The 144,179-nt window shown below is 36.8% G+C and overlaps 1 long non-coding RNA gene, 1 other non-coding gene and 3 pseudogenes across 3 annotated transcripts; 4 read left to right on the forward strand and 1 right to left on the reverse strand.

The window, feature by feature from the left end:
* The first annotated feature begins 11,614 nt into the window (after positions 1-11,614).
* LOC143678382 (U6 spliceosomal RNA) lies at positions 11,615-11,721 on the forward strand. The gene has a single exon (XR_013173194.1). It is a non-coding gene; the product is annotated as a U6 spliceosomal RNA (small nuclear RNA).
* Positions 11,722-17,827: 6,106 nt separating this feature from the next.
* LOC143676155 (uncharacterized) lies at positions 17,828-59,877 on the forward strand. 2 transcript variants are annotated; one of them, XR_013171869.1, is made up of 5 exons: positions 17,828-17,863; positions 27,682-27,764; positions 54,163-54,287; positions 57,556-57,677; positions 59,751-59,877. It is a non-coding gene; the product is annotated as an uncharacterized LOC143676155 (long non-coding RNA). The 2 variants fall into 2 exon arrangements; XR_013171868.1 differs by lacking the exon at positions 54,163-54,287.
* A 37,580-nt stretch (positions 59,878-97,457) lies between these two features.
* On the forward strand, positions 97,458-98,421 carry LOC143675638 (olfactory receptor 5AR1-like; annotated as a pseudogene).
* A 5,171-nt stretch (positions 98,422-103,592) lies between these two features.
* On the reverse strand, positions 103,593-104,544 carry LOC143675639 (olfactory receptor 2B8-like; annotated as a pseudogene).
* Positions 104,545-108,793: 4,249 nt separating this feature from the next.
* Positions 108,794-110,485, forward strand: LOC143675640 (F-box/LRR-repeat protein 14-like; annotated as a pseudogene).
* Positions 110,486-144,179: the final 33,694 nt, after the last annotated feature.

A 144,179-nucleotide genomic window follows, 5' to 3' on the forward strand; every position in this document is an offset into this window, starting at 1 on the left:
ACAGTCTTAAAATGAGGAACTAAATAAAGACACATTATTTCTGCTACTGTTTAATATTCTACTGAAGATTCTAGCTAATACAAAGGCAAACAAAAAAAAGCATATGAATTAAAAGGTTGAGTTAAAACTGTCATTATTTGTATATGAAGCAGTATTTAAATAGAAAGTCCAAGACACTTTACAGGTAAATTCTTGGGAGTAATAATAATTACAGAAGAAAAAATTAGGGATGTTGTGGCATACAAATCAAAATACAAAAATCAGTAATTCTGTGTACCTAATTAGAAAAATCTTGTAAACAAACTTTTACCTCATGCCTTATACAAAAATATACTAAAAAAATGGATCACAGCCTTTTAGGTAAAATGTAAAACTGTAAAGTATTTTGAAAAAAAAATAAGTGAGAATCTAGAATCTAGAGCTAGGCAAAGAGTTCTTAGATTTGACACCAAAAGTATGATCCATAAAAAGTAAAAGTAAAAATTAGTAAATTGGACTTCATGAAAATTAAAATCTGTTGTTCTCCAGAAGTCCAATTTGAAGAGAATGAAAAGATGTGCTACAGATGTGGTTTATAAATAAATAGCTTTCCTTTATGAGATCTTTGGGTGTAGGGAAGAATGTAGAGTGCAAGTAACATTTCTTATCTGGCAGTTCTATTGCTTTACAACTTCATTTATGGGCCTGTAAATTTCTGTAGCATCTTGAGTTTCCATAAACATAATTCAGAAGTGTGATGGAAGCAACCAGAGTACATAACAAAGGGATAATTTGTTATGCAGTGCACAGAATGTTCTATAAATGCTTTAACATCTTAAAAGTTATTCATAGCTCACTATTCCCAAAAGGGGAGTCCTAACTGAGTGATGATACATCAGTGACACTGCTTCCTTTATTTATGTGCTTTATGACTTATTGAAAGAAATAATGAAAATAAAGGTGAAAAATGAAAGATTTTGTGACAATATTCTTTAAAAGACAAATGTTTTAAAAAATAAAGAGGCAAACATTTTGTATGCTTCCAGGGTACAAGAAAAGAAGAATGTGCAATCAAAATAAAGCAAATGTATGTAAATGGTTCATTAATTGGAGGGGACAAATGAGTGAAAATTATTTATTTATAAACCATGCCTGTAACATGTCTTTTCATTCTTTTCAAATAGACTTTTGGAGAAAAACAGATTTTAATTTTCATGAGGTCCAATTTACTAATTTTTACTTTTCATGGATCATGCTTTTGGTGTGAAGTCTAAGAACTAAAAATGGTTCTCAGATGTTTTATGGAAGGGTAGAAAGAAATAGAAACTCAGCTGGGAATGAGGAAATCTGAGTTTACTTCTTGATTTGCTTTAACTGTTGGAATGACAGAATTAATTAATTTCACCTCTCAGATTGATCTTCCCTTTTCTCAAAGGATGGCAATCCTTGGGCACCTCTGAGGCTCTTTGAAACCCTCTGTCAGTTGTAGAGGTGAAGTGGCTCTCTGTCACATGCATCACACTTTGGGACCCTATTGGTCATGTCAGTGACTCATTGCCAACGGTAATACAGAATGACACACAAATAAGATCCCAAAACCCAATCGGCTTTGCTTTTCTCATTTCCAGAGTGCTATGTTCTAACAAATTTTAAAGTTCTTCAATTTATAAATTCCACCCTTGAAGCATAGTGAATCAAAGCACTTGTGGCATTTGAATCTCAGTGCCTTGGGAGTGATTTATTGTATCTGAATTTTTGTTGTGTTTCCATTGGGGGAAATAGGCTGCTGGGTAGAATAAACATTTCCACAGTGTAAAAATATGCTCTAAGCAGCCCTGAGCATGTGCCAAGAAGTTCTAATGTTGCTTGAAAATTATTATTGCTCCATTAAGGATCCCTGAGTTTTTGAAATCTTAGTGTAACCATGTGATTAATTTGTACCTCCTCAACTCTAGATGACTGCTTTCAAAATGTGCTTTAATTTCAATACAGTTATAAAATAATTAAAATGCAATATTTTAGGTTTTAACAGTGTTTGCATAGTTGTTCATAAGCATTTCAGGTAGCACTACTTTCTATTTTTTTTTCTAATAGTATCTCCCACCCCTCCAATCCTTTTAATTCAACCCTTAACAGATACAACAGTTCTTATAAATAAACATGTAGATTGATTGAGAGGAGTGATTAAATGGCAATCTGAGGTAGTAGTGCTCTAGCACTTATTTCCTAGAAAGTCTGCTGAATGCTTCCATTAAAAAGAGAGGAAGGGAACCTCACAACCTGAAAATAGCTGTGTTTTTATGAGTTATAACACAGGATCTGGATCTCTTAGGAGGAGTGGTGGCAGAAATGGTGATGATGGAGGTGGAGAGAGAAGAAAAAAATAGGATTAAGTCACACCATTTAGATTAATTTGTCCATAGAAAAGACCTTTTCTTTTGGTTAAGTGAAGATGAATGAACAAAGAATCAGTGTTCTTACTTAATCAGCTTAATCACCTTGAAAAATTGAAGTAGTTATTCTGCCTACCAGGCATGAAAGGCCTAAGTGATATTTGCCAAGTTGTTTCATCACCTTGATAATCAAGTTCTACATACTGTCACAGGTTCAGGTTGACAATGTGCTTCTCATCAAAATTGCTCTAAATTGGCATCATTGCTAAAAGTTGAGAAAAGGACTGGTCCTCCTGTCTATAATGTTTGCATGCAACTTCTGGAATCAGATGGAGAAAGGGGATTTCAATTTATCATTCCACCATTACCTGAGAAGACATTTATATCTGAGATCTTACTTCTTGGGATAGAATGTTTTCAGTAACAGGACAGCAACAGCAGTAGAAACAATAACATAACAACAGCAACAGTATTGATAAGAATATCAGACCTTTACCTCAGTGGTTTTAAACACCTCAGTGTTTTCCTTTCAGTCTTATTTTATCTCTATGAATTAGATACCATTTCTACCATTACTTTACACTTGGGGAAACAACTTGCAGACTTTAAGTAACTTTCCCCTTGACTAGGAAGAAATGGAGCTGCGAGAGATGCACTGACAAGTAATATCATCTGTCTCATTTCTAGATGCTATCTGTTTAAACTCAAGTGTAGTTTCAGTTTCCAAATACAGGTATGTACTCCAAAAAATCACATTGCAGTGATCTTACTTGCATAGGAGGCTCCTTCTATTTGGGGGGTGGAGGAGGAAGGCAAGCATGTCATTTTTATTACTCTTGCATTTAAAATGTTACTTCATTTTATAAAAATTGAATCTTTATTTTAGCACCTTCTGACTTTTTCCCAGAATACCTTAGTAATTATCCCTTCCAAAATATTTGAAACATATGAAGGGCATAGACATAAAGAAAAAACAGACTACTTCAGTATAAATTATGTAGAAAAATTGCAAGTTGTTCACAAATAATTTTGGCAAAAGTAGAATCACCCAGCTTTTTTGTTTATTTAACAGTGTCCTAATATTATAAGAACAAAATTTTAGTAAAATGTGTCATTGCAGAGCTTGTGACAATAAAACAGAAGTGAGGGTATTTACACAAATACATATTTACATTCAGTAAAAATATGACAGATCATCTATAGTGAGAATGCATTTTCTGTAATTGTGTGTTTTGTCTGCACTTAAATAGAACCAGAGAAATTTCAGGCAAATCCAAACACCAAGAATATATGGTTGTACCCTGAGAAAGTATATGCCATGCCATATTTATAATAAACACTGTTGATGTTAGGCACTCTGCTAAATACACCTTTATTTTTAAAAAAATCATATTCAGCCTGTATCTTAGGCATTGTAACAAGTTAAATTAGAGTTACTCCACAGTAGTTATGACATAAATGCAAATTACACTGATTGATGGAGATGGTGGGAATCCCCCATCTACCCACCTTTGTTTTCCTTTTTACAACAATGACAGTTTCATGCAAGGATTAGAATTATAATATTTCCTAGGAGAAATATATATATATATCTACTTCTAAGGAATTCTTTCAGGGATTCTGTCAATAACCTATTTCCATTTCCACAAGTATATTTATCTTTTTTCACACTTCCAAGCCATAATGAATAGTTGAGCACTTCAAAGTTCAGGTCTGTAAGCAAGGGACTGCATCATAGTAGGCTGAGCAATTGTCACCACGTTTATATCAGTTATAATTAAGTATTATTGAAATAACTGTGAATTGTCTGTAGTGCTAATTTTTATTTCTCTTTTCTAAAAATTGGGTTTGGTTAAAATCAGAATATCCAAGTTCTGGACTACACATGTGAAGCCATGTTACCTCTTAGGTACCTACAGAGGAGAAAATGGTTGTAAACCACTGACTTAAAATTTTCCAGAAAAATAGTCTGGACAAGGGTTCAAATGTTCAAATGTTCAATAATCAGATTACCATTAAAAAGCATCAAGTCTCCAGAAGTTACAATAGTAGGAAGTAGTTTTAAGCCATGAAGATTATAGTAGAATGCTTAATTTTCATTCTCTGAAATTCTTCATATAGTAATGGAATATAAAGCCTTGATTTCAGAATTGTAGCCTACTGAAAATTAAGTCAGACTTAGCTTTTGGTATTTGTGCACAAAATGGGTTCTCATTAACTAAGGAGTAAGCAATAGCCAGTGGTAAAATAAAGCCAGAGTAAAGTTTATTTAAACTAGAGTAGGTGAGTGCTTAGCTCAGGGAAAGACAAGCTCTCTATACAACACAGACTCTGCTAGATTTTTTCACATATTATTTCATGTCAGTCACACATACTGTCTTCATAAAGTTACTTTTTTCCTTTACAGATGAAATCTATGCTCAGGTGAGATAAACGACTAACCCAGAAAGCACATATGTGGTACTGTATTTGTAGGAAATCAGTAGGGAACAAACCCTGATTTCTGTCTCTACATCTTACGATGTTTCCACTCTATAAACTAAGTTTTTCATATTAAATACAAGCAGAAAAGCATAAAATGTCCTGTGGATATTGTCACAAACACTCCCAAAAGACACAAATAACTAACTTTTTGCTTACTTGTCAAATATACTAAGAACTGTATGGATTCTGGAATCCAAGTCAAAGTTAGGCGATTAATAAAACCTCAACCATAGTAATTACCAAAATATAATTGGAAACTCCCAGGGAAAATCATTGCACATAAGAACTGAACTTAAAAAAACATTATAGAAGAAAAAGAATATGAAAGAAAATAAAAGGAGAGAGAATGAGGGAAAAAATAAGATAGGAAGAGTTTCCATTCTAGAATTTCCTTCAGCATTTAGTACATACCTGAAGGTAACATCTTAAAGTATTCCTACATGTCATTGGAGTAAAAGATGATTCAAGTGTGGAGCCTAATAGAATAGCACATGCAAATGAGCACCTAATAAATACTCTTTTATGATGTGAATAATGATATATTAAACCTTTAATCTGCTGGCATACAGAGGGATGCAATGAAATTCTTAGAATTTTAATAAATGGATAATGCATAGAACTAAAGTAATAGGAAGGGAAATATCTGTATTGATAGTTTCATGTCAATACCGTTTATATTCATGACTAGTGGTTTAAGAAAGCCATGTATACTTTTATGAATTTTAGAAAATTTACAGGGGTTGGAATGAATCCAGAATACCACCACATGAATTTAACTTGCCCACTGAGAAAAACTGATTTTGAATATGTATTATTTTTTTCTTTTCAAATATGGCAAAATGTATTACTGGGAAGCATGGATTTGCAATGAATCCTTCACTGCCATTCTAGCTTTGCTCTAAATAATAAATAGAATACTTTAATGAAATTGTTTAGAAAAAAATCAAAACTACTTGTTTTATAGTTTTGCAATTAACTTTTTCTTATTATAATGTTTTAGAGTCTCGTTATAAACATTTTTAATAATACAGACTTGTGTGGTACATGAAAGCCTTTTGCACTTTCACTTGGATGAAGCCACTATTAATATTTTAGTATATAGTCTTTCAGTAGGCTTTCTAAATAAATATCAGCATACAATGGTGTATATGTGTGCATTTTTTGTTTTAACAAAACTTAAATAGTACATTACATATGATCCTGATCACTTGACTTTTTGTGTTCTAGTATATCTTGGACACACTGTCAATACATATTATTAAACATGCAGTTTTGTGCCAGTACTCTGAGATGGCTATTAGGCATCCATGGTGGGTTGCCGACTAGGAGATGTAACAGAAAGACAGCCAGTGAGTGTGAATTCTTGGGGATGGAAACACTGAATTCTTCACCACTCCAGTTTCTATTGTTAAACGGTTTCTTACCATGGAATGGGAATGTGTTCTGCCTTCCTGAATGACATGCCAAAGATATAAAAGGCTCTTGAGTAGAAATGATAATTTCTTACTGTAAACAGAGCCAATGTTTTTGTAACTACTGATGTCCCAAATGCAATAATGGCACATTCCTGACTCCAGCTGGGCCATCCAGGATAAAAGTCTCCAGTCAGCTGGAGATGCATCGATGGGGTGTCTCCTTTGGAGTTTCTCCTGTTCCCATAAAGTGTAAGTCCTCTCTTTCTTTCAACACTTTGGGTCTCAAGATTTTTTGCATAATAAATGTGAAAAGAAGATTCAAACCAAGTTTTATTTTCCATTACATGAAAATCCTGTGAACTTTCCATTATATGAAACTGTCTCTTCTCTTTATAGTGCTTTTGTATTTCATAATGGTATAGGGATATAAATAAAATTGAATAAAATAAATTGTCAAATGGATCTCTAGAAGATGATTTAATAAATCTGCCAGAGAAGGTTTTTCTGTTATAGATTATCAACATGGCAATTCTTTTTACTCTGAAATTTCCATATTACATATACCCCTGATATCAATTATGATGTCTGAAAATGATCCTTTATAGATTGTAGTGTAAGCAAATACTTTTTTGTGAATGGTATAAATGAGTGAACATTTATTTAGAAAGATTGAAGAAAGATGTTCAGAATATATGTTTGTGGTCTCAAAAGTCCTCTATTAAAACTGGATGTAGATCATCCTGGCAATTTGAGGTGATGCCCTATTAATAATTCATTAGAATGTATTCTTGCAATTGAACATGGTTGAATATATTATAATAATCACTTCTTTCAAATGAAAAATTTAAACCTTCCAGTTATGGCTTGCCTAAAGTGGCTTTGATAATAAAATAACAGACAGAATCTCAAACTGAGCCTCAGATTTTTGAGTGTAAAATAGAGAACAATAATAATTACTTGTGGTAGAATGTTGCTATGATAATATTGGCAAAGTACCTTGAAAATACTACTAGTCACATATTACCATTATTTCTAATGAAGGAAGAATATTTTCCACTCATCAGCACTACTACTGAAATTAAGATGCTGTACCTAGAGATATAACAACACAAACAAAATATCCCTGAGTAAGAATAATCCTTTTTTCATTAGGAGATAGGAAAAGTGCTATTTAAGTGGTGGCTAGCAAGTTAGGTTTGTTTTCTGTCTTTTCCCTGATATTACTCTGAATAAACAAAATGAGAAATAGGTCATTAACAAATATATGACACCTAATGCAAGAATGAATTAAATAGAAACTGACAATGCTTTGTTATGTAAATAATCTGAAAATTAGGTTATGCTGATTTTTCCTGTATTAGGTTCAGAATTAGGGTTTATTAATACAGATTGTCTCTTAGTTGCCAAATGTAGCAATTTTTAGTCTTAGGGTCAAAAATTAAGCATAAATGCAGTTTCACTTTTCCAAACCCTGGTTGGACAAGGGGGACACCTCCATTTCTGGCAAATAATCATTTATAACTTATAACTGTAATTTGACATATTTCCAAAATATGGCTTATAATAAGGTAAGTAAAATCTTCCAGTTCCACCTGCCATTAGTTGCAAATTAAGACCACAACTAAACAGATGTTCATTGTCATCTTACCAAACATTAATCCATTTTATGACATTTAAATTTTATGTACTTTATAAAAAATAAAAACTTACAAATTTATTTACTGAATATTTTCTCCCATGAGGTCTGTTTCCATAAATATGACAATAATGAAAAGGGTATTTTGACCTTAAACATATACTGTTCCCCAGGATGCTGTCACTCTAAAGGTGAGGATAGATGGGCCATCATCTATGATGACCAAAGCTGTTCAGGATGGGAGCCCCATCGATAGACTTTTAAAAACCTTATGTTCTGCAATATGTTCAATTTAGGATGGCTTTTGTTCTAGTTTGCTAGCTGCCGGAATGCAATATACCAAAAACAGAATGGCTTTTAACAAGGGGAATTTAATGAGTTGCTAGTTTACAGTTCTAAGTCCGAGAAAATGTCCCAATTAAAACAAGTCTATAGAAATGTCCAATCAAAGGCATCCAGGGAAAGATACCTTGGTTCAAGAAGGCCGATGAAGTTCAGGGTTTCTCTCTCAAGTGAGATGGCACATGGCGAACACAGTCAGGACTTCTCTCTCGGCTGGAAGGGCACATGGCAAATACGGTATCATCTGCTAGCTTTCTCTCCTGGCTTCCTATTTCATGAAGCTCCCCGGGAGGCATTTTCCTTCTTCATCTCCAAAGGTTGCTGGCTTGCAGACTCTCTGCATCTCATGGTTTCATCGTTCTGCTCTCTCTGAATCTCTCTGAATCTATTTCTCCAAAATGTTTCTTCTTTTATAGGACTCCAATCAATGGTAAACCAATCAATACCCACTCAAATGGGTGGAGACATGTCATCCCCTAATCCAGTTTAACAACCATTCTTGACTAAATCAACATCAACTGGGGAGATGATCTCATTACAGTTTCAAACATACAGTATTGAATAGAGACTATTCTACCTTTAAGAAATGGGATTTATATTAAAACATGGCTTTTCTTAGGGGGCATACTTCCTTTCAAACCAGCACAGCTTTCATCAACTATGGTCACATCCTATAAATTGAGTATTTTGTGGAACTTTATATTTATTATGTATATAAAAAACATTTTTATAATGTGCTTATGAACTTCAACATTGTTTGGCTCATTCAGGAGACTTACTAAATGTATAATCAGAGCTGCTTATAAGTGACTTTTAATGGACCCACAGTAATACTTAAGATGTTTCTTTCCATATTGATTAACAATAACTGTCTGTTATTTGAGTCAAATTTGCAAAAATTACACCTTAATATGCAAATCCTCTTTTTTTTTCATTACTGATGCATATCAAAGAATGCCAACAGGATAGCAAACACTAACATTTTCTTCTTAGTGCTCATGGACATAAAATAAATGAGGCATGGCTATTGATTGTTGTTGGCCTACATTATCTGCACAGGAACTATTAAGGAGCCTTTTCCATCTTCCTTTCATGCTTCATTTTCTCATACTAGCTAATGAAGAACTTCACTTAAACTATAATGTGCTACTCTCCCCAAAGTACATTTTTATGGCACTAAAAAGCAATACTTATTTATCACAAGCTGTTTACATTGCTACATTTATTGGATTATTGTACTATTTAAAATTATAAAATATTCTAGAATGGGGTGGTATTATTAGTTCTTTTAATTAATTTCTGATTTTGAAGTTTATTCATTAGTCCAAGCATTCTGAATAATAGATGTCACTATAGTATTCACCTAATTGTGAGATACTCTTCTAAGTCCTGTAATAATATAAATTTTATAGTTTGTCTTTGTTTATACTTTTAAGAAGGGCTTGCTTAGAGGCTCAAGTGATAAATATTCAAAATATGCTTTCATTTTCATTCATATTGAATTTAGAGTACCTCTCAGATATTTATGAGTGAGAATTTGGATCTAAAGCCTGGAATTTTGTTAGGAAAATCTGGGGTGGAAACAATTGCATGGGTGATCTCAGGTGTTGAAAACAAGATTGAATGAGTTCATTTGAGACGATGATCCAGCATATGAGAAGAAGTCAAAGATGGAATACTGAAACTACTGATATTTGTGAGGGGCCAGGGAGAAAGACTACAAACCAGTAGAGTTTGGAATAATAGCAATCTAAAGAGGAAAGTCCTTGGAAAGGGATTATAAGATAGCATAGGAATGACTTTGGGTAGGGGAATTTTAAAAGCTTGTATTCACATTGCAGTGGTCACTGATGTTTTTAATCTACTTCTTGATACTTAAATTAGTTTTGCTTTTTTGTCTGTTTTATACTTTGCTGTACTTCCTTCTAATTCCCACCACCTATGCTTTTGTTGAATTAATAGAACATTCTTTGTTCCATTTATTTTTGCTTATTTATTCCCAAGTTCTTTATTCTATTTCTACTCTGTGGTGGTGTTGACTAAGATTTTACTACTTTTTCAAATAACTTTTTTAAGAAGTTGTATTTTTCCATCAACACATAGAATTACTTAATATTTGTATGCACATACAAACAAAACAATAACTTGCCATGCTTTCTTTTTACCTGACCCTGCCTTATCCCTAGTTGAAATAAATAGTTTCTGATTGCTAACAATTTGTATATGATGCTGCAAATATATTTTTGTATAGGTATAGTATTGACTAATATGCTCATCAATGTTGCTTAGATCCTACATATTTCTTTATTTTGAAGCTATTGCTTTTTGTTTTGCTAAAATGCATGTTTTAGCAACTTTTTAATTAATAGTTGATAGATAGAATATCATAAAATATCTTAATTTTGTTCTGCTATTTGCATTCTAGTTTTCCAGGTATGAGATTGTGGTTTTTTGAGGCATTATACTATTAACTTCCATCTTCCACCATAACTGCCAAAATGTCTCAGACTAATCTGATTCTCATCCTTTTGAAGCCCACATTTTACATTCTTATAGCTTTCTATAACTTGGTTTCTGAATAAATTACATTTTTACTTTTCTTATTCTTTCTGTTCATTTCTCAGTTTTCCCCTTTCTACTTACATTTGTTTGCATTTTTTTCCAATTTGGTGACATTTTATTTCTTCTTTCATATTAAAAAAGATCTTGGGCGGGCCACGGTGGCTCAGCAGACAAGAATGCTTGCCTGCCATGCCAGAGGACCCAGATTCCATTCCCGGTGCCTGCCCATGTAAAAAAAACAAAACAACAACAAAAAAAGATCTTCTCCATGGTCTCTCATCATATTCCTCTGAGAATTCTATTAGATGAATGTTAGAATATTGAAGTCTATTCATTATGCCCCTAACTATTCTGGTTTTTTGGTTTGTTTTGCATGCTATATGGCAGGGTCACATTTCATTACTTTCCCATGTGAGTATCCCATTATTGCAGCACTATTTATTGAATTTTTGTTTGTTTGTTTGTTTGGCTTTTGGGGAAGTGGACCAGGAATTGAATCCGGGTCTCCCACATGACAGGTGAGAATCCTACCACTGAACTACCCTTGCACCCTCTCTTCTGTTTTACTTTACATGTCTTTGTATTTTTGTAGTACATTTTGAAAAAATATCTTACCTCAATCTTCCAACCAATTTGTCTTCAGTTTATATATACTCTTCTATTTTGTACATTCATTATTAATTTTAGCAGTCATTTTAAATTATATTTTAAGCACTGTTTTTATGAATATGATAGTATATTTAATTTGTAGGAATCTTTAACAAACCTGATATTGTGATTTTCCCTCAAATGTCTACAGATTTGTGCTCACTTCAGCAGCACATATACTAAAATTGGAATGATACAGAGAAGATTAGCATGGCCCCTGCACAAGAATGACACACAAATTCATGAAGCATTCCATATTTTAAAAAATAGTTCACTGATTTATCTTTGCCTATAGAGGAATTCAGGTTCTGAATAGATGAGTCTGTGTTCAATTGTTAGTAAAGTAGAGTGGGGTGTGTAATAAGATGACATATATTAGCATTTTCTTGGTATGGAGACCCCTGGTCCCACTGCAATCTGTGAGTTAAATGAAGCAAAACTCTGTTTCTTCAGTCCTGGCTCCCACTCTGAGTGTCTTCCAAATAAGAGGGAAAAACTACTTAATGGCTCCACTCAGGGTTTCATGCTGGAGCGATGGAGTAAGAATGGTAAAAAACAAAAATGGAAAGTGGAGAAGATGGTATCTGTATAGTTGGAATTGGAAAGAGAAAATTTTATGGAAGGAAAAAAGCAATACCAAGAAAAGTCTCTGGTATCACTGTTTACCTGAAATCTGGGATCATTTCCATTTACTACCCACAAAGAGAAATTTCTAGGAGTGACATACTTTATGTACCCTGTGTGGTGTGACTTTCCAGTTATGGCATCCAGTGGGACCATATGAAAAGTTGTCCAGTATTTTATAATCTTTTTAGAAAGGTTTCATGAAAGGGAAGGGATTGTAGAAAAAAGTTCTCTGCTAGTTTTTCAGTGGAAATGCCCCAAGAAAATGAAAGAATGTCATTTATTTTATACTCACTGTGGCAGTGTACTTGGTAGAGGCTTTTATATATGTTATGCCATTTAAACTAGAGAAGATATTATATATGAAGAAAACCTGGACTAGTTAAGTAGCTTGCCTAAAGTCATTCAGCTAATCAGTGGTAAGCCAGGAATTGAACTATGTAAATCAGAATAAAACATAGATGGTTATTATCAGGTACTAAAGTTGAATTAATCATTGTGAAGTAACAAGAAATCTGTCTCCCTTTTTACAAATGAGCAAAAGCTAAGGGACACATGTTGACTTACATAATCTTCATTGGCTGTCAGGCTTTCACTAGAACTATGGTCACCCAGAACTTTATCATATACTTCTTGTACATATATTGACTAATAGAAGATGAAAATAATATTCAAAATCTCCAGTAGGTCTTTCTGAATGCTTCCTTCTACTTCTTGAATCCCCATGTTCTACTATGAGTTCTCCAGAAAATAAGCAAACTGAACTTTCCTGAAAAGCAAACCACTTCCCTTACTCACACTAGAGCTAGAAAATGGCATTCTCATTCCTCATCTGCATTTCCAACTGACCTACCATTTCTTACTGTTGCTTGCTTGGAAGAAATGAAAATGATAGCAGTTATAAAATGTTAGAGACAAATATGGTCCTCCTCTTCAGGGAATGGGTGAATGAATTAAAGACAATTGTGTGTGTCTCTGTATGTGTGTGCACGTGTGTGTGTAGCATACATGCAGACATTATAGATAAAGGTTGGCCAATGATCTTCCTTTTGAGATTTGAAGACATACACAAAAAACCCTTAGGTGAAAAATGAGATATGCTTGCTTTCTTGCTTATCTTGTACTTAATGTCAACATACTTATCTACTGTAATTAGGACCTTGGGGTAATTCGTACTCTTGGCTCTCAAAGCCCCAGGAAAAGCTACTTTGACACTTACCCAATTCTTAGGTCATAGCATCAAGATTACAGTACCCTTCTTGAAGGGATGATTATTACATATGCATGATTGTGTTGCACTTTGCCTTGCAGGAGAAACAATTCTGGTTACTGTTGACATCAATTTTTGAGATAAATTAGAATAATTCTTTAGATAACATTATCTAGTTTTTCAAGGACAGTGAGTCCTTGGATCTTAGATAGTCCTCAGTGTTTTCTTGTACCTGTACCCCACAGTTTACTGTCCTTTTAATCCTATAATTGACTTTTATCTGTTTGCTTTTATATTTCCCATGTACTAGGCAACAACTGATCAGGTTAGCCAAATATCTATTAAGATTCATTCCAAATCTAATACCCAATGACTCCATAATTCTAGGATTCTAATAGGTTTTCCTTTAATATTTGTTGGTTGAGTGATTTTTCAAATAAGTCACAAACAGTTTATCTTACCATTTTCTTTACTTTAAAACAGTTACATAATCCTTAGAAAGAGTAAGAAAGTATATGCTACCCTACCAATATATCATCAATAATTTATTATCATACATGCTTTGTAGGGCTGTGGTATGCTCAACTGGTTGCTTAGACAATATCCATTCTCACTTGTCATGTTTACTAAAAGAACCTCAATACCGATTTTGGCAGCAGCATGCCAACTATAAATACTTTCTTACCTCTTACTCCTGGCAATGAGAAGTAATCATGTCTTTGGGTTCTGGTGAAAAAAGTATGGATGACAATACAAAAAAAAATCCTTCCTAGGATAAAATGGCAAAGCCTCATGAGGAAAAGCATTTTTTCCCTTTTCCCTTTCATCTTTTCATTCTGCCTGCCTAAAACTGCAAATCATTACCTAGAAATATAATAGGGTAAAAGCCACAAACAAAGGTCTATGGTTCAGGAAGGGAGGGAAAGCTTGAGTCCTTAAAGACATAATCTTTGCATATATCAACCAGCCCAGAAACTTGAGAAAAAAGCCCCAATAAATTAAGTCAGAATTATTGGGTTTTTCTGTTATTTGTAGTAATAATGATACAAGATATTAATGTATTAAATTTTTGGAACCAGGAAAGTTGCAATTAATTTTAGGGTGGTTTCTCAAGGTTGAGGTGGTCCACCACTTGCTTCTTTTAAAGATCCTTTGCAGTTTAGTATATATTGGCTTCTTCCCTCCAGGTGGGAAGGCTCTCCTACCATTCTATTTGGTGACATGTTTTACCAGTCCCTCTAGGTGCCGGTTGGAATTCAGTGACTCACTGATGGTTAGAGGGCTCTTTAGTTGAAGCCATTCATGCATTTTTTCCAAAGAAGGGAAAAATTAGCAGCTGTCATTATTTCAATAGTTAGTAGAACTTTGGAAGAGATCCAAAGTGATTTTTAAAGTCCTCCTTTTTAAGAAAACAACAAAATTAATTTTGGCAGGACTGTGTGAAGTTTTATTATAACCTGAAGCAATGTCATGCAGCTCCATATTGTCAAGTATCATATCCTTCATTACACTTCTGGCAGCAGTTATATTAGATCCTTACTTTGCAGTAGTTTGGGATTCTTTCTTAAAATATGCTCCAGGCATATTTTCAAGTTCTCAGCATATGAGTTAACACTGTATGTTGTTGTTAATGTTTTCTTTCTTCGGAATAGATCCCCCCACTCCCCAAGACACTAGAACTGGGAGACTGGATAGTTCAGAGAGATTGATAGGATATTGTTCACTTATCCCACTTAGTCTCACTGGCACATGTAAGAGACATAAAACTCAGTGGGATTCATCTCTGTGTAGGAAATTCTTGTCCACATCTTTTTCTACTAGGAACCACAGCAGAGAAAGCTCAAAGTAAAATTTTGAAATGTGTTGCAAAATTTTTTTGAAGACATAATTTACAACATTATTAAATGTCCCCTATATAATGATGCACATGAGAAATTTCCCACAGAGCTTAATACCAAAAAAAATCTGATTCCTCTGATGATTTGATATATGATCTCACTTTCTGACAATAAAAATGATGTAACACATCCCTGGTTCCTCTTTTTATTTTAGCTTCCAGGAACCCCAAAGTTAAGTTTGTACCTAATCAAAATAAGGATTTTAATAAAATCAAAATAAGAATTAGAATAAAAAATTCTAACCTCTTTTTATTTTATTTTTTTATTTATTTTATGGGAGGTGCTTCTTTTACAAACTGCCTAAATCTTCTATGAAAGGAAGTAGAGTATAAATAAATCAAACTTTAAAAAATGGATTATTACTCTTCCAGTTGGTTTGAATGTGTCACAGTTACCAAAGACAGTCACAGATTCTATTTGATTTTAAACATTTGACCATGGGATGCAAGGGTAGTTCAGTGGTAGAATTCTCGCTTGTGATATAGGAGACCTGGGTTCAATTCCAGTCTGTGCACTTCCCCTCCTCCCTAAAAAACAAACAAACAAAAACCAACCAAATAAACAAAAAATTTACAAAAGGAAGATACTCACATGGAAAAAATAATGAAATGTGACTCCACCATGCAGCATACAGAAAATATATATATTATAAAAAAAAAAAGTTTGACCCTCTTTCATTTTATTTTAAAATTTATTTTATTTTACATGAATATGCTCACAAATTTAACTCCCTACAACAAATTTGCCTAGTGAATTTTTAAAAATACACATTCTTACCCTCCTCCCTTGTTTACTTCATCAGAACCTCTTGGAGTAGAAACTGGAAAATCTGTTTCTGAATAAGCACTTCAGTTGATTTTTATGCAGCCAGTAAGAGGCAGTTTATAGATGGCATTTGGGAAGCACTGACACTCTTTCTGAGCCTGATTTTTTCTTTGTTAAATGACTGTAATATAAGCTTGTCTGTCCCACAGGGTTTAATGGGATTCAAGAATTGTTCCCTTGGGTCTGTTTTCCTGATGTATGTGGACTCTTTAACCATCCTGCTGTGATGGAGTTTGAAAACAGCACACCCATATGCTAGCATGCCATTTGGAACCTCACTGGTTGTTTGGTAACAAGTCTGAATTAAGTAGTTTAATGCTCTTTGGCTTTAATTTATTTTCTTGCTTCATTTGTGAATGCTGTGGCTGTGCATAGGATTTGGGCAATCTAGGAATGGTCAAATGCAATGAGTCAGTTAAACTATTTCTCCTTAAGATTCCTGAAAAAACTAAACATGGAAAGGACAATTTTAAACAGAAAAGTAGCATTGAACTTTATTACTAATTTTGAGCCCATACACAAGAGAAACTTTCTCAACAGATAACCTGATGGTCCTCTAACACACTCACCAAAATAGCCAAATTGTTTCCTAAGTAAAACACACTCGCTGAAGCCCAAGGAACACTGGATACTCAGCATTTCTGTTCCCAACAAGAGTCTGTCATATTTGTTCAAAAATCTTCATGTAATAGCTGTTCCCATTATGGAAATTGTATAATTTAATCAAACATTTTGTAAATTAATTAAGTGTGAATGGGAAAAGAAAAACTGTGTTTATTAAAACTCACTTGGGTGCTTTGGAAAACTACATAATTGTTTTTTTAATTGCTGATGATTTCTATTTATATAAATGTATATCCATTCTTTAACATTTGGGTAAAAAACTCAAGCCATTTTGATAAATATTCATCCATTAATTGGAATACCCAGATTCTTTTTTTTTTTTTACATAAACCACACTTATAGTCCTTTACTTCCCTCTGGAAACCACAAACTTATGGGTTAGCTAACGTACTTAAAAGGAGGATTCCACAGGAAAACAGGAGACAAGTAAAGAAAAATCCAAGCCTATTTTCAAAAAGCAGGTCCTTCACCAACTTATACACAGTTTTATAAGGAAGAAGAAATTATGGAATAGAGCTACTACAATGATATCTTAAAGTTTGATGGTCACAGTCACTTACAGACATTTCCCTGTAAATCACCTAGAAACTGATCTAAATTGGTGATGGGGATGGGGGAACAGGGAGAAAAATACCTCCCCTCTACACACATTATCTAAACATAAGCTCTTTTGAGGACAGGTGTGATTCTCTATACAGCTTTACCTTCCACACTTCCTCAAAGCTTATGTCCCAATAAACGTTGGCTAGACAAATTAAGTCAGAATAACTTAAGATATTTTGTAAACTGCAAAACACTTGCTGAAATATAAGGTATTGTCTATGGATCAGACATTTAGAGAACACTTTTTTCAGCCCTGATTTACCACCAGACAATTCATTGACAGCAAATAGTATAATTAACTCAGGTGTCATTATAATTTGACTTGTTATTATGATTTGGTGTAATTAGGATCACCAGGTGATAAGATACCACTGATCAAATTCTCTCTAGAAAATCTTTCAATGGTTTATAACTAGATTTATACCTCCTATAGTAATGATAAGAATATTTTTAAAGTAGAAGAACTAACTTTATAGGGTACTTATTTCGAGCCAAATACTGTGTGATACTTCATTTGATTCTCACAACTATATGAATTTGATGTTTGTTCCTTGTTTTGCAAGTGAGAGAATGATAGATTAAAGAGTCAAATAGCCTGCTCAGTATATATCAAATTAATGGTAAGGCTAAGATCTTAACTCAGGTTTTCACTCTAAACCTGACACTTTAAACACCATACCATATTGTGTTGCTCTAGCTGTTTTAGGATATTTAATTTTGACACAGTCTACTAAGTAGTTGGATAAATTTGTAGTATGGCCTAATTACTAAGTATTCAATTTTAGCTTTTCAGGGTGTGTCTCTGTTAAAGTATTAAGTATGTATCTGTTTATGTTAACTGTCTCAGAGTACTTGAAAAACAAACTTCTTATAAACTGGATGGTATTATTAGAATAACATAGAAACAGGAGCAGCTATCTTCGGTCATAATATTTACCTATCTAGCCCAATAGTTTTTTCAAGGAATGCCATTGAAGTGTGGCTTCAGGTAGGTAGGATGAATAATGAAATTGATGCTTCTTAAGAACCACTCCTGGTACCAAGCTGTACTAGCTAGGGTTCTCTAGAGAAACAGAATCAGCAGGAGATATCCATAGTTATAAAATTTATAAAAGTGTCTCACATAATCATGGGAATGCAGATTCCAAGTTCTGTAGAGCAGGCCACAAGCTGGCAACTCTGATGAAGGTCCTCAATGAATTCTCAGGAGAGGGTGGCTGGCTGGATGACCATGGAAATGGACGAGTCCAAAATCCATAAGGCAGTCTGTAAAGTTGGCACCTCTGATGAAGGGTCTGGATGAACTTCACAAGAGAGGCTTGTTAGGTGACACAGGAAGAGTGACTGTCTCTTCTGATTCCTCCTTAAAAACCTTCCAGTGATTAGATTAAGCATCACTCATTGCAGAAGGCACTCTCCTTAGTGGATTACAAATGCAATCAGCTGTGGATACAGCTAATGTAATCATGATTTACATCCATGAATGTCCTCATAGCAACAAGTAGGCCAACACTTGCCCTACTGGATGTCTGGGCACCACCACCTGGCCAAGGTGACACATGAACCTGACTATAACAATGCTCAAAATATCTCTAAACATTTGCTTGTAGTCCCTTATGTATATATCATTCTTTAACCTAATATTAGAAAAAAAACTTTTAAAATTAATTTATACTTTTAGTCCTTAGAAATGGGATAATTTTAACAAATTTAACCCAGGAATTACCTGTCTTACCATGGGTTTGATCAAGAAGGCTTGGAGTAGGAGCCTTCCTACTTGTAGTAGCAACATGCCTCCCAGAAATCCTGTGAATCATTATTTATCCTCAAACTGTCTTTTTGATGTCTTTTCAACATTCTAGTGGCAATCCCAAATATTTTTCATATTAACACACACACAATCCTTAAGAATCTGTACTGATATTTTAGCATCTGCCAGTCTCATTGCCATATCTCATGTAGCTTTTTCACAACAAAAAATAATCCATTTGGGAAAGGTGTTATCACAGATGAAAAATTAGGTGGAAGGAATTTTATCCTAGTGAAATGACTATTATTTGGCTTAGAAGAAAGAATATGAACACATGCAAAATAGATGTTTGCAGGGACATACTTAAGAGTGTAATTTGAGAGTGTGCATACAAATATAGCTTGGAGCCTTTTAAGTAGGCTTAATAGTTATTTTTTCTCTCCTTTGTTTTGCTTTGATTTGCTTTTTAATCTATATGCTCCTTTGGTTGGCTTTGCTTTGCTTTTTTAATCTGTACACTATGGGACATATTAACAGCTGAGAAGCCTCATCAAATAGCTAACCTGAATTGACCAAGAGCATCTTGGTAAATCAAGCTGAAAATATATTTCATAATTTTCCTTCCTAATTAACAAGTTTAGGTTAATGGCTGCAGAGGCAATGTTTAACATTTGTGCCACAGCACCACTAAATTAGGATCAAGTCTGAATGCATTCCTAGACCTGAGTTGTCACTATACAGAAAAGATTAAGAATTATGAACTTGTTTATGAGTCTTTCTTGTGGCTACTATGGATATGTGTGTACTCTATTCACCTTTAACATTCCTCACACCTTTTATGTAAATGGAGAAGGAGCAGAGCATGTCATGGGAGGACTGACTATGTTGAACTGGTTCTCACAATTTGGCTTTCAAATATTTTTAAACAAGTTACCTGCTGAAATTCTTTGTTTATTGTTGGATCCTTGTCCAGTTATTACATGTTTCAGCATTGTTGGCTACAATTGCTGCTTTGGACACTTTGTAGAGCAATTTGTAACACTTTATCTAAAAATGTGATCACTCTTCCTGTACACAAATTCTCCTCTCTCCAAGGTATCAAAAACAAATTTCTTTACCAGTCCCTGTCACCATATTGTTAAGCCATGATGATCTTACCTTTCTCTAAAACCCTTTATTATTTATTGTCTTTACCATTTATTTAATATTCTTATGTTTACTACTTTCAATTTAAGTGTCTTATCTACCTAACTAGACTGTAAGTTATTCAAGAGTAAGAGCTTTAATTCCTTTATACTATCCATATTGCCAAATTCTTTGCTTTGCTTATAGGATGTACAAAATTTAAGGTGCTAGGTAAACCAACAAGTGAATAAACTAATAGGATCACTGTGGGAATTGCTGAAACCTCTTTTCTCAGACTTTTTGAATACAAAAGCTATTTAAATCTTGGCTAAATTATCATCAAAGACAGGATTTGTGGATGATTCTTGACATGAATTTTTGAAGCATTAAAATCTTACACCAGGACAAATTAGGGTCTACATGGGATCTTAGAGACCATCTGGTCAAAATCTTTCATTTGCTAATAAAGAAACTAAGAACCACAAATATTGGAGACTTATTTGTCCAAGGTTACTCAGTGGGTTAGGAGAAGAACCAAGACCCATCAGCCATTTCTGATAGAAATGGCTCTGATGCTTTCCATGCCTCACAGAGAGCTCAGTATTTTGAAGGTTTTGAAGAAAATGCACACAAATAATTTGTGTCATCTGTGGGGTGTAGACAACACATTTGTACAGTATTTTTTTATCTCTCAGACACCATTCTGTAATATCACTAAACTACAAGCTGAATTTTTGACCTGTTAATTTTCTAATGGTTAACTCTTATCTCTGACCACTCTTTTGAAGTGGAAATTTTATGTAACTTTCAGCTCCACTCTTCATGAAACATAGAAATTTACTGTTATTCTCAGGGTGTTCACTTTCTGCTAGAAGCTTCATAAATGTCACAGTATATTCAGTATACTTTGAAAAGAGACATTAACAAACTGAAGTGCATCCAAAAGAAGTGACCAGAATAGTGAAGTGTTTAGAAATAAGTCATATGAGGAATGCAGCTGTCATTTTGTTTTCAAGAAAGTGGTGATGTTGAGTCTGAAAGATGTTCCATAGCCCTGCTAGGAAATGATAACTTCCTTCAATAATTTGAAGAGCTGCCATGTGAAACGGGGATTCTATATACTCTGAATAGCTCTTGGGGGCAAAACTTGGCCCAATGGATGGCAAGTACAAGGAGACTGGCTTCCACTCTATAAATGTATTTAGCCAACAGTTGGAGTTGTTATTTCTGCTCTCTTGTTGGTGGCAATGGAATGGTATTGTGGGCCCCTTGTCAACAAAAGGGGTGAGTGATAGAGTGGATGATGTCAGAATTGCTTAGAACTTGCTAGATTGTGTACTTAGCTGAATCACTAAGCTATACCCAAATAGGTGAGGGACACATTTCACTGAGCAATTATTAGATTAGTGGTATAGAGCACTTTAGAAAGACAATACTATTAGAAGCTGCCACTTATACTAGAACCCCTCAATTACAGGGTGATAGTACTAATGTGTCCAGGCTGTAAGGTAAAGTGTAACTTGTTAATTTGAGATGCTTTCTCTTCCTTCTTAAATAACTGACCAGAATTCAAAGATTTTCCTGGAGCTATGAAAAAAATACAGTCATTTAGAAGACAGTCTGCATTGATCTATATGAAGGAATAGAATGTATTTACAATAACCCCTTCTTCCTCCAGTTTTTTAAGTTAACGGTGGAGAAGCAGGGTGATTTACATGAAACAAGTGTAATTTAATATACTAGGGTTTTGAAGGTTGTTAGAAATGAATCAAACTGTCATATGTGCCTGAAGTTTTAAAAGAAATAACGTCAGTCATGTTTTACCATATTGTGAAATAATGTTCACAGAGAGATAACATATATAATATAAATATTCTTTAATATCTCATCTTGATTAGAATAGAAAATATATATTTAACAGAGGCAATTTAAGGCTTGTCTGTGGCTCAACCTACTATTCTGGTTATAGTTTAATTTTTTATGTTTTTTCCCCCAGTAAAATAGCAGTCAAAGCTCATATTTAAGTTTAATCGAGATTTCATTGAGCATACAAGTTATTGGACTCATTTCATTAGACCCTGCACACAATACAAAAACATCAATTACAGAGGGTCACCCTGCATCTTTCTAACTCTCTCACTAATATCTTGCTGAGTGTTGTCTGCAATGTCTCAGGTTCTTTATTTATGCTGGAACTCATTTAGTTTGATCCAAGAGCTATTTCCAAAATGCCTGCTGTATTAAAAAAAGCACTCTATCAACAGACAATCCATTGCTTTGGAGATAGGTAATCAGAAAGATTTTCTGAGATGATAGAGATTTAGACCATTGATAATAGGTTTAAAGAAAAACCATCTAATTCCAAGTTCTTTATATTAAATGAATCCACCTGTCCTAAACTTGTATAGCTACGATGGGATTTTGAGGCTTTGCAAATTTTAGGGTTTGAAATGTAAAGCCAATATCTGAGGCTGACTAATTATTCTTACATAATATGCCTGTAATTGTTTATTACAAAGTGATAGATGTATCTTGGAATAGAGCAGAAAGAGCTAGGTAGAAAATCTTTCTTAAATTATGTCTAACTGTTTTTCATAATCTCTTATGGCTGGCACCATCAGTACAAAAATACTTTATTATCATTTCAGAAAAAGAAATGGGGGAGAGGAATCCCCTTTCCTCTCTTATGATACACCCAACACACTAGAACATTGAACAAGGCAAAGTGGCTGTATAGATGAATCAAGATCTGGCTCTGGCTCAGTAAGAGTTTATAAATGAGCATGAGAAATAGTTGTTACACAGGTAACTTTGAAAGTGGCATAAAAGAATGCCATAATTAGAGGGCAATAAACACTAATAGGGAGAAAGGAGAGGACATTTTCAGCTGAAGGTAATAGAGGGATTTCACATTTGACCTTGACCTTGGAAGGTGATAAACATTTGGAAATGAAGAGACTGAGAAGGAAATCCTTCTTATAAAAAATACATACATCTATACTCAGAGAAAGGGAAATAGTTAAAGTATTCAAACAAGTGACTAGTCATGCAATTTGTAAGGCAAGTAAGTTTTAGGAATTTGTACTGTGGAGGTAAAAGATTGAAAGCTGCTTTCTATGGTCTATTTGTTTAACTAAAGGTTTAGCATGGTCACAACATTTCTGAACTTCAATTTTCTCACTATAAAATATGGGTAGTAACAATTATTTTACAGAGCTATTCTGAGAATGAGATAACTCACAGATTGGAAGACATTAACAGTTTGCCATGCACTTTTGCATTACACATTTGCACATGGAAAATGAGTCTGAAAAGGTAGATTAAAGAGTTGAGTTCTTTGAGCTCTAGAATAGGGAGGTAACAATGTATTCCATAGGGAATAGAGAGCCTTGGTAAGGTTTTTGAAGAGGATAGATGAGATTGAAACTTTGATTTAGGTAATTTTATCCGATAAAGTAAGGGGGGAGAATTTGGTGTAGAAAAAAGTCAGGACTGTTGTCAACATAGGTGACTCTTAAGAATCTATTGCAGTAATAGAAGCAAGAGGTAGTATGAGCCATAGACAAAGAGATGTACCAACCTCTTTTGGTTCTTCAAGAAAGTCTGCCGTAGCTCTTGTAAATTGTGGGTTATATTAAGACTCAATGCCTGAAAGTAAGAACATTGGTTAGAAAGAATTAGGAGTAGCATGAGCAGGAAAGAGGCTGAAATCTAAGAAGCCAATTAAGAGGTGGTCAATCATCCTACAAGTGTCTGTATAGATGAATGTATCTACCCAGGGATATCAAAATACTTGGAGTCTACCTCCTAGGTATCTCTTCCCCTCAATATTGAGCCTCTTTTTTTTTCTCCTGGCACTTCTATTACAATATGTTTTTCTCTTTGCTCTTATCTCTAGTTTTCCTAAACTCTTGTCATTTTTACCCCTACCCTTAGGTTTTGCACCATTAATTTACTGAATATTTTCCTATCTCATTGAAGCTAATGAACTTTTCTGAAAACTAATGTTCAAACATAATTAGAGTTGAAAAGATGCTTTATAGGGTCACTTATTGTTTTCTTACAAAATGGTTGAAGATAGCATTTGAAGATCCAGGTAAAGAAATGATAAGGTGGCTCTCAGAATTAATGAAAAAAAATGAAAACCATTCAGTTCTTGTTAATCTTCTTTCACAAAGGAGGTATGCTGCTAACCTATCAGGCAAAGACTATATCTTTCCTTGTTGAAAGCTCTTTATTTGACATTAGTCTAAGTGAAACTATTATAAATCTACACTGATTTTAATAACACATCTCTGTAAATGTAAATGAACCCCACATGAAATTATAGCAATACATGATCTATCAAACTAAATAATAGGAATTTATTATGGGGTTGAAATTCTCTTCAAAAGTACTCCTATGAAGCTTTTTCCAAAATATAATGGTCAAATTCCCTAGCTCTATGTCCATATTGACATTAAGATCCAATCCAGTGTTAATATAGATTTATACATTAAGTACTAACTCTACACATATAATATATACATAATACATGTATATGGCATCATTTTAATAGTTAAAGAATGCTTCAGTTGCTCATAATGAGAGAGAACTACTGACTAGACCTTCTGAATCAAATATCTGGTTTGATTAATATGCATATAAGTTTCCATGTAACTCAAATGCACTTTAAGTTTAAGAGGCAATGCTTGAAACCAAATCAAGAAAAACAAACAAAAAACAGAAACAAAGCTTAATGGAGTTACATATATTTTAGCATAATAATTCAGATGAAAAAATGCTGCTAGTTAAACTAATAGAGCCTTTATATGTTGTTTTGTGTGATTAAAACCTATGTCTACGCCCTGGAATGATGATGATGACAATAATAATAATAACAATAGTAATACTGTTGTCTCATTGTACAAACTTACTTCAGTGCTATTTGGTAGCTACTAGTTTCCCTATTGCTTGTAGTGGTTCAGAGTTACAAATAAAACACAAATGCCTTAAAAGTCCCTAAATATTTGACCCTAGTCCTCGCATACTCAGAGGAATTCATGACCAAATTCATAATTAATAATATATGCATATCAGCTGTTGCCCACTGAGTAACTTCAGAGTGCTATAGATGGAACACTTTCAGAAAACAGTGTAAACTAAAGCATACATTTGCTGTTTACATGTTATGTCTTGTTAAGAAAAAACATAGATAAAGAAATTCTATAAGGCTTTTAATATGGTATTCTTTTCTTATGGGTAATTGTTTGATAGCTTCTTAGAACAGGCATGAAGCAGCATGAAAAAATCATTTGGAGTATGGTTTTCTAATTGATGACATTTTACATGCAACTTTCTCTTGTCTTCCTTTTGAGAATGGATAAAAATAAGGGAGAATGGTTAGAACTTAATTTAACATCTATCCATATATTCATTAAGCAATTTTTTTGTATGCTGTGTGGCAGGGTCACATTTCATTATTTTTCCATGTGAGTATCCCATTATTGCAGCACCATTTGTGAATGTTTGTTTGGTTGGTTTTTGTTTGTTTTGTGTGTTTGTTTTTTGGGATGTGTATGGACTGAGAATCGAGCCTGGGTTTTCCATGTGGCAGGCAAGAATCCTACCACTGAACTACCCTTGCAACCCCTAATGAAGCAGATTTTTAAATCCTACTCTGTTTTGAATTCCTGTCCACTTGGTACTAACATTCCAGTGAGGAAGAGAGATTACAGACAAACAAATTAAAAATATGATTACAGGCTGGGAAGAGAGTGGAGAGAGACACTTAGAACTATCAGGAAAGGAGTGGATACACTTTGGAGTAACAGGAAAAACCTCTTTGAGGAAATAAAGTTTGAACTAAGTCTTGAGAGATGAAGAGGAGCCTATGGCAGACTATGATGGGACTAATTTCCTGAAGAGTACATTGTTTAGGTGCTGAAACCTATGGTTTAATAAGGGAAGATTATATGGAGCCCAATAAAACAGTAGAGAGTTGAATAAGCTAATGTTTGTGGGGTAGACTGTAGCCAGCCCATGTCAGAGTTCATAAGCCTAACATGATAATAAGATGAATGGACTGCACACCAGACATAATATAAAGCTACTGAAGTGTTTTAAGCAGGGAAGTAAAATGATGCATTATATTATAAAACACCATCCCTGCTTGGAGTGTGAGAAATAGACTTTGGAAGCAGACAAGGGTGGGATCTGAGATTAAGTAGAAGCTCTTGCAATAGTCTAGGTGATAGAAGATGATGGCATAACTGGGAGTGAGAATAGAGAGATAAATATGTACATGCTATATTTAGGGAGTAGAAAAAACACAGAAAAGGAAGATATCAAGAAAGATACCCATGTATCTGGCTTTATTACTAAACAGATAAATCAGTTTCTTTTCTGAGAAAGAAGGTAAACCTAGGGAGGTACATGGAGAAAATCAAGAGTTCCATTTTGGGTTGAGTCTGAAAGGTAGTGAAATACCTTGAAGGTTAAGGGAATGGTGCTCTGAAAAAAGTTGAAATCCTATTCTCTTACTTTGCTAACGGGGGGTCATGAATAATTTAATCAATCTGTACCTCAGTTTTTCCCATCTTTAAAAATAGGGATGATAAAAACAACTGTCTTATCAGGCTGTTGTAAATATTGAATCAGATGTCTGCAAAACGCTAAGAACCATTTCTGATACATTGTAAGAAATACATAATTATTATTATTGGTCATAGAGCAGTATTATCATGTAGGAAATTTGATATATAAATATGAGGTTCGAAGGAAAGTTATTTAACTCCTTTAAGAAAGCATTTCACCTCTCTTTACTTCTCTCAAGTCAATGAAAACTGTCCTAGAATAGCTTCTTCTGAATGTATCTTCAGTTCCTTCTCCTTTATCCTTCTCTCTTGTGGATTGGGGATGGGTGCTGGGTTAGAATTGGGAGGCTAGTTAAGAAAGGGAAACAGTGATCAGGGAAATGGAAAAGAGGGGGTTAAAGAGCAACTCATTTCTTTTTCCAAATTTACCATTGCTTCAAAGTGATCCCCAGCTTTTCATCTGTTGTACTTAAGTTGTCCTGCATAAATAGGTCATAACTATCATTTGATAATAGCTTTTCAGATTCATCCAATAATTATCAACAACTGAAATGACAGCAATTCAGCTGTATCTTGTATGCTGCTTGCATTGTAAATTTTTTACTCTGACATATCAGATTTATTGACTAAGCAAGAGGACTTTCTCCTTTAGATCTTCTCCCCTGTGAACAGTTACATTTTATCAAAATACCAACTTGTTTTCTGTAGTTGAAATACATTTTCAAATATAAAGTGGACATGAACATGAAAGTCATTCATTCACTCTTTCAATGAAGAAGAACATAATTTAATGAATGCCTAGCTGGTAGAGACTTAGTCATGGTCTGAGAATTCCAAGATGACTAAGAAAGTACTTGCCTTTAAGATATAGAATCACAACTTTAATGAATTAATCCCTCTTGTGCTAGGGGCTATGTAAATGTGAATTATTACTATTGTGGTCATTCATATATGGAGACTTTCATCAGTCTTTTTTTTTTTTTGACAGCCTGAAATAGGCTTCTGTGAGGTGGCTCAGGGCAGAGTGCTAAGGAGGCACCACCAGCATGAGGAGTCTGGCAGTTCAAACTGGTAAGGAGAGAAACATGACCCACGGTTCTGTATTTAAAATATGAGTCATTTAATGGGTTGATGTTATTCCTTATGCAGAAAAAAAATTCTCCCTGATTTATAAATAAGAATGAGAATGATTCTAAATGTAGCCTGTAAAATTTAGTCTCATTGGTTGTGGTCATATAATGTATAACCACAGTTGAGTTCCTTCGTATTCATCCCCTGAGTTCCAACATGACGCCCAGTTACCCAAGCACTTCCACTAATTTTAATGAACACATCTTGTAGAAGACTGCATGGATGACCAAATATATATAATATATCGAATATATCAAATCATATTGTTAAAGTGATATAAAGGAATGGAAAGTTGAGATAATGGCAGCAATTAATCATTGGCTATTAATTTATGATTCCTCCACAGCTAAAAAGAATGATATATGTAATTGCTCATGAGGAGCATTTGTGTTCCACTTCTTTTTATAGTATAATCTGTGATAAGAGGGCTAAAGCCAAATAAAAGAGAACAAAGGGAAACAATTAAAGACAAACTGTATGTTTGTCCATAGCGTTATATAGTCTTTATATCATGTTTATATACATGGAACCATTTCTCAGTTTATTTGTAAGTCATTTTCATATGCTTGTTTTAACATTGCTGTTTTACAAAAGAGAAATAAAGCATCTCACAAAAACAGGTAAAATAAGGCAATGTAAATGACTGGAAAATAGGTATATTTTGAAAGCAGACCAAAGAAAATGTTGATTTAAAATAGATTACAGGGCGGGCCGCGGTGGCTCAGCGGGCAAAGTGCTTGCCTGCTATGCCGGAGGACCTCGGTTCGATTCCCGGCCCCAGCCCATGTAACAAAAAACGGAAAAACAAAATACAATAAAACAAGAAAATGTTTAAAGTTGTTTCCCTTTCTTCCTTCCTTCCTTCCTTCTATCCTTCCTTCCTTCTCTCTGTCTTTAAAAAAAAAAAAAAAAAAAATAGATTACAAAATTGAAGGTACCTAGAAGTCCTCTATATCTTCTAAGAGTGAACCAAACTTTGTTTCTGGGCTTTGTAAGCATCCAATGAATAGAGTAAATATTAATCAGAAACATGAGATTTAAGAATTATTCTGGGCTCAGAAATCATAGTGAGTTTTATCTTGTGGCTTCCTTAATAATAATACTGATTCCATAAAACATGTTGGACAATGTCCTCAGTCATATTCTAATATTTTCAATGTTGACCAAGGGCTTTATTTTCAGCAATTTATAATTATTAAAAGTCATTCTGCTGAGGCATTGAGATAATGTGGTCCAAGTAGATAAATTTGTTCTGTTTATACTTTAGGATATCTGCAAGAATGATGGGCTACATACATTTCTGACAGTTCTTCATGAATATTTTTTCTTGTAAATGAACTTGGGATAAATATATTCAATTTCACTGTTTTAAAATATTTGTAAACTTCATCAATTCTATGGTTCTTCTTATGGTGTCATATTTTAATGGTCATCCATGCTGGTACTGGACTGACGCATTTCTGTGAACATTAAATTGTCTGAGTAGAGCTATTCAAATTCCACATAGATGGAAACTGAGGAATCACCTTTCAATAGGGACAATATAAAACTTCAGATGGAATTCCAGTGTACAAATAAAAAAGTAATTGGGATCTTAGAACTCTGCAATGATTTCCTGATGCTTACACTTCCTATCTAAGTATGGGTGATAAATACTTTTTGTGTTTATCATTATGGGGACAGGGGTGAAAGGGAGGGGATAATTGTGTAGTTAGAAAAATAATATTTGATAAAAGCATTTTTAGAGAAATTCAGTCATGGTATTCAATTTATTTTGAAAATTGCCCATAATAAAAAGGAGAGTATGAAATTTTATTTTTCTCAAAACAGGATATATTTCAAAAAGGTTAAGAACAGTGTTTTATTCTTCAGCTCACTCATACAATAACTTGGTAAGAAGATGTACTCTCACACCTTCTTCAGCCATAAAAAGAGAAATAAAAACAAATTTCTGTAAAGTATCAATAAAATATCTTTCTTTGAACAATAAAATAAATTAGAATAGTCCTTGCAATAGATCATAGAGCTACATGGTTTAACCCACTGGGAAGAATTACTGCTCAGCCAACATTACCTCTGATTCATAATTATTCCACACCTTGGTTTTGGCACATCCAGAGCAGATACCATCAGATATTATGATCAGAAAGATTCCTAGAAGACTTTAGAGAGGTGGTATTTTTTGAGAAAAGTCCCTAACTGTTACAGACAGACATAGATTGAAAGTAGCTATATGACTTTGTGAAAGTTGCTTAATTCTTTGCCTTACTTTCTTTATTGGAAAAATGGAGTTTATAAGAGTTATGCTATTAGGTTATTCTAAGAATCAAGTAATAAATTGCATATAAAAATTTAAGTAGATTCCTTGGCATAGAGAATGAGTTTAAAGATATAAAACTAACATTTACTGAGTAGTTTCTATATGCTACATACTAAATGCTAGATACTTTACTGCATCATTTTATTTAATCCACACAACTTTGAAAGTTAGAAACTATTTGTGCCAGTTTGAAATTCTTGTGTATCTCAGAAAACTATGTTCTCTAATCCTTATTCAGTATTGCTGGGTGGGATCTTTTTTATTGTTTCCATGGAGATGTGACCCACCCAATTGTGAGTAGTACCTTTTGCTTAGGTGGTTTCCACAGAGATGTATCTCCAACCCATTCAAGGTGAGGTTGCTTACTGGAGTCCTTTAAGAGGGAACCATTTTGGTAGAAGCTTCAAAGCCAATAAAGCCCACACAGCCAGAGTCCTTTGGAGATGCAGAAGGAAAATGCCTTCAAGGAAGCCATTCAAAGATGTCGGTAGAGAAAGCTAGCAGATTTCACCAGGTGCCTTCCCAGCTTCCTGAGGTGTTCAGAAGCCTAAGACCCTAGCAGGTGCCAGCCACATGCCTTCCCCACATGACAGAGGAGTCCTAGATGACATCAGCCTCTCTTAAGTGAAGGTAACCTCTTGTTGGTACATTAATTTGAACATTTTCATGGCCTTAGGACTGTAAACTTACAACTTAATAAATTCCCTTTTTAAAAGCCATTACATTTCTGGTATATTACATTCTGGCAGCTTTAACAAACTAAAACACTATTATTACCTTCATTTTACAGATGAAGAAAGTATGCTATTAAAAGATTATGTGACTTGCCTTTAAATCACACGCTCCTCCTGAGACTGTTTTTTGAGTGCGGTTCTGTTTGATGCCATAATTTCTGTTCTTTCATTTATTCATAAAGTCAACAAACATTTATTGGGTATCTAATATAACCTAAGCTTCTTTTATCTGAGATGTCATGCTACTTCCCAAATACTTATTAGCTTATACAGAGGTAATTTTATATTTATGCAAGGCCTTATATTGTGCAATAATTTATGAATATGCAACTTTGTTTAGTATTCACACATTCTGTAAGAAAGGTTAGAGATCAATGCTCATATTTTTAAAGGTAGGGAAATTGAGGTTCTGAGAGCTTAACTGGCTCACTGCACATCTTACCACTCAGTGCTGCTTAGACTGTCTTTAGTGAAAAGTCAGTTGTTTGCTTTTTTAAAAATATAGTCCAGACTGAATTTTGTGTAAAATTACTGTAAAATTAATTACTAAGGAAATGAAATGCTAAAAATTACCATATGCACTGAAGTCCACAATTTTATTAGAATTTATTATTATTATTCACATGTAAAATCACTCAACCAAATTGCTATTAAATTTTCTAAATGTTTTCTCTTCAATTTTCCTCATGGTACAGATAAGTAAATGAGTGCAATGTAACACTGGCCTGTAGACCAGGCGGGAAACCATATAGTAGCAATACAGCTAATTTGGGGGAAATCTAGCATAATATCCTAGACCAGGCATCTTCTAACCCAGATCTCTATATTTTAGCTCTCTGCCTCAACAGGAAACAAACAACAACAACCAAAAAACATTTTATGGTATAAGGGACATAAAAATCAAATTCAAAATGTTAAAATGAAAGTGTTACAGAAAATGACAATGAAAAAGCATTTTTAAAAAGTTATATGAACCAAGTGACATGAAGGAAGTGAAAAACCAATTGGAAATCTATAGAAATGATTTCCCCTAAATTTATTCATAAGACATCAAGATTTCTAAAAAGAAAAAACTGGTGTGTGTTATATTGTTGAAAGCCTTTCTCAGGATGCATTTCTTTCTCATCTTCTCTTTCCACTTGTTTATTCTTAGAAAAGAGAAGTCAAGTTGTGTTTTGCCAGGTTGGACCTTGTCCATTCCCAAGCAGTGTACAGACCTATGCATAATTCTAAGAGATAAAAGTAAGTCATGAGTAGGCCACAGCAGTGCAGTGTCAGAGTTCTCACCGGAGACCTTGGTTCACTTCCTGGTGCCTGCCCATGCTAAAAAAAAAACTGTGGGTCCTAGCCACCTATGAAATTAAAATGAACTAATCTCCCCACCACAGGCTGCAAAAACAAGTGTTACTTGTTCATTTCAAAAACTACCAATGGGGCAACAGTGGCTCAGTGACACAGTTCTCTCACCTGCCAGGCCAGAGACCCGGGTTCATTTCCCAGAACCTGCCCATGTTAAAAAAAAAAAAAGGAAAAAAACTACCAACGGAAATTGCAGTGTTTTTGGTGCAAAGTAAAATGCCCATTGAGTCAGTAATGAAAATTTCCTTTGAAAGATGTTTTTGCGGCTTTCTCAGTTCTACTGAAATGGATCCAAATATTTACATGTGCTATTTTATTAATAACTACTTTGCCATCTGTGTCAAAGTAATAGTACACAGATATTCAGGAATAGCTTTTGGTTGTGAGTAAATATTAGAGGAAGATTGAATTTTCTCCAAATGATGCTGATGGAATGTTTTTTTAATGATAGTTTAAAGATGTCAAAAATAAGTTATCTGTATTTAAGTTCCACTGGCTTAACAGGGCTTGATGTGCTTAAAATGGCTCTGAAAGCACAGAGAAAGATGAAAACTTAGAACAACATTCAAACTGAGACTCTCAGTCAGTCTGTTCAGCTTCTGGGAAGACTTGTCACCCTTGTATATGTACTGGTAGACTTAGAGATAAAATCTATAAAAGCTGAGTAAGTTGAAATGCAAAGAACTAACAGGAAACAAAATATAACAGAAGAATTATCAAATCTGCCTCTGGAGGCAAAAAATAATAGAATTGGATTTGTGGAAAGTAAACTGGAGAAGCACTTCAGAATGTAGAGGACAAGGACAAAAGATAAAAACGATGAAAGAAAAAAATGACAAATCAGAAAATAAAAATGTGTAGGCAATTGTTCATGAAAAGAAGAGAACATAATATATAAAGTAATAATCAAAGAAGCATAAAGGAAAAAAATCTTGTTCAAGAAAGAAGGGATTATCACTCTAGAAATCATTTGCTCTAGTCTAGGATGTGTTATTTCATGTGGGAATTGTGTATTCTTTAAAAGTCAGCAGAACTCAATGCAAACCTAGCCAAAAGACTTTTCTAGAAGCAAAATATGATAGTTGATTTTTTTTTCTATTTGCTATTTTAAAGCAAAAAAGCATTTTCAGCTTCCGTCGTTACTGAAATATTCAGGTTTTCTTGTTTTTCCTAACTCAATTTTGATATTTACATAACCTAGAAAAACTTACAATGATAAGTGGTTGCCCATGAGTTAATATACATATAGAAAAAAGTTTTGAAATCAATGAATCTATGAAATAAATAATTTTTATTTTTCTACTTTGGTCTCGTGTATTTTCTGATATATGAAATAATAAAATATCATAGTTTAAATAAATTTTTGAATTAATACATGCTTAAGAAAAATGCACAAATCATAAGAGAACAGTTCTATGAATTACTGAAAATTCCACACAACCACTCAGATCAGGAAGTTGAGTATAAGCTCTACCAATGAAGATGCGCTATGCTCTTGTCATGTCATAAACCCCAATTCTCCACAAGAAAACCACTAGTACTATGAATTTTACTGCTTAATATTTTTATATAAATGGAAGCATAGCTTATGTACTTATTTGTTTGTGGCTTGTTGTTCTTTTCATTTTTGTTTGTTTTCTTTGCTTTGAATTTCTCACTGCTGAATGATATTCCTTCATGGCCAGTTTGTAGCTCTTCATTCTTATATGTGTCTTTTTGGGTGTGGGCCCACACCTTTCCGTTGGATGTTGCTTATATTCTGTTCTGTTACATATATGGGGTTTGTATAATAACATTTAATAGATACTGCTACTTTGCCAAAATCGTTGTACCAATTTACTTTTCCAATGACAGATTACATGAGTTCTATATTTTCACCAACACTTCCTCCATTATAGGTATTTTTATTTTAGCCATTCTGCTGAGTTGTGTTTTTGTAGTTTGGTGGCTTGGGATGATTTTAATAAACATTTCCATGATGATTGACAATGAGGCATTGCTACCCCAGACTTATAATCTTCTAGCTATGCCCAAATTAAAAGGCACCTGGATATTTAGAAAGGGTATTGGAAGGATTAACATTTATTCACTTCCACTGAATGAACGACCAGTCTGAAGGAAGCTAGAAGATTCCATACAAAGAAAAGTAGAAAATTATATACAAACTCATGTTGTTAAATGTGTACAAGCCTCTTGCCTGCCATGCCAGAGGACCCAGGTTCAATTACTGTTGCCTCCCCATGTAAAAAAAACAACAAATGTGTACCAGCCTGGCATTCCTATTAAATTTAAAACTCATTATAACACTTTTATACAACTTGCACTTTCTCATCAGTGAATTAATACATTTCAATCTGTCCATTTTTTCCTTGTTTTATTGGGTACTGTTGCCAATTAGAAGGGATGTATATCCTAGAATAACCATGTTTTAATCCTAACCGATCTTGTGATAGCAGTGGTTTCTTCTAATACCTATTCAGTACTCTAGGTTGGAAACTTCATTAGGTTATCTACAAGGAAACATGACTCAATCAATTGTGCATATTAAACTTGATTAGATGGAGACATGTCTCCACCCATTCTACATGTGTCTTAATTAGTTTACTGGAATCCTATAAAAGAGGAGACATTTTTGGAGAGAAGATCTTTTGAGAATGACAAGAAAGCCACAGCAGAACTAAGCAGAGCCATGAGACTGAGAGAACCACAGAGTCCACCAATCAGCAACTTTTGGAGATTGAAAGAGCAGAGAATGATGACAGAATGACGAGAGTCATGATGAGAACCTGCACAGCCAGAGACTTTTGGATGCCTCCTGGGGAGCTTCATGAAACAAGAAGCTAGAAGTGAAAGCTAGCAGACTTCTCCATGTGCCATTCCAGCCAAGAGAGAAACTCTGAATGTCATTGACCTTCTTGAACCAAGATATCTTTCCCTTGATTTGGACATTTCTATAGACTTGCTTTAATTGGGACATTTTTTCAGCCTTAGAACTATAAACTAGTGACTTATTTAATTTCCCTTTTTAAAAGCCATTCTGTTTCTGGTATATTACATTCCAGCAGCTAGCAAACCAGAACAGGTACCAAACAATCTTAGAACAGTAGAATCACAGTTGAATGGTGATGAGTAGAGTTTGAATGCAGGCAATTGATTGCACACTCCATTTCTGTGTTGGTAAAACTAATTGTTTGCCCAGCCATTTGAAACTGGGGATGGCATATGGGCAACAGGCATGAAAATGACCCAAGAGGCAGCATGATTTTGACAGAAGGCTGAGAACTTTCATCCATGCAGCAAGTGTGACAGCTCCATCACTTTCCAATGCTGTTTCTCTGGTGGGCTATGTCATGGTTCATTTCCTTCCAATACTATTAGTTTCTATACAGTGTGAGAGCTTAACTGATATGTTGTTCAGACAATTTGGAAGCATATAATTGACACTGATGTTAAGTGGTACCTGTTTTTATGAAACCATATTATCTATCAGGTATTAGCTAGATCCAAATATATTTTGAATGTAATATAATATTAGCATTTCAAAAGAAAAGACTAATTTGTCCTGTGGATTTATTTGTAATGTATGGCCCCCGGAAGCATTCCGTCCAATCAGCCTTTATTTAAAAAAAAATCCAGCAGATCACCCACATTCTACCCATTAAAAGGGTAAAATTTTATTAATTACCTACACAGTTGGGCACTTTTTTTGCAAGTGATTTACATAATTTTCATTCTGGTTTTCTAGTTTTAATAGTTCTTTGTTCATACATGAACCAAGGTTATAATACATTTTTGAAGAACAGAGTATGTATTGTGGTATTTAAGGAATTGCGATTTGTTTTGGGTATGTGATTTCCACATAGACATGGCAGAATTCTAGTGATTTCATCCTTGGAGAGGCAGTGTCAGTAAATATTTTCATATCAATGGGGGAAAGAATTGAACTTAAGAGTTAGCTAAATTGAGGTTCTTTTTACTACTAAATCAAACTCATCTACTTTGTCTGTGTTTCATCAGTAGAGTTAGCTTTGAATTAATTAAGTGTAAGCAAAATTTTCATGGTAGAAATTTGGGGCACTATTTCTATAAAGTTAAGCAATATTGATGTAATATAGAAGTAGTTGGGTAATTTTATTTACACTACCTGTGATTAAATAAAAGCAAAAATAATGCTTGAAATTCCAGTAACAACTTTGTTGGAGTGAATACTCTCCTGAAAGCCTTAATGTAGTAAATTATTAATCAATTTTCTATAGCCAAATCCCTCACCCCCCAAAAAAAGCTAGTAATGACCTTAACCAAGAATTTCTAAAATAATTTCTTTAGCATCAAAGCATATAGAATTTTTCATGGATTTTTTGGTTGTGTGTGTGCATGATTTGGGATTTGTACCCAGGTCTCCTGTGCACTCCAGAGCAAATAGGATTTAAAGGAAATATGGAGGTTTTGAACCATGTCTTTAGGCATTTTTATTTTTCCCAAGATTAACATGGTATTCATAGGTTTCTTCTACAAACATAGCTTTTAAAACAAGAGCACTTGTAGTTAGTTTTATATTATAGTATATGAAATAACCATATGTTTAACATATGCTTCAGAATATAAAGCATGGTAGATGATGACCATGCAAAGCAAATGAAAGAATACATTAGTGGGAAATAATAAAATGGAAACATTTGAATGTTCACTTCAAACAGCTACAAAATATATTTGGTTTTATTTAATTTTAATGCATGGCCATAATGAATAAAAATTTTCTGATTGTATTTTTACTACTTTTTAAGGTTGAAAAAAGAAAGGCAGAAAAGTAATTATAACATTGGAATCTAATTTATTTATTCCTTATTGCTTTGCTTCCATGGTATATAGAATTCCTTTGCCTAATTATAGGAAAAAATATTTCAACTTTGTGTTATAAAATCAGGATTCATGGTGTAGATTTGCTAGGATTGTGAAGTAAAAATGCTTCTCTGTAAAAATGACACCTTCTTTCCAACCCTAACTGTTAAGGAGAATGTGTGTCTCCGTGAATTCTACAAAGAATCATCTCAAAATATGCATCAGAGAATTTGTTCCTCATTCTCTATTACTCATGTTTTCCCTCCTCATAGACACATAATGTAAAGAACAATAAAATGAAGACAGACTCATTTCCTGTAACTTAGAATAAACCAAAAAAATAATCTTCATTATAACAGGAAGGAGTGAATAGATTGTGCTTTACATTATTAGTTCCATTTAATATTTTTCCACCCAAACACACTCATTTAAAACAGCTACCATAGGTTTACCCTAAATTCATTAACACACTACATGCTATTGGATAAAATCACTAGATATTTCTTTCTTTTCATTTTTATCATTGAATATAAAAGTCCTTGAAAGCTCATCTTGACTTCCTCCTCTTCATTTACACCATTTCAGGAGTGATTTTATACTATCCATATGCGTATATGTATACATGCAAACATACATTTGCATTAATTCAAGTAAAATCCATGATTCTTTTTTTTTGTTCTTTATGGCACTTCAGGTGACCTTACTCTAGTCTTTTCTCTCATAAAGTCCAAGGCAAAACTTTTCTATTTGATTCATGTAGCTTGATCCTTTTCTAATTAGAAATGGAAAGCACAATTAGACCCATAATCCAGAATATCCATGGTCAGAATTGGAAGATAGGCAGTCTTTTCTCATTCCCACTCATCCCTTTTTTTAGTGTTCTTTTTGCCTTATCATCCAATGTCCTCTTGCTCTACCATCATGTTTCCTCAGTGAATCAATTATGTTTTAGGTGTCAGATCAAAAAGCCTTGGTAAATTACTTCACAATAAATTGAAAGTGACAGAAATGCTTTTATTTATAATGGCGTTTTTCTTTAATAAGGAATATTGTATATCTCAGCAAGGGACTGATGATAAAGACTAAAAAGGAGATGTTTACTCACCCTAAAATTTATGTGATCATATAACTTGATATCCAAACCAAGAAACTCTTGATACTACAAAAGGCACTATTAATTGTATCAGGATAACCACAAACTAGGACTGTCCCTGGCAAACCAGAATGCATGGTCATCCAACTGAAAGTGCTGTCTGGGTTATCCAGTCCAGTGAATGCTACCAAGTTTGCAGACCTTTTGGTGTCTTACAAAGCTTGTGGTCAAAACAAATGAATGTTATTGCTAGGTTAGGTGTCCCTGGGATGGCTTAGAAATCCTGGGATAGGCAACTTCTAACTTTTAGTACAGAATATATGGTCCCTTGGAAAAATGCGCTGAACTAGATTTTTTCTCTGACTTTATTTTTCACACATCACTTTCCAACTCCATACTACTTTATTGAGCCTCTACCTCCTTGTCTGTAGAGTGAGGGGAGGAGGAATCAAGTTGTAAATAGAATAGAAAAAGCCCAAGATCTTTCTAGCATTAATATTCTTAGTTTGGACAATAGTTATGATAAACATTCCTGCTTCCAGTAAATAATAGCACAAACTAGAAAAATCATTTATATATAGTTGATGTGAATTTTTTGAGCTTTCCAAACTAATGGTTGATGAGAAATGTAATAGATACATGCAACTACATATTTTCCATATTTTATGATCTTTGCTCATGCAACAAGAGCACTTGCTCTCTATTAACAGTGAAAAGCCATTCAAAACTTAGGTATAGAATTGCTGCATGTAATCCCTTTTATTGATTATAAAACAAAAATACAGACACTGAATATTTTAATTCTTTCTTAATATGTCATTTAAACCCTGTTCTCTGTGTTATTTATACTGAAAGGAGAATATTTCCCTGGAGATGATGGAGTGTATTGCTAACAATAATAATGACAGCTGGCTGATTTTCCCTATTCGTATATGCAGTAATGGATATGATTAGGTTCTTAAGGAAGTCTATTCAGGTTCTCTGGCTGTATGGAATAAGAAGGCATCATGGATTAAGGCTAAGGTTCAGAAAAGATAAAGATAAAGATTAGTATTAGGTTAGGGACAGCTTTGAACAAGAATGAACACAGGTTTTAGAAGCAGACAGCTCCCAGTTAAATCCTGGCTCCACCCACAGCAGCTTTATAACTTTAGATCAAGTTACTTATCTTCTCTGAGCCTTAGTGACTTTATCTATAAAATAGGTTATTGAAATACAACTCCCAGAGTAGTTCATAAAGTTAAATATGATAAAGCTGTTACAATTACTGTCATGTCATAAGCCTCATATCAATTACAGTTACTGTCATATCATAAGTCTCATATCCATTATTTTTCTTTAAATAAGAACCTTGAAAAGATGCAATAAGGAAGTGATACTTCAACCACGTATCTCTGAATCTCTATGGTTTCCTGATATTTATCTTGGTTAGACCCCCCTACACTCTCTGCTTGTCCTCCCTCAAAAATAAAACACTGATGGCAGTGACTCTCGGGTTGTGCTGATGTCAGGTCACCTGAGGCTTGTGCTGGTGGTAACAGACTCTTGTCTTTCAGGAAACCACACCCAACATCAGATAGCATAGCAATGCTTTACATACATTATGAATCCAGCATTTATGTTTAGTGGTTTTCAGATTTTAGCCATTTTTTAATCAAGAGAAGAGGATATGTGCCAGCCATGACCTGAGTACTTTATTTGGCCCACAAAAGTATTATTTTTTGACCAAGTTCCTACAAGGCTTAGAACATGCCATTTTCCTCAAAACCATCAACTAACAATGTGGGATGAATGAAGATTTCTGTTGGTAATGGGGGTAGAGGAGACAAAGTGAAAAAAGCAGGGGTGTATCTATGCCTAAGTGTTTATGATCAAGAAATAGTTGTAATGGTCTTTAGGTACTTTTAACCTTTGGAGATTAAAACTGTTTGTGTTTTTTTTTTTTAATAAAAGCACACTGAAGAGTAAAAGAGAAGAGACCCTAGACATTTTAAATCCGTTTTTATTATGTAGTTAAATCCTTCCTTGCTTGTCATTTCTTATCTTTCCTCACTTCTCCTGGCTAGGAGAAATCTATCATTGTGGAATACCATCCATCTTAACCACCTGCTTCCACATACCCACATCCTGAGGGAATTAATTCCCAAAGGGAGAAAAAAATTTTTTCTGTTATAAATGCATTGTATTTTACATAGGATCTCTTCATTGAACAAATATTTTTCTGGGTATATACCATGAAAATTTTCAATTTCTTCATTCCCCCATTACTATATTTTGCATAATTTTGTTTCTTTTGCTTTCTCTCCCCTTTCTGCACTGGATCCTTATGTCTAATCCTAGTAACATCTTTCATTTTTAGCAAGCAGCATACAGGTAAGATTTCAAAAATTCCCTACATTGCAAGGTTGAGTCTTCAGCATTAGAAAATATATTTAAGTAATGCTGTATTTTGCTAGCATTCTTACATAGTTTTGCAAACACACCAATCTTTTACTTTTCTGCAAGCCATTTATTTTATAATATCAATCACTAAGAACATGACAAAGAATGTAAAAGGGTTATGAGATTTAAGAAGCAATATAACATCACATGTGGATTTTTTAACATAATAAGTTTGCTCTTACATTAAACATAATTCCAAGTAGTTCTGTTATCTAGTTTTCCTGACTACAGGGAATTTGAAAGAGGCAGAGCATCTATTTAAGTCAGATGCACTGATAGTGTCAACAGGGACAGCTGATAAAATAGTAATGAATAAAATAAAAGCCACTCAAATTACATACTGGGAAAATTTAAAAACCAATAATATTACTATGTAGAAGTAAATTTCTCAGACACAGATAAAGAAATGTATGTTCAGTTTATTATGTTTAAGAAAGACATGATGGTTGGGTGGGATTTATTATTAAGGTGTTTTGATGGAATGTTTTCAGTGGTCATGCATTTACAATCTTTCAAGTGTAGTCACTTACTGGAGTCCCTTAAGAGGGAACCACTTTGGAAAAACTTCAGAGCCCACACAGAAAGAGACTTTTGGTGAAAAAAGAAATAAAATGCACATGGGAAGCTGTTTGAAGGATCTTGGAGAAAAGGCTAGTAGACATCACCATCTGCATTCCAGCTGAGAGAGAAACCCCCAACGTCATTGACCCTTTCTTAACTGAAGCTGTCTTTTCCTGGATGCCTTAATTTGGACATTTTTTATGGCCATAGAACCATAAATTTTCAACTTAATGAATTCCCTTTAAAAAAGCCATTCTATTTCTGGTAAATTGCATTTGGGCATTTCTAGAAAACCAAGCTATTAACATACATGCTTTTAAAATAATATGGATTAATTCAGTCATACAAATAATCTGTGAATTGGAAATTTTTAAAATGTCATTTTCTCTATTCTGCAAAAAAGTATACATTATAAATTGCTGGTTAAAGCAGGGGAATAGCATAAATATTAGTAGTGACTGATGATATCTTTGTAGCTTTGGGGGACAGACATAATCTGGAATGTACCACAATATGATATGTGTTATCCTTTGAACAAAAAACCACATTAGAAGTCACCCAATACGGAGGAAGTTTTCAGATGTGTGCAGAGAAATTCTCATGCTCAGAGGTAGCTACTTCAGAATTCTATACCAGCCTGGGAACATTGATGTCACATTGGGATAGATATGCTGGGAAAGATTTAAATTAATGCTTACATTGAAACATGTAAATTCATTGCATTAAAAGAAAATTAAGGAGTAAGACACATTCTTTCCACTAGTTGAAATGTCACATTTATTTCTCAGTTTATCAGCTTTTGAATTTTCCATTAAATGCCAAATCACTGATATCTGGGGCCCAGAAAGATATGGGTTGAATTTGTTGAACTTAAAATTCAGTCTGAAGTAAATAGGACTTTTCCCTTATAAATCTGTCTTCTGTCCCAAAGCGTCCCACCTATTCCTGTACATTGATATAAGACTTAAATTTGGGCTTTCTTTAAACTTTCACTGAAGAATGCTGATATTGCATCCAAATGCCACCTTGAAACTTATCCCTGCTGACAACACCAGGCTTGATACTGTCTTCAATGCATGCTTGGATGTGCAATCCTTCCCATGAAGAATAAAGAATGGAGTCATGTCCTGATTCTGGTTGCTCTCTGATTTTCTGTGGGTCTTCTCTTAGCTTCTCCTGGGATTTTCTCTAAGCTCTATGACCATTTTCCATAAGTCTTAATTTGGTCATGTTTTTATTAATGGAATTTATTAAGTTAAAAGTTTACAATTAAATATAAAAAAAGAAAGACATGAATGTGTGATCTTTTGTTCCCTATTTTTTTGAGAAGTTGTAGGTTTACAGAACAATCACAAAGAATGTGATACCCCTTTTAAAATAAATTCTTACAAGTAAATTACTAGACTTTGTCAAACCTTTTGCTTTATGTTTATAAGTACCCTTCTATGAGCTCAGAAGACATTTTCTTTGGTGGCAATGATAGGCAAAGAGTTGTCTTCACTTCAGATTGCAAAGCATATAAAATAGCTTTATGGTAATAGCATAGGTACTGTTTTAAGGCCTCCAAATATTTCTAGGCAGTCATCTTTTAAGGATGCCAGATGTTAATGTATTTATTTGGTAAATACAGCATTTGCTGTATGCCTTTTATAGACCAGAAAGATTGCTTGGTACTGATAATATAATTATAAATAAAGCATTGATTGTGTTGACATATTGTTCCTAACATTGAGGAAGAAAATGTATATGTCACTGAGTTCATACTAATACTCATACTGAATGCTCCTTCACTCACATAAAAACATTGAATAGGATGAAATAAATGGGATTCCCTGTTATATAGTAGATTCTCAATTAACGCTAGTTGAATGATAGACTCAACTCATCCCATCATTTATTCTTCACAAAAACCCAGTGAGGTGAAAGTTAGCACCATTTCTTTTGGCTTTCAAGAAGTTACCAAATCTCTTGAGCTCAGATTCCTTAACTGTGAAATAAGTATATAAATATATAATTCATTTAGTTATTGTGAAGATTGAAAAAAAATTATATTTGAAATACTTAGTAAATATCTGTATTGAGGGCTCTCCTTACCATCTATTTACATACATCTTTCCAGAGGATCAAATAAAAGCACCAGGACATCATGACAGAATATGTTTTGTTTGCCTTTTAGTGCACAGTTATATCATTATTCTCATAATTTAAGTACATTTAAATTTTTTTTTGTAAAATAATTTTGTGGTGTACTGTTGGGAGTATTGGAATAGAAGATATATTCAATAGTGCCAGAATTTTATTCTGTTGATGATTATTAAATAAATTCATTTGTTGTTTTAGAATACTGCAAATCACAATCATAATTTACCTCTGGGCTACATATCTTTTTAAAAGATTTCTCTAGTCTCTCAAATCTCTCAAAGATAGGCATTGACCCACTTTACACTTTTCTAGGTTTGTTTTACATTGTGCTCTCCTCCAATTTTCAGAGCATTCAGTTAGGGGGCAAAGTTCCCATGGACAATGAAGTCAGTATATATAACCAAGGCAGAACTTCAAGAATGGGTAGTTGATATAGGAAGTTTCAGGAGTAGGCTGGAATGTGAGGAGTTCTATACAAAGAGTTAGGTGGGTCTGTCAGAGGTATCAGAGAGTTACCACAAGGATCTGAGCACAGATAAGTGCAAACCCAAAGGAAATGGATTTGGAAGAGGGAATGTTAGGCCCCAAAAGAAACAGTATAAGGAAGACAGACTTTTATTTCCAAAGCCTTTTGAATTTTTGGCAGAATTTCTAGATATGAAGAGAAAAATCAAGATATTTTAGCTGTGACTCATTTAATATCACTGAAATACATGGCATTTGTCATGCTAACACAAGAGACATTTTAAGTGAACAGTTCTCATGGGACAAGTAGCAAGGCTAAAATGAAACTATTAGAAAATTCAGCTAATCAGCCTGTCATCTGCTGAGCAGGGTTCTGAGCAGGTATCACATACTATGTTAGGCACAAGGAGGTATAAAATATAGAAGTACATTAATTGAGCCCTCAATAAATTTATAATTCAGTTACATAACTATAATGTTTTATTATAGAAGGATAAAATATGTATTTTTAAATCTTAGGAGAATTATGTGTGACAACTTATTTGTGTGCTCTTGAGACATATGACTTATGGTACTTGATGTGGACTAGGTCTAAAAGAGCAATTTATTATTCATCTCTTAAAAGTAGTCATACCAATTCATTAATTCACATCAAGTCAATTTTCCCAACAGTTTTCTCCTTTTGTACTATAAACTTGCACATCATTGAGAGAAATTGATAATTATGGTCTCCTTTATAATTTGCCTTGTAAAGTATTCTCATTGAGATTCACTTTATGCTACTCTGCCTGGATTGCTAATTCTTTTCAGAGAGACTGCTTTGGCTGACTTGTTATTAATCAAACTTTATGTCTCCCAGTCACTTTTTCTGAGGGGCAAAAGAAAAAACCCAGAAAAGTAGTGATAACACAGGAGAAAGGGAAAACATTAATGTGCAATCTATATACAAGTGGCTGTTTTTTCCCTAATAGGAAAGATAGTTTTATATTTCTGGAACCAGTGCTTTAAAACTTTCTTTGTGACTTGGTGACAATATTGAGGATTTAAGGTTGTGCTGTATAGTTTAATCTGTTTAATCTATCTTATGGCTTCACTGTTATTTTGCTAGTATTTTGGGCCTCTTTGAAAGTCTTCATTTTATTTACTATGTAATGAGATATATAACCAATACTGTGCAAGGCAGAGCTTTGCTTATGGAAGAAGAATCAGACATAGAGGCCATGAGCATTATTTTAACCATTACAACAGATCTGGTTTTCTCCTTGTCTCCCTAGTTTTACACATTTGCATTTTGCACTGTGTGACTTTCTTACTTCTAGAATTAGCTCTGTGATATTTCATCTTATGATTTAAGTAGCTGTTTAACTGAACATCAGGCATTTCCAGGAAGTGCTCCCTTCTTATAGTTTTTCCCTTCATGGTTCTGGAAGATCCAAATTAAGGTAAGGTAAGGAAAAGACAACATACAGAGCAGAATGAGTCAAACATTATTTTTAATAAATGCCTATGAAAAATGAATAAAAGATAAATTTTCTTTTATTGTGGCATGTGTGTGTGCTTAGACCAGTAATCATTCATAATGAAAAAAGTGGCCCCCCTAAAAGAATCTTCGTTCCAAATTATTTCTTATATTTTTATAAGCATTCCTTGAATTATAAGCCTTGGATTAACAAATATCTTTAACAGATATTCCATGTTCATAAGTATAGTTTGTGTCATGCATGTCAGAAAAAGAATCTTCACAGGATGTTCAAAGTTACACTTTGAGGTGGAGAGAGAACTGTCACATTGGATGGCAGTTCCAATGTGCATATCATTTGCATTTTTCTCAGAACTTCTAAATCAGTCACTTGCCTGTGCTCTGGAAAGGGAGCATTCAGAATGAAGCCCTGATTCTCTCAAATCTAAGGGGACTTCCGTAAACCCAATTCCTCTGTTGGTACTCTATCCACATACTTTGATATTTAGTAGTCTTCCTTCTCTTCACATTCTTTTTGTATTTGGACAAAATGTACTACCAAGCCTCCAAGATAGAAGGCACAAAGAGAAGGGAGACTCCCAGCAGTCTGGGGAGGCTCGAAGTGAGATAGTACAGTACAGCAGCACCTCTTTGGTTACAGTTTCAAGTGTGGGAGTGAGGCATAGAGCCAGCCTCTGATAGAGTCACATTTGGGCTGAATCTTGGTCTTCACACTAACCAATGTTTCTTTAACAAGTTATTATGTGAGAAATAAAAAGTCTGAGGGTAAAAAAGAGAAAAAAGGATATAAATGGAGAATATGGATGTGGAAGTATTAATATGCTCACTGAATCTTTAAAGCTCAGTGTTTCCATCTAGCATATAAGAATACTGAGCCTTCTCGCTCAGGGATCAGCCTGAGCAGGGAAGGTAAAATATGCCATGGTGCAGGTTGGGAACTACAAAATGCTAGTGTGGCAGGAGTGTACTGCACAAGGCAAAGGGAGATGGGAGATGTGATTTAAGACTATGCTGTCTCAAGGAGGCTATGACATTTCATGAAGTAGTTTAACATTATAACAAATTACTTTTAGTATAGTGCTTTCTCAAAACCTTTTTGGTATGCTATTATTTCTTATCAATATTGGCATTTACACCCTTCTTTTCCCCCTCCTATACTCCTGAACTTAATTGCATTCTGCCCTTGTGCACTGGGTGTGATTGTGTGTCTTAGTTCTTCATCATTTAGCAACAAGCATGCTTCATGCATATTGGATGAGTATCGCTTTCCCATAAGCCCATTAGAGGAAGGGAAGACATCCTCATTGTCATCACTTAAGCATTTAGTTACAAAATCATGCTAAGGCTCAGATTACTTTGTAAATCAAATCTTTCTTATGAAATATGTTGGATGTACATTAGATAATGTACTTACTTGTACCGATAGTGTTTATCAGGCAGGATAAAGATAAAGTTGTTATAATAATCTATTGATTCTGGAAATATTGTCAACTCAGTACCATTTCAAACATGTCTTTCAACCCTAACCCAATGTCTCTCACCATATCTCTCATATACTTGTTTCTTTTTATGTGGCAAGCATGATGATTTCTACAATACAAACAGCAAAATTCCATTTAAAATTTCAGGAAATGGAAAAAGAATAAAACATGTTAGTGAAGTAGCCTGAAAGTATACTAGACAAAGAAGGAGAAAAACAAAAAAGATTTAGTGATCCTTAGTACTTGTTCTTAATGCCAATGATTGCATTCTAAAATTTAGCTGAGGGGCGGACTATGGTGGCTCAGAAGGTAAGAGTGCTTGCCTGCCATGCCTGAGGACCTGCGTTCGATTCCCTGGGCCTGCCCATGTAAAAAATAATAATAATAATAATAAAATAAAATTTAGCTGAGGAAGCTGAGAGGTCTAGAAAATGTTTCACATTTTGTTCTAGCATGTGGTTAAGTAGTATTTTTTCATTAACTCATTAATCAAAAGCTCTTTCATCTGTATTAACATTGTCCCAAGGAAAAAAGTTTTAGAAATGTTTGTGATCCTTTACTTTGAGAGAAAAATCCATTTTCTATGATTTCTGTCGAGTGCAAAGACCTGCTTGTAGGAATTAGCTGTGATAATTTACTGCTTTGAACTGATTCCTTTTGCAGTATTGCTTCCATGCTTTCATTTTACTTCACTCAGTTCAAATGACTTTATCTTGCAGTTTCATAATAAAAAATCTATACAAAATATGAGTTGGGTGTGTATTTCCAATAACAAAAATCTGTTAGAAATGTAGCATTTGAATACTTGCTCTTATTATGGTCCTTCTTATCCTTAGTCTACCCTCTAATGTTCATCTTATTATCTCCTCACTTACCTTCTAAATAAATTATTCTACAGAGGTCATATTAACTATTGTGAAACTTTTGTTTGATCTCACAGTTTAAAGATGTGTTCGTGTGTGTGCTGTATAGGAGTGAGGGTGAAGTAAAAAAGAGACACTTTAAACTAAATACAACAGTTAAAAACCATTTTGGCAAAGAATCACATTAGGAAATCAACAAATATAAGAAAAAGGAAGAGTGCCTTTTATTCTTACAGACTGAGAATAATTGTTTAATAATCTAGGAGTTAATAAATTGAAGTAATAAGACTAGCATCTTAAGAATTTGTGCATCCCACCATGGGTAACTTTTAAAGAAACTCCTTTGGTAAGTTGTTCACTGCTTCCATGGACATTTTTGTTTCTCAAAACTGCTTTTGACACACCTTTTGAGTCCATTTTTAAGCCCCTTTGTCCATTTTAGTCTTTTTGCACTTCTTAAATTTTAGGAACACAGGCAGACCTCAGGACAGCTGTGGCAAAAATTAGAAGCATAGATCAATATTCAATATCTGTGTACTTCAGAAGAGCCATTTGAGGAATAAAAACTGGTGCTAATCAGAAAAACAACTCTAATGACACTGGCATATAGGACAGAATTAGGAAGCTTTTTAAATAATGTGCCACAGATTCTGAGGGCAGTTAACAAAGAAGTGTTCCAAAAATATGTTGAGCAACAAGAGTATCAATGAAATAAGGGCTCAGCACACATTTAGACAAAATATATTCTAGTATAAGCAATCTGGTATGATTTTCTAAAAATGTGAATTGGACCATTTTGTGCCTCTTCTTAAAGTTTTCAGGGATTCGCTATTGTCTTTGCAGTGATTTTCAAAGTTATTTACTTAGATATTTCTAAGTACAAGGAAGAGACAATAAGCACCAAAGTTATTTGTGGGTGTAACACAAAGACACAAGTCTAATCATGAAATTTCTTTAAAGTCTTGGAATATTTTAAATGTATCTTAATGCTTCATTCACAATTTAAAAGACATGTTACATAATTTTCTGTGGGATAGAATAAATAATCTGTAAAATGGATACATAATGTTTTTCTTCTATATTTTTTTAACTTTTTAATTGTATAATATGACATATATACAAAGCAAAGAAAGAATAAAAGGAATAATTTTCAGAGCATTCTTCAAGAAGTAGTTACAGGACAGATCCCAGATTTTGTCATGGGCTACCATACCATCATTTCTGCTCCAGAATATAGGAGGCTAGAAGGAATATATATTTGTTATCATCACAATCAACTTTTTTTCTTTTTTGTGAAAAATAACATATATACAAAAAAGCAATAAATTTCAAAGCACAGCTTTGTTAGTTGTAGAACATATTTCAGAGTTTTGACATGCGTTACAATTCCACAATTTTAATTTTTTACTTCTAGCTGCCCTAAGATACTGGAGACTAAAAGATATCATTTTAATGATTCAGTAATCATATTTATTTGTTAAACCCTACCTTCTCTGTATAACTTCACCATCACCTTTGATCTTTCTATTCTGCTCTTTAGGGGTTTTTGGGCTATGGCCATCTTAACCTTTTCATGTTAGGAGGGGCTGTCAGTAATATGGGGTAGGGGGCTGGAATTACCTGATTTTCTCAAGGGGCTGGGCCCTATAGATTTCAGGACTATCTGATCCAGGGACCCAACTGGAAGTTGTAGGTTTCCAGAAAGTTATTCTAGTGCATGGAATCTTTGTAGAATCTTATATAATGCCCTAGGTGTTCTTTAGGATTGGCTGGAATGGTTTTGTTTGGGGTTTGGCAAGTTATTATAGGTAGCAATGTCTAACTAGAGTTTGCATAAGATTGACCTCCAGAATATCCTCTTGACTCTGTTTGAACACTCAACCACTGATGCCTTATTACCTACACTTCTTTCCCCCCTTTTGGTCAGGATGGAATTGGTGATCCCACAGTTCCAGAGCCATACTCATTCCTGGGAGTCATCTACCACACTGCCAGGGAGACTTTCACCCCTGGATGTCATGTCCCATATAGGGGGGAGGGTGATGATTTCACTAGCAGAGTTGGGTCTAGTCTCCTCTATATTTTAATAACATACCTCATTACTCCAACAGTCATTTATTAATTGATTTCACACATTGATAAACATTAATTGAATACAGTGAAGAGTATTATAGGCATTGTATGTACCTCAATACACTGAATTTCTTCAGAGTCAATACATTATCATTCATTTTCATATTAGCTGGGTTCTTAGAACATGGAAGATGCTGAGGAAATATTGTAAATTAAAATGTTTGTTAAAAACAACCATTTGCAAAAAGTTATGGCAGTGAACTTTTTTACTGTTTGATTTCTTACTCCAGTTTCCCAGTATCATCCTCCTCTAATCCATTATCTATATTTTCATTGGGGTTGTTGATCATAAATGGAAATCCAAAACTGTCCCCAGTTTTAAATATATATCAAATTTTACACAATAAATTTCAAAAGTCCAAATTCAAACATAGCACTCAAGACCTTTGATAACCTCTCTTATACCTATGATCCAGTTTCAACTAACCACTGCTCTTCTTCATTCCATTACATTCCATTTTGTTTCACAAGTCTTTCATGCATGCTTTTATCTTTTGGCTAGACTTTCCTTCTCTTTCTTAGATCTAGCAATCCTACTCTTCCCTGAAGGCCCACCCTAGCATTTACATGTTTCTAAAAGTTTTCTTAACCAAGATTTTAACCATTTCATTTGTGTGCAATCACTTTGCAAATTTATAATTCTATAGAGATATTCTCCAAACTGTGTTACAAAGAATATGGTTCTGTAGGATGTTGTGCCAGTTTGAAATTGTTGTGTACCACAGACAAACCTCATACTTTAATCCTTCTTCTTCTCTTTTTTTTTTTTTCACATGGACAGCCTTCGGGAATCAAACCCAGGTCTCTGGCATGGCAAGTGAAAACTTGCAACTTAATAAATTCCATTTTTGAAAGCCATTCCATTTCTGGTACATTGCCTTCCAGCTGTTTAACAAATAAATATATTAATAGGTGTTACACATGTGAGAAAGTAACTGAGGAACATCCTATGGAAATTTGGGAAATTTTATTTTAAATGTATAATTAGACTGTTGTCTTTGTTCCAGGAATAGTCAGTCTTTTCAGTTCATATGTTGATTGTAAACCTTCAAGAGTAAGCTAAATAATACATAACATTTTCCATAAATATTTCTCCATGGAGCCCATTTTTCACATACTTGATATCCCATGGGACACAAACATTCTAGAACACATTTGATGGTCTTTGCTTAGTAAATCAATGTTTATGTGAAAATAGAGTTCGTTTATAAATAAAAATATTCTAAATAGCATTCGGTCATCATTTTCTGTATTTTAAGTGCATTCAATTCCAAAAGGTGCCTGTTGCTTCTAAGCTTCCTCAATCACAGAAGGACAGAAGAGGTACTTAAATTCATATAACCTTTGGGAAGACATATTTTTCTCTCAGCATATTCATAATAGGTAATGATATAACACAATTCAAAGTATATAATTTGGAGACAGACTTTCCTGGGTTTGAACCCCAGCCATGCCTTTCCTTATCTTTAAAATAGAGATAGTACACAAAAATTCATAAGAAGTTTGAAGATAATGATGTAAAGAGTTTAGCACAGTGCCCCAAACATGGCATACATTTAAAAAGGAAGGTTATTTTTAAATGCCAATAATATTTCAGCATTAAATTTCTATCTGTTTGGCAGATAATAGAATTCACTCAGCAAATATTTAATAGCACACTGAGAATATTTCCAAAAATAGATTAATTCTACTTCTCTAAAATAAAGATCCTAAACCTTTTTATCGTGAGGACCTAACACATGATCTTCCTAAGTCATGGTCTTCTTTTACCGTCCTGTGTCTCATGAAAACATACCAACACATATGCAGGAGCACACACCAGAGAACTAGTGGTATCAATGACACCAACCCTTCCCTTCTTCCAGAGCTGATATTCATCATCACCAAGTCAATTCACTTTTATTTCCTAAGAATCTCCCAAACAATACACCTTTTACATCTCCTCTTTTGCCACCCTCTCTTCGACTTCTGTAATAGTCTTGTAATAGGTCCTTCCACATCCACGCATGGTTTCCTCTAATCCATTATCCACACCATTGTAATATTTTTACAAATGCAATTGTACTGATCCCCCTCCCCTATTTCAAATACATCAACAGCATCCCAAACTTTTAGATAACAGCCAGAACCATTAACACTGTCCATGCCACTAGAGGTTATCAAAAGTCATTATCAACCTGTTGAGTCAACCCAAACTTCTTTTTCCTTCTCTCTCTCTATGCTCTGATCACATTAGTCTCCTTTAATTTCTGCAATTGTCCTTACCCTTTTTTCCTTAGGACATTTACATATATAGTCCCTTCTGCCTGGAACACTCTTCTCATCTTTTGACCCCCCCCCCCTTACTCTGCTAATTCCTACTCAGTTGTCAGATCTCAGATCAAACACACTGTCCTAAATGATGTCTTCAGTGCTCCCACCCAACTTAGAACAGGTCAGGACTTTCTCACCTATATTTTCATATTGTCTTATTTTTTCCCTCATGGTATATCATCCTTTGTAATTTATATTTACTTTAGTATTGTTTATTGTATTAATGTCAAAAAATGTAAATTCCATGAAAACAGAGATCCTGCCAATATTTCTCAACCATTTATTATTGGTGAGTAGTAGTGCCTAGACAAAACTGATGCCTAATGAAAATTACTTGAACAAAGTGCAAAAAACAAAGACAATTTTGTCACTTATTTTTCTCTACACTTTTGAAGTTTTGAACAGCTTTTCTTCCTACAAACTCTCAGTGTACTTTTTCATTATAGGCAGATTTTGGATTGTTCCCATGGAGATATGACACACCAATGGTGGGTTGGAATTTTGATCAGATAAAGATGTTACTGTACCCACTCAAGGTGGGTCTCAATTAGTTTACTGGAGTCCTTAGAAGGGGAAACATTTTGGAGAAAGCTCAGAGCTGGCGTAGATGCAGACACTTGGAGATCAAGACAGAAATAGCCTGGGTGCTAAGTAAAGATTCACAGAAATAGCCAGACCTGAAGAGAATAATTCTCCAGAAATGTTAAGTTAGAGATGAAACTCAGAGTTTTGCCCTGGATCAGCTAAATATGGACACACAGATGCTTGGAGAGGAAGCCACTGGAATCAGAAGGCGAAGCAACAGAATCAGGAACAAAGCCCAGCAGATTCTAGCACATGCTGTCTTCATGGTGATGGCAGAGACCCAAGAGGACAAGCAGAAACAGGTGAGCCTTCTAAAAGGCTAGATTTGGAACTGGCAAGCTATGGCTTCTTTCTATAATTGGCATAACTAAGCCCAAATGCAAGAGACAGGAAATTCATTTTTACCCATGCCAAGGCCATGGTAAATGCGTAGATGCAGGATGGGGTGGAGACTTGGAGTCAAGAATTTAATATATCATTTTGCTTGGTCTTGAAATTAAAGGGAGTACCAGAACATATCAGGGTAATGACCAGGAGTATTTTCTAGGTCATCTAGGATTTTTCCTTCTCCTGTTAGGCAAGGTCTTGTACCACAGAAATTTTTCCATTATTTTCCCATTTCTTATCAACACTTCAAAACCTTGTAGTTCTTATTTATTTTCTTTTTAATAAGACTTTTAATTTCCTGCCTTATTTTTTATACAAGACAATGCTGCTTACTTATTATGCTTGCTTCTTTGAAAAACTCTTACATACTAAAAAATTAGAAAATTGATAAAAGGTATTAAATTATTTACTGAATTAAATATAAAAATTAAGAACAAAGGAACGGGAATTAACAATGTACTATCTATCACAGATAAATATCTGTATACACTTAAATCTCAGTTGACCAGCAGCATCAATGTGAGTTAAAGTTTTACCTATTACTCATGATACATTATTCTGCAGGTTTATCAAAAAAAATTTTTTAATCTGTTCTGTTATTTTGAATGAATTAGGTAAAATAAAATGAGTGTATATATGTGAATATATATATGAACACAAGCATACATTCATGTGTATACCTATATACATATATAGGTATACACACACACTCTTTTTTTGTAACAAACTCACTTTTTGAAAGCAGAAATGTGCAATAGAATTTATGTTTATATATATTTGGATTGGACATCTGAAATATGTATATGATTATATATTTGAAACTTTAACAATGACTTTACACTTGGCCCCCAGAATTCCACCTCAAAGAAATCACCAGAGGGAGATTATTGAAGAACATGCACATTTACGTTCAAGAATGTCCATTCCATGCTTCATTACATTAAACACAGGAAAAATCTAAAATCCAACATTCCAGGATTTTTTATGTAAATTTCATTGTATCCATGCAATGGACTATTAGGCCTCATTGAAAAAAATATGGCATGGGAATGTTTAATTAAATGGGCAATGGTTATAATCTAATTTGAAGAGGGAAAATGCATTCACAAAACTGTGTTCAGTATTTTTTAAACCTTTGCAGGGAACCAATAATGGGAGAGGTCACCGATATCTTGATAGACTGCTGGAGCTTCATGGCAAGATCTAAACTCTAATTCTGGATTTTTAATGCTTCTTATTGATAGAAGCTGGGACCTCTGGCCTAAGGTAGGCAAGAGAGCTGGACCTGGGACCCCTTCACAAATTGAGTCCTCCTTAGTTAAAGACTTAGATGGTGTTTTGCTTATTTTATTATTATTATTACTTTTTTTAATGATAAGGGATTTTGATATTTTTTGTTTATTTTCCAAGATAACTGAAAACACAGATGGAAGCATTTATCCACAAAATGCAACACTAGTGAATTTGTCTTTTTCTAACCAAAATAAACCAAAAATAGGAAATAAAACTTGACCTCAGCAATGTAATATAAAGACTATTGGCATTTTTTTCCTACCAGTCAAAACAAATGATGTCCTAAGGGAAAAAAACGATTGTTCCTTTTTTTTTTTACTGGTTTTTAGCAATGAAACATTTTTTTTCTAAACTCCCCATTAGCACTCCTACTCTAGCCCTACTGTTACAAGACTGGTCTAGTTTTTGATCAAAAACATGGGCAGTCACTAAGAAAGGACATTTGTTCAGGGGCGGCTTTGTCTTTGTAGTTCTCTGGGTCTTTAAGGTGTAGAAAATTCAGCCTCTGCTGATTCACTTGAATGGAAAAATATTCTCATACCCTTTTTCCCCATAAGCAGGTATGCATTTGAGCACATGTACATGCATGCACATAAACACACATACACACACACACACACACACACACACACAGACTCTTGACCCTGAAAAAGTTCCCAGCTAGTAATAATCCAGCAAGGTAAACATTTCCCTTTATTTTGCTTCCTGAATGGCTTTCAAGAGGCTGCCTGTTAAATGCTTTATAGGCAAAGTTTGTTTTCCAAGTCTTATCTAGGAATTGGCAGACATTTATGGCAGACTTTTTTTTTTGTGAAGGGTAAAGGAGATTTTGGTTTGAATAGAATTTCTAATCTCCCAAGACTCTGATTTCTCTATTCCTGACCCCTAATCACTACCAAAAGACTCATACTGTGGCAAACATACCCAGTTAGGCTGAAGGAAGATTGTGTTAATATATGTTTCCAAATAAGACTGTATTTGTGCACAGGGACAGCACTGCACTAAGTCCCCCTCCAAGGGGACTAGCAGGGTATGCTGTGAGGTGGGCAGAAAAAGTCATAATCACAGTGGCCTCAACCACTCCAATTTGTAGTATTTGGGTTGTTGGTAGAAAATAGTTTGTAATTGTTATAACTGTTGTCAGTTATGTTTGGGGAGAAGAGTTTAGGGGGAAAATAAAGCACCCTTTCTTTCTTCTCTACTCTGCCTAGGGAAGGTCACAGACCCCACTGAGTAAGTTCCTCACCACATGGACTATATTTAAATTGATAAGCATCTACATACAAAAATTATTTGCTATTAAGTCTCCAATTAACACCCCAAATTAAAATTCAAGAATACTTCAAATAGAGTTACAAATAAGAGTTACTCACATTCATTTCTCAAGGGATAAGTAAATTTTAGGAAGAGACACCATTCTGTGTTTTCCTTTAGTTTCTATACTTGCAAACTTTTAAGAAGCTAACAAAATGACTTTTGATCCCTCATGGTATATTAAAATTTATATTGAATATGACTAATCAGCAAATCAAAAACATTTATTGAAACAATATTTGCAAGACAACAGATTGGGTGCTAAGATAATTATAATACAATTGCACCCCTTATAGTGCTGTAGAATAAAAGGTTAGCTAATGATAAAATTTGGTTCTTCATTTCAAATGCATGTCACAGATTCAGACATGCAGAGATGACAAAGGGGAACACTAAATAAGGGTAAATGGTGTAAGGCAACTTTTTTTATTATAGTTCTCTGCATCCAAGTTATCTCCTTTGTAAAGTCTAAGTGCCTTGGGGTCAAAATCTGTGTTTTCTTTCTTGGAGTACCCTTAGCATATAGGTTTATACACACAGTATGTGATACATCTTAATGGATGTTCTCTTTTACATCCATTATAGCCTATTGATAAGACTTTAACATGTGAGGATAGAAATTTAATGAGTAAAATGTTTTCTGAATCTCATGTATATTACTAAAATATAAAAGTTATATTTTAGTAGATTTTTAATGATTTGCTGTGGCTGCTGTTGTTTAACTTTTATTATTGATCATGTCATTGACAATAAAATGATGCAGTGGAATAACTCCAAGTTTCATTGTTATATCAAATTCAGAAAAGTCTACCCTATTTTGTATTTGCACAATTTTAAAGCCATGTTGCATCTTAACACTGGTTTTAATTTTTGTCCTTTATCCTTTAAATTCATTTGTAGATTTTCATCAGTTTTTCCACTAAATAGGGTACTTACCAACATCTGTCCCCACTTCCTTGATTTCCAGCTCTGAGTAATGTGCTCTCTGTCTCAAGACAATTCCTTGATAACATGAACAGAATAGGATCAAGAATAGAGGACTCTCTTCTGACTGACATCAGTTGAAATCAGCACATTATTAATCCCCCAAGTTGACTGTAATCCTCTCTCATGCACAAGAAAATATAATGAGAGACATTTCAATGCCTTACTGTAATCAGGATGTATTCTTTCTAACTTTTATTGATATGCTCAGTACATAACAATAAAAAAATAGTGAGTTCCTCCATCAGTCAAGCAACTGGAAGCTCTGTGTTATAAACCATTTTATATTAATTGGCAATTTATATGGTGCTCTAGTGTTAACTATGCATTTTGATGCTTATCAGTTCTGACATGGAAAATCTTATTAATCCTTTCAAAATAGTAGAAGTTAATTGTTTTGATGTAATATTGCTAGGCTTATCCCAAATTAACAAACCACTTCTGAGTCCTTAAAGTGACTATTTTGGTCTCTTTCATCCATGCTTTTAATTAGTATTACCTAAAAAAGCTTAAAAATAAATAAATAAATTGCCAAATCAATGTTAGTTGTATGGTTTTCTTGGACTCTCAGCCTGTTCTGATGAAGATATAAAATTTTTTTTCTAGATAATCAGTATAGAAGACAAAGAGTCTGCATTTTATCAAAATAACTTATATCAACTTTTAGCATGTTGTTATCTGTATAAAAAATACTGATTTTCTCCTGGGTATCTTTATACTAGCAAAAAATTGTTTCTTTTCTTGCCCTAAACCAGGTGGCTTAATCTACTAATCAAAGTAATATTACTATAAATGAATCTATTACTGGCTAAATAATATTCAAATCATATAAATACCTAAATTCCTTTAAGCCAAATATCTTAATGCTTTGTCCAGTGCTTATATAAACTACATATATATAAACTAAATTTATTTTTACTAAATCTGGTTATTTTGGGAGCAGATCAGATTTGAGGGCTGAATGCAAGGAAAAAATATACTTGTGGAGTCTGTTTTGTTCACCTGAATGAAGCAGGGACATCATCTTGAAGAAATCTACATCCTCTATCAAACACACGTAACAAGGTATGACAATATTATGCTCAATTTTTAACATACTGTGCTAAGTTTGGATACAGGGCTCCTCATAAGGTATTCTGAGAATGCATCACCCAAAGTTTCTTCTGCATTATACATGAGGACTTTGGACCTATTGACTAAGATAACATGATGTGAGAGAGGTTAAATAAGTAAAAAAAAAAATCATAATTATTTAGTATTTTACTATTTAAAACTCATAAGTTCAAGTTCAAATGAATGCTATCCTCATACTTATCAAATAGACAAATATTTATTTGGTGTCAGAATGAAGCCATAGAAAACTTATTGGACTTAAATTCATGAATCTTTCCTTACCTTTATATAAGTCTACATCTTATGCTTTATATAAAATGTCACCTTGCTCACTTCACTTACTTTAAAATGACAGAAAGGCAGATGTTCTTAGTATTTTTAATGTCTGTATTTATTGAAATATTAATCAAGTATTAAAATAATTACTATCACCATTTATTCATTCTTGATTGTGGAAAATTAAGTAAGGAATTGAAATGAACCTTCCAAATAAATTGACTGAGCATTTTATGGTAATAACCTTCATTTAAAGGAGCAGAACCAACATCCCTATAAGATTTGATCAAAGGCACTTCAGAAAGAAGCATGTGTAGGTAGAAATAAATGTTAGGGAATGTCCCAGACTTTGTCCTACAAACATTCACCTTCGACTTGGGCTTTCTCATGTAAGTGCTTTGTTGCCACTGCTCAGTCCCACAAAGTGTTTAGAAGAGTAGTCTTCAGCTTTAACAAGGGTGATGTCTCTTGTATATCGAGTTTTGGTTGAAGTTGAAGGAAAGAAAAATTTAGAGAAGGCATCTTACTGAAATACATTTTGATTAAGTTTAGCAAGATAGATAGATTGATTGATAGGTGATAGGTTAATAACCCAAACGTTGTCAGTTCATCATCAAGTGTTTACAGCACATGACACAATGTCGTGGTTATAATTTAAAAGAGTATCCACATTAACACAGATGAAATCAGAAAGATTATTGAATATTAACCCCTATTTAAGCTCTTGAATAAACATGAAAATGCTTAATTATTGAGTATCAATAGAGTGTAATAGTTAATGAGAAATATTCTGGGTCCATAATTCCTGGGGATATGTAATTTCTACTTGTGGACATTGAACATATTACTAATCTCTTTGCCTCGTTTCCTCATCTATAAAATGTAGTTGGTAACAGGAACTCCCTCGATGCAAGGGAACTAATTCAGGTTAAGCCTTATAAATAGGTTTGTCCTGTGGTAAGCACTCAATAGGTTGCAGTTCATATTATTATTTGGTGACAGTCAAGTCTAACAGAGAACAAGATTCAATATCAGAGTGCAAGCTTCTTAGGGTCAAGAATTGTGTCTGAGCTACAACTATATCCTCAAAAGCACTACACTAGAACAGTGCTTCCTTAACTATAAGCTATAAATAATCATGGATGGAATGAATGTTCTCTTAAGTCTAGCTCACTTTCCATTATGTAAATGTCACTACATTATGCATTGTTAAATACTTGTACTCTGAGAATAGAAGGTACTTAGCTTCTCATTTGATAGAGGCATTTAGTAATTCATCAGAATTTAGATTTCAATATTTTATTTCATGTTTGCTCAATAAAGATTCATTTGCAGACTCTAAAATCTAAAATACATCTACTCCTACCTGAGAAGGAGAGTGATTTCCCAGAGAAATTGTGTTCATGAAGAACTTGAAGTGTTTATAACCAAATTATCACATAGAGGTCAAATCTCTGTGGTTCAGTTATTTGAACAGAAAGTCACACTATGAACACCCACTACCTTATATTCTTCTGAGAATTCCAAACTCATCAAGGACTTGATTTTAACCAACACTCCAAATCATCAGGGACTTTAATCTCCTAAGAATGGTTAAGCAATAACATTCATTAATTATTTGAGTTTACAGTTAGACATCTCAGTCTGTCTTGATTGGGAAATATTAAATATTTTAATTTATAACATTTGAGAAAGAATAGCACACTGTATAACAATAAAGTTGGTGTTTTCTTTTTTAAACATGGGCAGGCACAGGGAATCGAATCTGGGCCTCCGGCATGGCAGGTGAGAATTTTGCCACTAAACCACCATCATACCACCCAACAATAAAGTGTCAGATTATGAAATTCCATCGTAAAATCAATAAATTTTTGGTGAATGCAGACTAGTTATTTTCTGATTCTGAGCACTGTACCATATCTTTTAATAGAAATAATTATCCATAGATATATTTATAAACACCATTGTTTTGATTACTCTACTCTTACCACTTCTAATTCCAGCCCAGAACTAACATTTATCCTTCAATACCTTGCTTTGTGCATCTGATCTTTAATCCCCATGAGACACAATAACAGGGCCTTTTGGTGATTATTTTACAACTGAGTTTGCCAATGGAGGCACCAAACAGAACTTCAGAGGTGGGAAGAAAAGAGGAAGAGCTCAATATCTTTCTCATTTATTAGGAAGATGTTAGAATGACTGCATCCTTACAAGAAGAATTTGTGCCTAGATGTGTGTTAAGGATGAAGGTGTTAAGGAACTTCTCCTTCATCCCAGCTGCCATGGAGCTCTAGAGAAGTATCTACTTGATTTGCCCATTCAGGTCCAGAGGAGGAAATTGTACTCTGCAATTAACTCCAAGGTGCTTCAACCTCTTTGGTTGATTTATTCAACTTTCACTATCTTTCCATTAAGTCATTTTCAACCAAACCATGTGAGTGGAATTTTATTTCATGCCATGTCCCTGAGCCAGCAAAAGCTGCACATAGTAGTTATTCAGTGATCTTTTCTCTAGGTGTGCTCACTCCTGTACATTTTCATCATGGTAGCTATGATTATTTTTTGTAAAGTCTCTATTTCCATGAAGACACCAGTTACATCAAAAAGCTACAAAATCTACATACCATGAAAAAGCAACCATTCTGAGTTGGCAAACACAGGTTAATGGCAATAAAAATAGGGTAAAAATTGAAAATTCAGTGCTGAAGGAATACAGAATGTGCAACAGGACTGATTGTAAAAATTCAAAAATGGATAGCACAATACTACTGATGGTAGCAGAATAATATAAGTATACTGAATTAAGCTGAATATGGGTATGGGTGAGGGAGAAAGCCTGGGGGCACATATGAAACCAGAAGAAAAGATATGGGATAAAGACCAAGACAGTATAACCTAGGAATTTCTAGAATAAACAATGATAGTGATTAAATATACAAATACAAAAATGTTTTTTTCATGAGGGAGGACAAATGAATGTCAGTGCTGCAAAGTGTTGAAAATAGATGCTCTACAGGAAAAAGCACAATCAATACAAGCTAGGGACTATAGTAAATAGTAACATTGCAATATGCTTTGATTGAAAGTAACAATGGCATTATGCCAAAATGAAATGTCTACAAACAGGGGTGATGGGGGAGTGACATGGATTCTTTGAAGAAGAAAAGGAAATATTTTCATGGAAATTATGGTGTTGAAAGCAGGTCTATTAACTTAGTTTGGATTGCATGATGTGTAAATAAAACTGCTTAAAAATGAATGAGACAAACCAGTAATAGAGAAAATGGGGAGAAAGACATGTACCTATTACTTGCTGGTAGGGAAGCTGAGATGTACAACCCCTTTGAAGACAATGTGATGGTTCCACAGGAGGCTAGGAGTGGGGTTGCTATATGATTCTGCACCTCATTGCTCAGTATACACAAGGAGGAACTGAGTTTGGGGTCATAAATGAACATTTGTACACTCGTGTCTATGGCAGCATTGTTCATGATTCACAATGGATGGAGGTGGCCTAAGATACAATCACTGGGGAATGGAAAGGAGAACTGTGGTGTATTCATACAATGGACTAAGAGCAGCTGCAATAATGAATGAAGTTGTGGGGCATGCAACTAGGTAATGAAGTTTAAGGACTCTATGTAAAATGAAATATCCAAGAGAAAAAGACAAATATTATCATGCTTCATTCACGTGGGCTAACAATACTGTAAAAACTCAGTGAACTGAAGTTGAGAGCATGGGTTAACTGATGGGGTCTGTTGCAAAGGGTCCTAGATTGTAAACTCTTACAGCAGTTACATATATTCAGGAGTTATAACTGTTATTTCTAAATTCTGAGGTACTGAGCTATTTGTATATAACCTGGATGTTCCCATAAGCTATAGATATTTATATGACATCTCAGACTCAAAGTTAGAGCTCTGAAGCTATGAAAGTCAGCACTACCTCATACAGGAACTTTTTAAAAACTTGAAAAAGTGGGGCAGTGCAACAGTGGTTCAGTGACAGAATTCTTGCCTGCCATTCCAAAGAGCCAGATTTGATTCATTTTGCCTGCTCATTCAAACAAACAAACAAACAGACAAAACCAAAAAACTTGAGAAGTTGTCAGATTTTGGTTAGAGATATGAAAGAAGCTGTATTCTGATATGAAATCAGAATACAGGGTAAGGTTGATATCATCTGTATTTTAAAACTTCAACTTCTTTATGAGACCAAAGGAAGAGATCTTTATTTTTGCAGAATTTATATTTGGAGTACCACATAACTTAACTTGTATGGTCAATTACTTGAACATCATAAGTACATGGAATCTTGCATAGGGTGTAAGATCTTGTTGCTTTGTTTCGATTACTGTAATGCCCCAAAATATCCAAGAAAAAATGGGTTGTAAATAAAGAAGTATTTGGAACGTCCCTTTGTGGGACTGAGAGAAAGAAAGAAATTTTCAAATTCTCCATTTGGAGAATTTCTGATATTGTCACAAGAAGTAATGGGGACAACCAACTGAATAGGCTGAGCCCTTGATCTTGGGAAACTTATTCCTGCCAAAGAATGGGCTAAGCCTACTTATAATTATACCTAAGAATAACCCGAGAACCTCCCTTATTGGTCAGATGTGGCCTCTCTAAATCAACTCAACTGTTGAACTCATGGACCTCCCTGATATGTGGGATATGATTCCCAGGTCTGTAAATCTCCCAGTCAATGTGAGACAGAACTTCTGGGAGGAGACAGGACCTGATTTGGGATGGAGAAAGACTTCTTAACCAAAAAGGGAAAGAGAAAAATGAGACAAAATAAAGTTTTAGTGGCTCAGATATTTCAAACAGTTGAGAGATTTGAAACAGAGTTGAGAAATTATCCTGAAGATTATTTTTATGCATTATGTAGATGTCCTTTTTTGGTTTATATTGTAGTGGAGTGGTTGGAGGGAAGTATCTAAAACAGTTGAGTCATGTTCCAGTAGCCTTGATTCATTAAGATGATTGTAAAACTATATAGCTTTTCCAATGTGACTGTGTGATTATGAAGACCTTGTGTCTGATGCCTTTTTTATTCAGGGTAGGCAGATGTGAAGAAAATATAGATAAATATAAATAAATAATAGGGAAGATAGAGGGTAAAATAAATTGAGTAAGTTGAAATATTAGTGCTCAATGAGAGGAAGGGATTAGGGGTAAGGGATATATGAGTTTTTTCTTTTTTCATTTTGTTTATTTTGCTGGAGGGATGCAAATGTCCTAAAAATGATCATGGTGATGAATGCAGAATGTTGTGATAATAATGTGAGCCCTTGATTGTACAACATGTATGGACTAAGATTTGTCAATAAATATATTTTTTAAAAATATATGGACCAAGTCATTCTTCACCCTGTATTCTGATTTACCTTAGTCCTATCCAGATCAGCTTCATACATATCTCTAATCAAAGTCTGATCACCTTTTCAACATTTTATCAGTTGCTATATGGGATAATCCTGATTTTCATAGCTTCAGAGCTCTTACTTTTGAGTCTGAGGTGTCACATAAATACATGAAAATTCTGAGATTAACCAAGTCATGAAGAAATAGCTCAATATCTCAGAATTTAGAAATAACAGTTACAAATCCTGGAATATATGTGACTACGGTAATAACTTACAAGCTAGGACCTTTATAATAGGCCCAACCTGAGATAACCCATGTCCTCAACTTCAATTCACTGAGTTTACATATTATAGTTAATCTATATGAGTGGGCTATGATAATATTTGTTTCTGCTTCTGCCATTTCATTCAAAATGGAGTGCTTAAGGTTCACTCATTTAGTTTTAGGCCTCACAACTTCATTCCTTCTTGCAGCTGCTCAGTAGTCCATAGTATGCATACATGGACTTTGTATGTGTGAGTTCTTGTAGATTTGTCCTGGTTTGGTTAGTGTGATGCCCTGATATATCCCAGAGTAATTTGAGCAGTGAATAATAAAAGTATTCACAAAGTTGCCACTTGGGAGAAAGGAAGAAATATTCAAATTTCCCATTTGGGGAATTCCTGATATTCTCACAAGCAGTTGAGACAACAAACTGAATAGGCTGAACACTTGATCTTGGGGTTTGCCCATATGAAATTTATTCCTGCAAAGGAGAAGCTAAGCCTATTGAAAATTATGCCTAAAAGCCACCCTCAGAGAACCTCTTTTGTTGCTCAGATGTGGTCACTCTCTCTAAGCCAATTCAGCAGGTGAACTCATTGCCCTCCCCCCTACATGGGAAATGACTCCCAGGGATGTAATCTGCCAGGCAATGTGGGACAGAACTTTTGGGATTATACCAAGCAGAATTTAAAGCATGCAGGCCTCCCCCTCCCCACCTTCTTCTGGTTCAGCTGCCTTCTCTGTGGAAAATCCCCAAGCCCCCTCTTCTGACCTTCAGGAATGGGTAAAACTGCAGGCAAGTGAGATAAGACACATTCCTGCGATACAGACCCACCTCCCTTGACCTTCAGGAATGGGTGAAACTGCAGGCAGGTGAGATAAGCCACCTCAGATGGGGACCCCTCCTCTAATAGCTTATCTGCTTATGTAACCTGCTTTGCACCTTAAACTAACAAATTGTTTTTCCTTTAATATTTCTGGCCACCATTTAAGCTTACCTTATCTCTAGCATGTAATATAGTCTATAAAAGCTAAAATTGTCTTTTGTTCGGGGCTCAGACTTTCAGAGGCTACTTGGCTGACCCTGATGGCCATAGAAAATAAAACCTACTTCCTGAAACTTCAGAGCCTCAACCCAGTTTATTCTATTTCTAAGTAACATTCCAGGAATCTTAAAGCCTTGTCCCTTTTTTTTTGCACAGCAGGATAGAGCCAGAACCTGACCTGATGGGATTGAGAAAGATTTCTTGACCAAAATGTGGAAAAGAGAAATGATTTAAAATAAAGTCTCAGTGGTTGAGAGATTTCAAACAGAGTAGAGATTTATCCTGGAGGTTATTTTTATGTATTATTAAATATCCCTTTTTAGTTCATGGAGTAGTGGTGTGGCTGGACAGAAGTACCTGAAACAGTTGAGCAGTTTTTCAGTAGCTTTGGTTCTTGAAGATGGTTGAATAATGATATAGCATTTACAGTGTGACTGTGTGATTGTGAAAACCTTGAATCTGATGCTCCTTTTATCTACAGTAAGGACAGATGAGGAAAAAAAACAAGGGTAAAAATAAATAAATAATAGGAAGAGATAAAGGGTAAAAGATCATTTAGATTAAAATACTGACAATCAATGAGAGAGAAGAGTAATGGGTATGGGATGTGTGAGTTTTTTTCTTTTTATTTCTTTTCCTGGAGAGATGAAAATATCCTAAAAATGATAATGGTGATGAATACAAAAGTATGTGATGATATTGTGAGCCATTGATTTTATACCATTTATGCACTGTATGTGTGTGAATATATCTCAATTAAAAAAAAACAAGCCCCAGGAGGAAGACAAGGCAAAGAGGGGTAAGCAAAAGACCAAAGAACAAGCTCAGCTTATTGCAATTGCTGTTAACTGTACTGTGTCCTTTTGGGATCATGCAAATCATGGTTCCAAGCATCAGTCTCCTTCCTTCAACAGTAGTTCAGATAGCCAGAGCACAGAGAGTTCCAGAAACCTCAAGACAACTTTCAACCTCGGGACCCACAAAGGTCTTACCCCAGATGCTGCCAACATGGGCTTTGGGTCCCTGGATTGTGCTGTGTCCTGAAGAGGGTAAGGGCAGCCCCTCAAACCAGGCTCACAGCAAGTGAAAATGTCTGAGGGTGCCTGAGATCATGTTTTGCTCTGCTCACTTCATATCTAACTAATGTAGTAGGGCCCCAGGTGACACTCAACATGACAGGTAAAATTGTTTTCTTAAGTACTCTATTCTAAACTGCCAACCTGGGCCTACCTCCACTTGAACATGACTAATTGTGGGATTTAATGGTAAAGTCAAAAGGAAAATCTTCACTACTATTCTCCTTTGTAAGCTCAAAGACATCTTAGTGTCCCACCAATTTCTCATTGTCCCTGAAAGCCCCACCACCTTCCATGTAATGTTTATTCCCTGGATTCCATTTCAATGGTTTCAGGCATTTCCCTTTAAGCACTCCACTGCACCAAAATGCATAAGAATAAATGCCTGAATGACTTCCTGATTCTATTTGAAATTGCTCAGCCACTGAAAGTTTGTTTTGTTTCATTTCCTTCCCCTTCTTGGTCAAGAAGTCATTCTCAATCCCATGATGCCAGGGCCAGGCTCATCACTGGGAGTCAGGTCCTATATTACCCAGAGATTGACCCAACTGGGAGTCATGTATCACATAGTGGGGAGGGCAGTGAGACTACCCGGGGAGTTGGATTCAAGAGAGAGGCCATACATGAGCATGATAAGAGGTCTCTGGAAGTTACTCTAAGACATAATAATTATAAGTAGTTTTAGCTTCTTCTTTCCAGGAATAAGTTTTAGAAGAGCAAACCCCAAGATTGAGGGCTTGGTATATTAAATTGTTAGTCTCCAATGCTTGTGATAATATCAGTTCTTCCCCAGGTGAGGTAATTTAATATTTCCACATTCCCCACCCCCCAGTCTCTCAAGGGGATTTTACAAATAGTTTTAATTTTCTGCCATGATTATTCTGGGATATATCAAGGCATCACACTGACCTGCACAAAGCAGCAAGATCTCACTTCTTTTTCAAGGTTCATACAATTATTGCACACAAATAAGCTGACCATACAAGTTAAACCAGACAGTGTGTAGTAAAAATACAAATTTTTCACCAAATAAACATGTCTTCCTTTGGTCTTACCCCAAAGTTGAAGTTTTAGAATACAGTCAATATCATCCTTTATTCTTCAGTCTATTTTACCTCACTCCTAACAACATTAGCTTCATTCACTTCTCTGATTGAAGTCTGACCTCTTTTTCAGTTTTTTCTTTAATATTTGCTGTATGTGGTAATGCTGCATTTCATTGCTGATACCTACCTCTCAGTCTCTGGTGTCCTATAGATGCCTAAAATTTTCCAAAAGAGCTCAGCATCTCAAAATTTAGATATAAAAATTACAACTCAGGAACTGCAGTTCCTGCAGTAAGAGCTTACAATCTATTTACCTTTGCAATAAACCTTCCCCCGATACCTGAAGATCTCAAATTCAATTCTCAGAGTTTGCACACTGTAGTTCATCTATATAACTGATACATTATAATATCTGTCCTTTCTTTCCTGGCTTATATCATTCAACCTACAGTCATCAAGGTTCACTCACCTAGTTGCATGCCTCACAACTTCATCCCTTCTTGCAGCCACTCAATATTTCATTATTTGTATATACCACAGTTTGCCCTTCTGTTAATCACTTGGTGTATCCTTAGGCCACCTCCATCCTTTGCAAATTGTGAATACTGTCACCATAATCACTAGTGTGTAAATGTTCATTCATGTCCCTTCTTTCAGTTCTTCCAAGCATATACTTCATAATGGAGTTGTAGGACCATGTGGCAAACCTATCCTTGGCCTTCTGTGTAACTGCCACATTCCCTTACAGAGGGACTACACTATCCTGTTTCTCTACAAAAAAATGCATAGTACATCTTTCTCTGTTTCTTTCTCAACATTTTTACAGCATCTGTATCTTTCTGTTTATTTGCAAACAAATTTATTCACACATTATACAATCCATCCTAAGTAAAAAATTGATGGTTCTTTGTATAATCAAATATTTATGCATTCACTAATGCAACCTACGTGAAGACATTTCCATTTATTCCATAAAGAAAAATATGATGAAAAAAGGAATAATAAAAAGTTAAATTTAAAAAAGAGAAACAACAATAGCACCAAGAATCCCATACCCCTTGTGGTAGTTAGAGTCAGTTGTCAACTTGGCCAGGTGTAGGTGCCTAGTTAAATTGCTGGGGGCATGAGCTGATGGCATTTGAACCTTATCTATTGCTGATTACATCTGCAGTTGGCTAGGAGGTGTGCCTACTGCAATGAATGACATTTGACTTAATTGGCTGGTGCTTAAATGAGAGACTCAACGTAGCACAGCCCATGCAGCTCAGCATGCCTCATCTCAGCACTCACAGCTCAGCCCAGGCCTTTGGAAATGCAGAGAGAAATCACCCCAGGAAAAGTTGTTGGAACCCAGTGGCCTGGAGAGAAGGCCAGCAGAGACAATCCTGTGCCTTCCCACTTAAGAAAGAACTTCAGTTGAGAGTTAGCTGCCTTTCCTCTGAAGAACTAACAAAATAAATCCCCTTTTACTAAAAGCCAATCCATCTCTGGTGTGTTGCATTCTGACAGCTAGCAAACTAGAATGCCCCTCATTTATATCCAGAAATGAGGTGCTGAAATTTTTAAATACCAAGCATGTTGTAATGGCTTATTAAATGGATAAGGGGAAATATTCTGGAAAAGACCTAGAATGCTTTGAAAAGACTGTTCAAAATTACTTCTGATAAAGACTAGGAAATAATATATGTTATTGTAAACTGGAAGGAAGGCAAACCTTATTTTAAAGTGGTAGATAATTTGGCAAAATTGACTGCTGGTGTCAGATGGAAGGCTGAATTTAAAAGCAGCAATCTGGGTTATATAGCTGAAGAGATTTTGAAACTAAATATGGAAAATGCAGTCTGGCTTCTCCTTGCAGCTTATAGTCAAGTGACAGGGAGGAACTAACTTGAGAACTGAACTTGGGTAAACAGAAACCAGAAGTTAACTGGAAAATCCTGGGCTTTCAGTAAGTGAGATCTCAAAAAATAAGCCCCATGTGAGGGTTTGGAACCAGTCAACCATTTCAGAAAAAGCCAGGATTGGAAATGCAGTTAGCTATAAAGAATTTGTGGAAAGTCCTATTGTCTGATGGCCTTGATCCCTTTGTGCTACATGGAAAATCAACAAATATTTTTTGTGATATCTATATGGACAGAACCACTGCCATTCTGGACTAAAAGGAACAGATTGAAGGAAAAATTTCTTCAAAGCAGAACCATGGAAGCTAAGTCTGAAGCCAAGAAATCACAGGCTAACAGAGCAAACCCACCATACACATTAGAAGGGTGAGTTTGCCCTGTGAGCAGGAGTCAGGCCTTTCACCTTGGTGTTCAGCATGAGTTTGGGTGCCCCAGGTCTTGAAAAGGATGGACCACATAAACCAGAGGTTGGGGGAACCTAGAAATCACCCTGTTGTTCTGGAGGAGTTGAACATATGCCCCAAAGATGGCAGAGATCCCAGATACTGCTCTGATGCTTTGAGAGGGTACAGCCAAGAAAAAGGTCATCCCTCACAATGTTCCCCCATATTGCAACACTCCACCTCAGTATTTCAATACCGCAGGGCTGCTGGGTAAGCCCCTTGGAAAGGGTGGAACTGCTGCTTCCTAAAGCTTGAATGATAAATGACTCTCGGACTTTGAAATCCAAAGTAGTTCTCCCTGCAGGTTTTTGGAGCTGTATTCATCCAGTGAACACTGTTTTCCTTTCAATTTCCTCCTATGGCAATGGAGGCATTTATCCTATGACTGTTCCCCCTTTGTGTATTGGTAGCAGATAACTTGTTCTCTGTTCCATAGGTCAACAGCCAGAGCATAATTTTTTGCTTTAGGACAGACCATGCCTGTAACAGACCTTAATGGGATTTTGTACTGTTTTTTTTAACTTTGTATTGTTACAAATGTTTTATGGTTGCTATGATATTTTTATAGGACGAATGTATTTTATATATGGAAAGAACATTCATTTTTGGGAATCCAGAGGGTGGAATGTGAAGGTTCAAAACTATTATGTACCCCCATAAATACCATGTTTCAATCCTGAACCATACCATGTTTTAATCCTGAACCAATCTTGTGGGACCAGACCTGTTGTTGAGGGTGGAAACCTTTGATTAGATTGTTTCCATGGAGACTCACCTACTCAATTGCCAGTGTAACCTTTTGACTAGATTACTTCCACCTAATTGTTGGTGTGGCCATTTGATTAAATGGAGATGTAACTCCACCCATTCAAGATGGATATTGATTGAATTAGTAGAGCCATTTAAAAGTGAAAACATTTTGGAGAAATGTCAGATGCAGATGCAGACTTCTGGAAATGCAGAAAGCCCAGGAACTTCCTGGAGCTCAGATCTGATATAGATGTAGATATTTGGAGATACTTGGAGTACCATCTAAGTGAGCAAACAGCTAGTAATGGACATTTGGAAATGCAGAGCCCAGGATGTACCTTCCCATGAGATGCTAAGCAAACCAGAACCCAGAGTTGTGTCCCAGGGTAGCTTAGTGAAGGCCCACAGATGCTTAGAAAGGAAATCATTGGCATCAGAATCTGAAAGCAATGGAACTGGGAACAAGGATCAGCAGACACAAGCCATATGCCTTCCTATGTGACAGATATCAGCCTTTCTTGACTCAAGATATCTTTTTCTAGATGCCTTAGCTTGGACATTTTTATGGCCTTAGAATTGAAATCTTGTAACTAAATAAATTCCCTTTTAAAAGCTGTTCCATTTCTTGTATTCTATTCTGACAGTGTTTAACGTATCAAAACATATTTTAGTTGCTTTAGAGCTGACAAAGATATGCAGATGCAGATGCAGACACACACATTTGTAAATGCAGAAGCCAGAGATACTAGTAGCTAGGAAGGCCAACAGAAGTTAGACAGAAACAAGAGTTGACAGACACACAGACATTTGGAGTCATGTGGGGTGTTGACAGAGAAGAGCACTCCAAACACCTAGACATAGACATTTGGAGATGCAGAGCACAGCAGACATTGTCATGTGTCTCCCCATGAAAAGCTATGCAGCAAAGAACCCAGAGTTGTATCCCAGAGGAGCTGAGTGAAGGCCCACAGATGCTTAGAGAGGAAACCACTGGCATCAGAAAGTGGAAGTAATGGATCCAAGAGCAAGGACCAGGAGATGACCGCCATGTGCCTTCCCATGGGACAGACATTGGCCTTTCTTGGGTCAAGGTATCTTTAACTAGATGCCTTAGTTTGGATATTTTTATGGCCTTTGAATTGTAAACTTGTAACTTAAGAAATTCCCTTTATAAAAGCTGTTTAATTTTTAGCATATTGTATTCTGGCAATATTAGTAAATTAAAATACCTCTCTTTTTGACATTTAGCTTTGGTATTTTGCCTTTGTTATGCTTAGTGAAAGCATATTACAATGTTGCTAATAAGTATATACTGCAGTTTGCATTGATTGTATTTTCCCATATTCATCCCATTTTCAACACTTTGCAATGTTGACATTCATTTCCTCTCATTAATGTAAAAACATTGCTTATACTTGTACATTTAATCATCATCATTGTCCACTCAAGGTTTTAAGTTATACTATCCCAGTCTTTATCTTCTATCTTGATTTCTAGTACTATACATCCCCCTAACCTTCCTCTTTAAACCATACTCACACTCAGCTGTGGTCAATGTAATTACAATATTGTGATTGCACCAGAAAGTATTTATACTATTCATTTATGGATCTTTACAATAAATCCTATTGAACATTTTGTTCTCTTTTGGCATTAAACGCCCAATCTCTACACTTTTTCTATCTCTTGGTAACTGTCATGGTTAGGTTCATGTGTCACCTTGACCAAGTGGTGGTACCTGTTTGTCTGGTTGGGCAAGTGCTGGCCTGTGTCTTGTGATGAGGACATTTCATAGAATTAAATCATGATCATGTCAGCTATGTCCACAGCTGATTACATTTGTAATCAGCCAAAGGGGAGTGTCTTCTGCAATGAGTAATGCTTAATCTGATCACTGGAAGCCTTTGAAGGATTCAGAAGAGACAGGCTCTTCCTGTCTCGGCTGGTGAGCCTCTCCTGTGGAGTTCATCCAGACCCTCCATCAGAATCATCAGCTTCACAACCTGCCCTGCAGATTTTGGACTCTGCATTCCCACAGTCATGTGAGACACTTTTATAAATATTATATTTGTGGGTATTCCCTGTTGATTCTGTTTCTCTGGAGAACCCTAACTAATACAGTAACCTTTTTCTTGATATCCCTTTTTTATATCTCTTGATAATTCTCAACTTTAACCCTCAAGGTTTACTCATTAATCTAGTTCATGTTAGTGAGAACATACAGTATTTGTCTTTTTGTTTCTGGATAACATTACTCAACATAATATCTTCAAGGTTCATCCACACTGTTGCAAGTGTCATGATTTCATATTGGTGTATAATATCTAATTTTTTCTCTTTTGACAGTTAGTGATGGTTTTCATTTCTATGCTCTTTTCCATACCTCTCTCTCTCCTGCCTTTTCCTATCTACAAGAAATACTAAAAGAAACACAAGACTTACAAGTAAGTCTCTTGTTCACAAACTTTTTCGGTGTCTGTTTGTCTGAAAGTATTTTAAACTATTTCTCATTTTTGAAGGGAAGTGTTACCACATACAGAATTCTTGGTTGGCATTTTTTCTCTTTCAGTATCTTAAATATATCATACCATTGCTTTTTTGCCTCCATGGTATTCTTCTGAGAAATCCTTGCATGGTCTTATCAAGCTTCCCTTGTATGTGATGGATCACTTTTCTATTCTTGCTTTCAGAATTCCCTCTTTGTCTATGGCATTGACAATCTGATTACTAAGTGTCTTGGTTTAAGTTTATTTTTATTTCTTCTATTTGAGGAATGCTACACTTCTTGGGTATATGATTTTATGTCTTTCATAAAAGATGGGAAATTTTCAGTGATTATTTTCTTCCATTATTCTGGGCCCTTTCCCTTTTGGAAAACCTATAATGTATATCATGTGCTTCATGCTTGCATTCAGTTCCCTGAGGCCCTGCTCATATTTTCCCATTCTGTTCCCTATCTGGTCTTTGGTGTGTATAGTTTCAGATACCCTGTCTTCAAGATCACTAATCCTTTCTTTTGCCTGTTCAAATCTGTTGTTGTAAATCTCCATTGTGTTTTTCATCTTTTCTGTTGTGCCTTACACTCCCATATGATCTTCCATTTGTTTTTTCTAAGCTTTCAACCTCTTTTATATATGTGGTTGCCCTCTTTCTCATTTATATCCTTCATTCCTTTTGCCATATCTTCCCTCAACTCCTTTATTTGATTTTTGAATTGATTTAGCATGCTTGTTTGAGAATCTTTAATTAGTTGATTCAACTCCTGCATCTCATTTAAAGTGTCAGTTTGTCCATTTGACTGGGCCAAATCTTTGTTTTTAGTATGAATCATAATTTTTCACTGGTGTCAAAGTATCTTATTTCCTTGATAAGTTTATTCTGGAGGTGCTTACGCTCTTCTTCCTTGGACTTTCTTGTTGATTGATTTTGTTAGTGATCTGTTCTTTTGTATTCAGTTCAACTCATTCTAGATTTCTAGCACAGCTTCTGTTTAAGTGATCAGAATTTTCAGCTCTTGTTTTCCTGGTTCTTGCCCTGTTTTTGTGGGACTTTTTTTGAGGAAAGTCTCCCCAGATATAATTTACCTCATAAGATTTTCCCCAAGAAGGCAGACCCAGGTCTCAAAGTAGAGTGTATTCAGTATTAAGTTTCCATAAGGATGAGACATGGCAGGTTGTCTGACATTCTTGTTGAGCCACTAGACTGTGCTTTTCCAAATCTGCCCAGCAAGTGGTACTTTTCAGCCCACAGCTCCCCAGTAAGATAAAATGGTTTGGAGACTTTAAGTCTCAGCCTGCCAGTGTGGGGCTGAGACAAAGGCTGAAGTGAAAGGCAAGATTAAGCTGTTTCTAATTCACAGCCTCTGGGGTCTGAATTCTCTGATGGAGGGCTGCCACATGAGCTGGGCCCAACCACATGTAAAAGAGATTTCTTTTACATGGAGATTTCTTTATGAGGAAGAAATGCCATATAGGGAATTATCTCCTTCACTTAGCTTGTTACTTTTTCTCTCAGAACTATTTTAACTCAGCCCTTACCTGGCTCAGCACTGATAATGAAAATGCCTTAGGCTTCTTCTATTGAGCTACATAGAATACTTTTTTAAAGGAAAATAATCATTTTCAGAGCCAGTCTCCCCACACCCCAACTTTTGCCAGTCAAGAGCCAGTTGGTATTCTGCTCTATGTGCCCCTTTTCTTGGGGCAAGACCCAAGCTTAGTCAATTCTTAAAGCTTCTTCTCTTTCCTTCATCAGCTCTGTATCCTCTATTCCAGTAGACACAACTGCATTACTTCCCTTCTTTTCTGGTTGGATCTGTGTGACGAGTTTGTATTCAGCAGCAATCCAAAATTGCTAATTAAATCAGAAATTAGAGCTTGTCAGTGCTACTTCACTTTTTCCTAGTAGAAACAGCATCTTTTTTCCACAGTGAAGTGCCTCCAACAGGCCCTGCCATGCCTATTGGAGAGGGCACCAGCCTCTGCAGTTTGGGAGGTTTACTTACAGCTTGTACAGTGATCTTGGCCTTTCCACCAGTTCCAGGTTGGTGAACAATGTGTCATGGGTATTCTTCAAACAGCTGTCCCAGAGAGTTCTTAGCTATTTACTGGCTGCTCTGTAAGACTAAATTCCATACCTCATTATGCTGCCATCTTGTCCCAAAATCTACTCTTAATGAAAGGTTATAAAAGGTTTTTATTAACCATCTAAATACTCTGACTAAAAGATAAATATTTTATATCACATCAAAATAAAATCCTTGTTATATTAATGTTGACATTATCCTTTATTTCAGAAGACAAGTATTGTTGTTCTTATGAAGGATTTCTTCTCCCATCTTGTAAACAAGAGTGGCTAAAATAGTTGGACATACTACCTAAAAAGTGTTTTAAGAAGAATTGAAAAAGATTTTCTGATCTTCTATTAGCTAAATTTTCATGGGTGAAATTTATTCATATATTTAGAGATTCTTTAAAATTCTAAAAACTTCAAAATATTCTATCCTAATACTGAGCTGCATAATATTAAAAATTACATATCATGGGAATAACTAAATTTAGTTTTCAACTACATTATTTTACTTTAAGGAACCCCTAAAAGAACAGGGGTCAGCAATAAATCAATTCTTCACCTTCAACAAAAAGAAGTTTAAAGGAGAAATAAGGCAAGTATATAAATTATGTTCTACCTGTTAATTAACATAACAGTAGTAAGTTTGTAAAGGTAAAGCAGAATGAAACTTCTGGAGTTTGTCAAATATTTTATTTCTAAAAGTAACTTCATTAACCAAAAAAAGGAGCAAATATGTGATTTTGCTAAAATGAAGCCAAAGCCCTGTCTGAGGGAATTTAGCTCAAAAAGCAATTGCCTTTACCTGACCTCTAAAACAATGAAAAAAGATAAGGCTAAACCTCTACACTGATACCAAATATGCTTTCCTATTCCTGCACATTGACACAGCAGTGTGAAAAGAGCTGGCTTTTTTCACAAAAATCAAAACCCCAATTGACACTGCCAAGAAATAATCATTTACTACCAAGAAATATTCTCTTAAATACTATGCTTTTGCCAAAAAAAAAGCTAATTCATTGCCTTGGCCATCAAGGAAAAATACTAACACCACTCTAGGAAACAACTGGCTGACACAGCAGATAAAACCACAACTCAATCAACAAAGCCCCTTCTAAACTTCATTCCTGTACCCCTTAACTTAGCACATGTGCCCTCTTATTCACCTATTAAGGAGGGACAAAGCCCAACTAGGATTCACTCTTGAACCTGAACAATAGTCATTTCCTTCCCTCTGCAATAGTGTCAATTGGCTAATGCCTTTCTTAGGCACACTCACTTCTATCCTCTTGTTATTCATCAGAACTTGCATGTTAAAGCTTCTCATCAAATTTATTTCTTCCAGACTAGAAGCCTTTCACACCAAACTGATGCTGATGCAAATATTTTCAGTTGTTCCAACCATCTATCTGAACTCCTTCCTTATCACCTTAAATGAGATAGCCAGAAAGTTTTATGCCAAGTCAGGCAGAGCCTTTGCACCCTGATAAACCAGAAGCAATATGGAAGCAGACCCTCATCCATCAGCACCCCTTAAGATGAAAGGATGACAATTCTTCAAGTGGAGAGTTGAAGCAGGCTGGGACAGGGACCTGAAAGGGGAAAGAGGCCCTTGAACAAAGATAATTAATCAAGGTCAAGAAGACCTATGTCCCCACAACACTCTGTCCAGCGACTACACACTAATGAGAAACACACAGCAGCAGAAAATCCATCTGGAGCTAAGCGCCCCCCAACTGAGTCATCCACAGGGCAAGATGGAGCCAAAGAAAAAGCCACCTGAGTGAGTGCCATCTACAGAGAAGCTTAGAGCCAATTGATCCAACAATCCAAAATCTACCACCAGGAGGGAAGATAGAAAAGAAAGCTCTGAATACGGAAAGTGTCAGGGATGAAAGTAAAGCTAATCTATAAAAGCAAAAGGCTTACATTGCCTACAGTCTCTCATCTTCCTCACCTCTGTCTTTGTGAGAGTGCCTGTATGTCTTCTCAAATGTGTATTCAATAAAATTTTTCTCTGATTACTTAAAAAAAGGATGTTGGAGAAAGTATTTAAAAATTTATGCTAATGAATGTATCAGCATAAATTAAATGAGCAGATTCCTTGAGAGACCACAATAATTATGTAAACATACACAGGAACAAAAGAAAATATTAGTGGACCTGTAGCTCTTAAAAAATGAATTCCAGGAAGATGGCGGCTTAGTAAGACGCGCGGATCTTAGTTTCTTCTCCAGGACACCTACTAGGGGAGTAGAAATGATACAGAAAGCGCCCAAAGCCACAACAGAGATAAAAAAGACAGCGTACCCCATCCTGGAACGGCTGGCTGGCTGAGAGAAGCAGCTCGGGTGAGATCGCCGAGGCGCGCGGGCCTTACCGGGCGGGGTGGCAAGCGGCCGGAGTTACTCCCTTCCCCCTTCCCGGGCCAGCTGGGAGAATTGGAGAGGTGGTCCCCTGAAACCAAGGCAACTGGCGCCCACACCACGCGCAGCCCCCGGACCAACTGAGAGAATTGGATCGGAAACCCCCAGGCCGCGGAGAACGGTGACCCCGTGACTCCCGGGGAACGTGCACTCTCTCGGGCGGGCCGCTGCCGCTGGCGCCCTCCCGCCATGCTTGTTGCCCAGGGCCGACTAGGAAATTCGGACGGGCTCTTTCCCTGGCTGCGGCGACCAGCAACCCTCCCTGCGTTCGGACCCCGGGCCGGCTCAAGCCGCTTCAGATAGCGAACCCCCAGGATGGCGAGAGTTTTCCAAAGTTTAAGGTCCCACAGCACCTTTTACTGGTGGGACCCGCAGACAAACGTGTGCCATGAGCGCCACCTACTGGGCAGGATAAGAAAAACAGAACCCAGAGATTTCACAGAAAAATATTACAACCTTGCTGGGTCCAACACCAAGAGAAATCTGAATAAATGCCCAGATGCCAGCAGCAGAAGATAACTGTCCACGCTCAAACGATTGAGAATATGGCTCAGTCAAAGGAACAAACCAATAGCTCAAATGAGACACAAGAGCTGAGACAACTAATGCTGAATATACGAACAGAAATGGAAAACCTCTTCAAAAATGAAATCGATAAATTGAGGGAAGACATGAAGAGGACATGGGCTGAACATAAAGAAGAAATAGAAAAACTGAAAAAACAAATCGCAGAACTTATGGAAGTGAAGGATAAAGTAGCAAACATAGAAAAAATAATGGATAGCTACAATGATAGATTTAAAGAGACAGAAGATAGAATTAGTGATTTGGAGGATGGAACATCTGAATTCCAAAAAGAAACAGAAACTATAGGGAAAAGAATGGAAAAATTTGAACAGGGTATCAGGGAACTCAAGGACAATATGAACCGCACAAATATACGTGTTGTGGGTGTCCCAGAAGGAGAAGAGAAGGGAAAAGGAGGAGAAAAACTAATGGAAGAAATTATCACTGAAAATTTCCCAACTCTTATGAAAGACCTAAAATTACAGATCCAAGAAGTGCAGCGCACCCCAAAGAGATTAGACCCAAATAGGCGTTCTCCAAGACACTTACTAGTTAGAATGTCAGAGGTAAAAGAGAAAGAGAAGATCTTGAAAGCAGCAAGAGAAAAACAATCCATTACATACAAGGGAAACCCAATAAGACTTTGTGTAGATTTCTCAGCAGAAACCATGGAAGCTAGAAGACAGTGGGATGATATATTTAAATTACTAAAACAGAAAAACTGCCAACCAAGACTCCTATATCCAGCAAAATTATCCTTCAAAAATGAGGGAGAAATTAAAACATTCTCAGACAAAAAGTCACTGAAAGAATTTGTGACCAAGAGACCAGCTCTGCAAGAAATACTAAAGGGAGCACTACAGTCACATACAAAAAGACAGAAGAGAGAGATATGGAAAAGAGTGTAGAAAGAAGGAAAATCAGATATGATATATATAATACAAAAGGCAAAATGTTAGAGGAAAATATTATCCAAACAGTAATAACACTAAATGTCAATGGACTGAATTCCCCAATCAAAAGACATAGATTGGCAGAATGGATTAAAAACAGGATCCTTCTATATGCTGTCTACAGGAAACACATCTTAGACCCAAAGATAAACATAGGTTGAAAGTGAAAGGTTGGGAAAAGATATTTCATGCAAATAACAACCAGAAAAGAGCAGGAGTGGCTATACTAATATCCAACAAATTAGACTTCAAATGTAAAACAGTTAAAAGAGACAAAGAAGGACACTATATACTAATAAAAGGAACAATTAAACAAGAAGACATAACAATCATAAATATTTACGCACCGAATCAGAATGCCCCAAAATACGTGAGGAATATACTGCAAACACTGAAAAGGGAAATAGACTCATATACCATAATAGTTGGAGACTTCAACTCACCACTCTCATCAAGGGACAGAACATCTAGACAGAGGATCAACAAAGAAATAGAGAATCTGAATATTACTATAAATGAACTAGACTTAATAGACATTTATAGGACATTACATCCCACAACAGCAGGATACACCTTTTTCTCAAGTGCTCATGGATCATTCTCAAAGATAGACCATATGCTGGGTCACAAAGCAAGTCTTAACAAATTTAAAAAGATTGAAATCTTACACAACACTTTCTCGGACCATAAAGGGATGATGTTGGAAATCAATAATAGGCAGAGTGCCAGAAAATTCACAAATACGTGGAGGCTCAACAACACACTCCTAAACAACGACTGGGTCAAAGAAGAAATTGCTAGAGAAATTAGCAAATACCTCGAGGCAAATGAAAATGAAAACACAACATATCAAAACTTATGGGACGCAGCAAAGGCAGTGCTAAGAGGGAAATTTATTGCTCTAAATGCCTATATCAGAAAAGAAGAAAAGGCAAAAATTCAGGAATTAACTATCCATTTGGAAGAACTGGAGAAAGAACAGCAAGCTAACCCCAAAGCAAGCAAAAGGAAAGAAATAACAAAGATTAGAGCACAAATAAATGAAATTGAAAACATGAAAACAATAGAGAAAATCAATAAGGCCAGAAGTTGGTTCTATGAGAAAATCAATAAGATTGATGGACCCTTAGCAAGATTGACAAAAAGAAGAAGAGAGAGGATGCAAATAAATAAGATCAGAAATGGAAGAGGAGACATAACTACTGACCTCACAGAAATAAAGGAGGTAATAACAGGATACTATGAACAACTTTACGCTAATAAATACAACAATTTAGAGGAAATGGACGGGTTCCTGGAAAGACATGAACAACCAACTTTGACTCAAGAAGACATAGATGACCTCAACAAACCAATCACAAGTAAAGAAATTGAATTAGTCATTCAAAAGCTTCCTAAAAAGAAAAGTCCAGGACCAGACGGCTTCACATGTGAATTCTACCAAACGTTCCAGAAAGAATTAGCACCAATTCTCTTCAAACTCTTCAAAAAAATCGAAGTGGAGGGAAAACTACCTAATTCATTCGATGAAGCCAACATCACCCTCATACCAAAACCAGGCAAAGATATTACAAAAAAAGAAAACTACAGACCAATCTCTCTAATGAATACAGATGCAAAATTCCTCAATAAAATTCTAGCAAATCATATCCAACAACACATTAAAAGAATATGTCATGACCAAGTAGGATTAATCCCAGGTATGCAAGGTTCAACATAAGAAAATCAATTAATGTAATACACTGTATCAACAAATCAAAGCAGAAAAATCACATGATCATCTCAATTGATGCAGAGAAGGCATTTGACAAGATTCAACAGCCTTTCCTGTTGAAAGCCCTTCAAAGGATAGGAATACAAGGGAACTTCCTTAAAATGATAGAGGGAATATATGAAAAACCCACAGCTAATATCATCCTCAATGGGGAAAAATTGAAAACTTCCCCCTAAGATCAGGAACAAGACAAGGATGTCCATTATCACCACTATTATTCAACATCATGTGGGAGGTTCTAGCCAGAGCAATTAGACAAGAAAAAGAAATACAAGACATCAAAACTGGAAAGGAAAAAGTAAAACTATCACTGTTTGCAGACGATATGATAATATACATTGAAAACCCAGAAAAATCCACAACAAAACTGCTAGAGCTAATAAATGAGTACAGCAAATTAGCAGGTTACAAGATCAACATTCAAAAATCTTTAGCATTTCTATACACTAGTAATGAACAAGCTGAGGGGGAAATCAAGAAACGAATCCCATTTACAATTGCAACTAAAAGAATAAAATACCTAGGAATAAATTTAACTAAAGAAGCAACAAACCTATGTAAAGAAAACTGCAAAAAACTTTTAAAAGAAATCACAGAAGACCTAAATAGATGGAAGGGCATACCGTGTTCATGGATTGGAAGACTAAATATAGTTAAGATGTCAATCCTACCTAAATTGATTTACAGATTCAATGCAATACCAATCAAAATCCCAACAACTTATTTTTCAGAAATAGAAAAACCAATAAGCAAATTTATCTGGAAGGACAGGCTGCCTCCGAATTGCTAAAAACATCTTGAGGGAAAAAAAACGAAGCTGGAGGTCTCGCGCTGCCTGACTTTAAGGCATATTATGAAGCCACAGTGGTCAAAACAGCATGGTATTGGCATAAAGATAGATATATCGACCAATGGAATCGAATAGAGTGCTCAGATATAGACCCTCTCATCTATGGACATTTGATCTTTGATAAGGCAGTCAAGCCAACTCACCTGGGACAGAACAGTCTCTTCAATAAATGGTGCCTAGAGAACTGGATATCCATATGCAAAAGAATGAAAGAAGACCCATATCTCACACCCTACACAAAAGTTAACTTAAAATGGATCAAAGATCTAAACATTAGGTCTAAGACCATAAAACAGTTAGAGGAAAATGTTGGGAGATGTCTTATGAAACTTACAATTGGAGGCAGTTTTATGGACCTTAAACCTAAGGCAAGAGCATTGAAGAAGGAAATAAATAAATGGGAGCTCCTCAAAATTGAACACTTTTGTGCATCAAAGAACTTCATCAAGAAAGTAGAAAGACAGCCTACACAAAGGGAGACAATATTTGGAAATGACATATCAGATAAAGGCCTAGTGTCCAGAATTTGTAAAGAGATTGTTCAACTCAACAACAAAAAGACAGCCAACCCAATTACAAAATGGGAAAAAGACTTGAACAGAAACTTATCGGAAGAGGAATTACAAATGGCCAAAAGGCACATGAAGAGATGCTCAATGTTCCTGGCCATTAGAGAAATGCAAATCAAAACCACAATGAGATATCATCTCACACCCACCAGAATGGCCATTATCAACAAAACAGAAAATGACAAATGCTGGAGAGGATGCACACTTATCCACTGTTGGTGGGAATGTCAAATGGTGCAACCACTGTGGAAGGCATTTTGGCTGTTCCTCAAAAAGCTGAATATAGAATTGCCATATGACCCAGCAATACCATTGCTGGGTATCTACTCAAAAGACTTAAGGGCAAAGACACTAACGGACATTTGCACACCAATGTTTATAGCAGCATTATTTACAATTGCAAAGAGATGGAAACAGCCAAAATGTCCATCAACAGAAGAGTGGCTAAACAAACTGTGGTATATACATACGATGGAATATTATGTAGCTTTAAGACAGGATAAACTTATGAAGCATGTAATAACATGGATGGACCTAGAGAACATTATGCTGAGTGAGTCTAGCCAAAAACTAAAGGACAAATACTGTATGGTCCCACTGATGTGAACCGACATTCGAGAATAAACTTGGGGTGTGTCATTAGTGGCAGAGACCAGTGGGGGTTGGAGTCGGGGTGAGATAGTGGGTGGTTGGAGCTGGGGGGGTGCAGACTGTGCAACAGGACTAGACGCAGTGGCTCGAGGATGGACATCACAATAATACCTGATTGTGGGGTAATTGTATTGGAACGCTGAGTGGGGCTGCATCTGAGCTATAAGTTTTTGTTTTTGTTGTTGTTGTTTGTTTTTTTGTTTTTTTTTGTCTGTCTTGTTGTTTGTTTGTCTTTTTTTTGCTATTGTTGTTACTTTTATTTTTTTCTCTGTGTTGACATTCTGTATCTTTTTCTGTTGTGTTGCTAGTTCTTCTGGACTGATGCAGGTGTGCTGGGAGGCAATGTTCATGCATCTATGTGGTGATGTTGGGAGTTGCTGGTTGCATGTGTGGAATGGTGTGATTTCTAAATGTTGGGTTAATTTCTTTTTCCCGTTAATTAATAAAAAAATGGACTGAGCATTTAATTAACATATTTTTTAGCTACATAGTGCTCTTGGAATTTTGTTTCAATTGTGGTTATGGGAATTAATAAGAGTGTGATTTTTGTGTGTGTCATTAAGTTATATGGACAGCATCTTTTATATCTTCTACTTACCTCTTGTAACTGTTTTCTCCTTTTTCCCTTTGCTTGTTCCTGTTCAATGTTTAAATTCATGAAAAAAAGCAAAAATGGAAAAAACTCATTTTAGAGAACACACTAACTGTAATTCTTCCAAGTTAAGCAGTTGATGTAGTTAGAATATACTTTAGAGGAAGCTGTTCATTATATAGATAGGAACTAGATAGGAAAACTGAAGCCCTTTACAACTTCTCCTTCATATGAAAGTTATTCTGCATTTCTGCATTATTCCACAGAAATCCTGCATTCCTTTAGGAGAGATATCTTCTTTCTTTTACCTTTCTTTAAAGGCAAATAGCTCAATTTCTTAAATCAGAGTAAAATACATTTCAAATTATAGAATAGATTGCTGTGGTGCAGCTGTAATATTGCCCACAACAACTTCTAATTGTAGGGTTCCTATACTGGACTCTGGAGGAAATATCCTGATTTATTACAAATAAACTATATAGCATGTTCTCTGGTCTCTGAGGAAGCAGCTCTCATGTCACCTCATGAGGATAACTCATTTCTTCCTTCTGAACTAAGGACTTATCATTTTTCATATTTCTCTCCTTCACCTTTGGGACACCTGGGCCCAGTGGAGAATGGATTTTCAGACCCAATTGCTACCATTAAACATCATTTTACTGTCTCTCTGGGTAGTTAGTGGTTTTTGCTCCTTGAGAGACTTGAAAGAATCAACACACAATAGCAGATTCCCTCAACCTGTGGTCCCTCTGCCTATAAGGGATATGTGTACTATAAGAAAATATGTGATCTGAATTAAGATGGAGAGATCAGCACTGTTTTCACTAGAACCCTGTCATAACCCACTGATTATGATTTGCTTATTCCATTGTGTCCTTCTGCATCTCCACTTTCACATATCTAAGTGGCAATTCTAATGCCTACCTCAAGGGTGACTCAGGTGATAAAATAAAATGATGAATATGAATTATTGAGATCAATGTCTGGAATATAGACATGATTAACAAACAAGAACATAATCCACTATCATATTCTTTCTTACTCTCCAGAATAAGAAATGACTACCAACCAGTAGAGCCTAGATTCTGACTTAGTAGGGGCTCCATTGACCAAATGCTTCTTTCATGTAAGAGAAACAGAATCTGAAATTGAGATGTGCAAATATCTGAAGATCATTTCAGTTAAGTATACCACTTTGAGGAAATACTCACTCTAATTTGATTTTCTGTACCATGAATTAATGTATCTTGAGCTAGATGCAGGGAGACACGAAGATGTATTGCTTCATCTGCAGCAATTCAGAAAATTGAATTATTATACATTATTTTTGCTATCTCATCTTTTATATTTTATTTGTTTCTTTTCAGGAAGGAAAATACAGTGGGTTCTTATCAACACAAGATCTGAATCATAATTGGCACACAACGGAGATTTATTTAATAATCAAGCACCCTTTTTCATCTAAGTGTGAATTAGTTATTACATGGGAACAGACTTGATGAATTACATCAGACTGAGATTTTCATAAAGAGAGTGTGAATTGAGGTTGGAAAAATGGTGACAGCACTAAGAAATCATTGGGAGGAACACAGAAGAGAAGGAATCTATGTAATAGCAAAGTGAGAGTAAGACCACTGGACCAAAAAGGTGTAATTGGAATGTGAACAGGATCAGTGGTAGGGTCTAGTGAGCCCCAAGTTATGATGCAAGATACCCCATAGATCTCTTAGAATGAGCAGAGAACCTATTTCTAATCCCATGTTGCATCATTCAAAGAAGCATCAGACATGTAAAGCTGTATCACCCTGCCACTAGTATTATGACCATAAGAACTAGCAATGCAATGTGATCTCCATGGAGAATTCTGATAATTCAGTGATATGCAGCCTAAAGAACTTGGTATAATGAGATGCACCACTGAAGGTTAAGTTGCAATGAACCCTTCTTGAGTACCATGATTCTCTAAAGCCAAATAAACAAGCCACAAGGATTTATTGAGCAACTAATTGAGGGAATACTAGCTTATAAAGACATGACCTCAGTTCTAGAGGAGCTTACAAATGGTCAGTAAAAAGATAGAGGCAGCATTTTAAATAATAGAGAAAACCAGTTCAGCCAATCTTCTCCCTGGTCATAAATAGAGAAGACTAAGAATAAATAATTATAGCAGCTTATATTAATTGAGCATGCACTACTTGCCAAGTCTCCTAAGCATACATGTTAAATATATATTTATAAAGAACTTCCATCACAGATAAGTAAACTGGGTTTCTAAGAATTAATCAGCATGTCCAAAAAGCTAATACAGATCAGAACTCAGCTTGCACAGTTTTTCCTGATTCCAGAATATGAATTGCTAACCATTTTGTGTTTCTGCACCCAAAAAGTGATTAAAAGAAGTCTTAAAAATGTCCTTTTGCATTAAATATGTATAACACATAAACTGTAACAATGGTTAATGGTTGATATACTAAAAGGAAAAGGATGGCCAAATTCGTTAATTCAGCAGTTGTGTGTGGTATTCTTGGGTGTAATGGTTGCTAGGAAAAGTATTAAATCAGAAGTGTTAGTAGTGGAAAGGTGGGGTGGCCAAATGTCCACCTTAGTGATTTATATATCACCCCTTACTTGAGAAAACTAACTAATTAAGAAAAATTATTTAATATCAGAAAGCTACAGTTTAAAGAGATCTCAGTTGACTTTTAAAGAGATCTCAGTTGACTAGCATTTTCTTATGATGACATTATGGAAATGTGTGGGTGTCACGTGATGGTGGTATACTATAAGATTTACTGGGGGCTGTAGCAAGGGCTTAAAAGCCATACAAATTGCAATGCAATCTCTAACCACAAAGAATTATCCATGTCCCACAGACCTGTCACATATTCTGCTAGTTATATATGGACTTGATAGGATTATCTAAGCCTTGACTCTACCTCCATTTTACATGTAAACATAATTTACATATTAACACAGTGCATTATTTCACAAATTTTACATATAACAAACTTGCCACACATACAGCTGTTTAGTAACTCAAGGGAAAATCAAGAACTATTCAGCATTTTTAAACTGATATCATGAATAAGAAAGATGCAAGATTGGTTGAGGTGCCTAGATAACATGCAAGTATCGATTGCATTTTTAACTGTCACATTTATGGAGAAATCATGTACCTATGCAAGCAGCCATGTCTAATCAATTAGTTACTAAATACATATTATGGTATTGTAATTACTTTCTTTGGCCAGTGTAAAATGTGAGTGCAATTGAACCAACCATGCATTAAAAATATAAGAAAAACTACACAGAAAAGGAAGAGCTTAGTAAATTATAAAAATATATAATTAACTGTGTGGCCATAGGAAAGCTAATTAATTCTCTCTCATTCCCTTTATCTGTAAATCAGAGACTCATTTCATCTGAAATCAGAGACAATATAATTATGATTAGAGGATTCAATTGAATCACATAAGTGAAGTTGCCCCACTGAATCACAAGGGAATAAAAGGTCTCAAGAGATGCACTTTCATTACTCTGACTAGTTTGTCTTGCATAGTTTGTCTTGTAAATAATCTGGTTTTCAAGGGCTTTCAAGCATTAGCAAAATATATTTCTCAGTGATCACAAAATCACATCCAGTAGGCAGCTTTAGGATGGGCAAAGCAATCAATGCTGCTTCTGAGTGATTGCATCACCTCAACTGAAGTGTCTGAAAATATTTCCCTTGTGTTTTCTTCTTTTATTATTAAGATGAAAAGAAAAGAGTGTAATCTTTAGGTTATGGAGATAATCAAAGCTTTAAGTTTCCTGTAGAGACTCAAATGGAGAAAGCATTTCATCATATTTCTTTTGGTGATTGAATGCAACTCTGAGATTTAAGTATCTTCCACACACAGGAGTAAGGGTGGAATAACAAGTAGGTCAGAGACAACTACAGAAGCATTTTGCCAACTTTGGATTCTTCTTAGGATATTTGTTCAGTATACCCAATCAAGAGAAGAGGAGATACTCAACGTTTCATTAATGGGCAGAGAACAGGTCAGGTCACAGCTTGATATTTGGGAGAAAAAGGGAAAGAGTTTTGACCTTGGGGAGGTGGCACATTATAGGACCCAGTACTTATTTGAGTATGACTTCTGCTTGGTGCCAGGTCCATGCCATTTTAGCATTTCAAAAGGATACCTTAGCAATGGGCTTGGCATTTAGGAATCCTATAACAAGTTTGGATTCAGAGAATGCAAGAATTTGAAGTTTCCACAGAGTCAGAGAGTCTGCATTTTCCACTCCATCCATCTCAGAGTTAAGGAAGCTACACACAGTACAGAAAATCACCAATACCACAAAGTGTTAGTGACAGAAACAGAACTGGAGCCTAAAGTTCCAAACTCTTACCCTAGTATTTTTTCATAAAGCCATGAAAAAGCAGGAGATACTTAGAAATCTGAAATATATTGGACCTGTGTTTATTTCTACAGGAAGATACCTTTGCTGATCTTCTGTCAAATATTTGAGTTCATTGGAATTAGCTTATTTATGTCTATCATTTTTTTCAATAGTCATATAGATAGCTGAATTTTTACTACATTATACTAAACAGAAAATTGTGAACATTTTCTTTTGCCAATCCTGGGTTTTGAATTTTGTAGTTTCTTCTCTACTCATTTTATTATTTAATGGGAGTATTGTAGAAGTAATAGTGTATCTTTCCTACAGGTTATAGATGTCCATGTTACGTCTGTGTCAAAAGCACGGCACCTCTTTTATCTAGGAGATATGAGAGCACATCATCTACTGCATAAAAACACCTATGCTAACATAAAATTTCCAGGAGCACTAAGCACCTAGCACATGCAGTCACTGAATTCAGCATTTTATATATATATTCTAATTAATACCTGTATATTTTAACCAATTTTTACATAAAGTTGCTAAAATAAAATTATTAACCCTATTTAATATGTAAGAACCTATTAAGGTAAGTAACATGCTAGAAATCACACAGCCTTTATTTGTATGCTCACAATAAAACAGCAGAAAGCAGGATGTTTTGTGATTGGTGAAGAACCTTATCATAAACTGCCTCATTTAACCAGCACCTGGAATCTAAGGAAGAAGAGAATGATGTTACAATCACATTTTCCAGTTGAATGAAATGAATTGGCCAGCACATACTCAGTTCAGCTGTAGAACAGATTCCTGACTCCTGGAGTTGGGTTTGTACCAGGCATCTCACGCTTTTCTTACTGCTGCAGTCTGATATCACACCTGCATTTTCAATATTGATTTTTGGGTCTGTTTCCTCATCTATTAAATGATCAGTTTGGGTGAACTGTCCTAGATTTAACAATAGGGTTGTTTCTCTCCCTGTACAAAAGTAGGCAATTGAGGAATTTTTTTCTATAGCTTTTTCCCCTGATGTGTAATTTTCACCTTGCTTTGTGAGGCAGTGGTGGGAAAAGAAACCATCAGAGCACTAAATGGGAAACTAACAGTCCTATACTCAATGGTTGATTCTGCAACTTACTTATTGAGTGATATTGCAAGTTCCCCTTGTATGATGCATTTTTTCTTCAACAAACTTACCTATGAAATGATATATGCATTTGCATGCAGTGAGAATGAGCTGAATTGGGAGAGGCCAGTAATTTGTTATTTTTATCATTTAACAGCTTTTTTGGAGGTATAATGAACATGCAATAAATTGCACATATTAAGGTACACAATTTGATAGGTTTTGCTATATGAAAAATCCATGAAATCATCACCTTAAAGTAGTGAGCTTATGCATCATCCCCCCAAATTTCCTCATGCCTCTTTGTAATCTCTCTCTCCTATTCCCCTTCACACATCCATTCCCCAGGCAATGACCGATGTGCTTTCTCTCACTCCCTACTAACTTGCATTCTTAAAGTTTTATGAATGGAATCATATCATGTATATACCTTTATATATGGTTTTTTTTAACCAACAATGGCATAATTGTTTTGAGAGTCATCACATATCCAGCATGATGTATCTATCAAAAGTTCATTTTTAAATTGCTGAGTAGTATTCCCTTTATGGCCATGATTTGTCACCTATGGATGAGAATTTGGTCAGTTTTCCATTTGTGCCTATTAAAAAACAGGTAAACATTTGGCTATTGTCTATATTGCAATGGGAATTTGTATATAAGTCTTATATGGACATGTGTTTTCTTTTATTTTGGATAAGAGTCTAAGAGTGGTGTGGTTGGGCCATAAGGTGGACAGGTGCATGTTTGATTTTATAAGAAACTGCCAAAGCATGTCCCAAAGCAATTTTACCATTTTATTTTACATTCCCACAAAATAGTGAGGAAAGTACCAGTCCATCAACTTCTTTATCAATACTTGATATATCACTTTTTAAAAATCTATTCATTCTAATAAATATGTGGTAATAATTGTGATTTTAATGTGAATTACCTTAATAACTAATGGTGTTGAGGATCACGTATTTATTTGTGACACATATATCGTCTTTGATTAAATGTTTAAATCTTTGGCCCATTCTCATTGGGCTGTCAGTTTTCTTATTTTTCAGACTTTAATAATCAGTCCTTTAACAGAAATATACTTTCTCTTGGGATCTAATTTGTCTTTTCATTCTTTGTCTCTATTCAACATGATATGCATATTCATAACATTAAGAAGGAATTAAACAGGAATAAATATAAAAACTTTAAACTGATAAGCTCTTGGACCAATATATGGAGTTATTTATTTATTAGAATCCATTTTTATGGCTGATTATTTTCCATGTAAATTTAAAAGCTGAGGGTCCTATTTATAACCACTCTAGAACTTAAAGTGTCTTATTATGAATGGCCACATTTCTGTGAAAGACATATAAAATACTTCTCCACTTTCTTATTCTAATTAATTAAAAAAAATTAACTAACACAACATTTAGAAATCATTCCATTCTACATATGCAATCAGTAATTCTTAATATCATCACATAGATGTACGATCATCATTTATTAGTACATATGCATCGATTTAGAAAAAGAAATAGCAAGACAACAGAAAAAGAAATAAAATGATAATATAGAAAGAAAATAAAAATAAAAATAAAAAATACAAAAATATATAAGAAAAAAACAAACTATAGCTCAGATGCAGCTTCATTCAGTGTTTTAACATAATTACATTACAATTAGGTAGTATTGTGCTGTCCATTTTTTTTTTTAGAAATCATACCATTCTACATATGCAATCAGTAATTCTTAACATCATCACATATATGCATGATCATCATTTCTTAGTACATTTGCATCAGTTTAGAAGAACTAGCAATATAACCAAAAAAGATATAGAATGTTAATATAGAGAAAAAAATAAAAGTAATAATAGTAAGAACAAAATAAAACAAAAACCTATAGCTCGGATGCAGCTTCATTCAGTGTTTTAACATGATTACTTTACAATTAGGTATTATTGTGCTGTCCATTTTTGAGTTTTTGTATCTAGTCCTATTGCACAGTCTGTATCCCATCAGCTCCAATTACCCATTATCTAACCCTGTTTCTAACTCTTGCTGAACTCTGTTACCAATGACATATTCCAAGTTTATTCTTGAGTGTCGATTCACATCATTGGGACCATACAGTATTTGTCTTTTAGTTTTTGGCTAGACTCACTCAGCATAATGTTCTCTAGGTCCATCCATGTTATCACATGCTTCACAAGTTTATCCTGCCTTAAAGCTGCATAATATTCCATCGTATGTATATACCACAGTTTGTTTAGCCACTCATCTGTTGATGGACATTTTGGCTGTTTCCATCTCTTTGCAATTGTAAATAACGCTGCTATAAACATTGGTGTGCAAATGTCCATTTGAGTTTTTGCCCTTAATTCCTTTGAGTAGATTCCCAGCAATGGTATTGATGGGTCATATGGCAATTCTATATTCAGCTTTTTGAGGAACCTCCAAACTGCCTTCCACAGTGGTTGCACCATTTGACATTCCCACCAACAGTGGATAATTGTGCCTCTTTCACCGCATCCTCTCCAGCACTTGTCATTTTCTGTTTTGTTGATAATGGCCATTCTGGTGGGTGTGAGATGATATCTCATTGTGGTTTTGATTTGCATTTCTCTAATGGCCAGGGACATTGAGCATATCTTCATGTGTCTTTTGGCCATTTGTATTTCCTCCTCTGAAAGGTGTCTATTCAAGTCATTTTCCCATTTTGTAATTGGGTTGGCTTTCTTTTTGTTGTTGAGTTGAACAATCTCATTATAAATTCTGGATACTAGACCTTTATCTGATATGTCGTTTCCAAATATTGATTCCCATTGTGTAGGAAGTTCTTTGATGCACAAAAGTGTTCAATTTTGAGGAGTTCCCATTTATTTATTTCCTACTTCAGTGCTCTTGCTTTAGGTTTAAGGTCCATAAAACTGCCCCCAATTGTAAGATTCATAAGATATCTCCCTATATTTTCCTCTAACTGTTTTATGGTCAGACCTAATGTTTAGATCTTTGATCCATTTTAAGTTAACTTTTGTGTAGGGTGTGAGATATGGGTCTTCTTTCATTCTTTTGCATATGGATATCCAGTTCTCTAGGCACCATTTATTGAAGAGACTGTTCTGTCCCAGGTGAGTTGGCTTGACTGCCTTATCAAAGATCAAATGTCCATAGATGAGAGGGTCTATATCTGAGCACTATATTCGATTCCATTGGTCGATATATCTATCTTTATGCCAATACCATGCTGTTTTGACCACTGTGGCTTCATAATATGCCTTAAAGTCAGGCAGTGCAAGACCTCCAGCTTCGTTTTTTTTCCTCAAGATGTTTTTAGCAATTCGGGGCACCCTGCCCTACCAGATAAATTTGCTTACTGGTTTTTCTATTTCTGAAAAATAAGTTGTTGGGATTTTGATTGGTATTGCATTGAATCTGTAAATCAATTTAGGTAGGACTGACATCTTAACTATATTTAGTCTTCCAATCCATGAACACGGTATGCCCTTCCATCTATTTAGGTCTTCTGTGATTTCTTTTAGCAGTTTTTTGTAGTTTTTTTATATAGGTTTTTTGTCTCTTTAGTTAAATTTATTCCTAGGTATTTATTCTTTTAGTTGCAATTGTAAATGGGATTCGTTTCTTGATTTCCCCCTCAGCTTGTTCATTACTAGTGTATAGAAATGCTACAGATTTTTGAATGTTGATCTTTTAACCTGCTACTTTGCTGTATTCATTTATTAGCTCTAGTAGCTTTGTTGTGGATTTTTCCAGGTTTTCGACGTATAGTATCATATCGTCTGCAAACAGTGATAGTTTTACTTCTTCCTTTCCAATTTTGATGCCTTGTATTTCTTTTTCTTGTCTAATTGCTCTGGCTAGAACCTCCAACACAATGTTGAATAATAGTGGTGATAGTTGACATCCTTGTCTTGTTCCTGATCTTAGGGGGAAGTTTTCAATTTTTCCCCATTGAGGATGATATTAGCTGTGGGTTTTTCATATATTCCCTCTATCATTTTAAGGAAGTTCCCTTGTATTCCTATCCTTTGAAATGTTTTCAACAGGAAAGGATGTTGAATCTTGTCAAATGCCTTCTCTGCATCAATTGAGATGATCATGTGATTTTTCTGCTTTGATTTGTTGATATGGTGTATTACATTGATTGATTTTCTTATGTTGAACCCTCCTTGCATACCTGGGATGAATCCTACTTGGTCATGATGTGTAATTCTTTTAATGTGTTGTTGGATACAATTTGCTAGAATTTTATTGAGGATTTTTGCATCTATATTCATTAGAGAGATTGGCCTGTAGTTTTCTTTTTTTGTAATATCTTTGCCTGGTTTTGGTATGAGGGTGATGCTGGCTTCATAGAACGAATTAGGTAGTTTTCCCTCTGCTTCGATTTTTTTGAACAGTTTGAGGAGAGTTGGTACTAATTCTTTCTGGAATGTTTGATAGAATTCACATGTGAAGCCGTCTGGTCCTGGACTTTTCTTTTTAGGAAGCTTTTGAATGACTAGCTCAATTTCTTTACTTGCGATTGGTTTGTTGAGGTCATCTATGTCTTCTTGAGTCAAAGTTGGTTGTTCATGTCTTTCCAGGAACCCGTCCATTTTCTCTAAATTGTATTTATTAGCATAAAGTTGTTCATAGTATCCTGTTATTGCCTCCTTTATTTCTGTGAGGTCAGTAGTTATGTCTCTTCTTCCATTTCTGATCTTATTTATTTGCATCCTCTCTCTTCTTCTTTTTGTCAATCTTGATAAGGGCCCATCAATCTTATTGATTTTCTCATAGAACCAACTTCTGGCCTTATTGATTTTCTCTATTGTTTTCATGTTTTCAATTTCATTTATTTCTATTCTAATCTTTGTTATTTCCTTCCTTTTGCTTTCTTTGGGATTAGTTTGCTGTTCTTTCTCCAGTTCTTCCAAATGGATAGTTAATTCCTGCATTTTTGCCTTTTCTTCTTTTCTGATATAGGCATTTAGGGCAATAAATTTCCCTCTTAGAACTGCCTTTGCTGCCTCCCATAAGTTTTGATATGTTGTGTTTTCATTTTCATTCGCCTCGAGGTATTACTAATTTCTCTAGCAATTGCTCCTTTGACCCACTCGTTGTTTAAGAGTGTGTTGTTGAGCCTCCATGTATTTGTGAATTTTCTGGCACCCCGCCTATTATTGATTTCCAACTTCATTCCTTTATGATCCGAGAAAGTGTTGTGTATCATTTCAATCTTTTTAAATTTGTTAAGTCATGCTTTGTGACCCAGCGTATGGTCTATCTTTGAGAATGATCCATGAGCACTTGAGAAAAAGGTGTATCCTGCTGTTGTGGGATGTAATGTCCTATAAATGTCTGTTAAGTCTAGCTCGTTTATAGTAATATTCAGATTCTCTATTTCTTTATTGATCCTCTGTCTAGGTGTTCTGTCCATTGATGAGAGTGGTGAATTGAAGTCTCCAACTATTATGGTATATGTGTCTATTTCCCTTTTCAGTGTTTGCAGTGTATTCCTCACGTATTTTGGGGCATTCTGGTTTGGTGCATAAATATTTATGATTGCTATGTCTTCTTGTTTAATTGTTCTTTTTATTAGTATATAGTGTCCTTCTTTGTCTCTTTTAACTGCTTTACATTTGAAATCTAATTTTTGGATATTAGTGTAGCCACTCCTGCTCTTTTCTGGTTGTTATTTGCATGCAATATCTTTTCCCAACCTTTCACTTTCAACCTTTGTTTATCTTTGGGTCTAAGATGTGTTTCCTGTAGACAGCATATAGAAGAATCCTGTTTTTTAATCCATTCTGCCAACCTATGTCTTTTGTTTGGGGAATTCAGTCCATTATCATTTAGTGTTATTACTGTTTGGATAATATTTTCCTCTAACTTTTTGCCTTTTGTATTATATATATCATATCTGATTTTCCTTCTTTCTACACTCTTCTCCATACCTCTCTCTTCTGTCTTTTTGTATCTGACTCTAGTGCTCCCTTTAGTATTTCTTGCAGAGCTGGTCTCTTGGTCACAAATTCTCTCAGTGACTTTTTGTCTGAGAATATTTTAATTTCTCCCTCATTTTTGAAGGATAATTTTGCTGGATATGGAAGTCTTGGTTGGCAGTTTTTCTGTTTTAGTAATTTAAATATATCATCCCACTGTCTTCTAGCTTCCATGGTTTCTGTTGAGAAATCTACACATAGTCTTATTGGGTTTCCCTTGTATGTGATGGATTGTTTTTCTCTTGCTGCTTTCAAAATCCTCTCTTTCTCTTTGACCTCTGACATTCTAACTAGTAAGTGTCTTGGAGAACGCCTATTTGGATCTTATCTCTTTGGGGTGCGCTGCACTTCTTGGATCTGTAATTTTAGGTCTTTCATAAGAGTTGGGAAATTTTCAGTGATAATTTCTTCCATTAGTTTTTCTCCTCCTTTTCCCTTCTCTTCTCCTTCTGGGACACCCACAACACGTATATTTGTGCGGTTCATATTGTCCTTGAGTTCCCTGATACCCTGTTCAAATTTTTCCATTCTTTTCCCTATAGTTTCTGTTTCTTTTTGGAATTCAGATTTTCCATCCTCCAAATCACTAATTCTATCTTCTGTCTCTTTAAATCTATCATTGTCGATATCCATTGTTTTTTCCATCTTTTCTACTTTATCCTTCACTTCCATAAGTTCTGTGATTTGTTTTTTCAGTTTTTCTATTTCTTCTTTTTGTTCAGCCCATGTCTTCTTCATGTCCTCCCTCAATTTATTGATTTCATTTTTGAAGAGGTTTTCCATTTCTGTTCATATATTCAGCATTAGTTGTCTCAGCTCCTGTATCTCATTTGAACTATTGGTTTGTTCCTTTGACTGGGCCATATTCTCAATCTTCTGAGCATGGCCAGTTATCTTCTGCTGCTGGCATCTGGGCATTTAGTCAGATTTCCCTGGGTGTCGGACCCAACATGGTTGTAAGATTTTTCTGTGAAATCTCTGGGTTCTGTTTTTTTTATCCTGCCCAGTAGGTGGCGCTCTTGGCACACGTTTGTCTGCTGGTCCCACCAGTAAAAGGTGCTGTGGGTCCTTTAACTTTGGAAAACTTTCACTGTCCGGGAGGTTTGCTAGCCGAAGTGGCTTGGAAGAGTGCCAGCCGGCCCTGGGTCCGAACGCGGGGAGTGTCGCTGGCCGCCGCCGCCCAGGAAAGTGCCCGTCCAAATTTTCTAGTCGGCCCAGGGTGCCAAGCGTGGCGGGAGGGCATCAGCCGCAGCGGCCTGCCCGGGAGAGTGCATGTTCCTGGGGAGTCACGGGTTTGGAAGGGCCCCCCTGTCACTGTTCTCTGCTGCCTGGGGATTTCCAATCCAATTCTCTCAGTTGGTCCGGGGGGCCGCGTGTGGTGTGGGTGCCAGCCGCTGTGCTTTGATGGGACTGCCTGTCCAAATCTCCCAGCCAGCACGGGAAGGGGGAAGGGAGTGACTCCGGCCACTTGCCGCCCCACCCGGTGAAGCCCACGCCCCTTGGCAATCTCACCAGAGTGCGTTCTCTCAGCCCGCCAGCCGTTCCAGGATAGGGTACGCTGTCTTTTTTATCTCTGTCGTGGCTTTGGGAGCTGTTCTGTATCGTTTCTACTCCCCTAGTAGCTGTCCTGGAGGAGAAACTAAGATCCGCGCGTCTTACTAAGCCGCCATCTTCTCTGGAATTCCCCTTCTCCACTTTCTTGTATGCAGCAGCAAACTATTTAAAGCAATTATAGTCTAACTCCTCCCTTCAAATTTAGATATGAAGTACTACTCATTTATAAGTTATTTTTCCCCTACTTCTCTCTAAGACATCTTGCAGTGGGGCCAGGTAATCATAAAAGGGAAGACAGACTTAAGAAATACATGCTCCTCTGTGACCACAGCAATGGACATCCCTTTCTCTACTCTCTCCTGAATGAGGGCTCCTTTAAATTTATCTGTTAGCTGATCTGTACAAAGACCCATTGGTTAGGCAACTGAATGTTCCCAAAGACACAACTGCATCTTCACACTAATTATGCATCATGTGTGACCACTGAGTTCTTGCAAAAATCAAGGAAACCTAGAGAAAAGATTCCATGTTCACGCATATGATAGCCAAAGCAGGAAAGGAAAGGCAAACACAAAAATAAAAATTTGACCACCATAAAATCATGTCTACATGAAACACAATAAAGTGTATTGAACTCTAGGGTCTGACAGACCAACTCTATGGTTTATTGGCTATTAACTTTGGTGGTTACTTAATATCTAGCCTTCATTTATTTTTCACATGTGAAATGGGAGTAATGATGACACTTACCTCATTGTCATGAGGATGAAATTGTGCAGTGCCTGTAAAACACTCAACAAAAGTCTAACAAAAGTCTAGCAAGTACTTAGTGTTCAATAAGTCCCTCTTTTTTCTGCTTTTTTTTTTGCCTGGGTCTCTGGCATGGCAGGTGAGAACTCTGCCATTGAGCCACCATGGCCTGCCCAATTCCTGACTTTTTAAAAAAATATTATTATCTTTTTTATATATTTCTCACCCTCTCCTGCAAGTATTTCATTTTCTGTCTATGGATGTGTAATGTGTTATACTTTGAAATTCATTTTGTGCTTCCTTTCTATACCTACCTGAAATGAGAGTTAACATTTATATATTATCTGAATTCATCATTGTTTTCTTTTAGAAAGAAGTAAAGAATGCCATAAATAACCCTTCTTTACTAATTAATAAAATGGATAATTGCACAGAGCTGGTCAAGCATCTGATGCCATGTGATAAATGACCTCACAGCACCAAGGATATTATAAAATCCTAACTTTATATGCCCAATAATAACTTCATTTTTAATGGGCACCTGGAGAAGACATATGACCATCACCTTCACCAAAATCATTTGAATTGCCCTACTGATCACAGAATCTTTTTACTGGCAGGATTTTTAAGAACCACCCCAAACAAAGCCTTCACTTACTTAGAATTATAAACAATTATTACAATATCTCTGGTTGTTTTTTTTATCTTTAGTTAACTATTTATAGTGATAGGGAACTTAGCTACCATGATCAATAAATCAAATCAAGGCAACCATGAAACTGAAGAGATGGATAAAGGAAACCACTCAGTGGTGACTGAATTCATTTTTATGGGCATCATTCAGGACCCTCAACTGCAGATCCTCTTCTGTGCAGTCATCCTGGTGGTCTACTTGGTCAGCATGGTGGGGAATGCTGGAATGATGATCCTGATCATAACAGACATGCAACTTCGCACACCCATGCATTTTTTTCCCTGCAAACTCTCCTTTGTTGATCTGGGCTACTCTTCGGCCATTGTTCCCAGAATGTTATCTGACTTCCTAAGTAAGTGCAAAGTCATCTCCTTTTCCAGCTGTTCCACCCAGTTTGCTTTCCTTGTAAGTTTTATGGATGGTGAATGCTATGCCCTGGCAGCCATGGCCTGTGACCGTTCTGTGGCCATCTGTTTACCCCTCCATTATAACACTCTCATATCCAAGCAGGTCTGCTTGGCCCTCATGCTGGGTTCTTACCTGGTTTGTCTGGTGATTTGGTAGCCCATACTTCCCTCACCTTCAACCTCAGTTCCTTTGGTTCCAATATCATCAACCATTTCTGTGAAATTGCACCACTCTTGGCCCTCTCTTGTTCAGACATCTATTATCAGTGAGAGCTTACTCTTTATTTAGTCTGTGTGGTTTCATTGAATTCAGCACCATCCTTATCATCTTCATTCTCTATGCCTTCATCTTCATCACCATCATCAGAATGCACTCTGTTGGAAGGTCACATTAAGGTTTTCTCTCCCTGTGGGTCTCACCTCATTGGTATCACCCTCTGCTATGGAGCAGTCATGTTTATGTACCTGAGGTCAACATCCAGCTACTCCCTGGACCAAGACAAGTGGACGTCTATATTCTACACTATTATCATCCCCATGTTGACCTCCTGATCCACAATGTGCAGAACAAGGATGTAAAAGATGTTCTTAAAAAAGTAATTGGGAAAAACCTCAATAAGAAAATGAAAATGTGTTATTATCATAGGTAAATGAAAGCGATAGAAGAATGACAAAAGGAAATAGAAAATGTAAGTAGCTTTTTAAGAAATATTACCCATTGAAATGGCTGACTGGACCTGTGTTCACTTAAGATGAGAAGTGAACTCCTAAGCACAAAGAAACCAGAGATTGATGGTTTGAAAAATTCTAAGCCTAACCAGACAGTGTGCACTGAGTCTAGAGCAAAAGTAGCTCTGTCTGAGAACTCCCTAAATTTTAAGGAAATGGGTCCCCAGAGGACAAGACTCCATTTAGCATTTGACTGAACAACCTTTTGCTAAACAGAGCATGACTGAACACAGGTCTAGTCAGCCATTTCAATGGGAGTCAAGATTGTAAATACAGTTATTCCAGAGGGATATATGGAAAGTTCTACCTGAATGGTTTGAATCTGCTTGGACTACACAGAAAGCCAGCAAGAATTTTGAAAAATCTGTGCAAGCAGAGTCAAGGCCAGTCTGGAGTAAAAGGAACAGAGTAGGGATGAATTGAAAGATAAAATAACTTCAAGGGTAGAACCATGGAAGCAAAAGTCTGGACTGAAAATATCTCTCTGGGCCAAGAGAGCATGTTCTCCAATATCTGTGGATAGGGTGGGTCTGCCCCTGTTTTGGAGGAGGTGGATAATGCATCCTATTGTTCTGAGAATGTGCAATGCTCAGATTTGATGGTAATTGAGCCCCTGAATTCATAGAGGCCTCTGCTACAACCCCAAAACTCAGTGAAGGTTGGCTCTGTGCTCTGGTGTTTGGAGAGAGCATAGCCCCTCTGAAAGGACTTGAAAGCAGTGGGACTGCCTCTTAATCTGGACTGGAGGGCAAAACATCAATCCATAGATGACTCTTAGACCTTGAAATTTAATAGGATTTTCCTTGCTGGTTTTCAAACTTGCTTGGAACCTGTGACCCCTATTTACCTTCCAATTTCTCCCATCTGGAATGGGCATGTTTACCCTATGCTTGTCTCACTGTTGTATATTGGAAGGAGATAACTTGATATCTAGGTTGTAGAGGTCCATTAAACATAGGAAATCTTGTCTTAGGATAGACCACTTCCATAACTGATTTTGATGAGACTTTGTACTTTTCATTTTTACTGAAATGACGTAAAGCTTTTTGGTATATTGTGATGGAATGAATGTATTTTTCACATAGAAAAAACATGTCTTTTTAGTTTCCAGGAGGGTGGACTGATTTCAATGGAGTTGTGCACTGAGGTTTGGGCATAATCTTTATCTTGATGCACATTCTGTGGGATGTGGTCCATTATAAATAAGATCTCTTCAAGATATCAGTTTAGTTGAGGTGTGACCCAACTAAATCAGGTTGGATTTTAACCTGGATTACTTAAGACCTTTATAAGCAGAGTTCAGGTCAGATGGAGAGAGAATCCATGGCAAGCAGCCTGGCACTGGAAGTCAATAGAAGACAGACAAGAAGGGGAGAAGACATTGGCATGCACATTACTATGTTATGGAAAAATCAAGGAACAAGTTTCACTGGCAGCCCACCCCAGAACACAACAGACTTCTTGGAGAAAACATAACCTTGTTTATACCTCAATTTTAGACTCTCCTAGTCTCAAAATCATCAGGTAATGAATACCCATTGTTTAAGACAATCCTTTGCATGACACTTGTTTTAGCATCCAGGAAGCTAAAATAACAAGTACACACTATAATTGAAAGAGCAGTTGCCTTGGGATCAGGAAGATCTGTCTTTGAGTCCCATCTCTACATCTCTAATTAGTGACCTTGCTGTTAAAGAACCACTTTTCATATTTGTCTTCTGTGTGCCAGTCAATGAACAAAGCACTTTATATCTCATGAAGTTTCTATAACAACCATGCGAGAAAATCATGAAACTAAAGCTCAAACAGGTCAAAAGCTTGGCATCATTAAATGATAGAATAATCTTAATCTGTTATTCTAAATAAAAGGCCTGAATTTTCCACTATGACTAGGAGAAACAGTCAATCTTTGGACTAGAATGAAATGAACTCTCAGCAGGTTTTGCAATTTTCTGTGTGACTTTTGGAAAGTGACTCAATCCCTTTAAAGCTCAGTTTCTCCATCTATAAAATGAGAACAATAATAATGCTTCCCTTTTGGCATTTTTCAAATGTATAAAATATCTGCTACATAAAAAAATGCTTATTAAATACTAGTTTTTTAAATATTTTTCCTTCATTTGTATGTCAACTATCCATAATTATGCATCAAAGTGATGCAATGAAGTGGGGAAACTAAATGTTTTGCTTTCCCTGAAATTGGTGGTAGAAGTATGCACATCAATTTATAACAGCAAGGAAAATGGGATGGAAATTGGATCACGTCTGTCCCACTCCCAGCCCTACCAACATTTATCCCAAAGAAATACTTTAACATTTTTGTACTTCAGTATCTTCATCCATAAAATGAACCCTCACATTTATACTGAATTTATCCTATTAGTTTGCTCAAATCAAATAGCTGTCTATTGTTTGAAAAGTCCAGAGTTTACTTTCATACATTAAAAATTTAGTCTAACAATAAAATTATAACAAAGGTAAACACATCAATTACATTCAGAATTATATTCTGCAAAAATCATGTGCATTAGTGTTTTCTTTAATCAACAAGGAATTGGTGAACACTGTATTAGGGGCTGTGGGAGAAAAAAATAGATGCAGAATGTTTAAAAGGGAAGCTGTGAGATTAAGCTGAAGTTCCATTTGCTTCCTCCACTCTCAAGCTATGTGGTCTTGGGTGAAAATTTTAAAGCAATCTTTGTTTAAGCCTCATGAAGTTTACCTTTGTAGGGAAATAAGATGAAGTCAAAATTTATGTCACAGTGAATAAGAATTCTGAAACATAAAATCATAAAAACACTGTGGGTGCTTACAGTAGAAAGACAGTGCTTCTTCTTAGGAGGGCATTCAGGGCCTGAAACCAGGGAAGTCTTTACAAAGGAGGAGGCATCTGATTTGACTTTGAAGCATGGATCAGAAATTATAGTAGGAAGAAGATGAGGTAGGTAATGTCATATAAAGATGGGCGAGGTCTTGCCAGGGAAATTCTGGGGTTTTTTTGCCCATCTTTATGGAATGATTATGAATAGTGCTATCTCTCATTCTCAAAAGTGCCCTGACTCATATGATAAAATACATGAACAACCTAAGTGATTTATTGAAACACCTTGAGGGTTTGATAAATGGAAGTTCTCATCTGTGCCAGAGAAGTACTATATACATAATTCTGCTCTAACATTATTATGGACGGAATCATGCATGACACCCTGACCCCCAAAACCTGTTAAAGTCCTAACCCCAAGTCCTGTGGATGTGAACCCATTTGTAAATAGGATCTTCAAATATGTTTTACTTAAGGTGAGGTCAACGTGAATTACCATGGGCCTTTATCTAATATGACTGGAGTCCTTACAAACAAAAGAAATTTGGACATAGTAGGAGAAGGGATGACAGACAAACATATGACAGAGGCAGATAGTGCATTATGGGTTACTGGTCAGCCACCATCAGAATGCTACAAACAGACTTTAGAGAAAGCAGGATCCTATGCATGACTTAATGTTTGATTTCTAGCCTCCAAAAACTGAGACTGTAAATTCCCATTGTTTAAGGCAGTTAGTGTGTGGTATTTTTGTACAGCAATCATGGCACACTAAGACAAAAACTAAATCATATAAACCTTAATGCCATCACTACCTCAGTAGACTATGAGACTTTGAGATAAGTTCAATTTTTATGACCAAGTCCTGGGAAAAATAAGGGATCAACATATAGTCATTGAAAAAATGAATGACCATGCTGTGCTCTATTAGAGAACTACCAAAAACTAGTCTCAATTCTGGATTTCAGGGAAACTATTGAGCATAGATGTGCCCTACCTGAGACTAATAGGGCTGAATTGTGAGTTCAGTTTTCTTACAATGATGAAACTGGAGACATGTATGACTAAAGGGGATGCCTGTGTTCTCTTAGTTGATAACTATTAGCAGTAGGATTAAAATTAATTGCTATTTCATAGTCCAGTATCTAACACAATAGTGAAATGTGCAGCATTTTAGAAGATGAGATCAGAATTAAGGAAGAGATTTGGGAATCTTTTATAATGAACTGGATTTATGACTACCTTCAGTCTGGTGATTGGATTAGATTCATTAGTCAGGATTTAAACAGGATTATACATAAAGCACCTGTTGAAAAATACACACACTTGCTGGTGACTGCTGTGAGCTAAATTTCTGCAAGGTCAAGTGGGCTAGAAGAGTCATCATAATGTCAATGAATAGAAGAGGAGAGGTTACTTAGGATATGATATCAAAGAAGAAGTTCAGATTTCAGATGTTGCTGGAAAGGTGGAACCAATAAGGTGTAATTATTTTCACTATGACTTTCTTCCCCTTGAGCATTTTATAATCCTTATAATTACTAACTGAGATACTAAACATGTTGTTTTCACTTCAAGGGAAATGATACCCATTAGGAAAGCTTGCAGTACGATGTATAATGGTGACATCTAATAGGCCTTTTATTAAGTTTTTTTTATTTTATTCGGTTTCTCCTATCTTGTACCCTGACAGTGATGATATTAAAATCTTTTGACATTGTATTATTGTTCTTACAATTAACTAACCAAATCCAAACAGTGAAAATAAAGAGTAATTCCAGAAGACACATTCCATGGCATTTGCAGGAGCAGCCTCAGAAAGTAAAACACTTAAAAACTACAAAATTAAGATGGAGAATGTTGAGTTCTACAAACTTTAATTTGAAGTTCTGCACCTGGGCTGGAAATTGTTCTTGTTTCCTTGTATCAGAGTGAATTAGATCCCCTAGACAGGAGTGAAATGTTTTCTCTTTATTGATAAAATTTCATGTGACTAATTTAAGATGGTCTATGATTTTAGAGAACCACATTTTCTCAATAAGTAAAATACAGTAACTACTTAGTGAAGGAGGTTTATTTTGTCACTTTATGGCTGCTGTGTGTCCACAACATAAACATTTTCCTTGATGAAGTTTTAGGTAGAATTTTCTGTCTTTTATTACAGTGTCATTAATATGGGGCAGATTTTGACAGTCTAGCAATTTTATTCTTTTCTCCATTCATACACAGAATAGAATAATCTTAGATTGTCACTTAGCCTTCATGTCCAGTTTACAGCCCTCGTGGCCTCTGTTTTGCAATAGCTCTCCTTATAGCTCCTTTCACATCTTGGTTCCTCAGGCTGTAGATCAAGGGATTGAGCATGGGTGTGATTACAGTGTGAAAAACTGCAATTATCTTGCCCCCAGCACAGGAAGACTTTGATTGTGGTCTCACATACATGAAGATGGCAGTTCCATAGAATAAAACCACCACGGTCAGATGGGAGACACAGGTGGACAGTGCCTTGTGCCTCCCAGAGACTGACCATATCCTGAGGATAGACAGAAGGATTCGGGCATAAGAAACAAGAATGAGGAGGAAGGGAATGAAGGCAATGATGATACTGAAGGCAACAACAACCATCTCAGTAAATGAAGTGTCTGTGCAGGCCAGCCTCAAGACAGAAGGCACCTCACAGAAAAAGTGATTCAGGACACTGGGTCCACAGTATGGCAAACTTAAGGTGAGGACATTGATCACCAGGGAGCCAAGGAAGCTGATGAACCAAGAAAATGCAGCCAGTTGGACACAGGTCCAACAGCTTTGATCGATTAATGACAGTGTAGTGAAGAGAATGACAAATGGCTACATATCGGTCATAAGCCATAACACCAAGGAGGACACATTTGATAATTCCAAAGGAGAGGGAAAAGTACATCTGAGTAGCACAGCCAAAGAATGAAACGGCCTTCTCTTTCCCCACCATGTTGGACAGCATTTGTGGGACATTGGTGGATGTGTAGCAGACGTCCAAAAAGGATAAATTAGTGAGAAAGAAGTACATGGGGGTATGAAAATGAGGTTTTATCTTGATAGTAGTGATGGTGATAATATTACTAGCTACAGTCAATAAATAAAATAACAAGGACATAATAAAAAGAGTGACCTGGATCTTTGGTTGGAGGGAGAGGCTGAGGAACACAAATTCAGTCACAGAGAAATTAGTTTTTATCATATCCATTTGTCAGGCCACTTTGCTTTCAAAGAATCATCCTCTTGGAAACAAAATTAAATGTCTTATACATCACAGTGTTGGAAACACATAGCATAAGATAATATATGATATATATATAACATGAATTTTTATTATATGAGAAGTTTTTTACTAGTTATTTTGCCACAAGTAAATTTCATTCTCAGGATTGCTAAATATATTTAAATAATTTTAAACAGGAGGAAATTGAAGATCAGAGAAACTATACAAATTTCTAAAAGTCAGAGTATTTTTGAGAGCCACAATTGCCTAACAATAGGCAAGAACTGTAAAAAGAAGCACAAATTAAACTAAACAAGCAGAAGAAAGGAAATAAAGAATTAAGTGGTGATAAATGAAATAAAAAAGAAAAAAACAGAGTGATCAAAAATTCAAACATTAATTCTCTAACAGGATCAATAAGATTGATCAACATTTATTGAAACTGACAAAAAAAGTGAGAGAGGATATAAGTAAAGAATCAGAAATGGAAAGAGAGACATTACTGCTAACCATACTGAAATAAAAAGTATCCTCAGAGGATACCATGAACAACTGTATAGCAATAAATTAGATATCCTAAACTGAATGGATAAATTCTGAGAATCTCACAAACTGCCTATGCTGAGCAAGAATAAACAGAAAATCTTAGCAAATCTATTACTGGTGAAGATATTGAATCAGTAATCAAAGACCTCTCAACAAGCAAAAGCCTAGGACAAGATGGATTACAGGGGAATTCTGTCAAATATTCCAAGAAGACTTAACTCCAATTCTGCTCAAATGCTTTCAAAAATTGAATAGTGTAAAACACTCCCTAATTCATTCCATTAGGCCAAAATTACTCTCATACCAAAGCCAGATAAAGATACCACAAGAAAATAAAACTACAGACTAATATCTCTTATGAGCACAGATGCAGGAATCTTCAAGAAAATATTAGAAACCTGAGTCCAGCAGCATATTAAAGCAATTATATACCATGTTCAAGTGGAATTTGTTCCTTGCATGCCAGGTTGATTTAATATAACAGAATCAATTAATATAATACATCACATTGGCAGAATGAATAAAAAAATAACATGAATAGCTCAGTTGATGCAGAAAAAGGCATTTGACAAATTACAGCATCCTTTCCTGATAAAAACACTTAGAACACTAGAAATAAAAGGACATTTCCTCAACACGATAAAGAACATATATAAACAGTCTATAGCTAACATCCTACTTAGTGGTGAAAGACTGAAATATTTCCCTCTGGACCAAGAACAAAAGAAAGAAGTCCTCTGTCACCACTGATTTTCAAAATTATAGTGTAAGTATCTTCCAGAGAAATTAGGCAAGGAAAAAAAATTAAAATCCAAATTATAAAAGAAGAAGTAAAAACTCCTTTATTTAAAGATGATATGGTCCTATACACAGAAAATCCTGAAAAGTCCATAAGAAAACTACTAGAACTAATAAATGAATTCAGCAAAGTGAGATGGTACAAAATCAATAGCCTCAAATTAGTAGTGTTTCTATACACAAGTAATGAACAATCAGAAAAATAAATCAAGAAAAAAATTCATTCACAATAGCAACTAAAGAATCAAGTATCTAGGACTAAATCTAACAAAGCATGTATTGGACTTATATATAGCAAACAACTAAAAACTGCTAAAATAAATTAATGAAGACGTAACTAAATGGAAGGATATTCCATGTCCCTTCTGTGAAAGAATAAATATATTTAGGTTCTCAATACTACCCAAAGCAGTTTATAAATTCAATAAATCCAAATAAAAATTCTAATTTAAGTTGTATGGTCAGTTTATTTAGATACCGTAATTACATGGAACCTTGGAAAAGTAAAAGTAGTGAGATCTTGCTGGTTTGTACAGAGTAATGTGATGTCTAATATATCTCAGAGTAATCTGCTTGGAGGATTTAAAGGTTTTTGCAAAGTCCCCTTGAGGGACTGTGGAAACAGCTGGACTTCTCCAGCTGGGGAAGACCTGATATTCTTGTAATCATTGGGGACTGCCAATTTGATTAGTCAGATCCTCGATCCTGAGGCTTGCCTTTATAAAACTTATTCCTGCAAAAAAGAAGCTAAGCCTAATTAAAATTATGTCTCGAAGTCACTGCAGAGAACCTCTTTTGTTGCTCAGATGTGGCTCACTCTCAACGTCAAAGTGGCAGGTAAACCTACTGCTTTCCCCCCTGTGGGACATGACTCCCTTGGGTAGATCTCTGGCAACGTGGGACATGACTCCTGGTCATGGGCCTGGCCCTGACATTGTGGTATTGAGACCATCTTCTTGGCCAAAACAAGGAAGAGAAATGAAACAAAAGAAAGGTTCAGTGGCTGAAAGATTTCAAATAAAGTTGAGAGGTCAACATATGAGTTATTAATTTGCATTATATAGATATCTCATTTTAGTTTTTAGTGGATTAGAAAATCTAGGAGGAAATACCTAAAACTGTTGAACTGTAATCCAGTAGCCCTGATTTTTTAAGACAACTATATAACTACATAGCTTTATTTGTGACTGTGTGATTATGAAAACCTTATGTGTAACACTGCCTTTAACCAGTGTATGGAAACATGAGTAAAAAAATAAGGATAAAAAAAGGACAAAAACAAATAATTAATAGGGGGGATAAAAGGTATAGGATGTTTTGGGTGTTCTTTTTCATTGTATTAGTATTCTTATATGTATATGTATGTATGTATTTAATGAAAATGTTCAAATATTGATTATGGTGATAAATGCACAACAATATGATGGCACTTTGAACCACTAATTTTTCACTTTGGATGATTATAGACTATGTGTATTATAAAATTGCAATAACAAGGAGTCCTGCCTTACAGGAATATTGGAAGTTCTGTAGCCTGAAAGGAAGAGACAAAGCAGAGAGAGGCTTGGAGTAAAGTATAGAAATGAAGGTTATGAGTAAGGGTAACTAAAAGGGTAAAAAGAGAGACAAAAATAGGATATGATACAAAAACCAAAGGATAAAATGGTTGAGATGAGTACTAACTTTGAAGTAATAACATTGAATGTTAATGGATTAAACTCCCCAATCAGAAGACATAGACTGGCAGAATTGATTTTTAAAAGTATGATCCAAATATATGCTGTTTACAAGAAACTAACCATAGACCCAAAGACATATTATTCTGAGTGAAATAAGCCAGACACAAAGTACAAATATTTTATTTCACTGTTATGAACCAGTTGTAATAAACAAGCTCATAGTGTTAGAATCTAGAATATGAGTTACCAGAAAATAGATTGATGTTTGAGAATGGCAAGTTGATGCTTAATTTATACAGACTTTAAATAGTTTTTTGACAAAATTTTGGAATGGGTGATGTGATGGTAGTACATTTTTATAAATGTCATCAACAGCACTGAACTATGTATGTGAATTTGTGTAAAAGAGGAAAGTTTGGGTTTTACTATAACAAAAAATTAAAAGCTAAAGCATAAGGCTGGACTGCATGGTGAACCCTACTGTAGATGATGGACTGCAATTACCAGGGCAAATATACGAGTGTTCTTTTATGGGTAGTAACAAATATATGATATCAATACAAGGTGGTAATAATAGTAGTATATGGGGAAAATTACACTGGATGTAAGTAATGGATGACGGAACTAGTTTAATAAACTTTCATCAACTGTAACAAAGGTAACGTGTTAAAAATTAGTACAATTGAAAATGCCCGGCCGGCCTGCTTGCCCTCGGTCTGCAACAAGCCATGCTCCAGCCAAGGCGTCCGTGGTACCGGAGGCGGTTGCCAAGAGCCCCAGAGGCAGGGGAGGAGGAACTCAGGCCTCCGGGACCGTACCTGAGCGGCGGAGTAGGCAGGCCTCACCTGGGAGGTGAGGCAACAGGAAGTCTCTGGCCCACCTCCAGGGTCCCCTCAACCTCCCGCCGAGCCGATGGGCAGCGCAGGGGGTGGGAGACGCGGTAGGGGGCGTGGGGGTCGCGAGGCAGGCAGCACGGCTGGAACACCGCCTGGTTAGTTCAAAGGCGGCGGCGGCGGCGGTCCCGGCTGGGCTCCGAGAGTCAAGAGGGGGTGCCTTCACCACCCCGGATGTGAGGACCGCATGGAGCCCAGGAAGGCTGGAGGGCAGGGGGGCTACGCCAGCAAGCAGGCAGGCTGGAGGGAAGGACAGAGCAGGAGGAGGAGCGGAGGCAGCGGCCATAGCTGCAAGGCGGGAGGCCGTCCATTGGGCCCATGGAGGGGCTCGCACCTCCTCCCATCCATGCCGCGGAGGGTGTGTGGAGGAGGGTGGAGACCCACATCTCCTGCCGTTTCCCCGAGCTGCTGGTCATGCTCTTCGGTCACCTGGACTTCCGGGAGGGCATGCAGCGCAGCGGTGCACATGGGCCGCCTACCACAAGTTGGTGTGGGGAGTGTGAAGGCCAAGCTGCATCTGCTCTGAGCCAACCTGTCGCTGTTCTTCAGCCTGCAGGCCTCGGGCATCCACCGGGTTGCAGCCTCAGCTACGTGATCCGCGGCATCCAAAGTCGCAATCTCTGTGGCTGCTACAGCCTTACTGGCAACTGGCTGGGCCACGCTTGATGCAGGATATCAGCTCCTTGAGTGCCCTCAACCTGAGCCTCTGCAAGTAGATCACCGACAGCAGCCTGGCCCGCATTGCCCAGTACCTCAGGGGTCTGGAGGTGCTGGAGCTTGGGTGGCTGTAGCCACAACACCAACACTGGCCTTTTGCCCATTGCCTGGGGTCTGCTATGCCTCAAGAGCCTCACCTCCTCAGCTGCGGCCACCAGTCGAACATGAGCATGGAACACCTGCAGCATGACGCGCAGTGCGGCCGACGGCTCCCTGTGCTTGGAAGAGCTCACACTGCAAGACTGCCAGCAACTCACCGATCTTTCCTTAAAGCATGTCTCTTGTGGGCCATCGGGCCTGAGGCTCTTCAACCACAGCTTCTGCGCAGGCATTTTGGGCACAGACCTCCTGCACCTGTCATGTATGGACAGACTACACAGCCTTAACCTGCACCATTGTGACATAAGTGATACAGGCACCATGCCTCTGGCTAGGGGTAACCTGCACCTATCAAGCCTGGATGTGTCCTTCTGTGACAAGGTGGGGGACTGGAACATGGCCTTCATAGCTCAGGGGCTGGACGGGCTCAAGTCCCTCTCCCTCTTTCCCTGCCACATCAGTGAAGATGGCATCAACTGTATGGTGTGACAGATACAGAGGCTGGTCAACATCCAACATGGTGAGCACATCAGGGACAAAGGCCCGGAGCTGACTGCTGAGCACCTGAGCCCACTTACCACCATCAACCTGTGTGGCTGGAAAAATCACCAAGTGTGGCCTGGAATGCATTACTCAGCTGTCCTGCCTCAAGGTACTCAACCTGGGGTGCTGGGAGATGACAGACAGGGAGATGGTCAGCTGAGGGCCACAGCATCCCTTCCCTTGTCCTTCCCTATTCATCCTCCCTTCACCACCACCACCCCCTCCTCACTCCCCATGCATAAGTATACATAAGTCATTGCCCTTGATGGAATAGGGTGATGGCAGCAAGCTTCAGGCTCATTTGTCCTCCCACCTCCAGCCCCCACCCCACCAAGGGCCCTTTCTCATCCTATCTGGAGATGAAAACCAACCTGACCCCATCACTCCTTTGATACTGTTGTGTGTTCCACTCTCCTTTCCCCTGAAGATGGGGAGATGGACTCAGCTACTTACCCTCTAATCTTTGCAGAGGGATGGAAGACTGATTCAGCTACTGTTTTCCCACTGTGAGGCATTTGAAAATGGCCAGAGGCCTGGTGAGAGTGACTAGACCTTTCAACCCTGGGGAGTTGAGGAAAATGTCTGCCTTCACTTAAGCTTTCATTTGAATACTGTGATCTGGTTTTTATTTTGAAGTGTATAAAAAGCAAACCCAACCACAATGGCCTTTTCATCCTTCTTTCAGTTTTGTAACTGGGCCCAGTCCTTCTCATCACTTCTTCTTTTACCAAACTTTGATATTCATGCTCATTTAATTGTTATCTTTTATCTTTTTTTCTTGGAAGAAATTTTTTAAGCGCCTTTTTCTTCTGTTGAAAATATTCTATGTACCATATATATAATGTATATATGTGTGTTTCTGGCTACCACCTTTTAGTTTACTTTTTTTCTCTGAAGCCCTGGAATTCTACAAGAAAGTGATTTTGAGACTGAAATATTTTTGTGCCTAGCCTCTAAAGATGCCCTCTGGATTTGTATGTCTTTTTTACTTTGACTTCTTTCCAACCATCATCTATCCAGTATTGTCCCACTGCTACTTTCTGGCTTTAATTTTCTCCTTGTCCATTGGGATTTGAGGATATAATCATGTTTCTAAATCTTGACTCAATTTATAGTACAAATATGTGGGAGAAATAAGAATTGAACTGTTTTTTTTTGTTTGGATGTTTGAAATGCAGATTGTCTTGTAGATGATTATTATATATTGAAACTCCATGCTTCCTTGCTGTCATTCTAAGTTTCCTCACAAAAAGATCAGTGAGCCTTCTTGTTGGAAGCAGAGTTGCAGAACTGGCCTGTAAGAATCCATGGGTTCAGTGCACAGGGAGAATACTGAAGTCCATGCCTTATCTCTGTTCTTTTTAAAAAATGGAGTTTGTGGGTTTTAAAAAATTATTTCTAAATGGAGGAATAGATGACTTTCTTTATTCTGGTGGTGTTGGAACTTGTGGGGTTTTTTTTATAAAAACAACTACCAGCCAATAATTTTATATCCTGCAGTACTCTCTTTCAAAAATGGGGGGAGATTAAGATAAGCAAAAGCTGAGGGAGTTAAACACCACTGGACCTTCTCTACAAGGAACATTAAAGAGAGTTCTTCAGACTTAAAGTAAAGAAAACTAGAATGTTTCAAACCAGCATAAAGAAATAAGGATCTGCAGTAAAGTTAACCTTGTGAATAATTTTAAATGACAGTTTTATTATATTGCATTGTTTGATGCTCTACTTCCACCCTACAGTACTTAAACATAAATGCATAAAAGTAATTACAAATCCATAATTTTGAACATATACTGTACAAAGATACAAGTAGAAAGGAGTGCAGAAAATGGTAGTTTATGAGATAAGTAAAAAAGTTAAAGAGGTATATAAAGAGGTATACAGAAATATTATTGCATGCTAGTGAAGTTAAGTTGGTATCAAACAATATATGATTGTTGTATATTTAGGATGTTAGATTTTAACCTCATGGTAAGTTTTAGGTCAGGGGAACAGGGAAGGTCACCATGAATCGAGCTGTGTAAAATGTGCTGCCCCTTCTAGACATCACCTAACTCCCTTGCTTAAAAACCACCCACACCAGGACCCAGCAGCAAGCTCACAACTCCCTACCTGGAGTTTTGTGAGCTCTGCCTGGGAGCGCAGGAATAAACTCACTCACTGTAAGGATTTTTTGGCCTGCCTCCTTTCTCTTTCACCTCCTAAACCTTACATTTTGGTGAGCATACAGTAAGTACAAAGAAAATAGATGAGAAATATGTCCAAACAAAAAATAGAAGGCACTAAATGTGTAACATCACAGGAAATCTGATCACTATAAAATTAGCCATTAATAGAAGTGAAGGGAAAAATGACATAAGATTATTTTGGTTCTGAAGCTGATAAAATCAATATATGAAAAATGGATTTCCTTTTACATTGGCGATTTATTAACTTACACATTTCCAATTTTAAGTCCATGAAAAGATCCCAATTAAGTCATCTCTGTAGACAAGTCACCTTGATATTGGGCTCCTCTGTCAGGTAGCCAGGCAAGATAGTGAGATTTGCTGATCTTTCTCTCATGGATTTAATTGCTTCAGTTTCTGATTTCTCCATCTGTGGCTTTTTCTCTAAACTTCTGTGGGTGTTTCTCTGAATTTTCTCTCTTAACTTCTGTATTTGTTTTATTCTTTTGTAGAGGACACTGATAAAGAGGATTAAGGTCTGTCTTGAATGAGGTGGATCACATGTCAACATGAAATAACCAAATCAAATATTCTACTTATAATAGGTCTTCACCCACAGGAATGGGTTAAAAGAACATGGCCTTTTCTGGAATGTGTAATAGCTTCAAACTACTAAAAAGATTTACAGAGTTTAATAACAAAATGTCAGAAAAAATCCTGAAATATCAGTAGTGATTTTTAATATAAATGAATTAAACTCTCTAGCCAAAAGGCAAACATTGGCAGATTGGATAGAAATGCATTACCCAATTATATGTTCTCTCAAAGAGACACAGTTTAATTTCAAAGAATCAAGTAGGTTGTGATTGAAAGTATGGTAAAACAAAATAAAACATACCATGCAAGTATAACCCAAAAGACAGCTTGGGTGGTATTTTGGTTTAAAAAGCTGGAAGAATGCAATATATCAAAACTATGCTTTACAATTAGGATCTATCAGTGAATTTATAGTTGTAGGCCATGAAAATACCCCAATTAAGGCATTAAGATACCTGGACTCTGAAGAAAGGCCAGCATCTGGGACACCTCTGTCACATGGGTAGGCATGTGTCTGACATCTGCTGGTCCTTCACTCCTGGGCTCTACAGTTTTCCACTTCTGAATCCAACCGGTTTCTCTCTCAGCATCTGTTGTTCTGCTCTGCATATCTGGAGATATTTTCCCTCTGTAAGCTCTCTGCAAGTGTTTTTCTTTCCTCTTTTATCCCTATAAAGGACTGCAGTAAAAGATTAAGACCCACCTTGAATTGGGTTCGACACCTCAATTGAAATATTGTAGTCAAAATCCTACCAAAAATAGGGCTACACCCACAGGGATGGATTAAAAGAACATGGCCTTCTAAGTGTCAATGGCTGAGAGATTCCAAACAGAGTTGAGAGGTTATCCTGGAGGTTATTCTTATGCATTAAGTAGTTATCACCTTGTTGTTCAAGATGTAGTGGAGAGGCTGGAGGGAATTGCCTGAAAATGTAGAGCTGTGTTCCAGTAGCCATGTTTCTTGATGGTGATTGAACAATGATATAGGTTTCACAATGAGACTCTGTGAATGTGAAAACCTTATGTCTGATGCTCCCTTTAGCTACCATATCAACAGAAGAGTAGAACATATGGAATAAAAATAAGTAATAGGGGGAACAAATGTTAAAATAAATTTAGTGTGAAATGCTAGTGGTAAATGAAAGTGAGGGGTAAGAGGTATGGTATGTATAATCTTTTTTCCTCTGTTATCATTTTATTTCTTTTTCTGTTGTCTTTTTATTTCTTTTTCTAAATCAATGCAAATGTTCTAAGAAATGATGAATATGCAACAATGTGATGATATTAAGAATTACTGATTGTATATGTAGAATGGAATGATATCTTAATGTTTTGTTTGTTAATTTTTTTAATTAATAAAAAAAGAACATGAGCTTCTCTTGGGGGTACATAACAGCTTCAAACCAACTGATGGATATGTAAGTAAAATGCAGTATTATAGAATACCACAATGGAATACTGTTCTGCCATAAAAAGGAATGAAGTCCTGATACATGTGACAAATGGGATGAACCTTGAAGACATTGAGTGAAATAAGCCAAAAACAAAAGAACAAGTATTGTACAATCTTGGTGATTTAAAATATTTAACATAAGAAACTCATATTCAGAATCTTTGCTGTAGTTTACCATGGTATTGATGGGTGTAGAGAATGGGAAATTAAGACTTAAAACATACAAAGTTCTTATTTGAAAGCTGGGAAATGTTTTGGTAGTGGTTGATGATTATGGTACCAAAACATTGTGAATGTAATTAACAACAATGAAATGGTTATCCGTATGTGATTAATGGGATATCCTACATTGTATATGTGCTAACAGTAAAGAAAAAAATAATAAAAGCTAGAAAGGGAGGTTTCATCACCTCTTTTGAAATTCTGAATAATTTCTGAATTATAACCAACTACAGTGTATACAAAAATATGTTGAATCATCACTCAGATCAACCAAAGTAAAATTTTGCCATTTTACTTGCGAATTTTAAATTAAAAAATATAGTGCAATAATAACAGACAAGCACAGTGCATACAAAAGATGAGCGATTATCAAAATATATATTAATAAAAAAGAAATGCCTACTAAAGACATCACTAATTGCAAACAAAAAGAAATTGTGACAAATATAAATTTTAGACAACTTTGATTTTTGAACAAAAGTCATAATATAGTAATTTTATGGACATGACATAGGAAAACTTGAATTTTCATATGAATTCAAAATGCACATGAAAAGAATGCACAATTTAATATTTGAATAAATTATTGAACAGTGATAAACTAGTGAGAAGTTAGCATTTTACTTCTAAAACAGAGGTTGAACTTTACCTTACCATTTCAAAATTAATTGAAGAAAATGGTAAAAAACAATTCTAGAAAGAAAACCTTAATATACATTAAAGGAATGCATGCTATTTAAATGCAAAATAATATATCTAAAAAACATTGCTTAGGTTTAAATGAAAAATAATCAAATACTTGGAAAATGGAGAAAGCATACTTCCTTATATATACATTAAACAGAACAAAAAATAAAACTACAGCTGCAGGTGATGTTGAAGAATTTTTATAGGAAATTTTAGCATCCTACCTGATTAAATTTATGGGCTGTCACAAAATTTGGATTCATTATCAAAACTTAGTGTTAATCTAGAAATCAGGAGAAAACAAATGTTTTTTTTTTAAAGTCATATCAAATTAAACAAAGAAACATGAATTATTGAAGCTTCTTAACACTTCACAGAATGGTAAGGTTTTCAAATCAAATCCTTAGCATGTAGACATTTAAAAGATATTGGTCCTTGTAAAGAGTTAACCTCTTTGTTTCAGAGTGCTAAAGCAGCCAGGATACAATATAGCAGAAATGGGTTGGCTTTTAACAAGGAGATTCCTGAGTTTACAAATTTACATGTCTAAGGCCTTAAAAATATCCAAATATGGAATCTAGAGAAAGATACCTTCTCTGAAGATAGGCTACTGGCATCCAATGTTCCTCTGTCACATGGAAAGGTACATGGATTGTGTCTGCTGGTGCTTCTGTCCTGGGATTTATTCTTTTCAGCTCCTGGTATCAGTGGCATTCTCCCTGAAAATCTGTGGGTCCTCAGCCTCTCCAGGACATTTTTCTCTAAGCTCTCTTTCAATGTTTGTCTTTTATTTTCCCACAAAAGACACTGTTAGAAAAGGATTAAAGTCAACTTGAATGGACTGGGTCTCTGCTCAATTGAAATAATCTAACCAAAATGTCCCACACACAATAGGTCTGCCCCCATGTAAGGGATTGAAAGAACATGGCTTTTCTTGGGTACATGACAACTTCAAACCAGCACCTCATGATTTTATAAAACTTCATGTCTTATAGCATTGCTAGGTGAGGTTCTTTATTTCAGTCATGTACCAAGAAAATATACATATCCTAAATTTAAATTACAGAGAAATTACCAAAGTTTATAATGATGAGTGGAAACCAAAAGCTGCATGACTGTGTGATTATGAAGACCTTATGACAGACAATCCTTTTTCCAGTGTATGGAAAGTTGAGCAAGAAATACAAGAAAAAATGAATAATTGAATAATAGGGGTGATTGGGTATAGAAAATGTTTAGGATGTTCTTTGTTACTCTTATATTTGTTTTTATTTTTTATAATTTTGAGTAATGAAAATGTTCAAAAATCAATTGTGATGATAAATGCACAACTATATGATGATATTGTGAACCATTGATTGTACACTTTATATGATTATATAGTATGTGAAGATATATTTCAATAAAACTGTATTTAAAAAGAGAAAAGGAAAAAGACAAGAATTGTGTTTATTTATGTAATATATACATATTCATACATAAGATTAATTTAGAAGACCATGAAAAAACTATGAAAAATGTTAGGGGTATTTCTATTTTGTTTAGTAATTTGAAATATTTTCCAAATTTTCTTCATGCTCACATATCCATTTTTCTATAACTCAGTTTTCACAAGATTTTACTTTGCTTTAAGACCTAATATTGAAGTGCTGTTTTGCCTTTGTAGTTGTTTGATTAAAGGCAAGATTAAACAATAATATTTGTAAAACACCAGTGAACATTTTCATAACATGAGCATTCAAAATTTTGCAAGAATTTATTTATTCTGATGACACTAGCCAAAATAGATTAGTATAGCATTAAATATTTTCTGTTCATCATCCAATATAATCTTTATTTTTCTTATTTTTGGATGCATGGTCTGGGAATCGAACCCAGGTCTCCCTCATGGAAGGAGAGCATTCTACCAATGGACCACCTGTACACCCCTAATATAATCTTTATACTAACTTTATCGATTTAGAACTATTATTTTTCTTGTGTAGTTGAAGAAAATATATTTAAATTTCCAGTGATTTACTGAGTGCAGATCTGGAATCTAAAAAGCAGTTAAAAGCAGTATCCTTTACAACTGTGCTATATTTCTTTTCTAAGAATAAATTGAATGCCTTCTGAAAGTGAACTCCTTAATAAAATTCTCTGACAATGGAAACTTCATAAGGATATATATTCATTAAGCTGTAGCTTTAGAACCTATCTTTCTAATGCAGATATGGTTTTCAATCAAATAACCCAATCAGAAATTTAGGGCCAGATGGAGGCTAGAAATTGTCAAGTTTTCCTCTTGCATTTTGCAGGGAAAGAAACAGATGTCATGATCTATTAAATAGTCTAAGGTCATTGTTGATTAGTAGCAAATTGCTCACTTCTGTTCATTTTCTTCACTTCCTGACTGAGATTCTATCTACCAACTTTAAGTGTTCACATGTATGTGATCCCATGATGTAAATGTTGACTTTTTGTGTTTATCCAAATTGAACATAACTCAGCTGTCTTGGAAAATAGAAATTTGGTATATTGTTAGAAAAGACATTTTGTGACCAAAGGTTTTTTAGATAAATATATTTTACAGAGGTAGATTCTTAAACAAAAGTCAAGGTGAGCAAAATAAAGTAGGAATTGCCATATTTTTATTTTAAATGGTGGTCATTAGAAAAATATGTTACTTTATAATTTATGTGAAAATGCCTAAGTGGAAAAATTTTAAATGTGCTGTAATGTAAGCTGTTTAGGTAACAAAGTTGTAGTTAGTTTTACTTCATGTTTGTGAGAGAGGAATTTTTAATGTTTTCAATATATATAAAAGAAATGGCCATTTTACATTTTCTTTTTAGAATGATTAAAATAAGTATTAACTTTATATTGACAAATTATTGAAATAGGATATTTTGGAAATTCTATTTGGTTAGGAATAGTGACCAGATGTTCCTTAATAATATTTATAATGGTGGTTTAAGGATATAAACTTGAGAGTCTTTAAAATAGATATGTGCGTGTGTCTTTAATATTAATGTATAAGTTTCTAACACTCATAGCAATTTATGTCCTGTGCTTACTGCTTCCTTAGATCTTTGCTAGTAAAGTATTTTTATTTCAGTTTTTGAATACAGTTCTTATAGCTAACTTTCTCTTCATATCTAAATATAGAACTGCACCCATTGTTATATATATGTTAAGCCTGAATTAATGTTCATTTACAAGTACTATTTACAGTGCATTATTTAAGGTCTCTGTGTCTATTTTTAATGGATGTCAGTTGCTGCAATTAAATAACATGCTATGTATATTGCTGTCTTAACCAATTTAAAGAATAGAGCATGAATTTCCAGTTACATGAGTTACAGAGTGATTGTACTTTAACTTGAGATCAGCCTCTGTAAGTTGTAATGTCCTACAGTCTGATAGATTAGTGGTTCATATCCTTTCTCCTAAAATGCCCCATAGTTTTGCTTAACTTGGAGTCAGAAATCTAAGTGTGCATAACTGATTTTCACTTTTTTTGCTATATCTTTATAAATAATAAACCCTCAGTGCACATTTGAAAAATCAAGTTATCATTTGCTCATATTCGAAACCTGTTGGGTTTCTTTTTCTATTTAATCTTATGCTATTATTTAATTTTTCACATCCTTCCATGCTAATTTGAGGCAGCTTAGGTGTGTGAAGCATGATATATACATATTTTTGGTAAACTCCTAATACCCAGCAAAGTACACTGAATTTACAAAATCCCCAATAATTGGGTAAGTGGATGCCCCTGTTGCGTTCATGCTCAGTAAATTTGTAGAGACATTTAATCCCTGTCACCAACAATGTTCTTTGATTCATACCTGAAGAGGTTATGTGTTGTCATTGATTTTGTGATCAGATGTACTGGGTATAATGGGCCCATGAATCTTCAGATGTTGTAGATGCCACCTATTGACACTTGGAACCAACTGTATGACATGGAAATGGAGTCAGTATATCATACGGCTGTTTGGCAGAAAAGGCACTCAGTATATCATACACCTGAATCAGTGATGGACTAAGAAAACTTCCCCTATCACTACCCATCCACCCTATTTCCTTGATTCTACTCCCTTGCCCACATCAGGTCTCAATATAGTCTTCTCCTTGTCAGAAAAGCTAAGAATTTGATGTCTTTGTCTCTGGTCCTGCATTTTCTGGGGGCAATGAATGCCTTGTGTTCAACATTTAGAAAGTGAAGAACAAGAATTTGCTTAATTTTCTTAATTTAATTAGAATAAATTGATATAGACCATGGACTTCACCAGTAAGCTGTGTTTAGGTGCAGAGATGCAAAGAATCTGCTCACAGTTGCCATGGAGCAGAGGCAGAGCTGGATTCAATGGCCAGCCCTTGCCCAGTGCTCATATGCTGTGTCACATGTCCTTTCATTCATAAATTCAACCAACCTCTACTGGAGACTGGATGATTCTGGGGCAAGTCATCTGTACCAAGCTGGGGCAGTCAAGGCATGAAGGGGTCTTGCATGACCTAACTTTCAAGTTTTGTTTAAAGGACATGCCATAGGAAGTTGTGATACATGCATCTGTGAGTAGAATTCAGTGACTTCCACAAAGTAGTCTACTCAGTGAGCAGCAGCACATTCCATGGTACAGGAAGCCTGGGGTGCATTTCTGAAACCCCAGAATGTTACCCATTTGTAGGAGACCAACAGTTTAATGTACACATGTTTTCAAGATGGTCAGCAATAGAATCACGGTATAATAGAGCTGGCAGTATTTTTTGTGTGCATATGTATTTGAAAATCAAACAGAATTGAATCAGTTCATTCTGTCCAGAGGAAATCTGCAAAATCATACTTTGAAAGGTAGAGTAGACAAAAGTTTATAATGACCATGTGATATATACATCATATTGGACCATGTGTTATATGCAAGTAACTTTTGGAGATCTTGATGTATATGCCAGATAATAGGAATTCCATTTGAACTAAATATGGTAGGTCCATTTAAAGTCATTCTGGACCTATGTCATTGGACATCAAAAGCTATAGAATTAACATTAAAAAGCAACTAAAAGTAAATTGCCATCCCTGAAACCCAATTCATAAAAGGTAAATAAAAACAAAGTTAATAATTCAAATCCCTCAAATTTGAATGATAAAAATCAATGAAAATGTAGCACTAAAATATGAGAAAGTAAAATTTAATAATTGTAAGAATAAAATACTGATAAATAAATAAAAATTCAGAAAAAATGCATTTGAAGGCATGTAACTGAAAATAACTTAAAGCTAATTGTTTCTGACAGTATATCAAAATTTAAAGGATATACCTAGATTTTGACGTGATGGTGGTAGTTGTTCCCTTCCTAAGGTCAGACTTTAAATAAGGACAAATAATCAGTGACCAGATAGAGAAAGAAAATAGAAGAAGACAGGTGCAATGCAGATAATGAGAGTAAAGATCCCTGGCTAAGTGTGGATAAAGTACACAAGAAGGATATACCAAGATGATAGCTTCCATAACTTTTAGCATTGCCCAGAAGTAGCAGGAGAGACAGCTGTATTACAGTAGGAAAGCTATCCTGAATCATATTTATATTTTTAATTGTTTACAACATTTTTTATTGTATAATGTAACATATACAAAGCAAAGAAGTAAAATGCAATAGTTTTCAAAGCAATTTTCAACAACTGGTTACAGGACAGATCCCAGAGTTTGTCACAGGTCACCATACATTCCTCTCATATTTTTCTGTCTAGCTACTCCAGAATATAGGAGGCTAAAGGGATTAAATACTTTTGTAGCATCACAATCAATTTTTTCTTCTTTTTTGTGAAAAATAACATGTACAAAAAAGCTATAAATTTCAGCAGCACATTTAGTTGAAAAACATATTTCAGACTTTGACAGGGGTTACAGTTTCACCATTTTAGGTTTTTATTTCTAGCTGTTCTAAAATACTAGAGACTACATGAGATATCAATTTAAAGATTCAGCATTCTTATTCATTTGTTAAGTCCTATCTTCTGTGTGTAATTCTAGAATCACCCTCGATTTTTCCATACTTCTCTTTACTGTTGTTTGGACTATGGTAATTCTAGCTTTTTCATACTGGAAAACTCTGTCACTAATATGGGATAGGGGGATAGAACTATCTGATGTTCTGGAGGGGCTGGGCTAGGTTTCAGGACTTATCTGGACCAGGGACACACCTGGAGGCTGTAGGTTTTTGGAAAGTTACTCTAGTGCCTGGAACCCTTGCAGAATCTTATAGATTGCCCTAGGTGTTCTTTAGGATTGGCTGGAATGGTCCTGGTTGACAGTTGGCAGGTTATGATAGGTAGCAAGGTCTACTTGAAGCTTCCATACGAGCAACCTCCAGAGTAGCCTCTCAACACTATTTGCACTCTCTCTGCCACTGGTATTTTATTAATTACACTTTTTCCCCCTTTTGGTCAGGATGGAGTTGTTGATCCCATGGTGTCAGGTCTGGATTCATCCCTGGGAGTCATCTCCCATGTCACTAGGGACATTTTCACCCATGGATGTCATGTCCCATGTAGGAGGGACAGCAATGATTTCACTTGCAGAGTTTGGCTTAGAGAGAGATGGAGGCCACATCTGAGCAACAACAGAGGTCCTCCAGAAATAAATTTTAGGTATGCCTATCAGTACTCTAAGCATCTCTGCTACCTACAAAAGCTTCACAAAAATAAGCCTAATGATTGGGGGCATGGCTTGTTGATTTAGGTGTCCCTAAAGTTTAACACAGTATTAGCAGTTTCCTTGGTAGTAAGGTTTAATAATTTCATCATCTTTCTCCTTTCCCTCCAGGGACTTTGCCAATACTTTTCGGATTATTTGCTTAATATACCGTAGGATATTTCCAGGTATTACAATTATCTATATGGATTGAAGGACCTCTTTCTTATTCTATGCTTTCTGTGTTCAGATGAGCTATATGGTTAGGTTGGATTAGATTGTGCACTATAGACAATTTCAGTTCCAGATCAAATAAAACTTTCTTCCATTGGTTTCAAAGAATATGTGTGATTCTAAAATACAAGACCCTGTCTTCCTTACTCCTGTGTTCTGAGGTACTTTAATCCCAATCTGTTCCATTTCCTTCTTATCTCTCTCAAAATCCAGAAATAATAATCTTCCCTCCAGACTTAATGTGTCTGCTCAAACCTTACAGTCTAGGCCCCTGTTTTCTTATAAGCATTTTATAAAAGTGACCACACCATTCTTGTTCTTTAGTTTCTGGCTTATTTTATCTCACCAAACACCCACATGGTCATTCACATCATTGTATTCCTCATGAAATTGTTCCTTTTTGTAGTAGCAGAGCCTTCATTCATAAGTATACACCGTTCACCAATCTACTTCTCTGCCAGTGAATCCTTCAGCCACCTGCATTCACCTGGCATCACGTGGAGCACCCAAAGTCCACAGTCCATTAACATTTTCAATTTTATATTATTTCATTGTTCCCAAGATATAGAAAACCAATAAACACCCACTCACCGAATAGGAAATTTAAACCTCCTCTTAACTCTTGTCCCTCATCCCATTATTTACCTCTGCTGTTGCTGTGGTAGTGCTGATGGTTTCCTTTTGAACATAGCTCATAGCATGCAATAGCAGTTTTCCCCCTGTACCCTTGACTTAAATACTCTTTTTACAAGAATCATATCTTTGAAGTAATTCTTACAAGAGCTCGTTCATATTTCTAGTGTGAGTCAATGGGTCACATAGGTCTATACAACCCCTTTCAATCTTGTTCATCTTCAATATGGTAATATTACTTCCAGACCCACTAGTGAATCACCTTTGCTCCTATCTATTCCCTTACATTGGAGTTCAAACTCAGTAGCTAATGGCTCACCGATTCCTAGCTTCTATGTATCTCTAAGTCCTCTGTATTCTGTATTATAAGTCTCTGATTATACCTTTATGCTGGTCATAAAAATGGGATCACACCATATCTGTCCTTTTGTGTCTGGCTATTTTCACTAAGCATTATGTCCCCAAGCCTCATGCATCTTGTCATGTGTTTCAGGATGTCATTTTGTCTTACTACTGCAAAATATTCCATCATATGTATACACCTCATTTTGTTGATCCACTCATTTGTTGATGAGCATCTGGTTTGTTTTCATCTTTTGGTGATTCTGGATAATACTGCTATGAACATTGGTGGACAATTGTCTTTTTGAGTCCATGCTTTCAGCCCTTCTGGGTATATATGAAGTAGTGCTATTGCTGGGTCATAGGGCAACTTGATATGTAGTTTTCTAAGGAACAGCCAAACTTCCATAGTGACTGTGACGTTAAACATTCCCACTGGTGCATAAGTATCTCAGTTTCTCCACATCCTCTCCAACACTTATAGTTTCCTGTGTGTTTAATATCAGTCATTCTCATAGGTGTGAGGTGGTATCTCATTGTAGTCTTGATCTGCATTTCCCTTGAAGCCAGTAAAAATGAGCATCTCTTCATGTGCTTTTTTTAAAACCTTTTTTAAATTGTTTAATAAAACATTTATACAAAGCAAAGAAATAACAAAGCAATAGTTTTCCAAGCACTCTTTAAAAAGTTCTTACAGGATAGATCCTAGAGTTTGTCATGGGTTACCATACGATCTTCTCATATTTTTCCTTCTAGTTGCTCCAGAATATAGAAGGTTAGCAGGCTTAAATACTTTTCCTATATCACAATCAACTTTTTTTCCTTCTTTTTTTGTGAACAGTAATGTATATGGGGCAGAAGTTTAGAAGAATGGGATTAAGGTGTGTACTAAAATATCTGTGTGCTTTAAATTCTTTTCATCATTAAGACTAATCTTCAGCATGTACCTTGTCCCTTTCAGCTAAGAATGTAAATCATTGTTTCCTTGAGTCCTACATTTTGTAACTACATGTTATTAGATAAAAAGTCAAGACTGACAGTATGAAATTTGTTAGCAAAAATAATTACTTTTTGAGGTTTTTCTCATGCTAATTCCCAAGACTTCCTGCTGCTTTGGAGTTCATTGTTCAGTCTAAATCAGCACTCCTAAGTAAATCTCCTTGTATGATGCTGAATATTAATCTAAGAAAGCAAAGAATGCTTTAAAAAAGAATGAAAATGGAATGATATAGGCAGCTATAAGTGAATGATTCATTTGTTTATTGCTACAATTGGAACCCAAACAAGGGCAGGTATTTTCACCCACATGTTCCCAATCTAATCAGAATTGAAAATGCCATGCCTTTCACACAATGTACACTTGCTTTTGGGTAGAAGGCAGGAGAACCAGAAGACAAGCTTGGACAATCAATGCTTGCATCCTCTTCAACTTCACAAAAATAAAGTATTACACAGCAGCAGTAGCAGCGTGAAAGATGAGTGGTTTATACATGAGACTTGTGTGAGAGAACTACAGAATGTGGCCCATTGAGAAAGAACATTGTGTTTTTAAATTTTCAATATAAATAGTTGGAGACTCCAGGCTGTGATGAGGGTTGGTAAGTGGAGATGCTCATCTTAACCATAACTGGTGTATTGTAATGAAACAGCTAAGGGGTATTGTGGATTCTTAGGTGATCATTACATGCTGGGAGCCATTTGTGGCCAGGCTCACAATCTTTCGTGGCTTCAGGACCAGGTAGATGTCAGAAACAAGTGGAAAAGTATTTAGGGAGTCCATGGCAGGCAGCTGCTAGTTATGGTCATGAGTGAATGGGCTCCAGTTTTGTAAGATCATTCAACCTGCGTGCTCAAAGAATTCAGGAAATCTACAATCTCATGTAACATCTCTCAATTTTTTTCCATTTCATGATAAATTTAAATAAAAGTAACAAAGAATCAGCCTGGATTGATACCCTGTGAGCTCAGCCATATCTGTAGGCTTTATGGGCTAGAGCCCTGATGGTTTTAAGCCAAAGCAAGTTCTGTCTATTGTAGAGTAAGGCTCTGGGGTCAAGCTACTCAGACAGTGGTATGTGTTCACTCTTCCTTCCTGGGATGTCTAAACTAGGTTAGCTCCCAATAAAGGCTTCAGAACCCCCACTCCTATCCTTTACTTTAACAGCAACCCACACCTGGTTGCTTGTTCAGTGTCTGGCTTCACAGTTAGCCAATACCATGAAGAGGCCTCAGAGCTCTCAAGAGCTGTGAGTTTAGCTCAGGCCTGGCATAAAATAGGCACTTAATGTTTAGTTCTTGAATGATGAACTTTTTCTTTTCTGATTATGCCTCTCAATTTCCTTTATCCTTTTGACCCATACTGGACTCATCTTCAGAACTGTAGGTTTTGGGTCTTTATATGCCCTCTTTGTCCACATATTCTCTACTTGAAAAGATCAATAGCAGTATTTATCACCTCCTTGAGTCAATATTTTATTTTTAGAGATATTTCTAACAAACCAAATATCAAATTATTTAATAAAAGTCTTTCTTGTTGGGAAAATTTCAGGCATAGTATAGGAGATGCTTTGGGATAGGCAATGTGTCAAGTAGAAGGCTGTTTGGAGAGCTAAAGACATTTTTGGCCCTAAAACACCTGAACGAACACTTAAGCCCTGAGGTCATGTGACATATGAGCAGCATATTTCCATGCAGCTGTCTTTAAGTTGGAGTGAGGTTTGATGTAAATATCTGAGAGCATCCTAAGCAAGGCCTTGTGAAGGGTACAGGCCTCTCTCTCAGGCTGCCAGATCATTTAAAACTTGGAGGTCTTCAGAGAGCAAATGCCTTTTTCTTCTTTGCTCAACCCTAAGTCCTCAGGATAGAAAAGTCTTAGTGCCATTCCTGCCACTGCTCAAAGGAGGATTTCCATTCCTCTACAGCAGAGATGGAAAACCAAAATATCCATAAGGACTAGGCTGATAGTGAAAATGAGTAAATCTGGACACACATGAGAACACAGCAGACTACCTGGAATGATACATGGCAACTGACACTCAGTGTCTCTCTCAGGGACAAATGGGAAGTGTCAGGAGGTGCCTCATAGGAAGCTACTTGCTCTGCCTAGAACAAGCAGAACCAATGAGCCCCAGACAGTAGCTCACCCAAAGGCAATTGAGGCCATCCAAAAGAGGCCTGAAATCTGCATTTTTATGTGAAAACTTCCAATCCTTAGAGGCACACGAGTAATTAATAATTATTATTATTTTTTACTGTGACTTTCAAACATCATGCAGATAAAACAAAAGCAGTTGAGAGTTTGCATTTGGCCTGTGGGATTCTGATTTTCAACTTCCAGTCAAGGAAGAAACCAAGAATGCTGAAACAGGCATTCCTTGGTGAGCCAAATCTTACCTTCCTCCTCAGTCTCACTGCCCCCCTCTGTCACTGGCATCTCCTACCAGTTCATCCCTTACAGGGGTACTTGAGCAGCCAGGCCTCTGGGAAGTACATCCCAGGAAGGGACAGGAGCTGCCTCTACCTCCTGATTTCTACAAACATGCCTCATTCAATGGAGGGTGATCAGAATTGCTCAGTAATATTTAAATGGCTCATTATTTCTTTGCTTCATTTAAGGTGAATTCATGTGCTTAAAATAATGACAACTACATGAGGATTACACATTCCTTGGCTCTTCTAATTCCCTTCAGAACTTCACAACAGCTAACTCACTTGGCTTTTTCAGAATGTTTATATTAATAAACAAAGATGTATTTAACCACTTATGTGATTTACCAAACTCTTGAGGAAAGATTTTTAGAAATATGTTTAGAAATATGTTCTGCTTTTCCTTTTTTTCCCTGAAATCTAACATATATACAATAAAGCAAAACATTTCAAAATTTAATGTAACAAGCAGTTATAGAACAAATTTCAGAGTTTGGAATGGGTTCCACTCCAACAATTTTAGCTTTTCCCCTCTAGCTGCTCTGAGACATTGGAAACTAAATGAAATATTGATATAACAATTCAGTAGCCATACTCATTTGTTAAATCCCTTCTTCTCCATAAAATGCCTCCTTCTCCTTTGATCCCTCTCCCAATCTATACAGATCTTAGGGCAATGCCCATTCTAACTTTTTCATGTTATAAGGTGATATTGAAAATATGGGATAGGGTGATGGAACTAGTTGATGTTCCGGAGAGGCTGGCCGCTCTCCAGAGGGACTGTTTTGTAACCTGGTGTTTTGCCAATAGTTTATGCCTGTATATTTCAGTAAATTTTCAACTTTGTTGATGAGGTCATATTCCTATTTCCCCAGAGAGTTCATGCTAATATTTTTATTCATCCTTACCATTTCTATGTTCACTTGATTTCTTTGATTTTGTAATTTTATGTCATTTCTCTTATTCTGATTATCTAGATTCATGGCATAATTAACACAGTTACTTAGTTGATTTAACTTATAATATAAAGATAATAGTTCCAAAAGAGAAAAATTGATGGTACACATAAGGCTGTTCAGTAACAATACTGTGTTCTAAAGTCCTCAGAGTACATTCTTTCTCTTTGTGGTTGTGATATCATTTTGGTATATTTATTTTTATTGTTTTTTCCAATTTTTTCCCTAGCATGACTTTTCTGTCCTTTCTTAGAGAAGTTGTAGGTGGAAAGAAAAATCATGCATAAAATATAGATTTCCAATATACAGTCCCCTATATTAACACTTTATATTAGTGAGGTTCCTGTGTTGCAAATTGTGAAAGGATATTAGCATTGTACTATTAACTGTAGTCTAATTTACATCAAATTTCACTGTGGCACAGTTCTATGGTTGTTTTTGCAAATTTTTTTTCTAGATACACACAGCCTAAAATTTCCCCTTTTAACTATACTCAATATATATTAAAATATATATTTGTATATTCTCTTACTGTTCTAACCTTTTTTTATTTTACATGGGCAAGCACCGGGCATCAAATCTGGGCTCTCTGGCATGGCAGGCAAGCATTCTTGCCTGCTGAGCCACCGTGGCCCACCCTTACTGTTCTAACTTGTAGAGAGCCGCTTTCCGGGTTTGGCCTAGTGGACACGCTGCAGCCTGCTCTAGAGTTCCCCCCGCCCATCGAGTGAGCCAAGATGGCGCTCACATCCTGCTTCCGCAAATGACGCACACGCCCACCAACCCTATCTTCCAATCACCTCTGTATACGTGGCATTAACCTATTGGGTTTGGGCACAGTATATAAGAGGTTACCCGGACGGGGTGGGTGGAGACGACCCACAGGGAGCCGTGCCTGACGGCCGCATAGAGGTTGTTCCCCCGCGGGATATTTCGCCCGCGCGGAACCTGTAACAGAGAATGCAAGCTTAACTCCAGTAAAGGTCTGTGCTTACAACTGCTACGTGTCTTGGACCTGTGTTTCTCACCAGCGCGGATTTGTCTGCGTCTCTCTGTCTCTCCTCATTGTCTCACCCGCCGGCCGGGGGCTTGACGCTGAGCGAGAAGTCGCGGACAAGTGGTGGCCCGTACGGGGAACCCTTCTGCTGCCTTTCCCCGAGCTGGTGAGGACGTGCTTCTTGAGTTCGCAGCGGACTTTCCACGCCTGATCACCGTGGGAAGGTGAGTGCTTCCTATTACGTGAGAGTTAAGGGCTGTGGGCGTTCAGGTAGCCCCAGTGACTCGGAAGAGCTCTCTGAGTGATTAAAGACAGTGCCGACTGCAAGCATGGGGCAGTCAGGAAGTTCACCTTTATTACCCCCTTTAAAAACCCTTTTGAAGCAGCGGGGCATCTCAGTTAAGAAGAGTTCCCTCCTGCGGTTCCTTGACGATGTTGTTACCTTTGCCCTTTGGTTCGCCCACTCCGGGAGCCTCAGCCTGCCTTCTCGGCTGAAACTTGGTAATGACATAGAACGGGCGCGCCGGACGGGCCTTTGTATGGACCCGATCCTAGTCCCTATCTGGGAAACCGTCCGTGCTTGCCCTGAGGCGGAGAATGCTGCAGGCCTAAGTCCGTCTTCCGCCCTGCTGCAGGCACGGCACGCGCTCCAAGAAACTCAGTCAGTTTCGTCTGCGGACGGCTCCTGTAAGGGCAAGCCGCCGGAGTCAAACGCCAGTTCAGACAGCTCTGACTCGGAGTCAGATAGTAATGAGACCGAGGGTGCAGACGCGCCTCCGCTGATCGATTGGGGGAGGCCCCCTGTCTCACCCACGCAGCCTTCCGCTCCGCCAGCGCCTGCTGCAGGGGCGCGGTGGCTTCCGGTGAATGGTTTTGGTGATCTCGCCAAAAACCCTCACCACGGGCTCCCTCTGGTGGCCGAATCAGGTAATTACAGTGGCTGCTCTCCAACTTCTAAGTGCTTGTTAAAAGGAATGGGATATGTCCCCGGCAAAGGCTTAGGAGCCTCATTGCAGGGGCGCGCAAGGCCTATACAAGCTGTCTCCAATTCTGACAGACGAGGCCTGGGTTTTTCCTAGGGGCCACTGAGGGGAGACTCCCACCCACACCTATAAAACTAAAGTGGAAGACCAGTACCCCGGTGTGGGTGCCTCAGTGGCCCTTACCAAAAGAAAAGCTGTTAGCATTGCATACTCTAGTGTCTATACAGCTAAAAGAGAGCCATATCATTCCCTCCACATCGCCTTGGAACACACCCGTATTCGTCATAAAAAAGAAATCAGGCAGATGGAGATTGTTACATGATTTAAGAACCATCAATAACTGTATGGAGCCTTTAGGACCTGTTCAAATGGGGTTACCCCTCCTCTCAACTTTGCCAGAACACTGGCCCATTATCATCCTAGATCTTAAGGATTGCTTCTTTTCCATCCCACTTCACCCTGAAGATACTCCAAAATTTGCTTTTACTGTGCCCTCTCTTAACCAAGAGGAGCCCTGTCAACGCTTCGAGTGGACGGTCCTGCCCCAGGGCATGACTAATAGTCCTACCATGTGCCAGCTGTATGTTGCTACAAAGCTAGCTAGCACTCGGCAGCAGTTCCCCCAAGTGAAAATCATCCATTATATGGATGACATTCTCTTAGCCCATAAAGACACAGATCTTCTTAAAACAGCTTTATCACATTTAGTCCTTAGTCTTAGAGAAGCCAACCTGGAAGTGGCCCCTGAAAAAATCCAGATGACAGAGATTACCACCTTCCTGGGGGCAAAAATCATGCCTCAGCATGTTTCCCCCCAAAAAGTGTCTCTCAGAGTAGATGACATACATACCCTTAATGATCTGCAAAAACTAATGGGAGATATCAATTGGGTTCGTCCGTACTTAAAGATCACCAATGCCAAATTAACGCCTGTTTGATTTGCTAAAAGGAGATTCAGACCTACACTCGCCCCGGTGTCTCACCCCAGAGGCGAGGCAAGCACTACGTCAGGTAGAACAGGCGCTCAGTAGTGCTGCTTTAAAAAGAATAGACCCCCAAAAGCCATTCGAAGCCTGCTTACTGCCAACAAAACTACAGCCCACGGCAGTGCTATGGCAACAGGGACCATTACTCTGGGTCCACCCTGGAATTTCCCCTAAGAAAAGTTTAGAGCATTTTCCTACAGCAATTGCAGAGTTGGCATTGGAGGCCATCAAGAAGGCCATACAGCATTTTGGCCAACAGCCTAAGTACCTCAGAGTACCTTACTCTTCTCAGCAACTTGAGATACTTACTGGATGTATAGATCAGTGGGCCATCCTCCGATGTACCTTTTTGGGAGAAATTGATAACCAATACCCAAAAGATCCCCTCTTACAATTCGTCACCCGTCACCCAGTAATCTTTCCTAAGGTGACTTCATCTAAGCCACTAGCGAACGCCCTCACCGTGTACACGGACGGTTCCAGCTCCGGTTCAGGAGCATATTTCGTAGAAGGAGGTTCTCCTAAAACTGTGTTCTTCCAACCACAGAGACCTCAATGGGTAGAATTACAGGTCATTATTACAGTCCTGAAAGAAATTACCGATCCCCTAAATATTATATCTGATTCGATTTATGTCGTAAATTCTGTAAATATTTTAGAGACGGTGGGCATTATAAAATATTCCTCCTCAGTAAGACCATTCTTTATCAAACTTCAAGAGACAATATGTGCCAGACAACATCCTTTCTACATAACTCACATTAGAGCGCATACAGGCCTGCCTGGCCCCATGGCACAAGGAAATCACATAGTAGATGTAGCCACTCGACAGCCACACATCTTCCCTGCGCTGACACCGTGTCAACAGGCCCAAGAGTTTCATACTAAATTTCATGTCAATGCAAGCACCTTAGTCAGACAGTTTCACATACCGCGTGCAGCTGCCAGAGATATAGTCAGAGCCTGCAATAATTGTGCAGAACAGAGGGTAGTCCCTTCAGCTGGAGTTAACCCTAAAGGTCTCATCCCGGGAGACATTTGGCAAATGGATGTCACCCATCACTCAGAGTATGGTAAAGTTAAATACCTGCATGTGTCAGTGGATACTTGTTCTCAAGTTTTATTTGCCTCTGCCGAATCAGGAGAAAGAGTCCACCAAGTAATTGCACACTGCCTTGCCGCTTGGGCAGCTTGGGGTAAGCCGAAAATATTAAAAACAGATAACGGACCTGCTTACACCAGCAAAGCCTTCCAAAGATTTTGTGCAAATATGGAAGTGCAATTAAAACATGGTATCCCTTACAACCCTCAAGGGCAAGGAATCATTGAAAGAGCACACAGGTCTCTTAAAGACTTGCTCAAAAAACAGAAAGGGGGAATAGGCCACGGCCTGTCCCCGAAGGCTCAACTGTTTATAGCCTTGTTTACGTACAATTTTTTAAATGAAAATTCACTAGGAATGACACCTGCCCTACAGCACACCACTCCGAGTCCTCCACATAGAGGCCTAGTCCGTTGGAAGGATGTCCTGTCAGGACAATGGCAAGGCCCTGACCCAGTGCTCAGCTGGGCCAGAGGCTCTGTTTGTGTTTTTCCCCAGGAGCCAGGACGTCAACCAGTGTGGGTTCCGGAAAGACTGGTGAGAACCGTGACACCGCCCGGGGGCGCCGAGGAACTGCCCAACAAACCAACAAGCCTTCAACCTGAACCATCAGATCAGGCCTCCAACTCTGCTGATGACGGCGGCGACTGACGAGATAGCAACGAAAGTGCCGGTCACCCTTCGATTGTTTAGAAGGGGGACCAGTTTTAATAACCCCCGTTGCCTTCGACCTTTCCAAACTGGGCGAGACTGTACAAAGTCTGTGGAACCGAGTCACCTCATGGTTCTCTTGGCCCAATTTGACTACTTGGATTCTCGTGGCAGTGGGACTATTAGTGGGCTTAGTCACTGTTAAATGTTTGTTAGAACGCTTGTTCCAGACACAGCAGCAACTACGTGTTTCTACCATGTTAGCTATGTCTTCCCAGTCAAATGTGGGTGTGCGTCCCTCCTCGATAGATAGCCCGTCTGAATCACCTGGGGCAAAGCTCTTGTCAGCAAGGTTTGTTGCAGGCTCCCTGGCCACTACCCGTGTTTAGCTAGGCACCAGAGGCTGTTAATTTTGCGCGCCTAGCCGCCTCGACGGTGGAGCTGCGGCCGCAGTCCTGGCCAGACTGGGCTTGGCTCTAGCCATTGCACCGAGGCCTCCGCAGCATTTCCTATGCCCTGGCTGTCGCTCTCATAATCCCCGCTTGACCCAGTTGCGAGGCGAAGCACTGCAGGGAGAGTCACGTGGTATCCAGTTCACGGACTCTCCGGTCTCTATATGAGGTGAGCATTCTGGTCGGTGCCAGAGGCTCCGTCGTGTGATGACGCGAGCCTAGTCCAGACTCCCCAAAGCACCAAACTATGTTGTGAGCCACTCAGGCCCACGGGAGCACCATCATCAATAGAGACACTGGGTACAAGAATACGGTCTACGGACCATGCCTCTTATAAAAACAAAAAGGGGGAGATGTAGAGAGCCGCTTTCCGGGTTTGGCCTAGTGGACACGCTGCAGCCTGCTCTAGAGTTCCCCCCGCCCATCGAGTGAGCCAAGATGGCGCTCACATCCTGCTTCCGCAAATGACGCACACGCCCACCAACCCTATCTTCCAATCACCTCTGTATACGTGGCATTAACCTATTGGGTTTGGGCACAGTATATAAGAGGTTACCCGGACGGGGTGGGTGGAGACGACCCACAGGGAGCCGTGCCTGACGGCCGCATAGAGGTTGTTCCCCCGCGGGATATTTCGCCCGCGCGGAACCTGTAACAGAGAATGCAAGCTTAACTCCAGTAAAGGTCTGTGCTTACAACTGCTACGTGTCTTGGACCTGTGTTTCTCACCAGCGCGGATTTGTCTGCGTCTCTCTGTCTCTCCTCATTGTCTCACCCGCCGGCCGGGGGCTTGACGCTGAGCGAGAAGTCGCGGACACTAACTTGTTAAGACCTACTATTTTTTGCATAGATCAATAAACTAAAAGTGCACTACTGAAAAGAAAAATAAATGAACAGATAGCAATGGCGTCTTTACCAGTGACCTGGGGCTCTCCATGCCTGGGGGTGGAGCTGAACATAGCCACCACAGCAAAAACATGGCCTGAGGTTCTTGTGCCTGCAGAGCGCTGTGGCTTCTGGAGGCCCTGATGCTCCTGCCTTGCTGCTACTTGTAACTGCTACTGTTGGGCAAGGGGCCATGATAACCCACTGCCTACATGGCCACCAGGTCCTTTTCCATGCTGCGGCCCAGCCTGCAGTGTCTACACTATCTTCACAGTGGCGCAAGCCAGGCTGCTAGGGGGCCTTCACCCAGTGCCTGGGGGCCATCCAGATTGCATTGCAGGGTGCAGTGTCCTGCAGCTGCTGCCCGAGGCCCTGCTACCATCCCCAGAGTGGCTTGAGGTCCTGCACCAGAAGAAGTTGATGATCTGCTCTCTGAAGCAGCCACCACCCACCAGGCCCTTTTGGGGTGCCCCATGCACTCCTCCCAGACGCTGGACCTAAGTCCCAGCAAGGAGCTGCTGAAGCCTGAGGCCAAACCGCAAGCTTCAGAGCACAACTACAGTAACTGCATGCCAGCTACTGCCCCCCAGGAAGGCTGCCAAGCTCTTTCACTTGCAGCCTGGTTGGCATTCAAACCTGCAGCCACTAAACCCGTCTAAATCCTTTGAGTTGGGCAGATTTGCCACCATGCACATGGCCATGCAGCAGCACTGTGCCAGCTGTGGGGAGGAGGAGGCCATGGCCACCTCCAAGAAGGCCTCCCTGGACCCGGGCAGAGCCTTGCAGGCCTGGCCCCATCTTGACTCTGTGGCCCACAGGCCCAGCAAGGCCTCCTCCATGCAAACCCTCATCAAACACAGCAATCCCTTTACCTGGATGGTGGTGACCTTGGTGCCTTTCCAAGGTGTGGGCACCATTCCACCCGAGCCCATTCTGCAGATGGCTGGCAGAGGCCCACACACCCAGGCCTACCTCTTGCACCCTGGATGCCCCACATGGGATGGGGGCTAGGGGCCACCGGCTGAAGCAGGATCCAAAGAGACCTGAGAGCACAAAGGCATTGTGGTGGGAGTCTTCAGCATCCAAGGTAAGGCCGAGGTACAGCAGCATCCCACGGGCATTGCTGTAGCTGTGGTGTGGCAGAAGGATGGTGTCATTGTTTGCCAACTGGGGCCTGGGCTGGCAGGCCAGGAGCTTCCCTGTTGCTGAGCAACTCCCAGGGGCATGGGCAAGCATAGGAGAACTGCAAGGAGTGGGCCAGACAGCAAGAGGAGACACCATCCAGACCATAGTCTTGGGGTAGATACTTTTTTGGCCTGGGCCTGGAGGGTGCTTCCCCAGGAACATTTTGTAAATGAAATTCTGTCATGTAGGCATGTGACTTGGTATTTGTACTGCAATTTTAGTAGTAACAAGCTTTATTAAACATATATAGTTCATTTTTAACTAAAAGAAATAAACAGAGAAACAAGTACTAGAGAAAATGTGGAGAAAGAAATGTACCTTATTCACCACTGATAGGGAACTGAGAGGCATAGCCCTCCTGGAGGGAAGTGTGGTGGTTCCACAGGAGGTTAGGGGTTGGGCTGACATATAATCCTGCAACCCTGTTGCTAGTTACATACTTGGAGGAACTGAGAGTGGAGACAGGAATGGACATTTGTGCACTGGAGTTTGTGGTGGCAGTGCTCATGATTTGCAATGGATGGAGGTGGCCTGAGGGTACAAGGACTGAAGAATGGAAGTGGAAACTGTGGTGTTTACATACAATGGACTAATCATGGCTTCAAGAAGGAAATCAACTTATTTATTTACTTTTTGGAGAACAACATATTTATTAAAAAGCAATAACTTTCTAAGCACAGCAGCAACAATTAGTTGTAGAACAGATATCAGTGTTTGGTATGGGTTACACTTCTGCAATTTTAGGTTTCTAATTCTAGCTGCTCTTAGATACTGGTGACTAAAAGAAATATCAGTATAATAATTCAGCAGTCATACTTATTTGGTAAACCCTACATTCTCTGTATAACTGCACCATCACCTTTGACGTTTCTTTCCGACTCCTTATGGTTATTTAGGCTATGGCCATTCTAACTTTTTCATGTTGTAAGGGGCTGTCAGTAATATTGGGTAAGCAGATGGAATAGCTGATATTCTAGAGAGGTTGGCAACTCGTGGTTTCAGAATTTGTATACTTCTAGGACACATCTGTCAGTTGTACGATTCTGGTAAGTTATCCTAGTGCATGGAACCCTTGTGGAATCTTATGTATTGCCCTAGGTGTTCTTTAGGATTGGCTGGAACAGTTTTGTTTAGGAGTTTCCTTCCAAGTAAATTAGATAACTAGTTGTTGCAAGTGTCAAACAGGTTCTTGGAATTTTGATTGGTACTGCATTGAATCTGTAGTTCAATTTTTGTAGAATAACTCACTTTTCCAATTCCTCAAATTAGGCTGTTGGAATTTTGATTGGTATTCCATTGAATCTGTAAGTAATTTTGGGTAGAATTGACATCTTAGTGATATTCAACCTTCCTATCCATGAGCACAGAATGTCTCTATTTTGGTTATTTTTTATTTCTTTTAGCAATATTTTATAATTTTCTAAGTACAAGCCTCTGACATCCCTGGTGCTTCTGGACAGAGGGAGCTGTGGATTGGCAAACAGGAATGGGAGTAGGGCAGCAGGGGTGGCCCAGAGGGTGATTTGGACAGCATGTGACAGAGCCACAGAGAGCATTTCTCCCTGTTCCCACTGAATCACAGCAGAGATTTCCATGGGCTGAGCAGCAGCCTCAGGGAACTCAGGTTTTAGTGAGCTAGAGAGATGACAGGCAATCACTAATATTTTCTTATGTTGAAATTAGCAATTCAAAGGACTTGGAAAGGGGCCACCTGATTGTGTAGCAGGAAATGGCACAGAACAGGCATTATTCTCCCTCCCTCTGCTGAGGGGCCTTTTATGAGTTCTGCAGCTTCCTCTTCTCTCCAGACTCTTCCAGCCAAAGGCCACCTCCTCAGGCAGCACTAGTTAACATAGCTTAGGGTGATGTCAGGGTCTCCCTGGTGCCAGGAAATGGACGACCATGCCTTGGGGTGTGAGTTAGGGCTTAGGTGTGGGTGCTGCTCTCCACATGGGCCAAAAGAGGCTTCACAAAGATGGCTGTGGCTGCCCAGGAGTAAGTGGGAGAGCAAGGTGTGTGAGCAGCTGGACATCTGAGACCCATGCAGGAAGGGCAGACAGAATGTCCCCTGCACCAGTATTGACTTAGAGAACAAATTAATTGCTTGTCTGAAGGCATTTGAAATTCGGTAATCTGAATTTAATACAAAAGAAGTTTAGTTCTTTAACTTTGTTCCTGTTTAATTTCAAAATTAAAAGTGCTGTTTTATTTTAAATAACCCACTTTTTATGCAACTCCCCATACACTGATGTAATAGATTCATTTTAGAAGAGAAAGGTGCGTTCTTAAAATTACATTCAATTTCACTTGCTAATAGTAACCACACCAACTTCTTTTCTTTATATTTTTTATGCAAAAACTTATTTATAGTCACAGTATTAAGCAGTGGAACACTTAGGTTTATACAACTCCTTTCAATCATGTTCACCTTCAATGTGGTAATATTACTTATAGAACTCAGATATAAGGAAATAAAAGTGAAGACAGTTCATTAGTGGGTCACAACAAATGTTTTGATGTATATTCCCTAGTGTCTTGTTTTATTATGAAGTGTAGAAAAAAACCTTAAATTTGTAGTAAACTTTATTGTCATGTGCATGTTTCTGGATATATTTGTAAATAGATTTTTTTTCTTGTGTAAGGTCTTTGCCTCTCATCTGTTCTCCTTAAGTTGCATGTGTGCTGGGCTAGTTGGTTTCTTTGTTCATCTCCTCACTTGAATGTAAACTTTAGAGGAGCCAGGCCTGTATTCTTTCATATTGATATTTCCATTGCACAGCATATTGCTCAGTATACAGTAAGCATGCAGTACAAGTTTGTTGAGTAATTATTATGATTCCAGAAAGTATTGAGACTGATTTTTGCATGGAGATTTGTCTTTTTTAACCTCACTTTTTTCATTTTACCTCACCCGTATGACATGAGCAAATGGAAAAGAGTGAAAGAGTCTTAATTATGACAGTAGTGTTTTTTTCTAAGTTTACCTTGATATATACTTGTTTTTTTTTTTGGTATGCTGTATGGTAGGGGTCATATTTCATTATTTTTCCATGTGAGTATCCCATTATTGCCTCAATATTTGTTGACAGTTTTTTGGGGGGTGAGGGGGGCAGTTTTCACTGGGAATAGAACTGGAGTCTTCAAAATGGCAGGTGAGAATTCTCCCACTGAACTATCATTGTACACCTACAGTTGTTTTTTGATACCAAGAGGAGGGCACATAATTTTAGTTGTGGACAAAGAAAGCTACAACTAATTGCTTTATAATGTGGTTTGTTGTGGCTCTCATATTTATCTCTCTCCAGTGCTGTCTACTATTCTGTTCTTCTCCTCCTCCTTTTTGTCCAGAATTTAGTATCAGGTCCAAGGTGTGAGACAAGGCTTTGCTACCTTCAGATTGAAGTTGTTCTGTTTTGGGGGATCTGAGGATAGGAGAAAAGTTGTTAAATCCTTACTTTTCCATGTATGAAAATGTTTACATAGAAATATCTATATATCTATCTGTAAATATATATCTGCATATATATATGTATATATTCATGCATGCATGTATATGTAATATCTGTGTCTCTGTGTGTGTATTTGCATGTTTTCCTATACTATATGTATATACATATCATTGCTCCCCAAAGAGCTGCTTGATTATCTTACCTAAGACAATGGGATAGAAATGTTCACTGAGTGTTGAATTTTCTCTGAAACCTGGGCTCCACCAGGTTGTCTTGACTTTTTCTCTGGAAAGAGCAGTGTATAATTTTTATATACATTGATAGTGGTATTTAAACATTGATCCTCAACCCTGTACCAAATTCTTGCTAAGAATGCATAGATTGGAAAAGGAATCTATGGTGAATAGAAAAATAACAAATTGAAATAATAGGGATATGTGAGTATTAAAATTGAGGTGAACCCTAGAGGAATATTATGAGCATGGTAGAAGGTACAATTAATTCTGCATGTGACAAGAGATATTGGAGATTGAGGTGTGGGTTTGGGGTGAGATGTTAAATGGTAGGAATTTTCCAAAGGGAGTGATGAATTAAGATAGATGAGGAAGAAAAGTGGAGGGGATAGTACTTTAAAAGGTTGCATCATACAAAGGTGTTGATAAAGTGAAGAAATATGTATTTAGGGATGGTTGGAGAACAAGATGCCAGGGAAGTATTTTCAGATCACATAGCTGGAAAGATAGATCAGTGTCAGGTGGTAAAATTCCTTTAAAGGTGCTGAAGATTCCTATCCTTGGCCCCTAAAATTACTGAGCAGCTGAGGCTGCTGCAGTCTGCCTCTACCAATCAGACACAGGGAGCTGGGGCCTGTCATGCTGGGATGAGATTTAATTGGATAAAATAGGGGGTGTTAATGTACCATCACCGGGGCTTTCAGAATGAACAGCATCAGATGGAATGGTCCAGGTCCTTCACAGACAGCAAAGACAAGGAGCCTCTGCAGTCTCATGCATATATGCCCCAATCCCCTGCCACACTCTTTTCCTCATCTGGCACCCTTGTTCCCCAGGTACCAGATCCAGCAGCTGATAAACAGGAACCTCATGGTAGAGCCAAAGGTGAACATCATGCTCCAGAAGTTTGGTTCCATGGTTACAGGATACCAGCAGATGATTCTGGCCTTTCTGCTGCTTCCCAGTCCAACACCTGCATGCTTTCCCTTCAGTGTTCAGCAGAGCTGCTTTGAGGGCTGGTCATCTTGGTATATTCCAGTCTCTTCACTGCTGTCCTAGCAGGTCCAGAATGAAAGTTTCATGTAGCCAGGCCCTGAATAACATACTGGCCCCTGACTGGGCTTTGGCAGCCCAAGCCCTACCTGAAGGTTTGCGGATACCAGTGTGCTTGTGAAGCAGAATAGCTTGAACCCATCCAACAGCAGGCACTTTGTGTTTTAGGAGTGATCGGGAATTGCCCAGTTTGTTCTGGGGTTGCAGATTTACCCCCAACATGCTTGAGCTCCCCTTAGAGCCAGAGAAAGGAGGCCCTCTGAGCCCCACATGCCAGCAGAAGGGACCATACACAACCTGTGACCACAATGTCTAGTTGTGGATAGTGTGAGCATGCAGCCTCAGGCCAGCACCAGCTGCATCCACACTGCAAGCTTGTCCCCTGTCCCCCATTGATCATTAGCATCATGCAGCCCAGCCCATGAAGCTGTGGGTCCTGGCCCCAGTTTTTCCCCAAACTCATTCCCTGCACAAACTGCCCATCAGAGTGTAGTGTGCCAGAGGCTGGTTCTCACCTCCCAGGCCTAGGTACTGCTGTGTAGTGGAGAGGTAATGAAAATTGGTCAGTTGGCTTTGTAACAGGGACACAAAACAGAATAGCTCAGCCAGATACACCAGTGAAGTTGGAGTTTTATGGGAAAAAAATTCTCCTTGTCACATAGTGCATTGCAAAAGCTCAATGCAAGCCAACTTCTGTAGTTCTGACACTCTCTTTGAAGTGATTTTCACCTCTGCATATGTGTACCTCTGACCATCTGTCCATGTGGCTAAGAAACTGGTTCCCAGCAGGAGCCAAGCACAGAACTCTATGTGCCCTGGGAAGGAAGACCCTGGCTGTTTCCCTGAGCCCTACACATATGACCCCACCAACTGGGAATCTTTGTCATGTTGTGTTTCACACAGTGGCTGCAGGACACCAAGTACAGCCTCCAAACTGGCCTCACCCAAGGAAGAGACCATGCAAGAGGAGAAAGACTCTTGAAAGAGCAGTGAGAACTGATCTATGTCAACTAGGGATTCCCTGAGTTTGAGCTTATAGCAGAAGTTTATTCAGGTTTTTCTCCCTGCTGGGAAAAAGTAGAGAAAGGCCTGGTTATTTTCATAGAAGTGATGGGAAGTGGGCTGCCCCATTGGATTGTTAGACTTCACTCTCAAAGAACAAGAGTGGCCTGATTCTGACATTATTTCCATGTAAGGAATCCCTCATTGATATCATTAATGGCAGATCACAAAAGTTATGGAAATGCCTCTATCGTCATTGATGACCAGACAACTCCCCTTGTACAACAGGATGGTGATATTCAGCATGGCCCAAGGAAGAATTGGGCTGTATTTTCTGCAGTTGCAGCAGATGAGTGTTGTAATCCTTGCAAGCTTCCTGAGCTGAGGTTGATATACTTTGATTCAGGAAAGCTATAAGTTTCTGTGGTCTTACTTCATAAGTTGAAATCTGAAGGACATCATGTGCTCATTTTGTCACAGGTGGTTCTTCTATTAGACATTTTAGAAATATTCTTGAACTTCTAATAACTCACCTATGTAAGAATTGATGAAGATTCCATCAGTGAACTGTGGCAGGAACTAATGAACTGTTTCAACAAAGATAGGTTTTCTGTGCCCTCTTTAGACCTTTGATGTACAGTTGTAAACCTTGTGGATGTCACATGATTGTATTGTATGAGAATGACCTGAATCTGATAGCAGACTCCAAGGTCAAAGTGTAGTGCAACAGGATTGGGAGATGCAAGTATGCCCACATTATTATTAGTATTATTATTTTTTAACTTATGAAACATAAATGTGTACAAATACAAACATTCTTACCATATGATCACTGCATTCTTGTTATATAAAGAAATCAATAAATATCTTGAGGCAAATGAAAATGAAAATACAACATACAAAAATTAATAAAATTGAGCCAAGGCAATGCTAAGAGGGAAATTTATTGCCCTAAATGCCTATATCAAAACAAAGAGCAAATATTGAGGAATTAACTATCCACTTGGAAGAACTAGAGAAAGAACAACAAACTAACCCCAAAGCAAACAAAAGGGAAAGAAATAATGAAGATTAGAGCAGAAATAAATCAAATTGAGAGTATGAAAACAATTAAGATAATAAGCAAAACCAGAAGTTGGTTCTATGAGAAAATCAATAAGATTGATGTGCCCTTAGCAAGGCTGACAAAAAGAAACAGAGAGAGGATGCAAATAAATAAAATTAGAAATGGAAGAGGAGACATAACCACTGACCCTGCAGAAATAAAGGAAGTAATGAGAGGATACTGTGAACAAATTTATGCTAATAAACTCTACAATGTAGATGGAATGGGGAACTTCCTAGAAAGTCATGAACAACCAACATTGACTTGAGGAGAAATTGAGAATGTCAACAAACCAATCACAAGTAAAGAAATTTAACCAGTCATTATAAAGCTCCCCCAAAAGAAAAGTCCAGGACGAGATGGCTTCACATTTAAATTCTACCAAACATTCAGGAAAAAGTTAGTACCAACCCTGTTTAAATTTTTCAAAAAAATTGAAGAGGAGGCAAACCTACCTAACTCATTCTATGAAGCCAATGTCACCCTCATACCAAAGCCAGACAATGATATTACAAGAAAAGAAAACTACAAAGCAATCTCTTTAATGAATATAGATGCAAAAATCCTTAACAAAATTCTTACTTCAAAAATCAAATCCTGCAGCACATTAAAAAATTATACACCATGATCAAGTAGGATTCATCCCAGGTGTGCAAGGGTAGTTCAACATAAGAAAATCAATGATTGTAATACACTATATCAACAAATCAAAGCACAAAGACCACATGATCATCTTGATTGATGAAGAAAAGGCATCTGACAAAATTCAACATCCTTTTCTGGTTAAAACACTTCAAAGGATAGTAATAAAAGGGAACTTCCTCAATATGATAAAGGGAAATATGAAAAACTCACAGCTAACATACTCCCAAGGGAAATACTGAAAACTTTCCCCCTGAGTTCAAGAACAAGACAAGGATGTCCACTATCATGTTACTATTATTAGTGCCATCTCTATTGGATAAAAATTTTGAAGAATGGCACTAATGCCTTGATCCAAGAAGTCACTGCCCAAGGAGTTGACTCTGCCATGTTTTTTATGACAGAGCAAGCCATCCAAGCTCTCTGAAGCTTATTTTCCCACAGATGGTGGTGACTTCTCAGTGAGAGCTGCACAGTTTGTTTTCCTTCTTAGGAAAGTTCTGCTATAGAATCCATTGTACTCAAACTCATAAGTTTCATAGAGGCTCTCAGGATTATGGAGTATATTGTGGATGATGCACGAGTCTGCACAGTGGAGCCACTATCTGAATGAAGTGTGGATATCATATCATCATACTTAGATTAGTCACAGCTTAGTGAAGAGTTCTCACAGAGGAATTAGCCTATTTCATAGAACAGCTTATACCATTTGAAACCTATGTTTTGAATTACCTGGAATCATTATTCTTCCACTGAGTGAGGTAGAGAAACAGGGTGGGGTCATGATTTTAGTGAAAGAATGTGTGTCCAGGAATTCAATGCTTTTTCAGTAGTGGGAGGCCCACACACTGGCAGAAGAGGAAGGGCTCCTCATGTATGCCAGACATTACCCCTACCAAATAAAGTACATCTGTGCAGTTGCACATAGGCAGGATTTATGCCTCTGTGGGTCCCACCCATTCACTCACAGGATGGAAATGACATTTTTTTGACTCAGTAATGTGTCTTGTAGAGAAGACCCCTCCTGTTCCCAAATATAAATAGCCTCCCATGTATGTGCAGAAAGAGCCTGAGCAACACAAGGAAGACTCCTCAGCTACAGGTTGAAAAAAGTGGTAGCATCTGGGGAGGCAGTCATTCCTCCTCAATCAATTTTTAACTGAGCCACTGTAGGCATGTTAAAAATGCAGAGATAAGGAAAGGAGCAGAATAAGACTGTTGAAGCAGTAAATGCAGTTTGTCTAATCTTGGCCAACTTTTCCCATATGAGCAGACAAGTCTGGTTAAGATATACCTGAGAGACTCATAAGTGAAGACCCAATATTCCTACAGGGTGTAAGAGAACTACTGGAGCTTCCTTTAAACCTGACAATTGTGTCACCTACTGATGTACCTAATTGGGACCTTATCAATAATTTAGTTAACTTCTGCATCCAAAAATATTGTTTTACCAAACAGAATGGGTATTGTTGTGGAAACATCAACATTCATAGGTAATTAAGAAAGAATAAAGTTAGGTAGTATTGTGCTATCCATTTCTGAGTTTTTACACTCAGTCCTGTTGCACAATCTGTCTCCCTTTAGCTCCATTTACCCAATATCTTATCATATTTCTGTCTCTTTATGGTCTCTGTTTCCAGTGAAATTCTCCATGTTTATTCACTAATGTCAATTCATATCAGTGAGACCATACAGTATTTGTCCTTTTGTTTCTGGCTAATCCCACTCAGCATAATATCCTTAAGGTCCATCCATGTTGTTACTTACTTCATAACTTTATTCTGTCTTACAGCTGCATAATATTCTATCATATGAGTTGACCTTTTTATTGTTGCAAAATAACTCTCTTTGGCCCTGATTATTGCTCTGAAATCTACCTTGATACAAAACACATTAAGTTTTCCTTTGATCAGTGTTATCATGGAATATCTTTATACCTCCTTTTATTTTAATAAAGTGCATTCCTATCTCTGAATTTAACCTGCCATTCTCATAGGCAGCATATTAGCCTTGTGAATCTCTTCTATTCTTTACATTCTTATTGTAAAAGAAAAAAAAACTAATTTTCAAAACACACTTCAACAAGCAGCTGCAGAACAGGTTCCAGAGTTTGTCGTGGGTTACTATTTCACCATGTCATATTTTTTCTTCTGGCTGATCCTAATCACTGAGGCTATATGAAATATTAATATAGTGATTCAGCAGCCATAATCATCTTTTGAATG

The sequence above is a fragment of the Tamandua tetradactyla genome, chromosome 3 (genome assembly GCF_023851605.1).
Source record: "Tamandua tetradactyla isolate mTamTet1 chromosome 3, mTamTet1.pri, whole genome shotgun sequence".
In the NCBI taxonomy this organism is placed as follows: Eukaryota; Metazoa; Chordata; class Mammalia; order Pilosa; family Myrmecophagidae; genus Tamandua; species Tamandua tetradactyla.